At 37.8% G+C, this 139,965-nt stretch overlaps 14 protein-coding genes, 1 long non-coding RNA gene and 1 other non-coding gene across 31 annotated transcripts; 12 read left to right on the top strand and 4 right to left on the bottom strand.

Moving 5' to 3' along the window:
- The first annotated feature begins 9,588 nt into the window (after positions 1–9,588).
- On the top strand, positions 9,589–13,101 carry LOC112185582 (scarecrow-like transcription factor PAT1). Of its 3 annotated transcripts, XM_040513558.1 has the most exons (3): positions 9,589–9,607; positions 9,726–9,831; positions 10,922–13,101. In XM_040513558.1, the coding sequence occupies exon 3, from the start codon at positions 11,123–11,125 to the stop codon at positions 12,797–12,799; it is 1,677 nt and encodes a 558-aa protein (XP_040369492.1). In that variant the 5' UTR covers positions 9,589–9,607; positions 9,726–9,831; positions 10,922–11,122; the 3' UTR covers positions 12,800–13,101. The 3 variants fall into 3 exon arrangements, with proteins under 3 accessions (XP_040369492.1, XP_024179608.1, XP_024179609.1); XM_024323840.2 differs by lacking the exon at positions 9,589–9,607 and having other exon boundaries at positions 9,676–9,831; XM_024323841.2 differs by lacking the exons at positions 9,589–9,607; positions 9,726–9,831 and adding an exon at positions 9,859–10,059.
- Positions 13,102–13,225: 124 nt separating this feature from the next.
- Positions 13,226–16,605, bottom strand: LOC112185585 (WRKY transcription factor 1). Of its 2 annotated transcripts, none has more exons than XM_024323844.2 (5): positions 16,238–16,605; positions 14,912–15,622; positions 14,673–14,823; positions 14,391–14,549; positions 13,226–14,134 (listed from the first exon to the last, which is right to left on the bottom strand). In XM_024323844.2, exons 2-5 carry the CDS (start codon positions 15,510–15,512, stop codon positions 13,615–13,617), a joined length of 1,431 nt encoding a protein of 476 aa, XP_024179612.1. In that variant the 5' UTR covers positions 15,513–15,622; positions 16,238–16,605; the 3' UTR covers positions 13,226–13,614. The 2 variants fall into 2 exon arrangements, with proteins under 2 accessions (XP_024179612.1, XP_024179611.1); XM_024323843.2 differs by having other exon boundaries at positions 16,234–16,605.
- A 998-nt stretch (positions 16,606–17,603) lies between these two features.
- Positions 17,604–19,455, top strand: LOC112187630 (splicing factor ESS-2 homolog). Its single transcript, XM_024326505.2, has one exon. The coding sequence runs from the start codon at positions 17,775–17,777 to the stop codon at positions 19,266–19,268; it is 1,494 nt and encodes a 497-aa protein (XP_024182273.1). The 5' UTR covers positions 17,604–17,774; the 3' UTR covers positions 19,269–19,455.
- A 3,296-nt stretch (positions 19,456–22,751) lies between these two features.
- LOC112183420 (probable serine/threonine-protein kinase WNK11) lies at positions 22,752–25,175 on the top strand. 2 transcript variants are annotated; one of them, XM_024321799.2, is made up of 3 exons: positions 22,752–22,837; positions 23,296–23,813; positions 24,421–25,175. In XM_024321799.2, the coding sequence occupies exons 2-3, from the start codon at positions 23,310–23,312 to the stop codon at positions 24,805–24,807; spliced, it is 891 nt and encodes a 296-aa protein (XP_024177567.1). In that variant the 5' UTR covers positions 22,752–22,837; positions 23,296–23,309; the 3' UTR covers positions 24,808–25,175. The 2 variants fall into 2 exon arrangements, with proteins under 2 accessions (XP_024177567.1, XP_024177568.1); XM_024321800.2 differs by lacking the exon at positions 22,752–22,837 and adding an exon at positions 22,882–22,949.
- Positions 25,176–26,836: 1,661 nt separating this feature from the next.
- Positions 26,837–29,261, top strand: LOC112183419 (BTB/POZ domain-containing protein At5g48130). The gene is made up of 4 exons (XM_024321794.2): positions 26,837–27,025; positions 27,115–27,184; positions 27,290–28,432; positions 28,518–29,261. Exons 1-4 carry the CDS (start codon positions 26,925–26,927, stop codon positions 29,259–29,261), a joined length of 2,058 nt encoding a protein of 685 aa, XP_024177562.1. The 5' UTR covers positions 26,837–26,924.
- A 231-nt stretch (positions 29,262–29,492) lies between these two features.
- Positions 29,493–31,201, bottom strand: LOC112183421 (thymidine kinase a). Its single transcript, XM_024321801.2, has 4 exons — positions 30,766–31,201; positions 30,519–30,663; positions 30,078–30,199; positions 29,493–29,970 (listed from the first exon to the last, which is right to left on the bottom strand). Exons 1-4 carry the CDS (start codon positions 30,999–31,001, stop codon positions 29,697–29,699), a joined length of 777 nt encoding a protein of 258 aa, XP_024177569.1. The 5' UTR covers positions 31,002–31,201; the 3' UTR covers positions 29,493–29,696.
- Positions 31,202–41,493: 10,292 nt separating this feature from the next.
- On the top strand, positions 41,494–47,375 carry LOC112187031 (heterogeneous nuclear ribonucleoprotein 1). Of its 3 annotated transcripts, XR_005806429.1 has the most exons (6): positions 41,496–41,763; positions 41,907–42,011; positions 42,366–42,592; positions 42,866–44,051; positions 46,387–46,454; positions 47,039–47,375. XR_005806429.1 is itself a non-coding variant. In XM_024325650.2 (5 exons), the coding sequence occupies exons 3-5, from the start codon at positions 42,371–42,373 to the stop codon at positions 46,398–46,400; spliced, it is 1,422 nt and encodes a 473-aa protein (XP_024181418.1). In that variant the 5' UTR covers positions 41,497–41,763; positions 41,907–42,011; positions 42,366–42,370; the 3' UTR covers positions 46,401–46,969. The 3 variants fall into 3 exon arrangements, 2 of the variants coding, with proteins under 2 accessions (XP_024181417.1, XP_024181418.1); XM_024325650.2 differs by lacking the exon at positions 47,039–47,375 and having other exon boundaries at positions 41,497–41,763; positions 46,387–46,969; XM_024325649.2 differs by lacking the exons at positions 46,387–46,454; positions 47,039–47,375 and having other exon boundaries at positions 41,494–41,763; positions 42,866–44,281.
- Positions 47,376–48,265: 890 nt separating this feature from the next.
- TRNAL-CAG lies at positions 48,266–48,346 on the top strand. Its single transcript has one exon. It is a non-coding gene; the product is annotated as a tRNA-Leu (tRNA).
- Positions 48,347–51,843: 3,497 nt separating this feature from the next.
- On the bottom strand, positions 51,844–53,340 carry LOC112187034 (cytochrome b561 and DOMON domain-containing protein At2g04850). The gene has a single exon (XM_024325655.2). It carries the CDS (start codon positions 53,269–53,271, stop codon positions 52,069–52,071), a length of 1,203 nt encoding a protein of 400 aa, XP_024181423.1. The 5' UTR covers positions 53,272–53,340; the 3' UTR covers positions 51,844–52,068.
- An 886-nt stretch (positions 53,341–54,226) lies between these two features.
- On the top strand, positions 54,227–56,560 carry LOC112187035 (N-acetyltransferase 9-like protein). Of its 2 annotated transcripts, none has more exons than XM_024325656.2 (6): positions 54,227–54,580; positions 54,860–54,931; positions 55,167–55,254; positions 55,436–55,568; positions 55,705–55,743; positions 56,258–56,560. In XM_024325656.2, exons 1-6 carry the CDS (start codon positions 54,391–54,393, stop codon positions 56,345–56,347), a joined length of 612 nt encoding a protein of 203 aa, XP_024181424.1. In that variant the 5' UTR covers positions 54,227–54,390; the 3' UTR covers positions 56,348–56,560. The 2 variants fall into 2 exon arrangements, with proteins under 2 accessions (XP_024181424.1, XP_024181425.1); XM_024325657.1 differs by having other exon boundaries at positions 54,439–54,580; positions 54,865–54,931; positions 56,258–56,360.
- Positions 56,561–60,356: 3,796 nt separating this feature from the next.
- On the top strand, positions 60,357–66,249 carry LOC112187033 (heterogeneous nuclear ribonucleoprotein 1). Of its 9 annotated transcripts, none has more exons than XR_002930961.2 (7): positions 60,358–60,650; positions 60,774–60,886; positions 61,182–61,408; positions 61,764–62,949; positions 63,036–63,132; positions 63,851–63,970; positions 65,686–66,249. XR_002930961.2 is itself a non-coding variant. In XM_040514497.1 (5 exons), exons 3-5 carry the CDS (start codon positions 61,187–61,189, stop codon positions 63,047–63,049), a joined length of 1,422 nt encoding a protein of 473 aa, XP_040370431.1. In that variant the 5' UTR covers positions 60,358–60,650; positions 60,774–60,886; positions 61,182–61,186; the 3' UTR covers positions 63,050–63,133. The 9 variants fall into 9 exon arrangements, 4 of the variants coding, with proteins under 4 accessions (XP_040370431.1, XP_040370433.1, XP_024181419.1 ...); XR_002930964.2 differs by lacking the exon at positions 63,851–63,970 and adding an exon at positions 63,971–64,075; XR_002930962.2 differs by lacking the exons at positions 63,036–63,132; positions 63,851–63,970 and adding an exon at positions 63,971–64,075 and having other exon boundaries at positions 60,357–60,650.
- Positions 66,250–66,980: 731 nt separating this feature from the next.
- LOC112187037 (putative MO25-like protein At5g47540) lies at positions 66,981–69,889 on the bottom strand. The gene is made up of 11 exons (XM_024325658.2): positions 69,615–69,889; positions 69,072–69,233; positions 68,792–68,910; positions 68,633–68,707; positions 68,408–68,501; positions 68,252–68,311; positions 67,949–68,017; positions 67,701–67,799; positions 67,559–67,603; positions 67,369–67,471; positions 66,981–67,277 (listed from the first exon to the last, which is right to left on the bottom strand). Exons 1-11 carry the CDS (start codon positions 69,861–69,863, stop codon positions 67,153–67,155), a joined length of 1,200 nt encoding a protein of 399 aa, XP_024181426.1. The 5' UTR covers positions 69,864–69,889; the 3' UTR covers positions 66,981–67,152.
- Positions 69,890–72,412: 2,523 nt separating this feature from the next.
- On the top strand, positions 72,413–76,591 carry LOC112189034 (threonine--tRNA ligase, chloroplastic/mitochondrial 2). Its single transcript, XM_024328298.2, has 8 exons — positions 72,413–72,853; positions 73,329–73,475; positions 73,575–73,722; positions 74,009–74,262; positions 74,390–74,767; positions 75,091–75,399; positions 75,491–75,691; positions 76,116–76,591. The coding sequence occupies exons 1-8, from the start codon at positions 72,539–72,541 to the stop codon at positions 76,374–76,376; spliced, it is 2,013 nt and encodes a 670-aa protein (XP_024184066.1). The 5' UTR covers positions 72,413–72,538; the 3' UTR covers positions 76,377–76,591.
- Positions 76,592–78,078: 1,487 nt separating this feature from the next.
- Positions 78,079–79,963, top strand: LOC112184363 (exopolygalacturonase). The gene is made up of 4 exons (XM_024322622.2): positions 78,079–78,266; positions 78,395–78,706; positions 78,809–79,116; positions 79,210–79,963. Exons 1-4 carry the CDS (start codon positions 78,138–78,140, stop codon positions 79,658–79,660), a joined length of 1,200 nt encoding a protein of 399 aa, XP_024178390.1. The 5' UTR covers positions 78,079–78,137; the 3' UTR covers positions 79,661–79,963.
- A 17,430-nt stretch (positions 79,964–97,393) lies between these two features.
- On the top strand, positions 97,394–100,023 carry LOC112190991 (polygalacturonase). The gene is made up of 4 exons (XM_024330513.2): positions 97,394–97,593; positions 97,681–97,983; positions 98,123–98,641; positions 99,571–100,023. Exons 1-4 carry the CDS (start codon positions 97,438–97,440, stop codon positions 99,838–99,840), a joined length of 1,248 nt encoding a protein of 415 aa, XP_024186281.1. The 5' UTR covers positions 97,394–97,437; the 3' UTR covers positions 99,841–100,023.
- Positions 100,024–112,493: 12,470 nt separating this feature from the next.
- LOC121051985 lies at positions 112,494–114,227 on the top strand. Its single transcript, XR_005807714.1, has 3 exons — positions 112,494–112,871; positions 113,028–113,111; positions 113,337–114,227. It is a non-coding gene; the product is annotated as an uncharacterized LOC121051985 (long non-coding RNA).
- Positions 114,228–139,965: the final 25,738 nt, after the last annotated feature.

The following is a 139,965-nucleotide window of genomic DNA, read 5'->3' on the forward strand; positions in this document are numbered from 1 at the left end:
TGCCTTTACCGTCTGTCGTTTGAGACGGGCTAGCCAATCCTTTACCCTGGGATTGATCAGTTGAGGCCAAGCCTTTTGGACTTAGCATAAACCTTTTGAGGATTTTTCTTTGGTTTCTTTGGGGTCTTTTTCAGGTTCTTGTTCTTTCCCAGTTCTTCTGCTTCTGGGATTACGACCTTCGTCGTCATCTCTTTGGCTGAACATTGTCATTTCTCTGGTCAATGCATCTGGAAGATAATTCTTATTTCTTGCAATTAATTCAACAGTATAATCATATTGGTTAAGAAATAATTGCCAATTTGCTAATCTTCCTCTATCAGCAGGTTTATCAAGTTTGAAATTTTTGAAATTCTTTACTCTAGCACAATCGGTGCTGACAGTAAAGGGTTTTCCAAGAAAAGCTGGAGAATTTAAAATCGTTTTCTTGACAGACAAAATTTCTTTTTCCCCTGTGGGATAGTTCAGTTCTGCAGGGCTGAACTTGCCACTACAAAATTTACAGATCTTTTCAATGTTAGTTCCAGGTGCTTTTGCTAGAACTACACCAGACTAATAATTATCACTCGCATCTGTCTGGAGGATAATTTCATCATTCTCTTCTGGTTGTTGAAGAGGAGGGAGGTTTTTGCAGAGATTTTTGATCTGCTTCACAATTTTTTCATCATCTTCTGTGAAGTTCCATTTTCTTTTGGAACTTGTCTTAGGAGATAACATTGCTGTTAACCCTGAGATTTTGGGAATGAAATCTCTCCTATAATTTATGACACCAAGGAATCTCTCTAGACTCTTAGCATCAGGAATTCTATCTGGGAATTTCCAGATCTTCTCAAGGATGTGAGGTTGAAGTTTTATCACTCCATTCTTGATGTTTATTCCTAGGAAGTCAACTTCATCGAGGATAAAAAAGATTTTCTTTTCTGCTAGGATAATTCCATGCTGAACTATCAGCTTTACTACCTCATAGAGGTGTTTCATGTGTTCTTCTCTGTTTTTGGAGAAGACCAGGATGTCGTCTATGTAGATGACGCAGAACTCCGCCACATGCTTGAAGATGTTGTCCATCTTTCTTTGGAAGATTGAGGGAGCTTGCTTTAGACCAAAAGGCATTACTAACCATTCGTAATGACCTTGTGGTGTTCCAAATGCAGTGAGAGGGACACTCTTGGGATGCATCTTGACCTGCCAGAAACCCGACTTTGCATCGAATTTCGAAAAGACTTTAGCTCCTCTGAGCTGGTTGATCAATACTCGTACTTGAGCAATCTGATAACCGTCTTTGACAGTCTTCTTGTTGACATCTCTGTAGTCAATCACCATCCTAGCTTTTCCTCTTAAGTTTTCTGCATGATTTCTTACGTAGAATGCTGGGGCTTGATGAGGGCTAGCGGAAGGTTGAATTAATCTCTTGTTCAGGAGATCTTCAATATCTTTTCTGAATTCCTTCTGATCTTCCTCTTTGTACTGAGGAATGGCTTTGACATGACAGATAGTGTTCATGTCATGTAATCTTAATTCATAGACCACTGGGTCTTTTTCCCAAAACTTTTGAGGATCTACATCGATATTCTGTTCGAGTAGTTTCTTGATCTTTTCAAGAGTGGGAATTTTCTGAGACTCAAGCTTGTTCTGAAAGTGCTTGAGGTTATGCTCATGGATGAAACTAGCTTCTTCATCTTCACTAGTTCCTTCTTCTTCTTTTTCAGAAGATTCTTCAACAAGTAATTCTTCTTGTTGTTTGATTTGGAGTATGGGCTCAAATTTGGGTTTGTAGGGGGTAAGATCACCACTATTCTGTTGCGATCTCTGATATTGAGTAGTAAAACCAGGACCTACCACACTTTTTGCTTGTGTGAGTCGGTCTGCCCAGAACACCCGTTCTCTTTTTCTGAAGCCTATCGCTTCTTCATCCTGAATGAATCTCTGTTGGAGAATAAAATCATTTCCTAACAGGAAATCAGATCCTTGGCCTTCAGATTGCCAAACATTCTGGATGATAAATGTTCCTCCACCAATGGTGATATGAACATTTTTTGCTACTTTTTTCATGGTGAGATGGCTCCCATCAAATGTAACACCAGTAGCAGATTTTTTCTTATCTTCTTTCTAGAGTTTATCTGGAATTGCAAATCTCTTTGCAACAGTAAATCCCGATCCATTATCTACAAAGGCATGTAGATGATATTTTTTGTGATCAGGGAATTTTAGTCCAATCTCTATGTAGTTACTGTATCTACTAGTAGAGACGACTTTCGATTGTTGAGGCTTATTTTCCTGAGCATGTTCCTTTGGAATGAATGGTTTACATTCTTCTGGAACAATTTCTGGTGGTTCAACCAGTTCGAAATTTTCCTTTTCATCTATTTTTTCTTCATCGATGATTTCTTCCTTTTTTGAGGAAGATGGAGGATAAGGTTCCATAATTTTTTGGAGGAGAGTTTCTACCTCTTTTTCTTCTTCTTTCTCTTTTTGTTTAGAGAAATATTCTTCATATTCTTGTTCAACCAATTGGCTGACAAGGCCATTCTTGGTTTTTCTTCTTGCTCCAGCTATGAAGCATTCCTTGTGATAAGTCTTCTTAGACTCTGCACAAAACATAGGGAGACAAGTCTTTTCGTGACATAAGCAGTAGTTACAAACGAATGTACCAGGGTTCACCTGATAAGAAGACATTAAAACTTCTGTCTTGCTTTCTTCCCAATTCTTGATTCTCAAGACATTCATTTGTCTGGATTCGAAGTACTCTACTTCAGAATCTGTCTCAGACTCAGACGAAGTTTCTTCTTCAGACCAGGCAGAATAAACTGACCTGTCGTCATCTTCATCATCAGAATAGGCTATTTTGTAGCCTTTTATGTTTGCTATTTCTACTATTTGCTCATATTCTTCAAAGAGAGCTTTAGTAGATCTTTTATTCTTTTCCGGGCATTCATTGGCATAGTGCCCTTCAGCTTTGCATAACCAACATCTGCAAGCTTTCTTGCTTGATTGTTTATGCTGATGAGTATTCTTCTTTTTCTTGAAGAATTTCTTTTTATGATCTTCATCCTGCTGTTTCTTGTAATTGGAACTTCTCTTGAATCTCCAATTCTTCTGCTGATTACTCTTTTTGAATTTTTTAGAGTAATATTTTTCTTTCTTCTTTCTGTGGAACTTGGATTCATGACATCCCCAATTTGTGGGCATATCCAGTATTCCATAACAGAAATTTTCAACTCCTTTGAGTTGTTTTTTGGCGTTCTTAGCTCTAAGATTGGCTTTGCATTGTTCTTTTAATAATTGCCGGATTCTGTCGGCAATTCCTCCAACTGAAAATCTTTCAATTGGTTTCTCAGCTATGCTTTCTCTCACAGCTGTTCTCCATTGTTCAGGGAGTTTTCTGTGCAATAGATTAACTAGATCAGTATTCTCTAGTTCACCAATTGTACAGTAATATTCTTGAAATTCATTCAAGTATTCTTCGAAATATCTCATGTCACAGATTTTGAGAGCATAGATATTCGATTTTGCCGTTTCTTTGGCTTTTTCACTCAAATTTGAGAGATCTCCACAGAACTGATCGTACAGGGGTAATGCAAAATCATACTGAGATTTCGAAGTCTTGATTTATTCCAGCCACTCTTTTCCTCTGGCTGTCTCTTTGAAAGAGAAGTAATACTTTTTTGCCACTCCGGTGAGAGTAGTTTCAAAGTACATCTGAAGATCAGGAGCTTCAAATTTTCCAAGGGTAAGAGCAGAGGCCATCATCAGGCTGTCTACCCATTGGTCAAGAGTTTTTCTCTTGTCTAGAGCTTTATCCAGATCTAGCCAAATTCCATAGTTGGAAATTGGTACTCTGGGTATCTTGTCCTCTGGGACAAATCTTTGAGAATTTCTTTCTCCATTTCTGCCCGTAGGAGCCTTCTGTATAGAGAGTTTAATCTTTCCCTTTTCTCGACTGATGGAAGTTCTAGAGCTTTCTCCTCCTTCCATTTCAATATCTTGATATGGAAAGACTTTTCTCGTCTTTCTAATTTTGAATTCTTACATTTCTTTGATTAGTTTTTCTAATCGATCAGGATTTTCGCAATTCTCAGCTTCTTCATAAAGCTCATAGAGCTTCTCAGCTCTGAACATCTGGACTGGTCTGTTTAGATCAGCTTCCAGTTCTTCTTCAGTAATAGGATCTTCAATAGTGGGTTTTGTACCACTGACACTAGCTTCTCTAGTGCTGTAACTTCTTCTGAGAAGATTCCTGTTTATCCTGAGATTCTCATGACCGACATCACTTTTTATGTGATTGTCAAAATTTAGACTGATTTCTCCAGTCTTTCTGCTTTCATAAATTTTAGCTTTTGCATTCTCTGCTAGTAGCTTTGGACCAGATAATTTCCATTCAATAGGAAAAGTTACCTCATTCCAAGTAACCTTGTGAATATGTTGTGAATGGTTCTTCTGACTGGTGAGGAATCCAGTAGTAAGACCAGGGATGTTGGAGATCCGTGTCTTTGGCTCTACTGTGGTGCTCATCAGTTTATAGTATATTCTGTATACTATCGCCAATTCTTGCATATCATTTTTCATTGATATGCCATCTGTCTTGACTCTCAGTCGGAGACAGTGGGCTGCATCCTTCAAGCTGGTTAAGAAGTTGGGGAAGCAGTTGAAATATGCCACTTGATTGCACAGAGATGCTTCTAGAGTTCCCAGCAAACTAGCTTGAAAATCTGTCAGTCTGTTGTCTTGCAGGACACATAGGACTGAGCAGTTGATGCCTTCTCTTGCCAAAAGCTTTATACCGACTTGGACTGCTCCAATGTGCATAAATTGATACTTCTTTGCTTGTGCTCTGGCAACTTCAGCTGGAGTGATCATCAAGAGATCTGTCTCTCCTGTTGTTGAGGGGGTTGTGAATTCAAGTAATTTGAAGTGATGGCTGTCCATCAGGTCAAATGTTCCCCTTTTGTAGATCTGCTTGAAATCTAGCTTTGGTATTGAGGCGTTTTTTACCTCATGCTCGATTTCATTGTATTCAAATTCTTCAGCATTTAGGAGTTGAACTCCTTTCTTTTTCCGAAGATGCTCATCATTTTGACATCTCGAGTTTCTTTCGGATTTTCATACCGAATACTAGTAGAACTAGTTGAATGATCCAGAAAAATCATATTTGGAACAGGATTCTTGTCTGGCCTTTCTAATGGTTTGAATCCATTAGCTTTCTTTTTTACTGTAGGCACTTTCTTGTCCTTCAGTATATTTTTCATAGAATCCAGCGTTTTTTGTTGTTCATTGATTTTTCTACTAACACTCGTTAGTTTTTCTTCTTCCGTTTTTGGAAGTTCCTTGATATAATCCAGTTTGTTTTCCAATCTTTCCAATTGGTGGATTATAGCAGGTAGTTTTTCTAAATGAGTTTGGCATCTAGATAATTCTAGTAACAGCTTCTGATATTTCTCATCAGAAGATTTCAGTAGAGAATTTATTTTCTCTAATAGTAATTCTGACATTGTCCCCATTTAGGAGGGGTTCTCCTTTGAGCTATTTTACAAGCTCTGATACCAGTGGATGCGGATCTAACCAATGCTCAAATAATCAAGAAGTTTTTGTTCCTCTTCCAGAACATATAAGAGATTATCAATCTCTTCTTCTATTTTATAGATTCTAGTCTGAAGTTTATAAATGATATCCCAATAGTTGGGAGTGTCTTTATTAAGACTATCTCTATAGGCTTTCAATTTTCTCAATTTTTCTCTTTCTTTTTGTAATTCTTTGCCAGTATTCTTACAGATAGCAACTAATTCAAGTCTGTCGACGATCGAAATTATGAATAGTAAAATATAATGTTTACCTTTGAGATAGATGATGAATTTATCATGCTTCTATTTAAACAAATAATTTTAAGAATTGGCCCACCACGTTTCATCAACATATAAAAATATTAAACATACTATGCAAAAGTTATCAGAAGGGTACCGATGGAAGAGAAAATGACAAGTTGGGTGAGAAGGAAGGAAAGAGACAGGAGTCTGGGAGGAGAGGAACAAAAGTATTTTGTTGGGGTTTTTGGGAAGTATGATGCTAAGATCAGGGTGTACGAGCATTAACCCTATTTTCTACTACTCGAAACTACAAGTTTTCAGACATTGATAATAAGTTACATAGATATTGCATATAGTAAAAGTTTTGCTTATAATCTAAAAATTTATGTTTTTCAATTCAATCATTATCTGACGTAATATTGAATCCTCTAATTTATTCATTTCTCGAGAAAACAAGCCATCGGTAATGAGAATGTTACATTGTCCTCATCCCACGAGCCATGCATGACCACTAAACAAACAAAGAGCTCATGAAATCGAGTAATAACAATCCAACATTTTAGGTCCAAAAACTTGCACATAATAAGTAGTAAAGACTAAAGAGGGGGTGTTACTAAAAAGAAGAGGAGACGATAGCAAGAAGGTCCTACATGTAACCCCAAATGCAGAACAAGATCGGAGTTTGGACCCAAAGTTTTGTATTTGCAGAGAGCAGAGAGAGAGAGAGCATGCAAGAAAAAGAAGAAGATGACAAAAAATCAGAAAATAAGCAAAGCAGGAAGAAGCTAGATGTTGCCGCTATCTCCCAAAAAAGCCGAAAACATGGTCGGCGTGATGATAGGGGAACTCACAATTGTGGTTCAAGAAGTCAAGCCCTCTCATCATTTCTTTTTGCTTCACTCATTTCATTTCCATCATTTGCTTCACTTCATGTAACTTTGGAAAGCATAGTTAGACTTGCTTTGATGGTAACTGTAAAAACATCCTAGATTCCTAGTCTTGTAGACCTTGTATGTCTTAGTTGAGAGGGACCATGTTCCTTATTGCATACCCTGAGCCCTAGCTAATTTTGGGAGCCTCTAGACTAAGTTTTGTTTTAATTAGGTGACTAATTGGCTTTGATTAGATGTATAAGCGCTCATTCCAACCAATGACGAGAGATGATAAGCTAGCTACTAGTTATCTACTGTTATGTGATCATGAGTTCGACTATTATAATTAACTACCAATTGTTTTATAAGCTACTAGTTGCTAGCTAAGTATATAGTTGGGAGCCACTATCACCAAGTTGAACGGAAGAAAATAACTTTGAAATTTTGTTTAAATTATTCAAAAATAAGTTAGTAATTTAAACCGAAAACTAAATACATCAATTTTGAACACATATATTTCATCTTTTAACTACATTGTTTTGTTACTCAATCTCAAGTTCTTAACCCATAACAAGAATGGACTTGGCCTAACTTAGAGTACATGTCTTGTATCCCAGGCATTTGAGATCACCATAAACACCAATATTGGAGAAGATTAGAGGTCCTTTTAACTTAAAACCGAATCCATACTTGATTCTTCCTTGAAGCAAAATGCTCCTCTGTCTCTTTGTCTTCTTCTTTTGCATGAAGAACAAACACAAGATGCCAATGGGATTGAGAATGAGTGATGAGAGATTAGATAGTGGGCCACTAACTACACTCACTTAGAGGGGACAAGGAAGCAACAAGATTCCCTTTTCTAACATAGTTTCTTCTGCACATCTGATTCTACTAATTAATTAACATAATTTAAGCGTTTAGAATCACTTTTGCATGCTTACATTCATGGATTTAAGGTCTGAAATTCTCTCTTGGGGTCCCAAAATAAATCCTTGTGAATGGTTCATTTACATTAATTTATGCTTCTTCTAGAATAAGAAATTTGATGACGATTTCTGCAGTCCTTATCTTGTTCTAACTTTCAAAGTTTATATATATATATATATATATATATATATATTGTATCATATATTTGCATGCGCATAAAGTGATTTTGATGACCAAAAAATAATTAAGTGCTTCAAATACCCCAAGTCCCAACAGTGAGGAGCAAAGACAATGATTTCTTCTTTTTAAGTGAATTAAGGAAGAGCTTAAATTTCTTCAAAATTATTGAAATTTTTGTTCAAATTTTCATAATTTGATTTTATAGATATTTAAAACTTAAAATTAGTTTTTAGGTTTCAATATTTCAATCGATATATTCTCTGGAGTACTGGAATTTTCACCAAAACTCTAAACCTTGGTGTTAAGTGGTGGATTTATGATTTTATCGATATTTAAAATTTAAAAATAGCTTTTAAGTTTCAATATTTTAATCGATACTCAATGTATTCTCTAGAGTACTGGAATTTTCACCAAAACTCTAAACCTAGGTGTTAAGTGGTGGACTCATGAAATACTTTTAGCAATAAGATATATATATATATATAAATTGATTTGTTGGTTTCAATTGTCATTTATCTTTGATTCTATTTTTTAAGTAATTTGTCAAATAATTTACTTAATCGGCATGCGTTCTCTTACTTGGGAAGCCTTTGTATAGAAATTTTGAGCTGAAGGGAAGATTAGAGGTCCTTTTCAATTAAACAAATAGAAAATAGTATACTAAACTTCATTGAAGATGAATTTGAAAAAGGGATGATTGCCTTTACTAGCACTCCTAATCCCTTAGTGGGTTGAATAAAATGGCTAATATTTTATTGAACACCCATTGTAGAATATAGTTCAAATAATTCCAGCATATATTGATATCTTTGTCAAATCATTAACATAAGAGCAACAGGCAACTTGATCTTTTTGCAGATAGGAATCATCGGATTAATGAAGGAATGACATGACAAGAAAGGCAGAGCATGTTATCTGAAGTGGAAGGCACTACTTTCCAACGTCATCCCTAAATTTATCGCTTTACCATTATTAGGTTCTCCTCTGCTAAACCATCTATGTCACTTTCCCGGATGAACTAGATCATATATGATTCAAAACCCAAATCCCACTTCTAACAAACGGTCCAAATCTACTATATTATTACCCTCCATTGACTCCAAGACTTTCTCTTTCTAGGTCTTATTTACCACGTTGAACCGTATTTTGTCCTTCAATATAGTTGCCAATAATTGACGCTAAATCAGTTTTATGCACCAGGTTTCTTAGGTACCTTCTGCAGACTTAACTAGAAGTTGCATGAGAGCCTGCTTGAAGGACCAATGAGACAAGTACATACATGTAGCAAGTAAATTCTTAGGTACCTTCCACAGACCAAACTAGAGATTCTTGATTATGTCAGATTGTCATGTAGCATCTTCAATGAACTTGGTAGTTAGGTTACTCGTAAAGAATCATTTAAAGAGCTGCCTTTTGTATTGCTATTTTTAAAACTATATCACATGCGATTGGAGCATTTTTGAAAGTCTAAAGCTCAAATGGACAATGTTTCGCTCATCTCCAATCCATTCAATTGCAAGCACATAACAGATGAATTATGTTAATTTGATATCAAGCAACTAGTTCTAGTCTTCTAGATACATTCCAAGTTTCCAACGCACATTGCTAATCAAATACTGGTCTTCAAATCAAACCAAGATTCCATAGTATCCACAAAAGATCTTAGCTGTACTATTTTAAAGCTAAAAATCAAACTGATCATAACCCTCCCAATTCAATTAGCAAGCCAGCTTTAGCTGCTAATATGGGAAAGTTCTATTAAATGACAATAAAGAATGTGTGCTATGGTTATCAAGGTGCTGGTTAGGTTTGAACTATCTTGTGGAGCACATGGTGAGTATTTTGGTAATTTCCACTAAGACCCAAAGTTGCATACATATTGATATTCTAGTGGTAGTGATGTAGTTTCAAAGCAATTGCTGGGCTTTATCTAATGGAGATTTTTTTATAGTCCACAGGTGGATTCCCCTTCTGTTCCTCTCCGTCTCTCTCACTCACTCAGAAGGCTTCTCTGGTCTTGGAGTGGAAATTCCAAAGCTTGAAATTCCCCCAATAAGGTATTCTTGTCAAACCAAGACTTGATGTTGAAGTTGAAGTTTTTCTTAGACCAAAGTTCTATCATTCATTAAGGTTTTAGACCTACGAAAATTCCTATAGTTTTACACTCATGGTAGTGGTTGTGATAATCAATACCTTAAAATGGAAAGTTGGAGGTCTAAGTTGTGTTATCATGTGTGATTGTTTACTACTAAAATTGGGTTGTGATGCACTGATGCTTCTTCGAGGTATGTCATGTTTGAACTCTGTGTTCCTTTCAGTGGGTTTCATGCTGCTCTGTTTTCCACATGTTCTTTGTTTTTGCTGGAAAGACTCAAACTTGAAGCTTCAAAACCACGAATTTGGTTGGTTGTTCTTGTTCTTTTGTGTATCTAAACTCATCATTGGCTTTAAACAAATGGGTTTCTCATGGAATGAAAATTTGATTTCAATTTGATTGTGTGAGACCAAAGATCAGTACTTTTCTTGTTCTCTTATGATTTATTGGATGAAATGTGGCAATTGTTTATTTTAGCTGATACTGACTTAATCATGAAGAAGAATACTTGAGAGTCCTCCGATTTGTTTTTTGAATTTGATGTTCTTGATATTAAGTCTTCTGTACCCAAAGCTTCTTTTGGCTGTTGTGATGGAAATGATGTGTGAGGTTGGGTTAGCTAAGATCATTCATTTGGTTGAGATATATCACTTGCAGGGCCTTGTGCCTTTTTCTTTCTTTTAGGATGAAAATTTGAGGATTTCTTACCTTCTTCAGTTGGGAGGTTAATAGGTTTAGGAGAAATTGTTGCAAGTTTCACAGGTCAGTGCAAATAATTGAAGGAAATGAAGATCAAGAAGTCACGAAAACGAATAAAAAATGTAAAGAACAATTTAAGCTATCTTACACTAGCTGGGTATACAAGATATAGTGGCTAAAAGGGTTGATCCAGTGGTTGTCTCCTCTTTTGCCATATATGACGGTTTCAATTCAGTCTTAGCTAGAGATACGAAGTTTCTGTTCACTTTCCCAAATGCATAGGAACTAAGTGGCTTTTCACCTATTATCTTTATGGTATGATTACTCACAGATCTCCTCATTCTTTGATGCAGATTATGCTGTATGCTCGTTCTATAGTAGGCTGTGACCTCTTTGTCCCAGATATCGGTGCAACCAAGGCCCTTTGTTGTCATAAAGGTACTGTCAAGGTTTCCTATACCGCTCCCATGAACACCGAATAACCCATATTGAGAAGAGCCACCTTTTGGCAAGAAGAGAAGAAGTATTACCTTCGTTGCTGCAGCTGTTGTCCGATGCAAGCATCAAAGCAGCACAGAAGTTCAGGTATGTCGAAACGGTTGCACTATCAACCGATGCAAGAAGTAGAAGCCTACTGCTTGCCTCCATTCCGGGTGTTGGACCACCAGCCACCATATAATGAGAGCAGCCAAAGTACCCACTCCACGGCTCAGAGTTTCCGTGAGAGGTACTGCACTTTGGAGTCGTCCTCAGCAAATGGCAGCTACAACACTCTTTATAACTCCCCATCAACTGTCAGTTTTTCACCCAATGGAAGCCCGGTGTCTCAGCATGATCAAGATTCTCATTACCAGTACCATTCTCCTGATCATACATATGGCTCTTCAATAAGTGGCTCCTGCATTACTGATGATGCAACCGACTTCAAGTACAAGCTGAAAGAATTAGAAACCGCAATGCTTGGCGATTCCAATATCTTTGACAACTATTGCAGTTCCCTTCAGAATGGGGCAAGCAATACCAGGCCAGAAGTGGACAGCTGGGGACAGATTATGGACTCAATATCTAAGAAGGATTTAAATCAAGTCCTCGTCTTCTGTGCAAAAGCAGTAGCAGATAATGATCTGTTGATGGCACAGTGGATGATGGATGAACTGCGCCAGATGGTTGCGGTTTCTGGTGAACCAATTGAAAGGTTGGGAGCATACATGTTGGAAGGACTAGTTGCGCGTCGAGCATCCTCAGGGAGCAGCATCTGTAAAGCACTGAGATGCAAAGAACCAGCTAGATGCAAAGAACCAGCTAGTTCTGAACTCCTGTCTTACATGCATATTCTTTATGAGGTCTGTCCCTACTTCAAGTTTGGGTATATGTCTGCAAATGGAGCCATTGCAGAAGCCATGAAGGATGAAAATAGAGTCCACATCATTGATTTTCAAATTGGTCAGGGGAGTCAGTGGTTGACTCTAATCCAGGCTTTTGCAGCAAGACCTGGAGGACCACCCCATATTCGAATAACTGGTATTGATGATTCGATGTCAGCTTATGCCCGAGGTGGAGGACTCAGCATTGTGGGGAAGAGGCTATCTAAGCTTGCAGAGATGTTTAAGGTGCCATTTGAGTTCCATGCCACTGCTATCTCCGGTTGTGATGTTCAGCTTGAGAATCTTGGGGTTAAACCTGGGGAGGAGGCTTTGGCTATGAACTTTGCATTCATGCTGCATCACATGCCAGATGAGAGCGTCAGCACTCAGAATCATCGTGATCGGCTATTGAGGTTGGTTAAGAGCTTGTCTCCAAAAGTTGTGACCCTTGTTGAGCAAGAATCGAACACAAACACTGCTGCATTTTTTCCGAGGTTTGTGGAAACACTAAATTACTACACGGCTATGTTTGAGTCAATTGATGTAACTCTTCCGAGGAATCGCAAGGAGAGGATCGATGTTGAGCAACACTGCTTGGCCAGGGAAATTGTGAACATAATCGCCTGTGAGGGGGTTGAGAGGGTGGAAAGACATGAGCTTCTCGGGAAGTGGAGGTCGCGGTTTGCAATGGCAGGATTTACTCCATACCCTTTAAGCTCCTTGGTAAATGCAACCATCGAGACACTGCTCAAGAACTACTCTGACAAGTACAGGCTTCAAGAGAGAGATGGGGCGCTCTATCTTGGCTGGAAGAACAGAGATTTGGTTGCTTCTTGTGCATGGAAGTGCAAACCTGGCACTGATTGATGTTTCTTTCTTGTAATGCGGCAAGGCAAGCTTAGAATGGAGCATGTTTTTCTCATCTGCTTTTACTCTTTTGTTAGCTGCTAACTGCTTATAAGAAGGTTGCCATCAGCTGTGTACACTTCATAAAGTGGAGTGAGCTGTTTTCTTCGAGGCCATTTTAGTGCCTCGAACCTCTTGGTTTGATTGGGTCGGGGAGAACTGATTTCAGGCGTTTGTACATGGTTGTCGAGAAACTGGCACCCATGCTTTTTTCTTGTAGGAGTTTAAATTCAAAACTAATAAACAAAGTGAATTGAAAATGATGGTTTGGTCCTCTTCCAAATTTTCTCAATAACTGTCTGGGTTTTAGTCTTTCAAAGTGATTCAAAATTGTATAATGGAGGACATGGCAATGGCATTGGAAGTGATTCAAAACTGATAACAATCTGATCTAATCTGCCGTCTTTAGCATACATTCATTCAAAGCCTTGAAGGTACAGAATCTCGAGCCAAACAGTTTACAGAATACTACTACACTAGCAAACACAGCTATCATATTTAGGTACTCCTGAGTCCCCAGCCTAATGACCTACATCTCTGAGTTTATTTGATCCAGATAAATAATTTACACAACTTATGACACTGTCAAACATCAATGTCATTTCATCAACTCCTACTGTCCTACCCTCCAGCCAAGAGTACCTCCCTAAAGGTCATCCTCTCCCAAAACATAAAACGAGGAAGAAAGAATAAGATAAACCCCCTAGCAGCAGAAGTGTTCCGGTACATGAATACATTATTTAGGGTCTAGATGAATCTCGATGGAGCATGGCAAGTTAACCTTGAACAGGTTCTGCTTTTGGCTTTCGCTTTTCTTGCTCTGATGGAATACTTTCTGACTTGCCATTCTGTAGTTTATTTGCTCTACAAACAATTGTATCATGGGGATCACCTTCTTCATGGACACGTGCTTTACCAATCAATTCTTCATTTATCTTTCTTTCAGGACCCAGATCAGAATCAACAACCATATCAGAGGCAGCAGCATCAATTCTTCGTGATTTAGTTTTTGACTCAAAATCAGGTTGCTCGATAGGTTTACCTTCATGTTCTGGGCTAGTACATGCAACACTAGCACGGCTGACAGCATGCGCTTCTACTTTGGTGCCAGAGTCACCATTGTGGGCTGCTGGCAACACATTTGATGCTGCAGTATTAGGGGTGACAGTCCTCAAGGGGGGTACATCATGATCATGTTGCCCCTCATATGTGGCTATAACCACTTTTGAATCATTAAACGCCCTCTCTACATGTTTCTTAACAGGGCATCCAGGATTTGAGCATCTGTAGTAACTCCTACACAATGCAATTGCAAAAGCACAAAGCACAGCAGAGTGAGAAAAAGCTCTAAAGTAATAGTTATTACCAAAGAAATTCCAAACTACAAACAAACAGATTCCCTTCGCATCCTTCTCTACAAACCCACTGAATTAGACCGAACCATATAGGCTATGTGCAAGTTACATAAAGAAAAAGAATGCCTTACTGAACTAGAGATCAGGTATACACCTAACATCAAAAATTAAAAAGTAGACATTAAATTTATTTATACCTGGGATTCGGATTGCCTTTTACCAATTTTTGCCCATATTTGCGCCATCTGTACCCATCATTGACTATATCAACCTCACTCATAGTCTGAACAACAACACGTGGTTCACCAGTTGGCTTATCCACCGGAATGGAGTTTCCATTATGTTTTTCCTTCTTCCTGTTTTTTTTTTTTGGCCAAGGGCAATAAAAAAAGGTGAGGTGACCAGAATATCGTGTATGAAAAAATATATATATATATATATATATAGAGAGAGAGAGAGAAAATGCAGCATTAACATACTGTCTTTTTGGGTCTGGATCACCATCTCTAGTTCTATTAGATAAAGAGAGCACACCCTGCACAGCTTCATTCTCTGCAACATTTGAATGCTGAAGGGGATCTACTGGCTCAGTTTGTTTAGGTGTGTCACCATGTGCCTCCAATGGTTTATCTTCAAATACGAGGTTATCAAATAAATAAATGAACAAATTTCTGGATGTAAAAAACAGAACTAGATATAACTAAGTAAGGTTTCTCACCTTCACCACTGGTTAACAACCGCTGTTCTGCTCTTTCTTCACCAACGGACACAGCAAAACCAACAGCTATTGGGACACTTAGTTGAGGTTTAGGATGATCATGCTGACCAAAGTAAACGGTATCTATTAACTGCCCATTATGGGAGCGTTCCACTTGCCTCTTCACAGGACATTTAGGATGTGTACATCTGTAGTAACTTCGTACATAAATATTTCCCCTAACAAGTTTTTGGCCATATTTTCTCCAGTTATAACCATCCTCTAACGGTCTTTCACGCACTCTAGATGAAGTGCTTCCTTCATGACCAGATTGCAAGACAAGGGCACCAGTCTCAGGGGTCAGCAATGCCTTCTCAGATGTTAATGAGGAAACACTTCCTTCTTGATTTGATTGCAATGCAGTAATACCACCATCAGGCACCTGCAATGCTTTATTAGGTACTTTAGATGGAGCGCTTCCTTTATCATCTGATTTCAGTGGACAGACCCCATTAGTAGGAGTTTGATGTGGCGATACATGGATTTCAGTATCAATATTCTCCTTCTTCGGTACATTATCAGATGCAACTTCATCCGTTACATCTTTCCCTAGCGAAACCATGTGACCTTGATTCTTATATCAGACACAGACAAGCTTGCAATTCAACTCACAATGCAGTCGCACAACTGACCTCCCCTCAAAACAATACACATGCCGCTCGTTATTCCACTCTGTTTATGTAAAACAAGTACAAGAACAGCAAGGTCAGGACTTGATAGCTTCAGAACAAATCAGAGCAATCAAAAACAAGAAACAGAACTGAAATCGACACTCCTATGAGAGTCACTTGACCGCCATAACCATATCTTCGGTTGTTGCAGATTACATTACAAGTTGCAGTAGTATTACTTCAAAATTTTGCTACTTTTCATACAGAAACGATACTCCGAATTTTGTTAAAAAAAATTTCACCACTAAATAACCACCCAAAAATCACCCAGATAGAAAATTCAGATTAGAACCTGAAAAAAGGCGATTTTTTTTTTTAATAAATTCAACAATTAAGTAAAGCAATCATACCAGTACTACCCTACTAGCTCAGTTCGAACACTTCACTAGGGTTTCAGACAGCTATAACTCACATAATGGAAACTAAAGGCTCAATTTTTTTTACTCAATTTCTGAGCAACCAAACAGAGTCAAGACCTAAAATTTCAGCAATTAATTTTCCAAAAATAATAAATCCCAAGCTCACAAGTCACAAGTCTATGTAAATTTCAGAAACAAAAAAATTACTGAAATAATAATCCGCGAAACTCTAAATTCAAGAGCTGAGACTTACAAACCCTATGAATTTGGCGATCAGGGTGGTCGGATTACGCGGGAAAGCGGCAGCCGGAGATGAAATCAGAGGCGGAGATCACGGCGGCGGTGGGGGATTTGAGCAGAGTTGGTGGGAATTGGGTGCTGGAGTGAGAGAGGAGAGAGTCGGAGAAGGAGAAGGAGAAAGAGAAGAAGCTCTGAGAGAGTCTAATCCATAACACGATGGGGAAGAGAAAGAGGTAAATGTGTTGGGTGCGAGGAGGTGCAGGGAGGAATCTGTGGAGCTTAGTTGGGATTGGTTTTAGGCCATGGGAATCATTACAGGGAGCAGCATGTGGACCATGGGGTTGTTCCTCTTTGGGGTTTGGACCGCCATTCACAACGTTTCCTTGTTTCTTAAAAGCGTGATAAATGATTCAATGTTCCTCATCCATTCGGTAATGTACACCTAAGACTTGATTTTTTTTTTTTTTTGGGCTTTTTTGGGTTCGATTTCATTCTCGAAGAAAGTTTAATTTGCTCGAAAATGACCGTTTCAGTGTTATAATTCTGAGGTGGTGTTTTCGACATTGTCGCTCTGGTTTATGTGTGTTCATATCGAAAGTCTACGACAGCTCTCTTCTTCTGGTTTTTCCGACCACTTCTCGTGGTGACTTTCTTCCTACTTTTTCTACTAAACTTGACCATATTGGGATAAACAGCACTTTTTTTTTTACTATTTTACATAGTATTTTAGTGAAGGTTGAGTGTCAGATTGAGTACATTATCTTGTTCATTTGTTGATAGGTCGGAAGTTTGGGTAATTGAATGTTTCGATTTTAATGTTTGGTGAGTGCAAGAATAGAAAAAAAGATTCATCCCACAATGAAAAAGAAGAAAAAATTGAAACCCTCAATCAATCTTGAGATATCTTTTCCCTCTACAATTGTTACACAGTTTCAACAATAACTTCACTATATGACTACATTGATATTTATGTACAATATGAACTTAGTGGATTTATCCTGAGAGGCTGAGACAAGTTAATTCATATTTAAATAAAACTTTTCTCGAACATATAAAGGAGGTACAAAACTTAAAGCTAAATTATTACAAATATTCCAATTAATAAGCTCATTACGAGATGAATGAGAATGAGAACATATTTCTAAATGCACTGGATTTGATTAACTTCACCCACTAGGTGTTCAAATTTCTAAAGTAATAAGAGAGCTTCCATACTTTTGGGCTCAAATTTCGTATTTATAAGAACAATATTATAATTTTTATCGTACTTTCATACTCATTCTAAATAAATAAATAAATATTCATTGTCTCTTCAGAATAAAAAGTAATATAATCAGGTGTGTCGACGCGTCTACATACAGCATCACAGAGCCACGTATCCCACGCGCCTAACATAATCCCTTTCGTCAAAATCAGTCTCCGATTGGAATCCCAATTCCTTACCTCACCCTAAAACCCAAATCTTGGTCCTTAATCCTCCCCAATTCCCCACTCGATTTCAATCCCAACCTCTCCTCCCTCCCAAACCCTATCCCCAATTCCACACCAACAACAATGCTCGGCACTCCGGGTCGCTCCCCGCGCCACCTCTCCTCCCCTTCGCCGTCCGCAGTTTCCGATTACACCCTCCAAACCCCCAAAAGCTCCACCGCCGTCGCCGCTCCCAAAAACCCTAGAGCCGCCTGCCCCCAGGTCCTCGACGAAGACACCTTCGTGGCCGAGCTCGAGCGGATCATCGAGCGCGACTTCTTCCCCGATCTCGCGAAGCTCCGGGACCGCCACGACTGGCTGGAGGCCATCAAGACCCGCGACCCGGTCCGGATCCGAGACGCCCAGTTACAGATCATCGAGCGCCGCGGCAACAAGGTACCCCGTACTTCAAACCCTAATGCCAAAACCCCCGGTTCCACTTTCTTGCGTAGTTGTACCCCTTTGGATGATTTCGATGGAAGAACCCCGAACGCCGGGTTGCCTAGTGCGGTTGATTCCGGCGACGGTGACGCCGACGGCGGCGGCGTTGAGGAGTCGTTGAGCTTGGACCAGTTTGTGAGGAGGTATACTAGTGAGGATAATGATAGCTTTAAGAAGATTGTAGAGAAGGAGAATAGGAAGAGGAAAGAGAGGTATGATTATTTGTTGGAAGGCGAAAAGGAGGAGGATGTCAAGGCCATTGAGGATGTGAAGAGGGATAGGATCACTGATGGGTATGGGACTTCTGATCAGCCGCCCAGTACATTGGAAGGGTGGAAGTACACGGCGAAGAATTTGTTAATGTACCATCCTGCTGATCGGGGTGAGGCGCCGTTGACGTTGGAGGAAAGGTCGCTGAGGATGAAGAGCTTGGAGAAGGAGATTAGTCGGACCAATACAAGGTTTCATGGGAAGATGATGGATAGGCCGAAAGAGGAAGGTGGATATGAGGTGCTTTATCCTCCGGTTGCAGGGGGGACCCCGGTTATATTGGATAGAGATGGGGATAAGTTGAAGAAGTATGATTTGGATGATTTGAGGAAGACTCCGAATCCGTTTTATGTGGAATCAGAGAAGAAAGCGGACAATGGGTATAGTTTTGTGAAGACACCGTCCCCTGCACCAGGTGTTGATGAATCGCCGTTTATAACATGGGGTGAAATTGAAGGGACGCCACTGAGGTTGGACCTTGAGGACACTCCTCTTGATATTGGCGGGAGTGAAGGACCTCAGTATAGGATCCCATGCCCGGCTTCAAGAGACGAGAAGGCTTACTCGCTTTCAAGAGTGGCTGCACGGAAACTGAGGGAAAGGGAAAGATTGTTTCCAAAGCCGCCATTGCCATCGCCTTCTAGAGCTGGCAGTGCCAGTCCAAGTGTGCGGACACTCTCTCCTGCTGCCCAGAAGTTTGTAAGGAATGCAATTGCCAAGTCTTCATCTACTGTTGATGAAACTCTTCGAGCCAGTTACCGAGGTGCAAGTCCTGGTCTGGCTACTCCTAAAGGGGGAAGGAGTGTGTCAAGGTTTAGTACTATGAAATCAAGATCACCTTCTGCAAGGGAGGGCTCACCTTGGTAATTTGATGTTTCATCATAGCAATTAGTACTGTATATGGCACTTAATAAGCCTTCTGTTTTGAACTATATATGTAAAAATTCAGTTGTTTTTCCTTTTGTTGACAAGGAGTAATTGTAATTGCTTGATCCAACAATGTGAGTTATGTTGGTTTGTTGCTGCTCCATAATTCACTACTTATTTCACTCAAGATCCTTTTATCTAAGCCCCATTAGTATTAGCTCATATTTTTGCTTTGCCTTGGACATAAAAAGTAATTTGGCATTGCATTGCATTGCATAGTGTTTTCTTTTTTGGTTCAAAAGATCTAAGTTCTGATAGGTTTTTATTGCTTTGCATGTATACTACTGCACAAGATCATTGAGGTCCAATCCATATTTGTGTTTCAGGGAACATATTTATCAAAACCGTGCCTCTGTTATTGATCTAGTATCATGACTGCATAGCATGAATCAGAAAGTCTATTGGATGTAGTTTCACAATACTTGCGTTGAAGTCTTGATATTAGTAGTGTTGTCGGTATTGATTCCTACTGGTTATGTGGATTGGTTGATGTGAATAGTCATATCTGGGTGGGGTTCATTTTAGGTGTATCGTAAAGTTTAGTTTTTTTTTTTTTTGATGACTCATCGTAAAGGTTAGTTGTATGGTCCGTCTGTATATTCATAAGGCTTGCTCTATGGGAGACATAATCTTACCATCAAATAGGACATTAGACTCTAGGTATTGCCCACACTCATTGTGATTGAAATCAACCTGCTAATATTGGCTTCCTGAAAAATCCCAACCCCACAAACTGGTAGTCAAAGCATAGATCATTTACTTGCATGAACTGGAAATTGAAGTTCGCATCTGTTACTCGTGTGTGGCCGAGTCTTTTACAGGTTCTAAGTATAGATTCTTTTCACATGTCATCTCACTGGTTGCTTTTAAGTTCAATTACCTGGAAAGACTGGTTTATACCTCATGTTATATGTGATTTCTAGACATTAAGCAACTGGACTCTTAACCCTTTGTTGAGGTGCTTCCTTTGCTCCAACAGGATAATAGAAAGGGAATAGGAATGCTTGTACTGAGAAAGTTTCTGTTTCATCTTGTGATTTACGAGTTGATCTACTGGGTTCTTGTCTACGATGAGCTCTCTTCCAGTTGTCCCTATCTTCAAATAATTCAGATCCGTGCTACTCCTATCTGCATTCAGTGCAACTCACAATTGGGACTTGGATCCTCTGCTTGGATTTTGTGTGCTATAATCTGCATGACTATTCATCTGAGCCGTGTTTGTAATACAGAAAATCAAACCCCTGCCGTTGAGATACAAGCTCATACTCATGTGCATCACAAGGTCATAGTTATGGAAAAGAAGGGTGGTATCCTAGCTCTGCAGATCTTTGATTGGGACACGGGTAGTATATGAAGTTGTGGAATAAGAGAGGCTCATTGATTCAAGCACTTGATGGGCAGCCACGGACAAATCTAAAAAAATCTTGAACCTACCACTTTATACGGAACAGTTAATTTGACACTTTCACAAGCTTCACAAGCCAATTGCCAAGTGATTCAATGCCTTCCTAACTAAATATCTTTTGTTTAGTATCCACTGGAACCTACTTGCAATCAGTTTTTACATAACAAACATGAATAAAGAAGAAAACGCTTTAATCGATAAGGTCAAAATATATCCGTAAATCTTTGCACAAGAAAGTGTATGTCTTGGAATATAACCTTTCGACTCCTATAAACTAATTTCTTAAAATTTTTTTGAAGAATAGATAATTTCATTACTTATCTATGGTCAGAAGGCACGTACATCAGATGTTGTCTCATACCAAAATCATAAATGGCATGAGTTGCCAAGCAAAAAAATGTGACCCTCACTGTTAACACATACGTTCACTTATTAAGCCTAACAACAAATAAACAAAATCCTCACTACTGACCTCCCTTTGAACAGTAACCTAGTCGCATAGAGACCTCAATTGGTGTACAACTAGAGAAACTAAAATGAAAGTAGTAGAAGACCATACTTCTAATATTAGGCAAGAAGACTAGGAAAGTTTAAAACTTTCCTTTGCCCTTGTCTCTAGGGCTAGAAATAGTACCAATAGCTACAAGATCTTCATGAAGACGTTTGACGCCGTCATACTCTTCGAAGCAAACCAGGGCTCGATCAAAACACCAACCCCCACTTTAACTGTTCTATATAATTTAACACCTTCACAAGCTTCACAGGCCAATTGCCAAGTGATTCAATGCCTTCCTAACTAAGTATCTCTTGTTTGATATCCACTAGAACCTACTTGCAATGAGTTCTTACATAACAAAACATGAATAAAAAAGAATACATTTTAATCGATAAGGTCAAAATATATCCGTAATTCTTGTGCACAAAGAAAGTACATGTCAAATTGTGGTTGGAATATAACCTTTCGACTCCTATAAACTAATTTCTTAAATATTTTGAATTTTGCTCATATATATATATATATATATATATCAGATCCTATCTAAAGCAATGCCTCGCTCTGAAATTTCAGAGCGAGGTTAGAGTTTAGAGTCACTTTTTGGTCTCATACCCACAGCTCGACCGTTCAGTTTTTAGGTACTAATGTATAAATCATCTCTACAAAATTTCAGCCAAGTTGATGATTTATAAGGTATCTAAGTCGTTTAAACCAATGGACGAACTAAAACTGTCCAACTTGAACCGTATTAGCTTTAAAGTAGTTATCAATGTCTTAACGACCATCAATTTGACTGAAATTTTGCAGAGATGATCTATACATTAGTACCTAAAAACTGAACGGTCGAGATGTGAATATGAGACTGAAAAGTGTCCATAAACCCTAACCTCGCTCTGAAATATCGCTATGGATAGGATCTGTATATATATATATATATATATATATATATATATACAGATCCGATACAGAGCGGAGCTCTGCTTTGAAATTAACGTGTGAAGTTCGAGTTTTGGGTCACTTTTCGGTCGCATATCCACATCTCGACTGTTCAGTTTTTAAGTACTAGTGTATAGATCATCTCTGCAAATTTTCAACCAAATTGATGATCGTTAAGGTATCTAACTCGCTTAAACCAATGGACGGACTGAATCTGTCAACCTGAACCGTACTAGCTTTAAGGCAGTTATCAATGCCTTAACGATTATCATTTTAACTGAAAATTTGTAGAGACGATCTATACACTAGTATCTAAAAACTGAACGATCGAGATGTGGATATGCGACCGAAAAGTGACCCAAAACTTGAACTTCACATGTTAATTTTCAAAGCGGAGCTCCGCTCTGGATAGGATATGTATATATATAACACAAATACTTGAGGGCTTGTTTGGTCAATGGCGGCGGACTGCAGACGAACTTGGAACGACGTAAGCAACAGGTGACGACGTCGTTTTAGTGAAACTGACCGCGGTTCCTATAAAAACAGCGGCGTTATGCAGCATTTTCTTCTTCTCCTAATCAAACAAAAATTCTCTTTGGCAATAGAAGAAATTGTTTAAAATCGAATACGTTCAAAGGGTTTTGACTTTGCTACTTGCTTTGAACTCAGGTACTCTCTCTCTCTCTCTCTCTCTCTTAATGCACCGTGTACTTTCTTAGAATTCGCTTCAAATACTAATCATCGCTTCAATTTCAGCCTTAATTGATTCGCATTCTGCTGTGTAAGCTAAGAAAGTTTGTGTCTTTACGTAATTCTCTATCTTGTATCAATCAAAGTTTTGCTTAGCTTAGTTTTTTTTTTTTTTTTTTTTACTGATTTCTGCTTCTGGGGTGTAGTAATCAAATTATAATCGTATAAAGTTATGAAATTTACTTTGTATCTGTTACTGATGATGCTCAAGATTCAATTTTTCTTCACCTCCAGTTTTCATATAATCACATTTTGTGTCTCCTGCTTTTTTCAATTTTAGAGTTTTTTTTTTTTTTTTTTCCAATAATAGTAATGAAGTAATAATGTCTCTTTGGAAGTGTCAATGTTAGCTTTAACTGGTTTTTGTACCTTTTCAGATTGATTTTTGAAGATGGCAGTCAAGGATCCTAATACTTTTGATCCAGATTCCGAACCATTTGTGGAGGTTGATCCAACGGGACGTTTTGGCAGGTATGATGTTCTCCTTGGTCAGGGTGCTGTCAAGAAGGTCTATAGGGCATTTGATCAGCAGCAAGGTAACGAGGTGGCATGGAATAAGGTGCGGTTGAAGAACTTTACCGACGATCCAATGCTGTTGAATCACCTTTACGCGGAGGTTAAGCTATTGAGAGAGTTGGAGAACAAGTATATTATCGAGTGTTACAGTGTGTGGAAGGATGTTGAGCGGAATGCTTTGAATTTTGTGACGGAGGTGTGCAATTCTGGGAACCTGAGGGATTATAGGAAGAAGCATCGCCGTGTGAATATCAAGGCTTTGAAGAAGTGGTCAAAGCAGGTGCTTGAGGGATTGCAGTACCTCCATACACATGAGCCATGCATCATTCATAGAGATCTCAATTGCAGCAACATCTTTGTCAATGGGAATAATGGCCAGGTAATTATAATTCATACGAATTTAACACTTGCATTGGACTGTGGAAATCGCTGTTCTATTCCCAAACTAGGGTAGAATATATTTGTTTAGCAATTGAATTAGTTCTTGATGGTGGTTTTGTTGCATGTAACATGACGAGCACTAGGTTATAAGTTAGATGACTTGTGGCAGAGCTATATAGGAGCCTGAGGTGGCCCTGGTCTTCCCATGCCTCTATGTACTAGTTACTTTCTAGAAATTTACTCCTGCAATCCTATCTCTCCTATGAGCTGCAGGGTTATGTTAGGCCTAGTTTTTTCAGATGAACAATGAAATGAGGAATGATGAGGTAGAATTCTATATTTTTTGTTAACAGACTTTTGCATCTTAATCTTTGAATCTTACATTTCCATATCTACATTCTGCACTGCATCATCGTAACTGATTGTAATTTGGGGTCTTTGATATCCATTCCAATATCTAGTTTTCCTGGTCCCTTGCATGTTTTGACTGCAGAGTTGAACCTCTACTGTTATCAATCGAACAATACATCCAAGTCACTTTTGGCTTTCTCTCATAACCATCCATAAGTTTATGGTCTCTAACCATTATGATTTTCATTTTACAGGTGAAGATCGGTGATCTGGGATTTGCAGCAATACTGGGGAGGAGCCACAAAGCACATACTGTTCTAGGAACTCCTGAGTTTATGGCACCTGAGCTCTACGAGGAGGATTACAATGAGATGGTGGACATATACTCGTTTGGGATGTGCTTGCTGGAGATGGTAACGAGGGAGATACCATACAGTGAATGTGACACTGTTGTCAAGATATACAGGAAGGTCACAGCTGGTATAAGGCCTGAATCCCTGTCCAAGGTGACTGATCCAGAGGTGAAGGCATTTATTGAGAAATCCATAGGCCAGCCGAGGGCAAGACCTTCAGCCTCTGACCTACTCAGAGACCCCTTCTTTTCTGACGTCATTGCTGAAGAGCCTGATCCAAGCTATTGATGGCTTTTTGAAACTACTGGTGTTTTGAGACGAAACATGCTTGGCTGTGGGGCTTAGCTCTCATTTCTGAACCAGCAGATGAGGTTTCTTTATTCGAGTATATGCCTCTCTATCTCCTTAAGTTGAGGTAAATGATGGTAGTATTGCGAGGTCCCATTAGTGATTATTAACCCGTGCAATCGGATTACCATAAAATTGAATTCTGGTACAGTTAATTATTTGTATAGAGGTTTATTTCACAAATTATTTATGAAAGTGGAAGCCAAAAGTACTTTAGTGTTTTAGCAAAATTAGTGACTCCCACGTTACTTCCCACATGTAATTATCATATCACATTAATGCTTTCTGGTTCAGAATAAAGCAGCAATCCCTTGACAGATCAAAAATAAATATGTATTTCAGCAACTTTAAAGGAATGTATTGCTTCAGCCTAAAGGGTTATAGCTGTACTTTCTTTTGTTTTTGTTTTCCATAGCTGTACTTCAGTCCTTGAGAATTTTATGTCTGCTGTCTTTATAGATTATACAATTATACATATGGTATGCATTACATAAGCGTGGTATACATTGTTGACATTGGTATATTTCAATTTTCACTTTACCATCAACAACAGGTAAGTAAGAACTGCGAGGCGTAGTTTGCTCCCCTTACGTTATTTATCTGGCAATTTACTAAAGGTTTCATGGTTTTCAAAGATTGTAGGGTTCAGCTAGAGGAACCAATTTTGAGTCGATCGGTTCTTCAAAGCATATTTAGGGAATTTCTCATTTGTGGGTATCGAAAATATGCACCACTTTATCACTCGATATATATGATATAATTGCAAAGATTAAGAACGGATGCTAAAGGCTAAATGAAGTATTACATTGTTGTTGACTCAATCAAGACTACTAATTAAGCTTTCAAGATAAAGCCATGGTTTAACATATTGATGTATAAAATGAAGTATAAACTTGCAGAGGGTACACTAAGCAATAGTCTTTATTGGGATTGGAAGTTGGGAGAAAGCAAGCAATGCCCCTTCATCCAAAGCAGCACAAAATTAAGTAAACGTGCCGTCTTGGGTGTTTGTTTTACTACATCATTTGTAAACACCAAGCTTCACCCTCACTCCATCTTCCCCCTTTCATATTCTAGTCCTTTTCTCAACTACTAGTTAACTAGTTTACATGTCTCCTTCTTCCTTTTCCATTTCCCAACACATCCTTTTGCAGATCTCCATCTCTAATTAAGTAGACTTTTCATGGGGACATGGTACAACCATTGTTATATGAATCGTATAGTCTACTAAAAGCCTAAACCCATTATCAATAAGGCCCTTATTTTTTTTGGTGGAGACCGTGGATTCACTAAAATTGGACATCGGATGTAATTAACCTTTTCATTGGTGACATGTCGTTGTTTGTGGAAATTATCAACTGACTAAAACATGAATTTACATATTCATTATTTAAGTACCTAAGTGATACACAATCTGACAACATAACATGTTAGATTGTCAGACGAGAGAATTTTTTTGCAGGAAAGTATACATGAAACAAATTAGCAAGAAGTAAAAAAAAATTTAATTTTATGAGCGTCAAATGAACAATGATTTCCTATCAATTTTTTATGGTTTACAGGTTGTGTCCAATACATGCATAGGCACAAAACTTGTTACGCAAGCAACCCACATGGAAGGGAGTAGAAAACTTACCATCTTCAACTATAGTAGTGACCCAAGTTGAATTAGTTAATTCTCATCATTCGAGAACGTATATGAAGCCTTAAATTTTGGATGTTGATCAGTGTTTCACTCGTGTGCATTTGACTTTGACCAGAGACACTATGCACGAATGTATTTGTGGACAAAATTTCTACGAACGACCTCTTTTTAATCATTCTTCCTTTTTCATCCCACTGGCTTTGTCATGAAATCTAGAAGCTGTACTATTTTCTTCGTTTTCTTGAGACAAGTTTAGAGCAATTTGTGGCAAACTGGCAACTGGGTGGACAGAAGTCATTATATTATAAAGCAAGTACATGTTTGTGCTTATAGATTTAAATCGACTCCCATTGCTTCCTTAAGTTTCACTTTCTGTAGATTTCAGTGCATGAGCAATTTATGAGCTCTAGCAATGGAAGTTGCAAGCCCACTAAAAGATAGTTCTTCTGTATCATCAAGCCCTTTCTCTTCTCCAAATGTTGGAGCCTTGCTCAAGATTAAGATCATTTCATGGTAAGATGGTTTTTTTTTTTTTTTTACTTTCATGGAGCATTTTTTATGTTTTGCAAGATGCTTTTACTGATGTTCGGGTCTTTTTTCAGGACTCAAGAGACTGGTTTGCCTGTTTCTGTTAGTGTTCGAGTTGGCGGTAAGACCTTTAACCTTCACAAGGTAAGAAAATTCTTATTGGCGGTTTTCTTTTCATGAAATTTGTAGATTTTATGTTTTGAACTTTACTGTCCCATTTTGGCTTAGTCTTTTTCATTTGATTTTCAGTACCCAATATTTTCAAAAAGTGGGTATTTCAAGAAAAGGATGAATGAATCAGCTGAGGTTGAGCTACCACCAGACTTCCCTGGAGGGCCAGAGACCTTTGAGATGATTGCATTGTTTATCTATGGCTCCTCCACATTGATTGACCCTTTCAATGTGGTAGCCCTGAGATGTGCAGCTGAGTTTCTAGAAATGACAGAAGAATACTCTTCTGGCAACCTCTGCGAGCGCTTTGATCTCTACTTAAACCAAGTGGTCATGCAGAGTTGGAATGACACCTTAATAGTACTCCAAAAGTGCCAAACTTTGCTTCCATGGTCCGAAGACTTGTTAATCGTGAGCCGCTGCATTGAGTGCCTAGCATTCATGGCTTGTATGGAGATTCTTGATCCAGAGGGAAGGCGTGACACACCGGTACTCACACTGGACACATTGAGCACCCGAAATTGGAGCTGTGAAATGGGGAAGGAGATTATGAGTCAGGACCTCTGGATCAAGGATCTCATTGCTTTACCATTTGGATTCTTCAAGAGGATAATAGGGTCCTTGAGAAGACAAGGTATGAAAGAAAAGTATTTGAGCCCCATTATTGTTTTCTATACTAACAAATGGGTACTTTCAAAGAAGACAATCCAATTTTGGGAGAACTCTGGTCACAGAATTAGGGATGATCATAAAGTTTCAGTTATCCTCCAAGGTGTTCTTGATTTGCTTCCCAAGGGGGAGAAGGCTAGTCGAGCAATCCCCGTTGGGTTTTACTTTGCAATTCTCTCTACATCCCTTGAAGTAGGTTTGAAAGGTGATAGTAAGGCAAAGTTGGAAGAGCAGATTGTATCTCAACTGCACTTTGCCCAACTGGAAGACTTTATCTTTCCAAAAAGTGGGACTGAGTCAATATCTTCTAGCATGGAGCTGGCTACAATGGAGAGCATAATTTCAACATATGTATCAGCTAATTTGGACAGGGATCATAGCCTTTCTGCAGGCAACTCAATTGTTGCAGAACTGTGGGATGCATATCTTTCTCACATAGCTACTGATCCAAACATGCAGCCTAAAAGATTCATGGAACTCATCGAAAGAGTACCGATATCCTACAGACACAATCATGACAAACTCTACAGGGCAATGAACACCTTCTTGCAGGTAACTACTATCATTGGACCTTCCTATCTTCTTAGAATTACTCTCAAACTTGATGTTGATTCAGTAGTTTATTTGTATTGTTCAGGCACACGCAACTGTCTGCCAAGAAGAGAAGTGGGCAGTGTGCAAGTACCTAAACTGCCAAAAACTGTCACAAGAGGCATGCATTGAGGCTGTTCAAAATGAGTTGATGCCGTTGCGTTTGATTGTTCAAGCACTTTTCGTGCAGCAACTCAGCACCCACCAAGCTTTCAAAGAATGCTCAGATTCATTCCGACATGTGCACTGTGGAGAGTTTTCTGGGAATCTCTCAAGCACTAGATGCCCAAACTCCAAAAGCCAGAATCTAAGGGATAGTCCCAGTCCATACACAGATGGAGATGAGCCAGCTGGTAGCAGACCCTTGAGCTTTTTGCTACAGAAGGACCTGGTAAATCAGAGACCTGAGCTGTCAAGGAAAGAATATGAGTCAACAAGCTTCAGAATTCAGAATCTTGAGCAAGAGCTCGTGTCCTTGAAGAGGAGTCTCCAATGGCAGAGCATTTCAAAGAAAAAAGAGCCAGTTTTAACTGCAGCACCGAGCAAGAAATCATATGGTAAGGATAGTAGATCACTGAGCAAAAAGGGAAACCCACTTGGACAGACAACAGGTTGCATTGGCTCTGTGAATTTTGCTTCCCAAAGAAGGTATGCCAGTCGACTACTGAAGGTCCTTTGCCGAATTTCCTTGTTTGGCAGTAGAAAGCTAAAGAGAAAACCAGGTGCCCCCAGCCCATGGACTAAGCCACAGCAGCAGAATACTCATCAGAATAATATGTATGAAAATTAGAACAAGTAATGATCATACACATGGTGTCAATAATTGCTCTTGTCAATTTTTCTTGGAAAAAGTTAAAATAGCTATAGGCGTGCTTGTAGCCAAGAAAACATGGTATATGTTCAAATATTCAGCGTGGAGTAGTTGAAAATGTCAAGGGGATAAAAATTGATAAACAGAACAAAAAGATGCTGGAACTTCTAACAAATGATCTGATTTCTAGATTAAACTCAACTACAGAAGTGGTTTTTGGAAAGAAAATACTTGTATAAACATAAAGAGGAGATACATCAGAGTTCATGAATAAACTCCAAGCGAAGGAATGTAAGGTTCAGATTTCCCATGTTTGGACTTCAAACTACAAACTGCAGGCAATCAGCTACTTTTGCCTCTTATAATACATAGCAAGATAACATATAATAGGCAGTGAAGGAGCAACTGCTGTTACTAAATAACTGCAGCTGCTTCTGAAATGGTGCCACTCTTAAATTTATGAGACTCCACAACACTTCTTGCAGATTTGATGAGAACTTGTCCATTGACATAGTGTTGGCGACAAACAGGCATGTAGACATCAGCCCCGCCAATCAGTTCAGTCTTCGTCTCCTCCGTCTTCCTCAGGGTAAAGAAAGCTCGTTTGCCACACATTTCACATCGAGCTGTCAATTTGGTCACTGTATCAGCAAGAGGCACTACATCAAGCACCGAGCCAAAGCTTTTCCTGTCAATAAGAACCAGAGACAGTATTTTAAAACCAACTTCACCACACAAACACAACAATGAGCAAAAAGCCCACACAGGAAATGGAACTTCTAAACAAAAAAGCACCTTAAGTAATCGCCATCCAAGCCTGCAACAATCACAGTTTTCCCATCATGATCAGCAGCCGTGCAGCAGAAATCATATAGATCTTCGAAAAATTGAGCCTCATCGATACCAATAACATCAAGCTGTAAACACAAATAACAAGAAGACAATCAGTTCATCTAATCAAATCAAAAACACAACCTTCAATAGCCTTAACTCTCCAGTACCCGTGAGTCCATGACAATACATAACATCACCACAAACATAATTCCTCCAGTCACTATTACACTAACTAAATAATTTCCTTAGACCCATTTCCCAGAACATATATCATATCTTCCAAGACCATCAAAAGATTCAAAACCCAGATCAAGATCAAATAGTACAAACTTATTACCAAAAAAAAATTAAAAAATTACTAAAACCCAAGAAAGATTATATATTACCCAGCTCCAAAATTACCTTATCATAAGCATCACCTCCAAATTTGTGCCTAAACGAGGACAGATCCGGCAGAGCCCAGCATGGAAATTTCGCCCCATCATGAGTCACCACCGAATCGACGGCGTATCTGTTATCCTTGCTCGATTTTATCATCGCCACATTCCTGAAATTCAACAATTCATAAGTTTCTGACTCAAAGTTGCAACCTTTAGTCTCATTTACCCAACACATCAGCCAGAATTCAACCCAAAGATTCAAACTTTACCTGCCGTTGGCGCCCTCGGACTTGATCCGGCGCAGGAGAGCGGTGGTCTTGCCGGCGAACATGGGACCCATGATGACGTGGACCTCGCCCGAGGGGGGGCGGCGGGAAGGGGCGGATTCGCTGGTCAGGGGGATTGTGGGTTTGAAGGAGGCCATGGATTTAGGGTTACAGTGAGAAAAGGGATTGAAAATTAGGGAAGAGAAGGAGAGAGAAGATGGGAAGAGGAAGAGTTTCATGGTGGGAATATAAAGAGAGAGAGAGAGGAGAAGAGCATTTGAGTTTGAAAGGTTTGGAGGGAAACCTGAAATTTTTGGATTTGGAGGTAAAGTTAGATTGCTCCGCACACTTCTTCAAAATTCAGTCTTGAATTTAAATTGTTCAAATTTCCGGAAACTGCCTTTTCTAACCTTTTTTTCTTTTTTCTCTTATGGAAAGTTTCTAACCTTATGAAAAGAGTGAATCCTAGGTTTTGATGAATATGATTCCTACCTTGAATATTGGTCGATATATGTTTTGTTTTGTTTTGTTTTTTATGAGAGACTTTTGATAATAATTTATTTATCGATATAGTGTGTCGCTATCCATTTTATTCTGCATGGGATACTTGATATTTTACTAGCGAAATGTTTGACTCAATTTTTTCTTCTTTTAAACAAAAAACATAAGAAATTTGCCTCTATTTGTGTTTATCTTTCTTGGGTGAACTAATCATGGGAGACTTTTTTTTTTTTTTTGAATAAATTTATAGGAGACTTTAAATAGGATACATTTGTTGGCAAATGTGTATCCCCTTTTACTTTATTTTTGTATAGAAGACTATTATCGATGAATAATTCATCGCGCAAACGTGTGGTAATTTTTATATAGACTTTTAATGACAATTTTATTATTTTTATAAGTTAACCACAAATTTGTTATTGATAAAGATGTATCATTTTCTATACATAAACTATTTGGCGCTCACTGAGTTGGGAACCATAAAGCCACGCCTAGTCCACCTAGGGCTGGTCTGGTTTACGAGGCTAAGAAGATCGGCAACCGATTGTTGACTTCTATTTATTTATTAACTTACAAAATTAATTCAAATGTATCATTTCCGATCGAACTCCAAAGAACCACATACGCAAATGAATTACTTGGACTATGAACTTTGTTGTTAGGCTATCTCCAATAGAAGGTTCAAAGTCTATATTTTAGACCATGGTTGAACAAAAATCATCTCTAATCATGGATTAGGTCTATTACAAAAATGCTCCATGGAGGTCTAAAGTCCATTTCTTGGTCTAAATATAGACCACCATTTAGACCACCAAAGTTGGCCCACTTCAAGCATGATTGCATAATTAATCCAAAAAAAATTTTTGAATAAATTTGATTTTATGAAATCTTCAATTTTATGAAATAAATTTGACATAGTTTATTATAATAATTATTATTATTTATTAGTGGTATGAAGTATAATACAAAAATGAGCTGTTATAATAATTATGAAGTATAATACAAAATGAGCTGTTACAATAATACTTTACTGCATTTATTCATTACAATAATTGGAAAAAAAAAACTAAAAAAAAAAATAATGGTAAAAACGAAGACAATGCAAAGACAGATTCAAACGTGACAATAAATTGTAAATTATTTCAACCACAAATATATAAACTGAAAACAAGCCACATCCATATCACCAGGGTCTTCTTTGTCCTCGTCTTGACCAAACATATTTGATAAGGTCTTGTTGCAAATCATTGTTTGCATAAGGTGTGCGTATCATCCTATAACGAATCATGTATTCCTCCATTGAGATTTGGCCACTTATAATTTTGAAGTATACAAATTAAAGATAGAGCTTTTTACCAAGAACTACAAAATGACACTACTATTTACCAATAGCAGGCTCCAAAACCAATAGCTCATGCGGCCAATAATTAAAACTGGCTGTCAGGCCATTTTATAGAAAAAAACACTCAAATATTAAGAAAATTATGAAACATGCCACTGAGACTCACATAACTCATTTATCCCAAAATCGAAACCATCCCAAAATCCAAATCCTCCCTAAATCGATCTAGGGCTCTGACGAAGGTAGGGGACGAAGCAGCTGGCGGATCGAGGCTGCGAAGCAACCGGCGAAGGGAGGCTGCGAATTTGGCGAAGCAAGGCTGCAAAGCAACCAGCGAAGCGAGGCTGTGAATTTGGAGAAACAAGGTTGCAAAGCAACCGGCGAAGCGAGGCTGCGAAGCTTGCGAAGTAAGGCGGCGAAGGGAGGCTGCGAAGCCGGCGAGACGAGGCTGCCAAGCCAGCAAAGGGAGGCTGAGAAGGGAGCATCAAATCTCTGATTCTCTTACGCTTTCCTTTCACTATATTTCTAAGCTTGGCTTATACCAGCTCATGGATCCCTTCGATTTGGTGCAAAAAGGTATTGCTCCGCTTCAGATCTTTCACTTGGCTTTGGGATTGATTTCGGTTTATCTTCGTTTTGGATTTTGTGCGTGGTTTTGTGATTTTTGGCTTTGAATTTGATGAGATCTATTGAATTTGATTGGTTTTATGACTGCGGATTTGGTTTCTGTGCTGCTCTTGTTTTTTTTAACTTGATTTTGTTTGGATTTTCTGTGGAAAATTGGACTTGTTTTAATGAAGTTGGGAATTAAATTTTTCTGTTACCGTATCTAGCATTGTTTGCTTGAAAATTAATATGTATTTTTTGTTTCAACTTCAGGGGGTTTAATCGGATTTGAAACTTTGTTTCTGTGGAGATTGTCTTATCTCTTTTGCACAAAAACTTGAAAAATGGATTGGTTTTCGGATAATTGTACTGCTGTGATTTTTGAAGTGAAAGTATCAGAGTTGTAATCGCCAAAGTATTTTTGGGCACACTTTGTCATCCCTAATGATCTGTGTTGCCGGCTGACTTGCAGGATGGAACTAATGAAAGCAATGCTGATGTGAGCAAACGCAAGAAGGCCAGGCTAGTATACTACTGGGGGTCAGTATACTACTGGGGGTCAGTATACTACTGGGGATCAGTACACTACTGAGGGTCAGTATACTACTGAGGCTAGTATACTATTGGGGATCAATATACTACTGAGGGCCAGTACTCCAGGAAATCCTGCTGGAGAAACTTCTTCACCATAAGAAGAGGTGAAATCCAATGCAACTTGTATGTGCAAGCAGCAAAGCCAGAAATAAATGATATATTATTCAAGTTTCATATTGTAATATTTATAAATAGTTTTTGGAATTATTAAATGAATGAGTTGTTTATAGGAAAAACAAATATGGAATATAGAAATATTATTTCTTCACAATGCTACTGACATTCAGCAGTGTTAATTCACATTATCAAACTCACAAGGGCAGATTCGTAAATTACTCACCAATAGAAATAATTCAAAAAGTGAAGGAGTCTGACCACATGGGCCATAAACAGTACCGCGTGGGAATTTAAAAAAACTGGCCTGCTAATGGTAATTTATAGACGTTACTATTTGAATGAATAGTACCTCACAAAGGTCTAAAATTTTAGACCATGGTATATTTTAGACTTTCACAATTGGAGATGGTCTTAAACCGCAAGCAAAAGATCTCGAAGATTCATAGCTGATGGATCTATCTGAACCCAAAAAGTAAACTGCAAGTAATTAATCAATAATTAAGAAGATGATTGGGTGATTAGAAAGAAGGTGATGGGGTGAAGGAGACAGTGGAACACAAGGCATGCATTCATATTCCTCTTTGAACTACAAAACTAATAGTTTAGGTTTATTTCTTCATATGATCGATATTATATGCTGCATGTGCAAGCATGATGCCTCTTAATTTCGGTCGATCTAGCTCCATGATCATGATCAGCACGTGCACCAACTAGTGGTTATTGCTAGCTATATACATGTATATGCACGGAGCGATCTAATCCACTCACCTAAACCGTTACATCAAATCTGGATAAGACGATGACCAAACGAACCTAGCTAGCTCGATCACCCTTTATAACCTGTTAAGAAACGGGTGTTGTTTGTGTAAAAATTGAGCAAAGATTAAGAGAGTGCGTACGTAGGTCAAATGTAAGAAAAGGGCAAACCTATATTGGGTGTAGGTGAGAAGTAGCTCAAGGCTGACGGTTTCTACCGCGCCAGCTACCTTAGCTAAAGAGTGGAGGAAGACCAGAACTCTATTTTCATGGAGGGCACGATTAATGTTAATCACATTCCATGAATCATCCACAGATTAATTACCGAATTTATGAGAGAGTTTGGAGGGGTATATAGCCCGATCGGGTACGACCAATATTGTTTTGATTTTAAACCATCACTTGTTCATTCTTTTCTTTTCTCCATCAAGTTTAGTTGGTTGATAGTGTTGTTGGATGGCAGTCTTAGATGATGATGATGGTAACGTTAAATGATAAATAATGCTGGTCGTAATTTCGGATGATGAACCCAATGGTGGTTGTATCTTCAAATGTTGTACATTTATATAAAAAAGCAAATATGTATTCAAAGTGTTGGACTACTATTGAAAGTTAAATATAATTTTTCTTTTTAAGAAAAGAAACACATATAAGTGGAAGTTAGATTTATTTGATTAATCGTAAGCAAATAAAAAATTCCAGTTATTCAAAGTTATAGCTATATACATAAAGGGAGAACTCTATACTGTAATTTATTGACAAATTACATGCATTTTTATCCCCCATTAATCTTGTTATCTTGTTGTTAGAGTTAGGTTTCGCAAGCACCTTGTTGAGTGTGTTCTTAGAATATTTAATGGTGAATCAAACTCTTTGTTTGAATCCTTAGTTTTTCTTAACTTGAACTAGCATGGAGGGTTTGTCTCTTAACTCTCTATCTTTACTCGTTTTTTTTTTCTTCCTTGTTTCGGATTGTGTTTCTTAACTATATGGGCTTGTTTTGGGGTTCGATCCTTTTATGTATTTTCTTTGTGATATGCTTCACCAATTTGTTCCCCGTTGGTGTATCTTGCTATCCTGGTTATTTGGTCGGAGCAGGTGGTGTTTGTAGACATTGTTGTGGTGAATTGTTCGATTGTTGTTCTTATTTGGTAACTTCGTGACTTAATTGGTGGTCTAGATACTGTCTTTGGTGGTTATGATGGCTTTGGCGGTGGAAGATTGATCTTTTGGTGCGGTTACGGTTTGACTGCTTCGATCAAAACATAGACACTTCGAGAATTAGAGAATTGCATTGTTTGTTCAACATGTGACTTTAGGGCATCTCCAACAGACTAGCTATTTCAACAAAAAGTTATAAATTTGGCTAATTTGAGATAGTTTAGCACTCCAGTATAATAGTTATATGAAAGTCAAATTTGACTTTCACTAAAATTTCTAGCTAAATTTAGCTAGGGAGGAGAGAGAAAATAACAAAAAACTAAACACTCCACGTTCAATTTTTGTAGTTTAGCTAACACTGCTGAAGGAAAAGCTATAAATTTACTACCTAAATTTAACTTTTAAATGATTTAGCTAAACTTTTACTGTTGGAGATACTCTTAGCTTGTGCGTGGCTCTTATCGTTAGATGATAAAATGTCGTGGTAGGTCCCCATAAGAGAGTAAAAAGCCCAAGAAAAGGAAGGAAGGTGGAGCAACTAAAAAAAAAAAAAAATTCTGAAGTAGTGATTTTTCTGTCGTACCTCAAAGAATACTTTGTATCAAACCATTCAATTTTAATCGAATAAATTTTTTTTTTTGAAAGATGAATTTCATTGAAACAAATCAACGAGTACACTCGTTTATAATGACATCCCGTATAAAGTTGGGAGCAGAACCAAACCAAGTTTGGCTGACACTATTACATGCTTTACTAGCTAGTTTGTGGGCTACCTTATTCGCCTCACGTGAAGCAAAGTTAATTTGAAACTCCTCTTGAGTGCGCAGGAGCTTCTTTACATCCTTAATCAGAAAACCATGCATAGAGAGATCTTCTTCTTCTTGTTCCAGTGCATCTGCTAGCATAGAACAATCAGTTTGGAAAATGACCCCGTTATAGTTCAAACCTATGGCCATTTTTACTGCTTCGAACATGGCCTACAGCTCCTCATGAAATGGCGTTGTGATGGTCAGTAGAGGTCGAACGGTGGCTGTTCTAAATTGCCCCCTTAAGAACGGTGGCTGTTGTATGAATTTTTTCCCCTACTTATTTGAAGCAATAAGTAGGGAAAAACAATTCTTAATTGTACCATCATTTTTCCAGCAAAAAAAAAAAAAGAAAAAAAGAAGAAGAAGAAGAAGGAACTTTGTCTTAAATTAATTAATATTTTAAAATTGGATAAATTAAAATATTCTATCCCTCCAACATGCGCTAACTTTAACATATCTCATAGAAATTTATCGATGAAGGTCTTAATCTTGGTTATTAATAACTAAAAAAATTGATTCTAACAAATTATATTATGAAAAACATTGGCTCTCTTTTCTAACCTCTCTGGGGGAATTCTAATGGCGATGTCTCCCCTTGAAGTTGCCGAGCACGGAGACTGCTTTCGATGCTCTCGTCTTGAGGGTTGTTTTCATCTCGACCTCTTCACCACGCTTCTCTTATGGCTAGTTTTCCAGACTATGATGCCGCCTCTGATAAGTTACTTTGCTGACGCTCTTTCGATCATCTTGGGTACGGTGGACTTCTGCTGTGAGTCATGGGTCTACCCTCGATTTGGAGGTAGATGCTAGCGGCGGAGACATGGACCTTCCTCAGTGTGAGGTTGTTGCGATTTGGGCTATCAACACCTTTAATCTCATGTTATCTAAAGTTATATCCGGGCTGCCGGAGATAGTAGAAGCACAAATGAGTTAGGTTACTCGATGACTGTAGTGATGCCACTTCCTGTCAAGAGAAATATAAGGGGTGTCAGGGAGGAGACCAAGCGAGTCAGTCTAGACTCTAGACCACTATGATGCCTAAGTTAGTACCTTGTATTTAATTACAAAATAACGACAACAAGAAGTGAGTAGTTACTATTAATGAAGGAGGTTGGAACCCTTAAATGGCAATTAGTGAGAGTGAGTTTCTCCTTGTTTTCGATGTGAGAAAGATGTACTCCCTAGCTGAGATTGTATCTAGGCTGAGACATCTCTCCAAGCAGCCTTGCTATTGCTTAAAGTCTACAAGCTTGGTGACAGGTCCTGCTGTTGTTGCTCTTGGTACCACTACCTGGCCTAAGTGTCTCTGTTTGTGATGCTAACCATGGTAAGAACTGTAGTATGTGCTAGTTCATCTTGATTCCTGGCTGGTATGTACATGTATTATTAATGAGATGCTTGGTGGTGTGGGTCATGTTGTGGTTGATGGTGGCTTTGCGCACGATGTTTTGGGTTTGGTTGGTTTTCATAGCGGCGGTGTCTCTGCTAATCGTGACTATGGCGACGGCTATGCTGGCAGTGATCTTCGGCTTAAAGACGATATGATTGCAGGTTAGGGTATGGATGGGCTTGGGCCTCGTGCTGCTGGGCCTAGGTATTTGTTTTATGGTGTTGAGCGGCTTCCTACCTTAGGGTTAGGGTATGGGCTAATGTTTTGGTCTTTGTTATTGGGTCTATGTTTCAACCCAATAGCTAGTTGTGCTTACGTCTACTGCTGGGTGTACTGCTCAATCTCGAGCCAATAGGTTTATCGATTGTCGTAAGGATGTCCTCTCTATGTAGGGTGGTCGTAGGTTTCATGAATTAGGGTCAGCTCTTGAGCTATTTTGGAGCTCTCTCTAATAGTGTCACGATACTAGTTACTTTCAGACTTATTCACATGGTGACGTTGCATTTTAGGATTATGTAAGAATGACTTAATCTTGTCGTAGCCCAACTTTTGGGTGAGCCATTTTTTTGTGATGCTACCTACATTTTCATTATTAATGAATTGACATCCATCTTTTCTAAGAAAATAAATAAATAAACTTGGTTCCAAGTATATGCATCCTAGACTCGATCCTCGCCGGCTGTTGCCTTTTTTTTTTTTTTTTTTCTTGGGAGGCTTATAAAATATCCATTTACCCAATTTTGAGCTACACTAATCCACATCTTATAAGATTACTCACTTACCCAATAATTTACATATATTTTACCTAGACCTGTAAATAGACCGGATTTTGATCCGGACCCACTCTAGATCTGTAATTATTGGACGGGTTTGGATCAAAAATTTTGATCCATTAATGATCCAAATCCGTTAACCCATTTATTTAACCGATCAAATACGGATTTAGGTCGATCCGATCCATTAACGATCCGGCCCGTTTTCTTAATAATAAAATATTATTTTTTATTAATATATTATTATTTTAAAAAAATATAAAATAAAAAATATGAAGAGTTTCTAATACAATTTTTTTTGCAGAAATATAAGGGACAGTCCATCACCCAAGATTCCAAGAAACATTAAGAATTTTGATAATGTAATTATACTTTTTGTGATACTTTTCATGTTGTTTTAATATTTTATTAATATTTTATGAGGTATCGTGATATAAATTTAATATTACTATTTAAATTTTTTAAAAATATTTGAAATTATAAACGGGTCGGATTAGCGGATCGGGTATCCGTTAATCCGGCGGATACGGATTTGGATCAAGCTATCAATGATCCGCCGGGTTAACGAAGTGGGTTTGGATCGAATTTTTTTTTTTAAGTAAACGGATTTGGATTTAAGTCGACCCGATCCAAATCCGGTCCATTTACAGGTCTAATTTTACCCTAATACCCAATTAAGTATTTTTTATTACTTTTTATTTATTTTTAAAACAATTTTGCCCTCTACTTCTTTCTCACTTAGAGAGAGAAGTTATAAGAGACCTTGTCGGACTCCGGTGACCGAAATCTAGCAACTGGTGACCAGAATCCGGCAATCGGACCGGTGACCTGATTCCGGCGTCCGATTTTATTGCCCTATAGTAATACCCAATAATCATATTATAGCCCTCCAGTGAATTTCATAAACTCTCAAAACCAAAATGAATACACTACAGGCACAATTGATCAATTTATATGTTCAATTCTACCTGTTCACTCCACGTGTTATCATAACCTTAACTCCATTATCAAATTAACTATCAAGTGTTCATCCAACCACCAGTTTCAATTTTTTTTGTTCCCTTCCATTCTCAGAGCTCACAGTTTACCAAAAAAAAATATATATATATATTTGGCCGCCCAGAAAATGCTATGGGCACCAAATTAGAGCAAACCATGAAGCCTTCCACTCCCCCTCGACCGAGACTTCCTATCTACCAATCCTTGCAACTGCCACCTCCTCCTCGTTGTCGATGATCGCCAGGGCCGCATCGCCTTCCTCGACCTTCCCCATAAGTCCCCGTCCTCTGGTTCGACGCCGACACCACCAACAACTCCTGCCTCGCCGTCCAGGTTCTCTGCTTGGTCTAGGCCTGACCCGAATCCTACCACCTCACTGCCATCTCCTGACTCCTTCCTCTCCATCTACGACCCCAACGCGTCATCCAAATCCAATTACGAGAGTGACGATGGTGACATAGCCGCATATGATGGCGGTCTAGGGCTCGATGATGGAGTAGCAGACGGTGATGACCAAGAAGTCTCCAAGGAAGCTGTTGCTAGATCGATGACAGTGGTTTGGGTGAAGAGGCAGATTTGAGAGAGAGAGAGAGAGAGAGAGAGAGAGAGAGAGAGAGAGAGAGAGAGAGAGAGAGAGAGAGAGAGAGAGAGAGAGAGAGAGAGAGAGAGAGGAGTGTTTTTTTTTTTGGTACAAAAAAGTTTTGGTGAGAGCTTAATTACGCTACACCACCATCGCCAGGGCAAGCCTTCAACCTCAACCCTGAAGGACTTACGTGTGACACGTACTTGTTGCACAACCCACATGTATGGATTTCCGTAAGGGACTTATAGATCGCGAACCAACGAGGTCTGTTGATAGTGGGGATCGAACTCGGGTAGGGGTTCCAGCACTAGTCCGCCCTTACCAACTAAGCCAAACCTCGTTGGCTTTTTCCCCCAAAAATTAACTTGAGTCATTATACCTCAGTCGTAATGCATGAATAAGTAGGTTTAAATGATACTCGTGATACTTTTCTCTTTTCTCGCTTAAAATTTTGTTGTTTAGCTCATTTTTAATGATATCTTTGCTAGAGCAAAATTAGGTTAACTCTTAGTGAGATTGATGGTACTAGTTACTAAGTCCCCCACCCTTTTTTGGTTTGGCCAAGGATGGTACTACCTGGTAGCTACTCATATCTGTTTCTTTTATTGGTTTTAATGGCACCACTAAAAATGAAATAATGAATCATAACACTTGATCACATGCAATCTACAAACTATATAGCAAAATATATATATATATATATATATATATATATAAATCTACAAACCAAAACTGAGATCATGGGAAGCATATCAAAAGTGATGGAAATCAAGGGCTAAGCTGGTTTCAAATTTCATGCACATGCCTATATTCGGCTATAATGGTGATGTTTTCCATCAAGTATGATAAAACGAACAGAGGGGGAAGAAGGTCCAGTAAATCTTCCCATTTGATCAGATCAGAGGAGAAAACCACATTAAAAGTCTCTCTGATCTCTCTTTGTTTGGGCATTTCAGACGACATTTTTGCTCAAATTTGAAATCAAAGTCACATTGTACAAAATCAGGAAATCCACCAAAAGTTAAAAAATAGGAGAATATAAAGGGTGAAAATCTTCATCTTCCAATTTACAGGGTGCCTATATATTCCTTCCAGACCTCCCAACACCTTATCTTTCTCTCTCTATAATTTCTGTTTCTCTCTCTAGAAATATATACATTTTTTATTTTATTTTTAATCTCCTACCCATCTGTTTGGTAACTGAATTTGCATTTGGTAATCAAATAAACACCATTGAAAGAACAAATAAAAAGGTTGGAGGGGGCATATATAGAGAGGAGGTTGAGCATGCCCTCTGTTCTTATTCCTACAGTGCCTCCTCTCAGATCTTAGTTTCCTTCAAGATTTGGCATCTGGGTTTTCTTTAATCGGTTGGTATTTGTGGGAATCTGATTTGGATTGCTTATGTTTATTTTTTTTCCTTCTTTTTTGTCTAATTGTGTGTAGATTTGGATCCTGCTCAACTTTTCTGATTGATATTCTTTCTGGCTTTTCTTATGTGTACTTAATTCAGGGTCCAGTTTTTGATCGGTGAAGGATCGGATGCTTCATAATTGAATCCAGGATTACCTGTTGTTGAATCGGATTACAATCTGTGTTTGTAATACTTCAAATAAAGGTAGTGTTCTGTCTAGCTTGGTTTGCTATGTATTAATCCGCATTTGATTTCAATTAGCTTGGGCTATTTATGGTGGCCGGGCAGAGATTCTACTTCAGCTAGCTACGAGATTGGATTGGATATATGTCTGCATTGATTATGTTGAATTCACCGAGTTTTCTGTTTATCATCAAGTTATATTGGATCAGTGATTAAAGAAGCCGTCTTTTTTAATTTGATTGTCAGATTTTGATAAAGTTTGCATCTTTGGTCTGAGTTGGATTAAAGTTTGCATCTTTGGTCTGAGTTGGATTAAAGTTTGCTTTGCATTTGTGAATTTTGCTGAGGTTTGAATTCATGTGGCTTGTGTTGCAGAGAAAATGCAATCCGATAGTGGTAAATTGTTTATTGGCGGCATATCTTGGGACACAAATGAAGAGCGTCTGAAAGAGTATTTTAGTACTTTTGGGGAGGTGGTAGAAGCAGTGATCATGAAGGATCGGACCACAGGCCGTGCTCGTGGTTTTGGTTTTGTAGTATTTGCTGACCCTACTGTTGCGGATACTGTCATAATGGAGAAGCACAACATTGACGGAAGGATGGTAATCAAAATGCCCTTCTTTGAATTTTTGAATGAATGTAGTTTTATCCTTCAGCTGTGGTTTTATGTTCGCTCAAATGAATGCATGATTAAGCATTTCTGTCTGAAGCATTCTAAATGTAGGAGTTAGGGTCTGATATTATAATTGCAGAAACTCACTTTTTCTTGAAAGTAAGATTGGGTAATGCATTACTGTATTCATCTAAGCTGATTAGTTAATCCTAGATCTTATGTAATTTGATCATTGGTTTTGAGATTGCATCTCTGTTTTCAGGTTGAGGCGAAAAAGGCTGTCCCTAGGGATGACCAGAACATTTTGAGTAGAAGCAGTGTGAGCATCCAAGGTTCTCCAGGTCCAGGCCGCACAAGAAAGATTTTTGTTGGGGGTTTAGCATCCACTGTCACAGAGGGTGACTTCAAGAAGTACTTTGAACAGTTTGGGACAATCACAGATGTTGTAGTGATGTATGATCATAACACGCAGAGGCCTAGGGGCTTTGGATTCATCACTTATGACTCAGAGGAGGCAGTGGATAAGGTTTTGCTCAAGACTTTTCATGAACTGAATGGGAAGATGGTTGAAGTCAAGCGTGCGGTTCCTAAAGAGTTATCACCTGGACCCAGTCGCAGCCCACTTGGAGGATATAACTATGGTCTGAGTAGGGTCAACAGCTTCCTTAATGGCTATACTCAGGGATATACTCCAAGTACAGTCGGAGGCTTTGGTCTTGGTAGATTTAGTCCAGTGGCTGGTGGTCGAAGTGGGTTTCCTCCATTTGGTTCAGGTTATGGAGTGGGAATGAATTTTGAGCCTGGTTTGAACCCAGGTTTTGGAGGAAGTGCAAATTATAATAGTAATGTCAGCTATGGGCGTGGAGTGAGCCCTTATTTTATGAATAATTCAAATAGGTTTAGCAGTCCCATTGGGTATGATGGTGGTAATGGAGGAAACTCATCCTTTTTCAGCTCCGTGACTCGGAGTTTGTGGGGGAATGGGGGGCTTAATACAAATTCTGCAAATTCGAGTGCTTACATGGGTTCAGGAAGTGGGACCATTGGAGGAAGCACATTTGGCAATACTGGGGTTAACTGGCGGTCTTCGGCAATTTCACCTCAAGGTGGAGGAAATAATGTTTCTAACAATAGTGGGAATCTTGGTTATGGAGCCGGTGATAACACTTATGGTTTGGGAACGGGAGGGTATGGAAGGAACAGTGGTACAAGTGCAGGCCCTGCGTCTTCATTCAATGCGTCAAATGGTGGTTTTGATGGAGCCTTCAATGACTTTTACAGTAGTGGTTCAGTTTATGGAGATCCCACTTGGCGATCATCAAATTCCGAGCGAGATGGGCCTGGACCCTTTGGTTATGGACTTGGCAGTGCAGCTTCTGACGTTTCAGCTAAAAGTTCTCCTGGTTATGTTGGTGGATATAGTGTTAATAAGAGACAGTCAAATACAGGTAATAGCGACTTAACTACCTAATATCTCACTCAACATCTGTTTTTCATCTTTTTCATATTTTGTGATTTCATTGTCTGGTTGAAAGATATAGATAGTTAAATTGTCCATAGAAACCTTTTAATTTCCAAAAATACTGTTGGGTGTTGAGAATTTATTTTGCGTAGAATAATCTGGATCCATTCCACACTCCTTTCCTCTATTGTGTTGAAGTCACACCAAAAAAAAAAACCAAGATTTTTAAGTATACTGAAAAAAGGAAAGGAGTGTCGATTGTAATATGGGAGTGTGGACTCCGCTTCCCCCATTTTATACTGATAATTTATGACATAGTCTAAACCTTTCGTTGAAGTTGCTTGCTTTGTGGTGTCTCTGCACTGCATCATAAGCATGAGGTGATTTGAAATGCTGCATCCTAGGAATAGTTCGTGTTTATATATTTTACTCAGCTGTTGATCCATGACATTGAATACTATAGTATTGGATGTTAAATTTGGTTTAAGATACAATCTAAGAGAAGAATTTGTCCAAGAGTCTAGTACATAAGATTTTTGGGTTATGGTTCTTGTTGTTAACTGTAACAATGTAAATGGGGGAAGCTATTATTAAGTTCATGGTTGTGCTATACAAGTCGTTGATCAGTGTCACTGGATCAAGGATTATATTGCATATTCTGTAGTTTGTGCTCATCTAAATATTTAAGCCTAACCTTATGAAGCCTCTTCCAAATGATTATATTGACCAAAATGCGTTTTCGATGTTATATTTAGGATTAGATTTTTACGTGACATTGATAGAGTTTAGATTGTTGCCCGACACACTTGGATGGTTATTTACCTCATGCACGTCCACACTTATTATGGATGTTAAATTTTGTACCACTGGGATGGTGGCTTTTAACCTTTTCACATCATTTAGAGAACTTTTTCACAGCCAGTTCCTTGTTTTAAAAAATGTATAAATCATGTGGTAGGTTCCTTTTATTTGTATTGAGTTCAATCCTGTTAATGGAAGATTGAGCTGAGTTTAGTTCAGTTTAAGTGTCGTAGGGTTATCAGGCGTTATGTGAGTTTATTGATGAATGAAGAAACAGTGGAACTTTGTCTTAAAAGAAAAAGGCTTCGAGTGTGTATTGGTGCAATCATTTGATTCAACACTTTATGGTGTTGAGGAAGTTGCAGCTGGCCAGTGGCCTTTTTGTCTGGTTAGCTTTATATGACTATCATCCTCTTGGTAATCTGGGATTTGACAGTCCCAACTGCCAACCGGTTATTGCTTATGTAGGGCCAAAGAGATGTTCGACCATGTTCATGTAGTCACATGGTGTTGTGGGGCATTATGGTGTCTCCTGTGCTCGTTTTTTTATTTGATGCCACAGATTTTTTTGCTCCTTTGTTTCTGATAGGAAGATTGCACATTTTTGACCAATGTCTTTTTTTCTCTTTTTGATAGGAAGATTGTGTACATTTTTTTTTCTCTTATAATAGTTCTTTTTGTATCTTTGCAATATTATTATTATTATTTTTTTTCCAGCAATTCCCATTTTAATGGTTGAAATATCAAGTAGAATACTGTGCAAGGAGTTTTTGACAGTGTCTTTGCAGAATCTCAGCATATGCTTTTGAAAGCCAGAAGTTGCTTTTTTCTTCTCCCTTCTAGAATAGTTTTAGTAGTAAAATGGTCTTTGGTTTTCATTATTTCATCTTGAAGCAGTGCATGTTTAATCATAAGCTTTGTTTCTACACAGACACAATAGAGTACACAAGACATACAGTTATACTCAATGGTAAATTAAAATTGAGTGCTGTTTAGCATGATTCACCAGGATTTATCTCTTTATCTATTTTAATTCACTTAAGGAAGATAATGAGAGAAATCTAGAAATATAAAGAATTCCAAAACGAAGACTATTGAATCTGCAAATAAAATTTCAGCTTAGTGAATTGATAGTTTGTTAGTGTGGGGTTCTTTCTGTGCATTTCCTCACATAATGATAAAATTTGTTTGTTTAATCTTTATATATTCCACCAAAATTGCAACTGTTGCTCTGTATTCAATTTTTTCATAAACTTGTAGTAGGGTCTTGATTATTGTGTTAGTTTTATAGTACAAATCACGATAATTAGCAATTAACAAATGGATATAGGGGTAGAGAATTTTTTTGATTGAAATATATATCTTCATCCTCGTACTTCTTTCATATGAAGTCGGATTTGCCACCTTGTCTTGCCAATTTGCCATCACTGAAAAGTTCATAGTTTAGATTATAACTGAAAATGTGTTGCTCACTGGATTAATTATCAATACTTAAAAACTCCTTTCCTTTTTTCTTTCAGGAATTGCTGCCTAGGAATATCATTTCTGATATCACGACATTGTAGGTGAAGATAATCTGGTGAAGCAGGTGAATTGTGAATTTTGCACACCACCCTCATTCATATAGCTCAGATAAGAGAAATTTGGTTAGTAAGAGCTAACTGGAGTGCCCGTTTGAAGAATTAAAATTAGAGTAGAAGTTAAAATGGATTTTGTGTTAATGTTTGAGTTTTGAGTTATCATTTTAGGTTTTTTATTTTTTTCGTTTTGGTCTTTGAGTGAGATGTAAAATCAGATTGCGGGATATAGTCAGTCATGTATCATGCATCTCCGGTGAGGCGGCGATACCAAAAAGGAAAAAAAAAGAAGAAAAAAAAACAAGAAATAGACTGATATATATTTTTTTCGTTAGAATTTTATCTGTAACATCTCTGGCAAAGATGTGAGTTCTGGTCAGGGAATGCTTTTTTAATTCTTTTCTCCCATCATTCCGGTTTGTTCTTCTTTGTACCTGAGAATACTGTTGATTTATTAGTGTGAAACATTTAAGGGTTTACCCATCTAGGGACCCCATTAATAAGTAATTGCATATTCTGATTCTTAGTCTTTAAGGATTCTCTGTGCAACATTGTAAAACTTTTCTTTCTTGTTTCTGTTTTTCTTTGGGAATAGTGTTGGAAATGAAGCCTTTTCCTTGCACGGAACGGGAGCTGGCAAACATACTAGTTGTCTTAGTGACAAAATCTTCTTGCTGTGCTAAGGGCTGGTGATATAGTGTTTCAGGTTCTTGTTGACCACTTTGTCACCACCTCACTTGAAATAGATTAGAAACATCTAGTACTTTGGCTTTTTGAATATAGACATGTCTAAAGAAGCCTGTTCAGTTATTCTAGACTTCAACAGTTCTCAAAATGAACAGAGAAAGAAGGTTATTTTGCACCTGCTTTTCAATAGGTATGAGTATTACTCACTTGGTAATTGCACAAGTGATAGAGCACTTATTTCTGTATCCAGATTAAGGGTTTGATTCTTTCGTTCTTCTCTGCGGAGGTTCTAATTCGATGAACTAAAGAAAACGAAAAGAAATGCATACCAGTACTGTCCACCAATTCCTCAGAGGATGATAGTGAGGGTAACCAGTACTCTTCTTTCCCAGTTCCCACCAGAGAATATGTCTGTGGTGGATTGTGGCCAGGCAAATTAAGAACATGAATTGAACTAGCGTGAAGGCACTATAAATGGAAGCAATGGCTTGACTTTGAAAGCCCTTTCTTGTATGATAGAGAACCCTTAAAGACAGACCAATATTCCTGCTACTGTCATTTGCTCCTTTTTGCTTTGCTTTATATCATTCTCTGATGTTTCAGATGGGAATAGTGGAGATAAATGGAGACTCGAATATAACACCCGAAAAGTTCAAAATAGAATAGGATGGGAACTGAGACCTTTTGAACTTTGTAGACTTTTACAAGGAACTGTGTGGTCTAATCTATTTCAACCTGTATGAGCTGCAGTCAATATTCAAGATGCAAATTCCATACTAGCAAAGCATGTAATCATTGGCATAAAATGGCCAGCAAGAGGGTTCTGCTTTGGTTAAGTAAAGCGATTTTCGTAATCTGTATTTGGAAAAATTGGTTTGGTTTCGTAAAGTCCAAGTTTTACCATTAACCCAATATTACTTATTATTAGTTCGACACTTTTCTTTCTTATCCAAGCCTTCTATCCATAAAAGAATTAATTTAGGAACTGCTGTCATCCTAATGCTGAAATTGATGCGCGAAAAGAAGCATATGATTTGAAATCTGATGGGACAAAAAACCAGAAACATCAAAATATGAAGTTTAATGGTTCAGGCATCACATATATATTACTCTTAGTCAATAACTTGACAACAATGTCAAGATGGCCGAGTTGGTCTAAGGCGCCAGTTTCAGGTACTGGTCCGAAAGGGCATGGGTTCGAATCCCATTCTTGACATTTATTTTTTATTTTATATTTTTTTTTGAACTGGTCTGAAAATTTAACGGGTTAACGTATGTTTTTACTGTTCCTAGGTATGAATATTGGGTCGGGCTTAAATCGTCAGGTACCATTTTGATATTATTCAAAACATAGGTATGAAAGTTAATAGTCCGGAAAAGTTCAGGCACTGTTTGGACGATTTTCCCTATATACTATTTTTCTCTACATACATAGTTAATGATATGTTTATTGGCTACTGATGGTGATTAATGCAATGAAATTTAATATGTTGTGTTGTTTAGGTTATTTGGATTGCTAGCTCATGGAGAAGGTTGGCACAATAACCACCGTGCTAGCTTTTGAGTACTCAGCTCGACAAGGTTTTGAATGGTGGCAAATTGATATTACTTGGTTTTTTAATAAGGTTTCTTGAGATTGTTGGTTTAGCAACGGACGTTGATCTCCCGAAGGAGTTTCAGAAGAACCGAAAAGCTTTGTCAAACAAAGTTAGTAGCATGGAGCAGGAGGGAAGTTGGTTCGAAACAAAAGTGAAATGATTCAAGAGGAAACCAAGATGCTCATATCGATATAGTATGATATAAGCATATGGAGTACATGCATTGTGCTATCTATATATATAATATGTATATTCTATGTATTACAATATTGCTTTTGTTTCTCTATGATCAATATGATTTTAATACGTTTTTATCAATAATTACAACATTTTAAGTACGGCGGGGAGAGGGTTTAGCTTCAAGAAAGTCCGAATAAAACTTTGGGTTTCTTTGTTGCGGTGGTTTCTCTAGTACTCCAGCGGCGCCCCAATGCCGACGAAGGCTCTCTGCCTAGTCGGAGTATTGTGGCTAGAGCTGGGTAGGGATGTAGTTGCTTTGGGCGTGGTTGATTTATATCATGTTAACATCTCTAAGTTATATTTGTTAGTAACTTATTTTCATTAGTTTGAGTTATGTAGTTCGTTATTGTGTTCTTATAAGTGTTCGTCATACGATGTTAAAGTTATGGAAGCAACTTATCTATTTTCATATAATAATTAAATTGAGTCCTTGTTTTAACATTAGTCATTTTTCTTTAATTAGATCAATAAGTTCAACACATTTTCTTATTGTTCCAATAGCATGTGGAGCCTACATGCACGTTTTAAATTGACGCAATGTTTTCCCATTACATTAGTTGTGTTGTGTTAATTATTCACCTTAGTCATCAATCGTTGAATTCACTTTATGCTTGTTTGATTCGTAGGTGTGTGCAGCAATTGATACAAATGGATGAAGAGTACATGAAGAATTGCATGAGACAAGCTTGCATGAAACAAGGTTGCATGAAGCAAGCTTGCATGAAATTAGGAACTAACTTTTCAATCCTTGAAAAATTGTGTATGTAACTTCTTTCTCTTGCACATGGAAAACAGAAGGAGAAAAGCTATGTATGGAAGCATTTATGAGTGGGGAAATTTGCCATCAAGCTTGACAATTTGGACGGAAGGCAAGTCGAATTCACATGGAGATCAAGTTGGAATGAAGATGAAGGTTGCACTATAAATAGAGCTTTCTTGAAGAGAATAATTAAGGGAGAGAGCTGGAGAGAAAGGAGAATTAGAGACACATTGTTGATCTTTGTTCTTCCCTTTCTTTAGCTACTCTTTGTATGATGTATTGTATTATTTTAAGCATGTTTTCAATTTGTACTATGTATTGCTAATTTCCTTAACTAAGGTTAAGGAGGAAACCACATTATGAAATAAGTTTCATTTAAGTATCTATCAATTTCCATAATTATGTTTTTCATGCCTATGACTCTTGCTTCAAAATGCATTAATAAAATCTTTAATCCTTTCACCTCTAATGTCCTGCATTTTTGGTAGTTTGGATGTTAGTTTTATTAATCCATGCTTGGCTTTGTAAAATATTAAATATGAACTCCTTTGATCTCTTGTCATTCAAACTTGTTTCACATCTGATGCTTAGCCCTCACTTTGATCTTTTGTAGTTTCAATAAGTTTGTGTACATGTGATGCTTTGATATTCATAATTAAGAAGCGAAGAAGAGTCTTCTTTGGATCCATTTCATGTGTGATTCATTGTTAAATCGATCTTAAGCAAGTAGTAGATTGATTTCTAGATTGCTACTCCTAATTTAGGAATTGGTAGATAGTACTTAGAGATTTATTGAGTAATAACGTGGTGGAATCTGATACTTTAGTTATTTCATCATCAAGGTAATCGTTTTCTATTTGTTTTGTTTTAATTTTTACAAGTTTAGCTAAATCACATCCGACATTTATTCAACTAGGTTAGCGTTAAATTAATTTTGGTTAAATTAGTTTTTCCTATTTCATACCGTCTCTGTGGGTTTGACCTCGCTCTTGCACTTTTGTGCTACACTTGATTCGTGAACTAATTGCTAGCAACATTTTAAAACACATCAGTGGTGTTGTGCGGGATCTCCTTTGCTTCTGTTTGGTGATGGCGGCGGTTCGTGGAGCACGATGGTGGACGGGGAGACAAGGATTCAACGGTTGGGCTTCTCTGATTTGGATGCGTGGTGGCTATGGCTAGTGGTGCAGTGATGGATATCAGAGTCGATGGTTAATTCACCATGGATGGAACATGTTGGTGATGGTCAGGCCCTATGACAATGGGTTGATGGTTGGGTGAGTGGAGGGTGGTTGTGCCCACTATTTTCAGTGCCTAGAGATGAGAAGATCATTTGGGAAATTCTTGGTTCTCTGAGATTGCTCTTAGGCTGGTGTTGGAGTTTTGGAGAAAGGAAGGGAAGGGCGGTAGCTGGTTTTTGTATTTTTTTATTAGGGTTTTAGTTTTTGTTAGGATCAATAAGTTCTCACTCTTTTGAGCTGGAGTTGGTTTATTTTGTGGTGTCATGGTTATGGTGTCAAACCCGGAGACAATTAGGTTTATGTTCGGTTTACTCTTGTTGTCAATATGCTAACATCCGATCCTTGCACGTAGTCTTGGCATTTTTGAGACACGGTGTTGAAGAGGACGTAGTCTCTTATGCTATTGATTACAAGATTTTACTGACAATCTCGGGTAAATTTGGTCTAAGTAACCTTGGAAATTAGCGTATTGCGGTAATAGTTGAGCCCTTATCAGCTCATGATACTTGTAATTGTCTTCTCTTAGTGTTTTAGTCTTTATCCTCCTAATGTATGATTTCGGTGATTAAATGAATTTTTTTTTTTCTCCAAAAAAAAAAAAAAAACCCATAACGATATGCCTAGCAAAAAATATACGATGTAAAGTTACTATTGCATTAATTAGTTGAGTGTCGTTGTTCCATTATCAATTTTCCATCAAAATTCAAACCCAGTTTTCTCTTCCCTTTTTTTATTTTTTATTTTCATTTTCACTCATGTAAAGTCTCTCTCTCTTTCTCTCTTCAAATTTTAAAAAATCCTCAATTAAGTTAGTGTGGAACAACATCATTAGTTTGCCATCAAACCCATGTAGCACTCATTCAGGCACAAATAATGAAAAAGTACTAATTCAAAACAAGAAAAAGTTTCAAAACAGAACATAATACATCTTTGTTTTTGAATTATGATGACAAGCCCTACATAAGCATGAAACATGATGCAAATCAAATTTCTTTGCAAAAAGCAAAGTTCCCAAACTTTCTGAAAAATCCTATAGTTTCCTAAAATCATACTTGAGCCAAAAATGTAATTATAAATCTGTGTAACTAAATTATATGTGTCAATTGTGGAATATTCCACTGCCTTTATCAGACCCTCCAATCAGACCTTCCCTCCTCAGTTTCTCCTCCTTAGATTTCCTACAGAACACCACCCAAGAATTCACCTCCAATGCTATACAAACACCAAGCAATGTTGAAAGCCCCAAACAATAAGCCAACTTAGCATAAGACCTTGCTGCTCCCATCACCTCAAAACCTTGGAACACATTCACAACCCCAAGCACCACACAAGCATATCCAACAAAATGGTGGTAAGACTTCCAGTACTTCCTGAATTTGGTCGTAGTCTTCGGCCGGAACAACAGCGCCAGAGTCTGAAGCCCTCCCAAGCAGAATGCAGCGAACCCTAGCTTCCTGTGCAGACTATATTGTACACCAGGTGACATATCACCAAGCTTGACCCCAATAGCAAACCCTACCGTCCCTAACACAAAACCAAACAATTGGATCGCAGCGTGGACGTAGAACCACGTGGGACCGAGTGATTGGACGTGTCGAAGGTAGCGAGCTGTCACTGCTCCGATGGGTAACATTATCCCCCAAGAAACAGCATTAATGATGCCATGGGCTGATCTGAGGGTCATAATGTTAGTGTGGCGTGTGGCGGTTGAGCCTGACCTGACGTCAAAGGTTGTTATGGAGGAGAGGTCGTTTTGGTTAGTTGGGTGTACGGTTGGGGAGTAGCCTTGGACGTAGAGCCCGCGGTTCCACACGTGGTGGAGCTTTGTCTTGTTTGCTGTGAGCTTCAATGTGGCGTAGATTTGGACGGCGGCGCCATCATGGACGGTGGCTAGTTTGCCGCCGTATAGGGTGGCGGAGGAGGAAATGAGGTGGATGTCGAGAGGGCGGGAGAGGAGAGGGGTACGTTGGAGTTTGACTGTTGGGTCTATGATGTAAGGAAGTAGGACTATTTGGCCCGTGTTAGGGTCAGGAAAGGCAATTAGGGCACGCGTACCTGTCATTTCCGCGGACGTAGGGTTGATGCCCCACCCAACCCAGCCGGAAGGCGATATGAAGGTTCCGAAGAAAACAAGGTCGAGGGTTGAATTGTGGGAATGGTACGTCCATGCTATGGAGGCTTGTTGTGTTGGGAGGGTGATACATTTATCAAAGGTTCTAGTGGGTGTCGTGGTGGTACAATGAGCACAAAATGTGACATTGGGGAGGGAAAAGAGAAAGAAGAGGCAGAAGAGGAAGAGCATTTTGATGGTGAATCGGAAGAAGAGTGAGATTAATGAGAGTAGGAGAGGGAGAGCTTAATGTTGGGTGGCAGGCTTTTGTTAATATTTATGGGGTTTGGTAATGATGTGAGGCTGATGGTTGGTTCATCGTGGCTGATAGTGTGTGCATGCTTAACTTTGAAGGCAAGGCAAGGCTGAGTGTTTCGTTTGGTGGAGTAGAAAATGAAGGTTCAGGTGGGACTGGAAGTGTCTTTTGTGAAGTGTGATGGATTATTTGGCACATTTTCATCATACATTGGGTTTTTTGTTTGAAGATGGATAGATTCTTGTAACTTTGTAAGATTGTGTTTGGCTTTGAAGCAAAGGGAATGACTAATGCAGCTTTTAGTTTAATCTAAGCGTTGGATCGGAGCTATATAAGCCAAGAGTACTCAAGACCTTGCTTTATTAAGGAGATATCCTCTTTTCAGCAAATTCTCTTAATTAGTTACTACAGCAACGAATAGCAAAGAACTTTAGTGATGCTTTTGATGGGTTCTAGCATCTAATAATCATATTATTGAATTTCTTAACATGACACGAGATAAACACTATTACTAGCTGGAGACTAAATTCCCATACAGGCACCCCCAATCCAAACTAATCGAAGAAGCTAGCTAGTTATGAAGTACGTAATTAAATTTGCTTCACAAAAATACATACTCGAAATATGATAAATTAAATATTTTTTACAAGAGTCAGTACCGAACGATGTTTCATGTGTCTATAGTGCAATTAACAACTTATGTTGCACCCATACTCACCATCAAATCAAGCTAGGTTTGTGAGTTGTGACACAAACCATCTCTTATGGCAAATAGCCAGAAAGAACATTCCATGGTATAAAATTCTCGATATAATCATTTGTATAACACTGACACACTGTGTATATCTTCCTTAAGTGTTCACAAGACTTTTTAGAGCAACTAGTAAAACAGTTGTTACAAACAAAAAAAACTAGTGTTCATAAAGGGTTTTGATTGCCACCATTTCTCCGAACGACGTCGTTTCGTTATTGATATCTTTGATTCATCGACTGTGTGCGCGAATTTGTGCAAGAGAATTAGGGAAACACGTCTAAAACGCAGAGAGGAAAGGAAGATGGAGAAAGAGAAGGAGAGTGTGAGCTTGGAAGGAGGGAAAGTGATACTTGTCCCTTACATGAAACAACATGTTCCCAAATACCATGAGTGGATGCAAGACCCAGCTCTGCTTCAAGCCACCGGCTCTGAGCCCCTCACTCTCGACCAGGAATACCAGATGCAGCTCACCTGGACCCAAGACCCCAACAGTTACCTCTCTCTCTCTCTCTCTCTCTCTCTCTCTCTCGTTTTCTGGGTCTTCGGATTCATTTCTATTTTCAATAACAATTACTGAACTGGGTCATCTTGGTTTTGGTACAAAAGTTCAGAATCCAATGTTGGGTTAGTAAAGTTTTGATCTTTCGGGACAATAGTGAAAAGGGTGTTAAGCTGGATTAATGATTGAGGATTATATGTATGATTGCATTGTTAACTTGTTATATTTCTGGTCTGATGAATGATTAAAGTGTTGAACTTGGTTTTTGCAGAGCAGACTTTCATTGTGTTAGATAAGCAATTGGTTGTGGGAGAGTTCAAACACGGAGAGGCCCATGTGGAAGGTTAGCTAAAGTTTATCGCTTTTTCATGAAATTACTACTACCTAGTGCATGTTTGTTACTTCTTATGTATTAGAAGCTCAAGGCCTCAAATGAAAAGCAAAGAGAGAAAATGTTGTCCAATGAGTTGTGTGGTTGTAGCTGTAAACATCTTATAGATTTGTGATTAGCTTTCTTGCACGCTGGATTTTGTTTTGCATTTTGATTTATGAGTGAGTAACGGTGCGCTCTTTGCCAGCCATGGTAGGTGATGTGAATTTATATATGAATGACCTGGATGATCCCCAATTGGGAGAGGTTGAAATAATGATAGCTGAACCCAAAAGGTACCTGTCTGAAGTTCTTGACTTATCGCCAATCCCCCTTCCTTATAATTGTGGATGCTTATTTGAATCAATGTCAACATCTGAAATGTATAACTATACAGTACTTGCTTAAATTTACTTTTGAAATTATATGTCTTCCATCTTGATCTAATTTTTGAACATCTTGCTCTTGCTAGCATAGTCGTGGTAAAGGACATGGGAGGGAATCTGTCTTGATGATGATGGCATTTGCAGTTTTGAATTTGGGAATTCACATCTTCCGTGTTAAAATTGGAGAATCAAATGTTGCATCTCTTAGCTTGTTCCAGAAATTGGTATTTCTCTGTCTCTCTCAAACACCTACAAATTGTGATGCAATGTTATCCTATCCTAGTATAAATATTAAATACTTAAATAGACTTGCACTTGTTTTTCCGAAAGGTTGACTAAACTCGCATATGGTTGGTGTAGGGATTTGAGGAGACTTCTCGTAGTGAAATCTTCAAAGAGGTGAGCCGAATTTTTTTCTTGACAAATGTGCACTGGCTTTTAGTTGGTCTGCAACTCTTTTGTTGTTTGGAGGGATGTCTGTGTGGACTTAGGAGCTGCTAATTCTCTTGTCTTGGGATTGTTAAGGGAATACTCATGTTAATACTCTTACTTCAATTCTAACCTTGGAGTGGCTCCGATAATGCAATAGTGGACATCTTATACAGTTGCTTCACAATTAAAACTTTGTTAATAGCTTTGTGTTGTTCAGAAGGCCTGGTATCTGTTGTGAAGTGAATACGAACCATATAGAGTATAGGGGTGAAGTTGTATCAATTTCTGGTCATCAAAGTCTCTCTCCCCAAATTTGTATTTGATAATTTTAGCAATTGGTTTTTGTCTGATTTCTGTAAAATCTGCAAGAGTGGAAAATGTCCTGGAAGAGAAGAACTTCTTACCGGTTTGGTTAATTTTGTAAACTAATTCAGTCTTGGAGCTCCGTCTATCCATTTTAACATATTTTCTGGACATATAGGTGACATTGGAGCTAAATGTAACAAAGGCCAAGCATGAGGAGCTACTGCATTTGATGGGTAGCTTGGTTATGCATACCAACTGTCAATAACCTACTTATTCAGGTTACTTTCCCATATCATTATCAAATCAACTGTCACCCTAGTGCTTTGTATGCCAAAAGGGTTTGAGGTTGCTAGACTGAACAGGCTACACATAAACATTAGAGCTAAACTAACACGTAATGCCATATTGAAGATCAATCTAACTGGTCTGTTACTTCTCCTATCCATTTTCACCCTTTTTTAATTTACTTATTTCCTTACTTCTGCTGGTCCTGTTTGCTATTGTTGTAATTGTCTTATCATCTGGAGAATCTAGTCACATTTTATTGTATTTGGTAAAACCTTTTGGTGTTTAGCAATATAATAGACTCTTCTTGACTCGATAGAGTCAACAAAGTTCTCGAATCCTTTAGTTCCTATCCTGTCAGTAGGGATCGGTTTTGGCTCCAAACCGTCTCTATGCCAAAGTGAGCGGTTTAGGCATTTTGGTGTAATCCAATCCAATTAAAGATGGTTTGGTTCGGTTGGTTAGGCGGTTTTCACCTATATAATATCAACATGCTATTTATGAAAAAATTCTGAGATCTCAATAATTGAAGTTATGTTAAATTATCTAAATTTAAAATTCAATAATTAAAATCCAAAACATATAGTCAAAAACTAAAATATAAATTAGATTCAAAGTGATTCACTTATTTAATGACTTAGCCATTAGTATTAGCTTAATATGATAGTATTAAAGTCAAAGAATGAGAGATTGCGAGATCAGAGATGTGATGTGAGAGAATAAAAAAAATTGTAGCGATTGTTAGTATATATTTTAGGCCTTTGGGTCTTGAATTCAATATGACAGTATATCATTTGAGAATAAAGTTATAACTAAAAATTTTTAACTTACTTAGAACAAACTGGACAAATAAATATATATTTATTATGAGTATATATAAAAAATAAAAATTTCTCTTATATTTCAAACATATTGGTCGGTTTGGGTTATGCGGTATTAAATTGATTTTCAATTTTTAACTTTAAAAAACGTTATCCAAACCATATTTATCGGTCGGTTTTGGCTTGTTTGTATCAAGTTTTGCACACCCCTGCCTGTCAGAAAATTGCTTGATTCAGTATTTGGCCCATAAGTCGGGTGAGTCTGAGGGACATTGTTTCCAACTGAGTTCTGAGCCTGCTGGACATGATTGACTGTAGTGTCACCATCTAACGGACCAAGAAACAGCAAAGACAGTCTCTCGATTGGCATATTCATCTTTAAGCTGAGCTCTTGGTTGCATTAAAGGGTTGTCACTGGTTCTAGTCATCGTGTCACTGGTTCATGCTTCCGTTCGAATTACGAAAAGCAACAGTAGTATTAATCCCATAGAAACTTGAGTTGTTTGTTAGAAATTTGGATCCTATAGGTATTGTAAGATGAGTAATGATCTCATCATTGAAATGCAGGCTGGTTGGGGTCAAGAGTTGGTTCACTGGTTCAACCAGCCAGTTTACGACAGGTAGGATGAAACTAATCTGAGACTGTATGTTCTCTGTCTTTCCTTAAAAGTCCAAGTCTTTCTTTCCCGTGAGTTCGGTACTTTTGTCTTGTTTTCTACTAATGCAATTCTTTTCCAACCTAATACCAATTCAAACATCTCGAGAAAACGACCAAACTACAGTTGCCTGTTTTTTTTTTTTTTTGGTCTTCTTCTTTTCTTCCTGATCAAATAGAGAAATAGTCGAGGTTGAAACGCGAGTCGTTTTTTGGGTACCATCAAACCGACATCTTCATATTGATCTTCCTTCGGAATTGAATGACCAATGCATACGCTAACCAATACAAAATCCAACAAGTCCAACGAGAGCGAGCTGGATATATATATATATATATAGCCAGATTTGGGTACATCCAACCAAATCTGAACTATATCCAAATATATTTCGATGTAATTTGGCTTCACCTCGCATGCTCGGTTCTTATGTACGTATTTCGCCGAGAAGTCTAACCGCGCGCTGTCCGAACCGAACTAAAACCAACGGGTGCTGTTCGGATGTTCACCCCCGTAGTAACTCCACTTGCGTAGATTCCAAGTCAAGGGACAAGGGCAGAGTGGTCAGAAAGAAAATGTGCAAAAACAAAAAAAGCGAAACTAGCAGTTATGTGAAAAATGTATGATACTGTCTGTAAAGGGCAAAGTCCCTTTCGTGGAGAGCACGAAGAAAGATGCTGATTGCTACTCATATTCCTTCCATATATGGTCCAAATTTTAATTGAATTAATTAACTGCCAAAAATTAAATTACTTTCTTTGTGAATGTGACGCATCCAAAACTAACAGTTTTTTTTATTTTTTTTAGAGGAATTCCATATATTTATGGATGGTCCTAAAACTACAGTTAAATCATGATACATGGGAGAATGAGAGTGAGTGTTCAGACACATTTACTGACACTCAATCTTCTTCTGTTTTTTTTTTTTTAGTTCCACTTTTACCCTTCCTTAATATAGCTGGTTGGTGCTACTACTCCTTGCCGGTTTGGTAAAGGATGGGGATGGCGGTAAATGAAAAGTAATAAATAAACAAATCGTGAATTATTTTGGTTGACTGAAATTACTTGTTTTTAAGCTTAAGCCAATCACAGAGGGGAGAAGAGAAGAATATTCATGGCCAAAATTTCAAACAAATGGTTGCCAACCATTTGTATTTGCAAAAGGGCATATCAAAAAGGCGATTTGTGTATATAGTGTGATAGCCAGTGTTTATGTGCTTTCTGAAATATTTTAAAATGTGTGAAATGTAAAATGTAATAGCTGGTATTTGAATGACCACACGAGCATATGAAATAGTAAATGATAGCTATTACCAACTCCATGTTGCTGACTCCACCTTTTTGAACGATGTTTATTACAAATTTTACTGTAGCTTCGACTTGTTTTAGAAGGATATTGAATAATTTTAATTAAAAAAGTTGGATGGCATATGAAAAAATAAACAAAAAGTTTGAAGCTCAATGGCAGCGGCGGTGAACAGATTTGGTCATGGAGGTGGACCGGAAGCTAATGTAATTAGAAAAAGAAAAACAATAAATATTAGAATATGAAAGATCAAAGGGTGTGTAGTGTTGTTAAATTGACCTTGTTCTATACAGAAAGCAAATTAAAATAACATACATTTACTTTTAGGAAAAAGAGAGTTTCATTCACTCAAGTAAGGGATAGGCTCCATTAAAAAAGAAAAGTAAGGGGGATAGACTTAATTTGTACACTAGTTAAATATTTCAGCCAAAGCTTATTATCAAATTATCTAAATTTTATTAAGTTAAATATAAGTGAAATCGTCACACAGCATTAACAAAATTTTTGAAATTGCATAGCAAAAGATAAAGGTGACGAATTCAAGATGCAAGTGATATGCTTCGAACCCACATTGAGCTTCTTCCTCCTGAAAATCCAACACCAAGTGAGTGAGGGAGGGGAGTAACACACCCTCATATAGACCAGGCCTTTAAAAGTAAGCTTGTCCAATCCATACACAATGAAGCTGATGTTGTTTCTCAACGTGTCTTCATTGATAAAGAAAGTAGTGTTGAAGTTTCAATGAGAGGGAGTTTAGTCACTTGCAAAGCAAAAACCACATGTTTTGTGAGAATTGAAAATGATGTTAAGTAATGTAATTCTTACGGTCACACGAATGTTGATGTTTATTTCTATATACGAGGTTCTAAATTTGAATCTTTTCTGTTCTTATGAAAGTCATGAAAATCAAAGACGGATGGCAAGTGCTTGGGCCCATCAGTACGTGGGTTTGAGCTTCATGCAAGGCTGGGGCAAATGAGTAACACCGTAGAGTGTCATATGAGGGTGAAGTATATAAGGAATGAACGGCGAGGCAGAGGACAAGTAATCCCTGCTCATTTTATCAGAAGCAAATTTCTCTGATTTCTTTTTCATAAATTTGGATTGGGCTGACTTTTCTATAAAATTTCAAATCAAATTCAAGAAAGAAAAAAAGAAAAGAAATTAAAATAAAAAAAAAGAGGTGAAATCTTCATCTTCCCATTTACAGAGTGCCTATATATTCCTATCAGACCTCTCCAATTACCTTCTCTTTCTCTCTCTACTTGTGTTTCTCTCTCTAGAAATACACATTCTTTGTTTTTTCAATCCCTCACTCATCTGTTAGGTAACTGAATTTGCATTTGGTAATCAAATTTACACCATTGAAACAACCAATACAAAGTTTTGGAGGGGGGCATATATGGAGAGGAGGTTGAACATGCCCTCTGTTCTTATTGTTACAGTGCCTCCTCTCAGATCTTAATTTTCTTCAAGGTTTGGCATCTGGGTTTTCGTTAATCGGTGCGTCTGGTGGGAATCTGATTTGGGTTTTTGAGGTTTTTTTTTTTTTTTTTCCTTTGTGTTGGGTGTGGATTTGGATCCTGGGAGTTTTTCTGATTGGAAAACTTTCTGGATTTTTGATAGGTGTGCTGAATTGTGCGTCCAGTGTTTGATCGGTGAAGGATCGGATATCACTAAATTGAATCCAGGATTACTTGTTTGAATCTGTGTGTTTGTTTGAGACATTTTAGCAAAAGGTACTGTTCTTTCTAGTTGGCTGATTTATGTAATTGCCTGCATTTGGTTTTGATTAGGTGGATGTTTGATTGTGGATCAAAATACAGGTTTTGTTTCAGCTGAGGGTGTTGTTTTGAGATTTGATTGGGAATTGTTTTAGTTTACTGCTTCGTGAGCAATTGTTTTGGATCCGTGAATAAGACCCCTTCTTTTCTGAATTGGGTTTGAGATTTTTGATAAAGATTGGTTCTTTGTTTGAGTCGGGAGTGATTTGCATTTGCAGATTTTCTAAGATTGAATTCATGTTACTTCCAGGAAAAATGCAATCCGATAGTGGCAAGTTATTCATTGGTGGCATATCTTGGGACACAAATGAAGAGCGTCTCAAAGAGTATTTCAGTGCTTTTGGGGAGGTGGTAGAAGCAGTGATCATGAAGGATCGGACCACAGGACGTGCTCGTGGATTTGGTTTTGTAGTTTTTGCAGACCCAGCAGTAGCAGACACTGTCATAATGGAAAAGCACAACATTGATGGAAGAATGGTAATCAAGATACTTTGTTTTCAATGAATGTATTCTTATCCTTCAATTGTGTGATAAAATTTTAAGCCATAGCCGGGCATCATTAAGCTTTTCTGTTTAACTCGCATGAAATATAAAGTGAAATTCAATCTCTTATAGGAGTCACGGGTATGAAATTGTAATTGCAGGAAGTCTTTTACTGTGTGGTTCTGTATTCAAGTAAATTTCAAATCAGGCAAAAGTAAATCATGCTTCTTATACTCTTATATTTTTCAAGATCACTTTTGTGCAGTAATTTATCCTTCTAAGTTGATCATTGATATGTGGATCTGTTATAGTTTGATTCTGTCTTTATGACTGCGTTCTCTATTCTCAGGTGGAGGCAAAAAAGGCTGTTCCCAGGGATGACCAGAACACTTTGAGTAGAAACAGTGGCAGCATCCATGGTTCTCCAGGTCCAGGACGCACAAGAAAAATATTTGTTGGAGGTTTAGCATCTACTGTTACAGAGGGTGACTTCAAGAAGTACTTTGAACAGTTTGGGACAATTACAGATGTTGTGGTGATGTATGATCACAACACCCAGAGGCCGAGAGGCTTCGGATTCATCACTTATGATTCAGAGGAAGCAGTGGACAAGGTTTTGCTAAAGACATTTCATGAACTGAATGGGAAGATGGTTGAGGTCAAGCGTGCAGTTCCAAAAGAGTTATCACCCGGTCCCAGTCGCAGCCCTCTTGGTGGATACAATTATGGTCTGAGTAGGGTCAATAACTTCCTTACTGGCTATACTCAGGGGTATAATCCAAGTACGGTTGGAGGTTATGGACTTGGTAGGTTCAGTCCAGTTGCTGGTGGTCGAAGTGGATTTCCTCCATTTGGTTCTGGTTATGGAATGGGAATGAACTTTGAGCCAGGGTTGAGCCCAAGTTTTGGAGGAAATGCAAATTTTAATAATAATGTGAGCTATGGACGGGGATTGAGCCCTTATTATATCAATAATTCAAATAGGTTTAGCAATCCCATTGGATATGATGGTAATAATGGAGGAAGCTCATCCTTTTTTAGCTCAGTGACTCGGAATTTGTGGGGTAATGGGGGTCTTAATACAAATTCTGCAAATTCCAGTGCTTACATGGGTTCAGGAAGTGGTAGCATTGGAGGAAGTACATTTGGCAATGCTGGAGTTAATTGGCGTTCTTCAGCAATTTCACCTCAAGGTGGAGGAAATAATGTCTCTAACAATAGTGGGACACTTGGCTATGGAGCTGGTGATAACAGTTATGGCTTGGGAACCGGAGGGTATGGAAGAAACAGTGGTGCAACTGTGGGCCCTACATCTTCTTTTGCTGCATCAAATGGTGGTTTTGAGGGCTCCTTTACTGACTTCTACAGTAGTGGTTCAGTGTACGGAGATCCTACTTGGAGATCATCAAATTCTGAGCGAGATGGGTCTGGCCCCTTTGGGTATGGGCTTGGCAGTGCAGCTTCTGATGTTTCAGCTAAAAGTTCTCCTGGTTATGTTGGTGGTTATAGTGTTAATAAGAGACAGCCGAATACAGGTAAGAGCCACTTTGTTAATATTTAGTGAAACTACTGTTTCCTATTTTGAGTTATTCTTTTTTTTTTTTTTTTTTTTGAAATGTAGGGTACTTCGTTTAAATAATTTGGGACGGAATAATGGATGTCTATAAACAACGTCCTCCTTCTGAGATACATGGTTTAAAGTTTTGCATTTGATATTGGTAAAACTTTGTGTCACCCTTTTCTTGAACTAGCTTTATTTTGCTGTCTCTTCAATGCATCCACATGCCTGAACTAATTTTTAACATTGCTTCGTAGAAATACTTCATGAAATCTGTTTTCCGGGTTAGGGGTCTTTGTATTACAGAATTAACTGTAGCTATATAAGAAAAATAGGTAATGCTATTGTTAAGCTCTGCAGTCTGTTGCATAGTTCAATTAACTTGAATTGGGTGATTGGGGTATAGTTAGTGGCTACATGGATTTAGTCAAGCACAATTGTGTTTCTGTGAAGATTGTCTTCATCTCAATTCATGAAGCTGAACTCATGAAATCCTTTATCCCATCGATTAAATTGACTACAACACATCATCTCCTTCCTTCAAAGGAAGTTATGTTTACACATTAGTTGGAATTTGATTGTTACATGGCTACCTGGATTCTTCTATACTTTGTGCTTCCTTCTCTACTTTGTATTCTCGTTATTCTTTATTATTAAATGGATGAAAAAAAAAACCGAAAGATGGTTGCTTTTAACTTTCAAGATATTATATGAAGACACTTTCAATGTTGTAATGTTGGTTAAATCTTTTAATTGGCTTTGTTGGTATTACTGGAAGTTTGTGATAGCCTGTGACCTTCTTGCATACTTAACTATTCATGCCTAGTAACATCTTGGTAATCTAGAGGATGATGCCCGAATGGGAATCGATTGTGCAGGGGCGTAGAGAAAATTGTTCATATTTACATTGTATATGGTATTGATGGGATATAATCGGGTCTTCTGACAAAAGAGGAACTAAAAAAAGAGCTTTATGGGATCTCTCCTTTCTTGTGTAGGTAATGTCAAATAATCTTCTGCTCCTTGATTGGTAATTTGGTATTGCCTTGGATTGAGATTACTTTCTTGAAATGTTGTCTCAGCAGATGTTCGAGTTCTCTCAGGTTTATGACTGTTGTAGATTTTGAACTACTCCCTCTTTGTCTCTTTCTCTCTGCCTCGGTGTGTGCGCATTTGCACATGGGTGTATGTGTCTTGTTTCATAAAACTGTGGTTTTGGTCTTATGTTGGCCCGTGTCATAACATTTTTAGTTGTGCTTTCAAGTTGTAGTATAGAATTTGGAAGGAAATGTAAGAGAAGAGGGAGAAAAGAGACCGTCTTCTCTTTCCTCTGTGTCTTTCGAACTAAAAAGAATCTAAAAAACAAAACCAGAATGTTGTATCACTGGTCCTTAATGGTTGACATATCAAGTATATCCCTCTTGCAGAATTCTAATCATTGCTTTCATAGTAAAATGTAGCTTTTTTCCTTCTCCGCTTCAGATATCTTTATTAGGGAAACGTGGCTTTGATGTTCATAAATGCACAACAAAAGGAAAAAAGAAGAAGTTCAGCTTATGTTTATAAGTTTGAAGTATAATAAACTGTAAAGCAATGAAGTATAATCAACTGTTGCGTTGAAGTTGACTGTAGTGTTTAATGTGATGCTCTGAGATATACCTCTGTTTTTTTGTTTTTTTTTTTTATATTTTCTTTTCTTTTCCATGTCTTGTCAATTGGTTTAGAAATGTAGAAATTTAAAGAAGTCCGAGAGGAAGACTTTTGGTCTTCAGACAGTTTCTGCTTGGCCTATGGTTAATATGTGCTTGGCCTATGCTTCACCTGCATGATATCTCATGTCTGGTTGTGTTTCTCTCATAGTGACAATATTTTTGTTCTTGTCTTTGTATGCATGTCCTACCAAATTGCATCTGTTTCCTCGGTTTGACCTTTCCATAAACTCTTTATACTTTATAGGACCTTAGTCTGATAATCTAAGTAACACAAATGACCTATCTTGGGCCTGAGGTGGAGAGAGAAGATATAGTGGCTAAATAGTATGGGGAATGGGGATACATATTTAGCTATTCAAGTTCAGCGATTAAGGACAGTGTATGAAAGGAGGAGTAATAAATGAACTAGAGGGACAGAGAATTCAGTCATTCATTTAAATCTTATGTTCATGATGCTTACAATATCTTCAAATCTGAGGTCTGACTTGTTATACATCATTTCCATATTGAACAAATGTCATATTATACTTTACTGGCTGCGTATTGCTTGTTTAATACAATGTTGAAAGAGAAAGTATGGTGTTATTAGCATTGGCTCTCAGATGAGATAGTCGATCTAGTTTTAGTGATATTTTGTGTTATTTAGGATTTACCTGGAATGTTTGAAAGTTTTCTCAATAATTCTAAATTATAAGGATATAGCCCAGCATATGGCTGATGGCTACTGGCGACGTAACTTTTGGTGTCAGAAAAATATTTATATTTCATGGCATAAACTTTAAGGGAAGTTATTGTTGTAGATTTGATCCTAAGGAAGCTGCTGGTAATTCTAGACAGCTCTATGCTGTATTGTACTCAGAAAGATGATAAGTGGGAACTGGATTCCAGTTGATGTACATATGTGTGCTCCTCGCTTGATTAGTTATGATATAATAATGCTTTTGTCTTTTTGCCACTGTACATATATGCTAATACTTAACAGCTGTTTTTTTACTTTCCAGGAATTGCTGCCTAGGATCATTTCTGATATCACGTCATAGTAGGTGAAGATAATCCGGTGAAGCAGGTGAATTGTGAATTTTGCAAACCTACCTCATTCATATATCTCAGTAAAAGAAATTTGGTTAGTAAGAGCTAACTGGGAGTGCCTGTTTTGAAGGATTAAAGTTAGAGATAGAAGTTAAAATGGATTTTGTGTTAATGCTTTTGTTTTGAGTTACCCTTTTAGGCTTTTTTGTTTTGATCTTTGAGTGAGATGTAAAATCAGATTGCGGGATATAGTCAGAAGTGTATCATGCATCTCCGGTGAGGCGGCGATACCAAAAAGAAAAAAAAAACAAAAAAACAAAAAGTTATAGACTGATATATATTTTCTTTCTTCTACTTTAGAATTTCATCTGTAACATCTCTGGCAAAGTCGTGGGTTCTGGTCAGGGAATGGTTTTTTCTTATTCTTTCATCCCATCATTTGGTTTGTTTTTTCTCTTCTTTTTGTACCTGAGATTACAGTTTATTTACTAGTGTGAAACATTTAAGGGTTACCCATCTAGGGACCCCATGAATAAGTTTTCGCATATTCCGATTCTTAGTCGTCGAGGTCTTTTCTGATTAAAGAGGAAAAACAATCTTCGAGAGTTTTGTTGGCCTAAAGGTCTAAGAATCTGAATTTTGAATGCTTAAGTTAGTCTTTCGGAGGTCCAAGAGCCCCTGAAATCTGGTTTAATTTTCTGTGAAGCTTTTTCAGGCCTAAAGAAACAAATAAGATCGAATAAAGAAACAATACCCTCTGTGAGAATCTGTCCAAGAAGTTTTCCTTTTGATGCCCAATAGTCTTGGAAGTCACACAAAAAAAGTTGTGTAAATGATCATACGAAGATAGGGGCAATGAATGAACCCAAGACAAATCAAAAGAACACAAATGACCCAGAGAGAAACGATGTGATCTATAACAAAAACTGTGTACTTTCAACTTCTAATTAGGGCCAGTAATTCTGACACAATCCGATAACATGATTCGAAATATGCATGTTTAAAAAGCGTGTCAGTTGCGGGTGATTCCTCTTCTTCATGGGAGAAAATGTTATCTCATCGAAAAGAAAAGAAGGGAGAATTGGTTAAAAGAAAGTGTATCGTGATTATATGCTTACAAGATCTCAAATGCGCCCATAAGTCATGGGTGCAAAACTATAGCTAGGTATAATTTTTTGGCTCTGCGGCTAAGTGCAGTCAAAATAAAGCTCACTACTTTATAAGAAAATGAGTTTGATTTTAGGTGGCGTAGGTGAATCAGAACAAAAGGAGCTGTGAGAGCTTTGGGTAACAACAAAGACACAAGTATATAAGATATCTAGGCTCCATCTTCCATTTCATTTACAGTGATTCTTTACATACTCTTGAGATAAAAAAAAATTTGCAAAATCACTGGTTTCTAGGACCCCAAAAGGAAAAATTAATATAAAAAAAGAGAATCAACATGGAATCTCACAATTCTCTCTAAAGCTCACGATTGACGAAAATTCCTTAATATCCTTGGGTTCAAGAATAGAAATCTCTTTCATAAGTTCAACTTTGTCTGCTTCAAACTGCTGATCCTCTGCAGCGAAGTACATATGGTCTGATTTTAAAAAGTGAGTTCAGATGATAAAAGATGGACTCAAGTTGATTTGGAGACGAAGAATTCGTACCTTTTTCAATGGTGAAGTTGCCAAAGAAACGGAGAAGCTTGCTCCTATTTGTTACTAGTACATTAACAATCTGAGGAGGCTTATTTTCATTTGCAACAAATAGCTGTAAATAACCAAAACAAGAAGTCAGACTTGTGATGTATAATGCTTCATTTTACGATACTAAAATTTTGGTACGTTCTGCACAAACCTTGAAGACATGAAAGGTCTCCAATTGGATTGTCTTGTTTGGATCCTGCAAACATGTAGTATGCACAAAAAAAGAGAGGGAATTAAACATCCGCATGTGTTAGAATGCATGCACATCTGTGTCTGTGAGAGCAAGTCTATACCCTGAGAAGGTTCATTAGGATTCTCATGTTATCCAAAGAGCACACGTATCGAACCATCACAGCAGAGTTTGAGCGATCCAGTAACATATTTCCTAACAGCTGAAACAAAGTTCAAAGATGTACTCGTCAGTGTAACAGAACAACTATTCCTGTTGTTTTAGCAAAATAAATCTCAGCAATGAATATATTACAGAAAATTGGATGACATAAATAAGACTCTCGGGGGCACAAAAACTATGTATACTTACCTTGATAGCCTGCCGTTTGGTGATGTAATTCTGAGACTCCAGCAACTGCGAATTATATTCTTGGAAAAACTACAGCCGGCCAACAGTGGGAAACAATTCAGATATTGACAATGATCATTCTATTTTTACAAAATGCAAAAAGAAAAAGTCTAAAATCATTCTTATCAGAGGGTTTCAATCATCACATTTAGACACCTTGACGGCCTAAATATCTAAAATCATCTTTATCCATAGCCTGGAGTACTATGTTATAGAGTAAAAGTCACCATAACCAGAAGAGTTCATGTAGATTGCGAATCTTACCCAGTCATAATTATTAGACAAAAATTGTGCAACTGTTGACTTATGCCTGGTCATAAGCTCCTGTGCGAGTATGTCAATGACAGTAAAATTAGTACACAAATATAGTGGATTTTGTTAGTTTTTACAATCTGGAATAATGATCAAACCATTCTCAACCTTGAAAGTGGCTGCAGCATCCGATGCTATTTCAAAATTTGGAAGTTGTATATAATCGAAGAACTTCTTCATGTGGTCTGATTCCAGGACGTACCTGAGAAGTAAACCAGTTGAAGATAATATGGCATATAATAACCAACTCATGACGAATGGAACCTCTGACTCCTCCAGAATACAAAAGCGCAAACTTGACTCATCTAGAGATGTACATATTGAAGGCTTTACCTCGCAACAACCTGATGACGAATGCATTCCCTTAAAATTGCACCATAAGATAGAGCAATATCACCGTCTCCATAACTGAACCAAACAAGCCAACTAATTTGGTACCACTAGCCATTCACATTTATAACTATGTCAACGGTACTAATAAATTGATCTTACCCAGGTATCAGAATATCTATAAGATCAATATTCTTTTCCAAATACTCAGAAGCAATCAATCGCGATTGAACCTGTTGCCTTTGCAAATTTGCGACAATATGTGTTGCGTTTTTACGAGTCTGCAGCAATACAGTTTAAAAGAAGTTAACACAAATCTAGTAACGCAAATTATCAAACCACACAATTATGTACACAAATTAATATACAATAGCAGCCAGACAACAAGCAAATGTTCCATTTAAGAAGATGCATAGTGACGAATGATATGCTTATTGCTTACCTCAAGGTTGAGCTTCGAAAGGCTAGCAATGAGAAGGCGGAACGTATCATCTTTGAAAAATTCCTGGGTAAGCTGTGCACAAGTGTCTTTATTCGGCTCTGATTCACCATCGCCATACAGAAGTGTTCTTATCTCCAACATTGATTTTGTTAATTCTTCCATCTATAACCATATTCAAAGTAAAATAGTTACATCATAATCCATATATCTATGTAAAAATCTATATCATGATACTTATTCATGTAGGATATGTATATCTGCAATGTCATAAACAATTACAGCTACAGAATTTCATTTCCAAATAAACCTCATTTACTCAAAAAAAAAAAAAACAAAAAACAAAAAAAAAGACTCATCAAATTTCAGAACAGAAACTAATCCACACCTCCCAAATTTCAAAATCTCATGAAACTCTATATCAAATCCATCATTGCCTAAAATTAATTCAACATCCTACTCTTCAATTTTTCAACCGCCAATAAAACCAAGCAAACAATAATAAGAAATTAAAGTGAATAAATGATGGTGACAATGAACACTCGCCTTGTCTTTGCGTTTCTGCTCGCGGACTTCCATGTTGCCATTGAAGAAGATGAGAAGCTCGCGCGTGTGCTTGACGAGTTCCAAAGGCTTGCGTGCCTTGGATTTCTTGAGAAGACCCTTCATCTTCAATTTCACTATCAAAAGAGACCTTTCATATTTGCTGCGTTTCTGGGGACGGAACCTCAATTTAGGGTTTATGAGAAGAGATGGGAACAACATATGGGATTGAGATAGAGCTTCAGAATCCATAACGGTTTTTTCGGGATGACGCAGAGTTGTTAGTTACAAATATAGCAACCGCCAAAAAAGGACTTTCCCGCTTAAACGCGTGTGTTCCACTTGCCAATCGAATTCATACAAGTGGAATATTTAAAAAGATTTGTGGGGCCCAATTCTTTAAGGCAATTCTGTAGAGAAAAGTACAAATAGATTTTACAGCTTTTTAGGACCTGAAAATAGTAAATACAAGGTAACAACCTAGCAGTAAAATTACAAAACGGATGAGGAGAGCAAAAATAGTGAGCATATATTATTGGGTTTTTGTCCATTTACACCATTTTTAGAGATTTTTTTCCTATTTACCCTATTAAGTTTTTTTAATTCCCTCTTTTACCCAAAACACTCTAAGGAGGTCTTCCCTAATATCCCATTAAGATTTTGTTTTTTGTTTTTATTTTTTTTTAAATACCATTTTACCCTCACTCATTTGTTACTTAGAGAGAGAGAGAAACTATGGGAGACTTCGCCAGAGCCCGGTCACCGGCCGCAAGAATCTGGTCAACTTTCTCCTGATTCCGGTCACCGGTTGCCGCCCACTGGAATTTCCTGAAAATTCACCGGAAAGTTTTTTTGCCCCCAATAGACGTCTATTGCCCCAATAGTCTATTACCCCCTAATAGACGTCTATTTCCCCCCAATAGACGACTATCTGCCATGTACTGCCCCCTAATAGATGACTATCAGTCATGTATTGCCTTCCAATAGGACTTTCAGTTGCCAGAATGAGAACTAATCTCCCTAAATTTAGACAAATAAAACTTTGATTACAGAAAAAAAAAAACAAGGAGATTACATCAATTCAAAACGTCTATTGCCCTCCAATAGAGGGGTAATAGACGTCTATTAGGAGGCAATAGACATTCAAAACTTCTTTTTTCTTTCCTTATGTCCCGTTACTTAAAAAAAAGAAGCTAGAAATTGATTTGCACACCCCAATCAATAGTCGGACCAAAACCACCGGAGCTCGCCGCCGACCTCTCTCACCTCCAGTCCTCGTCAGGGTAGCCACTGACTTTGCTCACCGCATCCACCTCATCATGCCGAATCGTACGGCTCCGGCACCGAAACTCGATGTCGATTTCTTTCGACTTGAAGCTCAACGTCGTCGGCTTGCAAGTTTTCTTGGTGCGGCAAGTCACCTGACCTCTATACGAAGCTCGAAAGAGAGAGAGAGAGAGAGAGAGAGAGAGAGAGAGAGAGAGAGAGAGAGAGAGAGAGAGAGAGAGAGAGAGAGAGAGAGAGAGAGAGAGAGAGAGAGAGAGAGAGAGAGAGAGAGAGTGACAATGCTGTAATTTATTAATTAGGCTTAGGGAAAAATGGTCATTTAACGTTAAACTGTGTAGGTGGGAATAAAAACCTGTTGCTGGGATAAGTGGGTTAATATTTTCTTATTTTGGTGCTTTAGGTAAGGATCCTATATTATTTTGGACAATAATTAAGTAATTAGATTAAACAAAGCAGTTTTGAACCATATATGAATAAGAACATTTTAGTTTTGTTCCAATGACTCAATAATTATAACAACATATCGGATAATGGGATTGATCCAACGGTTGGATCATTTCGACTTGAAACCCAAATTTGCGAAACTTCAGAAATTCCCAATAGTCCCCAGGTTCATCGTATAGCTACCAAACTACACCCACATGCTCGTAACGATGAGCTCAACCCAATAGACCAAAGTAGGACACCAAAAACCGCCGAACACGTCACCAAATTTCATCAAGATGATCATCTCATCATCCCCAACAACTTTCTCAACTATGACAAAACTCAATTTCAAGTCTATGGATCGAAATTTACCTCGAAAACCCGAAAACCCTAGATTTTCCTCTTGCCTTCGATTCTCCTTCCTCCTGCTTAATTGGAGCTAGCCACTGGTTGAATTCGAACCAGGGAGGAGAGAGCTTCAAGATGTGGGTGGTGGGCTGCCTGAGATGATCGGAAAACCAAGAATTGGCGAAAAACTTTAAACGAGGTTAACATAATTTTTGCTCGCTGCGGTTCCTACTGTCGGAGTCAACGTGCACCGCTGCCACAGATAGGAAGAGGAAGTCAAGGCGGTTCAAATGGAAGTGGTTTCCTCAAAAACTGAATCGAACAAAAAGTCAACCCTTGAAACCCCTAAAAAGTCCGAAACAAAAGTAAAAAGTAAAGATAATTATCGTTTACTGTCTAAATGATTAGTAAACGGGAAAATTTGTGTATGAGGTGTAATAAAAGTATTTCCTTTCATTTTGCATTCTAAACGCAAGAAATGAACAACTTTCCTCTCTCGACGCTTACTTTCCGCGAACCAAATGAGGTCTTAGGGTAGGGGTGAGATTCTTAATCGGGTCTCATCTTGTGCCTCAATTGGAGGGGATACCCAAAGAAGTGGAGCTTTTGGGCATTATGTTTGGGCTCTATGGCTGGCTCTTTATGGACCAGGCATAGAGCCTATAGTAATGAGACCCAAAAAAAAAAAAAATGCCCATAGTATAGTAGACGTACGACCTTTCAAAAACTAGGAAGTAGCTCTGACTTCCACGGCGTCCCAAGAGAAAGAAAACCCAAAGCGAAACAACCTGCACCACACAGAGTCAGTCACTGATAGCACACGACCCTTGTATACCATACTCCCCCTCACATAGAACAAGGCCCAGATGTTGATTCTTCAGAGAATGGCCACCTCCTCTTCTCTCCTCTCATCCCCTCTCCTAAAGATCTCTTCTTTCCCCACCCAGTTCCTCTCCCCGCTTAAACGCTGCGTTTCGCAACCCACCACCACCGAGTTCAGGGCCTTGGCCCTTTACAGAAATGGAGTCTCCACCTCCGCCGCTGTGGCCACCACAGAGTCTCAGGTTTCGACCCAACACGACAAATTGAAGGAGGCCCAGAAGGAGAAGACTGATAAGCTTGACAAAGTTGTGCTTCCTTCCAATGAGTCCTCTGAGAAACTCCTCAGAATTCGCCACACGGTATTGCAATTCGCTCTGGGTTTTCGGGTTTATGGTGTTGTTGAGTTTGCTCTATTGATTTGAGCTGTTGGGTTAGCTGGACTTTCTGAATTGTAGTTTGCTTAGAAACCAAGTAGCTTCCTTTGTCAAAATTTGTATGCTCTTTTTTTTTTTTTTGGGTTACAAAAATTTGCATGCTTTTGTGCCTTTGATTTCAATTCTATGCTACCAATTGTCACCGAGAATAGTTGTAATCAATGTTGGGAAGAATGAGGAAGTGAGGAAGAAGATAAAAATCATAACTTTTGGGTAATTTGATTGTTTACGACTGGAGAAAATGGGAAGACAGATGTTTTCGGTCTTTGGATGAAATGTTGGGGCAGTCTGCTATTTGTTAAAAAAGTGAAAGTGAATTTTCTGAGGAATTCGGTATGGATGGTGTGTTTTTTTTGGGTGCTATGATGGATATTAAATAGTTTTATATGCATCACTGCAGTGTGCGCATGTTATGGCCATGGCTGTTCAGAAGCTCTTCCCAGATGCCAAAGTGACAATTGGGCCGTGGATAGAGAATGGGTTTTATTATGATTTTGATATGGAGCCTTTGACGGACAAAGAGTTGAAGAGAATCAAGAAGGAGATGGTAAGCCAATTTATGTATCCGGACTCTCTTCTTTTATCAATGTTTTGGAACCATCTAAGCATTGCAAACTGTTCATCAGCCTCTGTATGCCATCTGTAGGATCGCATCATTGGTAGAAATTTACCACTTGTGAGAGAAGAAGTTTCAAGAGAGGAAGCTCAGCGAAGAATAAGTGCTCTCAACGAACCATACAAACTTGAAATTTTGGATGGTATCAAGGAAGATCCCATTACCATCTACCACATTGGTAAGTGTTGTCCTAGTTTTGAGTTTCACTGTAGAATGACATGTGGTGATTTAATTACAGGAACTTTGTATAAATGATTCCTAGTAAAGAAAACAAAAGATCAGCTATTTTCTTGAGCTTTACATACACGTATAACAATAGTAGGCAGACACTTTATAGTGAGATTCAGTTTTCTCTGATGTGATGTTTAAGTTGGCTTTTTGTTTCTTACCGTGATGGACATATGTATCTCCATGACATGTGCAGTTAGATTCCAGTGGTATATATTATTCTAAGTTCTTCTCAGGTAATGAATGGTGGGATCTATGTGCGGGGCCTCATGTGGAATATACTGGAAAAATTAACAGAAAAGCTGTCGAACTTGAGTCTATTGCTGGTGCTTACTGGAGAGGTGATGAAAAGAAACCGATGTTGCAGAGGATCTATGGCACTGCATGGGAGAACGAAGAACAATTGCAGGCATACCTTCATTTCAAGGAGGAGGCTAAACGCCGAGATCACAGGCGCCTTGGTCAAGTTCTTGATCTGTTTTCTATACAGGTGCTCAGAGTGAATAGCACTGGTGCTCTTCATGCTATTTACGCTGATTTTTCAGTTAGAACTCCATATTTTCAATTATTTGGTATGAGGATTCTTGCATTGAACATTTTAGTTTGAGTTTCTACAGAATGATGCTGGCGGGGGTTTAGTGTTCTGGCATCCAAAGGGTGCTATTGTGAGGAATGTAATAGAAGATTTGTGGAAAAAGACACACATAGAGCGTGGTTATGATCTGCTATATACTCCACATGTTGCAAAGGCAGATCTTTGGCAGATAAGTGGTCATCTGGATTATTACAGAGAGAATATGTACAATCAGATGGATGTTGAAGATGAACTTTATCAACTTCGACCAATGAACTGCCCTTATCATATCTTGATTTACAAAAGGAGGCGTCACTCTTATAATGACTTTCCTATTAGAGTTGCTGAGTTGGGAACTGTATACAGATATGAATTGTCTGGAAGCTTACATGGCCTTTTCCGTGTAAGAGGTTTTACTCAGGTATGTTATAATATCTTGTTGCAACCTGTTCATTTTTCTAGGCACAGAAGAAAAAGAAAAAAGTCGGTCATACTTCTGAGCGTTACAAATTTTTGTTTTAAATTGTCCAGTCTTTTTTATTAGAGACTGAAGTCCTTTAATATTGAAGGAGTTAATCTTTGTTAATTTTACAAATAGGTTTATGGCTGTTGCTTAAAGCACTTGATGTTCATTGCTAGTACACAGCTACATACCACTTTATAACCGCATTTCTTAACATCTCGTCCTCTTCTTTTCCCGGAGCTATGAAGTGTTCTCCGTTTAACCTCACGATCTTTTTTCAGGATGATGCACATATATTTTGTCTAGAAGATCAGATCAAAGATGAAATCAGGGGTGTTCTAGATCTTACGGAAGAGTTATTATTGAAATTTGGCTTCAGCAAATATGAAGTTAATCTCTCGACGAGGCCAGAGAAGTCTGTTGGAGATGATGATATATGGGTGAAAGCAACATCTGCCCTTAGAGATGCCTTGGAGGATAAGGGTTGGAGCTATCAAATTGATGATGGCGGTGGTGCTTTTTATGGCCCAAAGATTGATCTTAAGATTGAGGATGCTCTTGGAAGGAAGTGGCAGTGCTCAACTATACAGGCAAGTCCTGAACATAATGAATTTGTTCAACAGACTTTGTTCTGATCTCACTCCCTCCCTCCCTCTAAATATGTATCTACCAATTGTACAGGTTGACTTTAACCTACCACAGCGATTTGACATAACATATGTTGACTCAAATTCGGAAAAGAAGCGGCCTATCATGATTCATCGAGCTGTTCTTGGGTCCTTGGAGAGGTTCTTTGGAGTCCTTATAGAGCATTATGCTGGGGATTTTCCATTATGGCTTTCTCCAGTGCAAGCTCATGTTTTACCAGTGACAGACACTCAGGTATTCAAAGCAGTTTCAGTTGATATTTAAAAACATTAAGAATCCTTCCACATTTAATATTTAAAAACATTAAGAATCCTTCCACACAGTCTATAAGGAATTGAGGACCTGCATTTTGGTTTCTCATGAAATTTTGATGGCTCAACTTCCATTTATCGTTTGAATCCATCTCATGAGTGATGATTGTCCATGCTATGACTTCTAAACTTCTATTCTTGTTCAATATAAGATTGTTTAGTTGCCCCACACTTTCAAAATGATGGATTCATTTAAGGTTACGAATGTGAGCATTGCATGGGTCTTTTGAATTTTTTTAGAAGGAGAACCGTTGCTATTTTACCCCCTTTGATTTAATTATTTAGTAATTGAGGCAAATCAGACAATTATCTTTGCACTAAAGCAAAAATATTAAATTTCTGTACAGCTCGATTACTGCAAAGAGCTGACCAACAAACTGAAAGCAAATGGTATTCGGGGTGAACTTTGCCACGGCGAACGACTGCCAAAACTGATTAGGAATTCAGAGATGCTCAAAATTCCATTAATGGCTGTTGTTGGTGCCAAGGAAGTTGAATCTGGAACTGTTACAGTAAGATCCAGGTCTGGTGAGGATCCAGGGACCATGACGATTGACGATTTTGTCAGCAGAATCAAGTTAGCCATTGAAAGCAGAACATCATTTTGAAAGTAGAGGCAGTTTTGTTACATTTGTAGGTTTCTATACCATAGCGACATTGTATCCCATGTATTGTTTAGCGAGTGCAGATATGGATTTTCATTTGCACTAGAGGTTGATTTTGGTCTCTCACTTCAAAAGGGCTATAGGCTGCACTCTTGTGTTTGTATATACTTCTTGGATAGTTCTATTAAACAATTTTTTTTTTAATTTTCATGCTCTCAGTACTTGGTTTTGATAATGAAAGGTTCTTGAAGATCTCATTTCAGATGTGTTCAGCTTTTTTGGTATGAAACCTAACAGAGGCCCAAGCGCGGGCGTTTGAAGGGATGGGTTGGCGGTGCTGCGGTTGTTTGGGGGTTTGATAAGGGATTTGAAATCCTCAATGGGGCTCACAGGTGCTAGAATCCCACAATCACTTGAGGGAAGAGCCTACCGGATCAGCTACCTATGGCTCTGGTGTTGCGGTCGCGCTGGAATGAAGTCAGTGGCGGTGTCAACGGTGGCGATGACCTGGGTGCTTGGGGATGCTGGTCTTGGGCCTGGGCCTTTGTTGCTCTGGGTTTGGGCCTCCATCAAGCTAGGGTTTCAGTTTGGATCCGAATATGGAATCCAGAGGAATCCGTCAAATTTGGGGTTTGGGCCTGGGCTCTAGGCTGGATTTGGTCTCTCATTTTTGCTAGGTTTCTGCATTGGGTTCCTATTAGTTGCTGACTTGCTGTGTTAGTTACATAGGTGGAAGACTGCATTCGTTTCGTTTATGTGGAATATATTGGGTCAGTCATATCACTCTGGCTACTTTTATGGAAAATTGCCCTATCATGTTCGATTATTACCAATAACCATATACCAGTGGTGATATAGATGGAAGATTGCCCTCCATTTGGCATAAGGTGCACGTGGAGAATGCTTCCATGGCCATATCACCGGTTACATCGATGAGAGATTGTCTTCTCCTGGTCAGACATACCATTAGTAACTTTCTTCATAGCTCTGCTTATATCTGGTGCTTACTGAGATGCGTTTTTGCGTCAATTTGTGTTTTTTTCTAGGTTTATTTTCCAATGTCTTGTTGCATCCTGTCTAAATTTTTTCTTTCAATTTCAATTTGATATAGTTTATATATCTCTTAGTTGTGATTTTTTTGTTAGTAACAGAGCTTTCATTTCTTTCAAAATCTTTTTTTTTTTTTGCTACAATTCTTTCAAAATCTTTGACCAACGTGATGTTTGAAGAACGAGTATAATTCTCAACCTCATATTTGTTTTCTTTGGTCCGTTAATTTCCATACACACCAGGTGCATGTAACCTAACATTGGAAACAATGTCAAAACTCTTTTGAGCACTCAGATTTCTAATCAGAAAATCCATTTTCCGTGTTAATGTGAAGTTTTCTAATATACATTCACACTGAATGTAATGATAGCATGTTAATTAATAGGGTGTTTGTGTTGAATGACAATAAGCTTAATCCAAACACGTAGTTTCTTATAACACAGATATCCAACCACGTACTTTCCTGTACATGTGAATGGTTGGAAGGTAAATTAAGTGACCACGTAGCACAAAATTGTAGCGTAATTTGGATCCAATAGAGAAGATAAATAAGTACCAAAACACAAGGACCTCAGATTAGTTCACTTAAAATTAGGTTATAGATTTTGTGGTATTCAGCTTCCTTGTATTACTATAAAATGAACCCTCAAGTTAGAAAACATCCATTGAACATGCAATTTCAAACTAGAAGTTGCAACATAGAAGAAGTCTGAAATGGGTTCAAAATCTTTCCTTGGCACTTGTTTTTTATTCTTGGTAGCGTTCTCCTTAAAAACCAATGCTGCAGATTTTGATATCAAGAAATATGGAGCCAAGGCAGATGGCAGGACAGATGACAGCCAGGTAATGATTTTTTTCTACTCGTTTCGAAACTTGCGTGGTCTCTTATTGTGATTGTTAGCTTATATCATATCATTAATATAGTAATGTACAAACAATGTGACTACACAACGTATGCATTATTATCTCAGGCCATCAATAATGCATGGAGAGACGCATGTGCAGCCGCGACTCCAAGCACGGTTGTGATAGCGAAGGGTAAATATTTGGTTGGTCCGGTCAGGTTTGGAGGACCCTGCAAGGCAGCGGTTAGCATTAGGGTTGAAGGAACCCTACAGGCTCCGGCTGAACCTGAAAAACTCAAATCCCAGGATGGGTGGGTAGTTTTCCAAAATGTCGATAAGTTATCCGTGTTCGGAGGGGGCACTTTTGACGGCCAAGGAAAACTAGCTTGGTCCAAAAATAATTGTGCCAAAACTGGAAAGTGCAATTCACTTCCTATCGTAAGTCTTATGTACCCATTTACAATCAATTTGAAGCTTAATTATTTGTTTCTAACAAGTAATATACTAACATACATACTGACTGTTGCTTTGTGTATACAGAATATACGATTGACTGGGGTTACCAATTCACACATTCAACACATAACATCGTTGAACAGCAAGTTGTTTCACATGAACGTCATCAACTGCAAACACCTGACCCTCGAACACATCACCATCGATGCACCTCAAGAAAGTCTAAACACAGATGGAATCCATATTGGTCGGTCCTCAAATATCAATGTTACCAATGCAAACATCAAAACTGGGGATGATTGTGTCTCTATCGGTGACGGAAGCCAGCAAATAAATGTCGAGAAGGTGATATGCGGCCCTGGCCATGGCATTAGTATCGGTAGCCTAGGAAGGTACGTGCTGACTGAAATAAAAAGATTCATGTCACAAAATTAATCCTCGGTTTGGTACTGATTTATGTGTCACTTAAATTTCGATGTCTACAGATATCACAACGAGCAACCTGTTGAGGGAGTCACTGTGAGAAACTGCACCGTTTCGAATACTTCAAATGGTGTTAGGATTAAAACCTGGCCAGCTTCTCCAAATGGTGTGGCCTCAAATTTGCATTTCGAGGACATTATTATGAACAACGTCAAAACCACCCCTGTGCTTATAGACCAAGGATATTGCCCATATGGTCAATGTCAAGCAAGGTTACCGTCTAAAGTCAAGATAACCAATGTGAGCTTCAAGAACATTAGGGGCACATCTCAAGACCCTGTGGCTGTGAAGCTCGTTTGCAGCAAAGGGATACCGTGCCAGAATGTGCAAGTTGCTGACATCAACTTGACATATAATGGGAACAAAGGAACTGCTACATCCGAATGTGCCAACGTGAAGCCTACCGTGTCAGGAAAAGTTAATCCACAAGTTTGTGCAAAGAACGTTGCTTAAGTAAGGTGATAACTGAGTCTCGAGGATTGCGATGATTAGCGCAATCGGTTACTCCTAAAGTGAAAGACAATTTAAGCTATAGGAACATGGATTAGATTGATCGATAATATTTTGCAGGCGTCCCCTCCCATGGTTTATTATTGATGGTGGGTGGAGAAAATCAACTACATGCATATAAAAATGCATCAGTAGTGTATTGCTTTCTTTAAATTCCGATTTGGGGGCAGATCTGTGGCGGTAGGACCATACTCCAAATCTTATTCATTAATTCTAATAACAATCAACGGTTGAGATTAAAAATAATTTATTTATTCTTATTAAATAAATATAATATATAATGTTAATTCAAATAATTATGCATTAATATTTTCTCTCTCTCATTTAAATTCTTCTTAATTAATATCATTCCTCCAATAATTACCAAAATTGGGATTTTATGTGTTTAAATCGATGAATTAACAATTTTTATTCATAGTAAACGAACAGAAGAAAGAGCAGTGGATGCAGTACTAGTTTTTCTAATGATTGTGCTTGCATTGCATGTTTAATTAGGTTCTCGTTTCCATTCTCTTTGACTTTTATTATTCCTCATGCTTTGGCGATTTGAGTAACAATATGACTAGGGTAGTTTAACCGTTTCCCAAAGACGAGGAGGTAACTAAGGTAGTTAATTTACTTCCAGAATCCGCAAGTATTGTTGTACAGGAAGAGAGGAACATCAGAAAGTTTTGCCTTGAGATCAAGAAAGTACTTGAATTCTCCCCAACATAGGTTCGAACTCCGAAGCTGTCAAACTGGCTAGGCACTGTGCTACAATGCACAGTTGGAGCATTTCACAAGCGCCGAAGGGATTTATCTTGGGCCTAAGAATTCTTTAAGTTCCCCTTGACAAATTCAAAAAAAAAAAAAAAAGTACTTGAATTCTCTTCGCCAAGGAAAGTAACTAGCTAACAAGCTAGTCATGGCCATTCACCAGCTCGATCATATATTTAATGACAGCAAAAAAGTTTGAAAAGAATTTTAAAATAGCAAACCCAACTGACATTTCGTTGCCTAATCGAATAATCCAGACTCCAGCAGTTCCCCACCACCTATCAAGGCTTATTCAGGGAATGGTTCAAACGACCAGATGAACATTAATTACTTAATTAGATGATAATCATTCCTATGCATACATTTTAAGTTTATTTACAAAGTTTGATATCGGCTAATGTTCTTTTATAAAAGAATAATTATATTTATGTATCCATTATATCATTCAGTGACACAAAGTGGCCGGGATTCAAGCTCTAACCTTTGTATGAGGCAAAATATATATACTTACTGGGCACTAGTACACTTCTATGACATCACAGTTTCTTGATCCACCCAACAAGACTCCCGCCGTTTGATTCGGTGAAATCTCAACCTTCAAATAATCACAGTTGGCCCTCACCAGCTTCCTCTCCAAATCCTTGTCACTGTCGCCTAACCTGACAAGAGCATCTGCTCTGACGCCGAACCCCACAACTTTGTTTCTCCACTCCTCGAGCATGGCCGCTGCCTCCATCCAATCCCCAACATACACTGAGGAGATTGCAAGATTCGCCTGCAGCATTGATTCGTTCTTAGGACTTTGATACAAGGATTCCTTTAAAGCTATCTTCGAAGAAGTTAGAAACAGCTTTTGATAGAAAACCGAAACTTCAATTGCGTCATAGTAGACGATCTTGTCCTTGTAAGGGTTTCTAGCAAGTAAAGTGATGTTCCAATTGGCAGTGATGAAGGAGGAGAAGACTAGAAACGGAGAGACTGAAAGAGAGTTGATCTGAAACTCTAGGGTTTGATCAGGCAAATTCATAAGTACTATTGGAACCAGTATCATAAGCACGATTGCCATGATTGCCAGCAGTAAAAAAAGAAGTACTACGCAATCTCTAAGAGTTGGTGAGCTGGCGGAGTCCTTGGTGTTGGTGGCGGGTCTCATGGCGGCTGTGGGGGTGTTGTTTGCTGCTTCTCTCATATTTGTGATCGGACTAGGGTTTTCCTAAGAGTTATAAACTGATGACTCACTACAGGGGTCTCACGCACGTAGAAAAGAAATCCTTTAAATCAGGGGTTTTTATTATAGACCGAATCTTGTCTTATAATTTTACTTTCCCTTTTGATGCCACAATTATTTCCACCCCTTTCTGGTGGAAATCGATCTCGCTTCATTAGGGATGGCAATGGGGAGGGTAGGGTAAGGGGATTAAATTATCATCCCCATACCCGACTTCATTCCCCAACCCCATACCCGCCCCAATCCCCATAATAAGAAACTGGGGATTCCCCGTCCCCGTTCCCATTGGGGATTAGGTTCCCATACCCGTCCCAATCCCGGTTAACAATATTACTAATTGGACAAAATACTGTTTACTCCCTATACTTATAGGGGCTTGACGTTTCAGTCCATGACGTTTCAATTTCACCTAAAAAGTCCCTAAACTTTTTAATTTCATCTAAAAAGTCCCTGCCGTCAATTTTCCGTTAAAAAATCTGTTATCTTGCTGACGTGACACTATTTCAACAGTAAAATGACTATTTTACCCTTATTGACCCCAAAAAAAAAATTTAACTCTTTTTTCTCTATTTTTTTAATTTGTTCTTTTTTATTCCTACTTTTTTTTAAGGGACAATGATAAAAGAAGTCATTTTAAAGTACTTTATGATAATCCAGACACCACAAATATCCTCCTGATAATTAAGGTAAGCTATTAACAACCTACCACTAGAGTTAAACTTAATTACAAAAGCTGCCACCGCTGGCTCTCTCTCCCTCCCTTCCGTTAATATGTTATCCGTTCAGATTCAACCCTTTACCAAAATCTCTCTCTCTCTCTCTCTCTCTCTCTCTCTCTCTCTCTCTCTCTCTCTCTCTCTCTCTCTCTCTCTCTCTCTCTCTCTCTCTCTCTCTCCACAAACCCTTACCATCCCAACCTCCTTGACCGCGACTCCTTGAGACCTTCCTCGACTTCTCCGACTCGCCGCCCTTCACCATCGATCTCTCCTTCTAGTGGATCCTCGACTCCCGTGACTCCGACACCGATCAGATCAAGCTCATTGATCGCGCCCTGCAGTTGAGATCGGTGCTCCTCGAGGCCGGTAAGATCTCGGCGAGACGACGAGCCTCCAAGCACAACTCCATCTCCTGGGCTCTCCCTCTCGATCTCACCATCAAGGTAAGCCCAGGTTTTATTGTTGAAGTAAAAAAAATAAAGGAAATCTGACATCACGAAAACAAAGGAAATCTGGGCTGATAAGTACTTGGCTTAAGTATGTAGAACATTTGATTATATATATATATATATATATATATATATGTGAGTATCGGACAAAAGATAACATGGCTTCTATGTTCAAATGAGTTTTTTTTCTTATTGTGCTTTAGGTGACTTCCTTTCTAATAATGTGGGATGATTTGATTGCAGTTTAAGCAGTAGAGGAGTTTATGAGCGCAATGGACGAGCAAGGAGGGCAAAAGAGTTAGTAGCAAACAAGAACAACATGAGATACAGACCCCAATCATATAATCAAGGATCGTTGAAATGGAAATTGGGGACTTCTTATCATTCATTGTTTCATTGAAATTTATTATAAAAAATATTAAGATTCAAACACGTGTAATTATAGAGTATCTCCTCCTTTCCAATTCATAATCCAAACACCAGATTATTGGTGCCTTAGTTCTTCTTTGTAGTGAGTGTGAAGTATTTTGCTGTTGTATTAATTCTTGATTAGTTGTGTTGTAATACTACCACAAGTCATTGTTATACACATGTCAGTGGCCAAGTCACATTGTATGTCATTGGTCATGTCACCGGCCAGTGTAGTTATTACTCAGGCCAGGTCCCTAGTTTGTGAGGTTACTGGTCAGGTCACTGTTAACCTCAAGGCACTGGTTATGTCATTGGCCAAGTTACTGGTCAGGTTACAGTTTGTAAGGTTATACACATGTCACTGACCAAGTAACTGTCAAGTCACTGACCAAGTAACTGTCAAGTCACTGACCAAGTAACTGTCAAGTCACTGACCAAGTCACTGTCAAGTCACTGACCAAGTCACTGTCAAGTCACTGACCAAGTAACTGTCAAGTCACTGACCAAGTCACTGTCAAGTCACTGACCAAGTAACTGTCAAGTCACTGACCAAGTCACTGTCAAGTCACTGACCAAGTAACTGTCAAGTCACTATTATACACGTCATTGGCTAGGCCAGGTCCTTAGTTTGTAAGGTTATTGGTCAGGTCACTGTTAACCTCAAGTCACTGATTATGTCATTGGCCAAGTTACCAGGTTACAGTTTTTAAGGTTATATACATGTCACTGACCAAGTCACTGTCATATTGCATGTCATTGCCTAAGTCACTGACTATGTCACTGGCTAAGTCAGTGGCCATGTCCAATGTTGATCAAGTCACTGACCAAATAACTGTCAATTCACTGACCAAGTCACTGACCAAGTAACTGTCAAGTCACTGTTATACACGTCATTGGCTAGGCCCGGTCCTTAGTTTGTAAGGTTATTGGCCAGGTCACTGTTAACCTCAAGGCACTGATTATGTCATTGGCCAAGTTACCAGGTTACAGTTTTTAAGGTTATATACATGTCACTGACCAAGTCACTGTCATATTGCATGTCATTGCCTAAGTCACTGACTATGTCACTGGCTAAGTCAGTGGCCATGTCCAATGTTGATCAAGTCACTGACCAAGTAACTGTCAAGTCACTGACCAAGTCACTATCAAGTCACTGACCAAGTAACTGTCAAGTCACTGTTATACACGTCATTGGCTAGGCCAGGTCCTTAGTTTGTAAGGTTATTTGCCAGGTCACTGTTAACCTCAAGGCACTGATTATGTCATTGGCCAAGTTACCAGGTTACAGTTTTTAAGGTTATATACATGTCACTGACCAAGTCACTGACCAAGTCACTGTCATATTGCATGTCATTGCCTAAGTCATTGACTATGTCACTGGCTAAGTCAGTGGCCATGTCCAATGTTGATCAAGTCACTGACCAAGTAACTGTCAAGTCACTGTTATACACGTCATTGGCTAGGCCAGGTCCTTAGTTTGTAAGGTTATTGGCCAGGTCACTGTTAACCTCAAGGCACTGATTATGTCATTGGCCAAGTTACCAGGTTACAGTTTTTAAGGTTATATACATGTCACTGACCAAGTCACTGTCATATTGCATGTCATTGCCTAAGTCACTATATCATCGACAATAATGGCTTGGCTCCAGAAGTGACAATATCATCGACACTCATAGCAACCTGAGAATTGAAGTTGATCAGTACAGAAATCAAAACACGTACACAACTACATGACTCATCTTGGGTATTAGTATTACCAAATAAATACCAATGGTCTCATGAATTATGCAAAACGCTAACTTCATGGTGACATAAATCATTAAATCCTTTGTATGAAAAAGGTTTGTTTCATTTGAAACCTGGGGATGTCTAGTTTTGAAATGCTGGTTCCTCCAAGCATGATTGAATAGGAAGCTAGTAAAAGAAATACCAAGAACATGACAGTGCTGCTGTCTAAAACAAAAATCATGCAACAGACCTGTAACTTTGAAAAATCATAACTAACTCTAGAAAAATCGTTTTCCAGAGATTCGAATTTTGAAACGATCTTTAAGATGTCTACTGCAACTTTTATGAAGACACCAACTTCAAATACCCAACCAAAATGTACAGTTTTCAGTAAAAAGGCAACTGTATCAAAAGCCCAGAAACACAATTTCAGATTTGCAGATCTTTGTTCTACCTTGAATTTAGCCAATGAATTGTAAATATAAGAGCTGGAACATAATGAAACAAATCAAAGAACATAGAATCAATTAAAAGACATAACAGAATCAATGAACATAGCATGGATTATGGAAAAAAAAAAATTTATAATACAACAAACACAATTATATGGATTATAGTACAAACTTTCTTGATAGTTCATTATTCCCACATGACTCATCTTAGTTCCCACACCATCAATACCAACCAAAGATATGAGTCACTTATTCACCATATAACTTGATCATCCCAAGAACAAGCTCCAGCTTACAGAGAACCACAACTGTTACTAATTGCATACACGCATAATCAATACCAATGGTCTCATGAATTCCAATATCAAATGCAAGCTACATTTAATGGGAATTTAATTTATATCATGCATGTTAAAGCTTGATCTGTTTAATTTGAGATGTTTCCGTTTGATTTGCAGGATCAAAACACACTTACATGAAAGTTAATTCTTCTCTCATATCACTATGAAAGCTCTAGCGATGTTAATTTTTCAACTTCGATTGTAAGCAAGTCTCTGATTCCGCTTAAATCCCAACCAGTACAAATTGAAGCAAGCAAGCAAGCTAGTGCAGAAATTAGTGGTACTAGTTCATCATCACATATCAAGTCTGAATGATGCATACATATAAAAATTGGAACAGAATGAGAAGTGTTGGATTCAATTAAGCGATTCGATTACTCTGGTCATAGGGATTCCTTTGTTGATCGCCATGTACGGCTACAAAATTCCGGAGTCCGGCAGCCTTATGGTCCAGGTCATCGTGCTCCAGTGCATCATTTGGTATACTGCTCTATTGCTCTTCCTCTTCGAGTACCGCGACGGCAAGCTGCTAATAATGGAGCAGTTCCCGGAGACCGCAACCTTCATCGTCTCCTTCAAGGTCGACGCCGGATCAACCTGAACGATCTGGAGCAATCCAATTACCGGCGAGTCGGTCCCGATACTGTAGAAGCAGATATCGACTTCGCCGCAGTGATGAAAACGAAGAGATCGAAGTAAGCTCTGGTGCAGGCGAGGTCTGTGTCTGTGTGGAAAAGGAAGAAAAGAGAGAGAGAGAGAGAGAGAGAGAGAGAGAGAGAGAGAGAGAGAGCTCCGATCAAGATCGAATCAAGCTTTTAGGTTTTGGACTTTCTGATCAAAATGGGAGGTCAAATTTGAATGCACGATTATAAACGTGTATTAAGCTTAAGGGTAGAATGAGAATCAAAAAAATTAAAAACAGTTTTTAACATCACTTTATTATCAATAAGGACTAAATTAATATTACTAACAATTTATAATGGACCTTTTTATCAAGTGAGAAACTAGGTGACATTTTTATCATTTCACAATCTAATGTGACCTTTTCCATCATTTCCTTTTTTTTAACTCTTTTTTCTCTATTTTTTGAATTTGTTCTTTTTTATTCCTACTTTTTTTAACTCTTTTTCTCTATTTTTTTAATTTGTTCTCTTTTTTTTCCTACTCTTTTTTTTTACTCTTCTCTTTTTTTTAACCCTCTTTTCCCTTTATTTTTTCCTACTCTTTTCTTTTTACTCTCCTCTTTTTTTTAACCCTCTTTTCCCTTTTTTTTTTCCTACTCTTTTTCTTTTTTACTCTCTTTTCTCTTTTTTTTTTTTAAATTTATTTGTTCACTCTTTTTTTTTAACCCTCTTTTCTTTTTCTTTTTTTCCTACTCTTTTTTCTCTTTTAAAAAAAAAAAAAAAACTTTTTCCTCTTTTTTTAATTTGTTCTCTCTCTCTCTTTTGTTTTTTTTATTTCTTTCTCTTTTCTGTTTACCTGATCTTCTTCCTCTTCCTCCTCTCTGCTCTATGGCCTTTTTTTCCTCCTCCCTGATCGTAGCTCCAGTTTTCTGCGAGCATCACCGCCTCTCCTAATCACTGTTAGCATTAAAGCCACCCTCAAGTGCAAGAGGTACAAGTTATAGAATAGGGGATTAAGTAAGGATGTCGAACCCACGAAGATTGGTAAATCCTTTCCTAGCTAGGGAAAACCTAAGGAAAAACTAGAAGAATATGCAAATGTACAATCACAAACAAAGGCTCACAAGTGAACCAAAGTTCATGGTGAGTATGTGCAAGATGGTGTGTAGAGATTTGATTTTCATTTTGAGATTGGTTTCTATTCAAATTGAAACAATGAAAGCGAGTAATATAAACTAACCTAAACAAAACAAGTTGTTATCAAATGGATGAGAGTTAGGGCATCGGGTTTCACCTTTTGCCTCCCTTGCAAGCATTAAAGCAATTGAATATGAATGATGCAAAGCTAATTATCCAACTACCCTCTTAGCATCCGGATAGGACTACTAAGGCTTAAACGCCTTTCATTTTATTAACTCTAACCGGATAAGTCTAGAGCTAACTACCTAGAGACAAATTCAATTACCGGATAGGTCTCAATCATTTGCCCCTAAATGCATAAAGCTTAGAGTTTAGGTAACCAAGCAAGCAAACCAATCCTATCTCTAGGTGATTTTAGCTCACTACCCTCACATGCACACATGGTGTGCTTTCATGCTCCCTTTTTGCCTAGAGGTAATAAATCTCTAGGAAAAACTTCATGTCATGGCAAACACATAACTCAAATTGATTAGGTCTAAGTAATGCATTCAACTATTGACTTAGCATGTGAGAATGACAACATGAATTTTCATCAATTTATAAACAAAAGCATCAATCCAAGCAAGTTTGGCTAGGGCTTTCAACCTTACACTACAACAATGATAGTCATTTCTAAGGGTGGCGTTTGGTCGGAAAAGGCACTTTCCCCGTCGGAAAAAGCTATTTCCGACAGCTAGGTACCCTCGGTGGTCCTCGGAAAAAATATCATCGGAAATAGTCTTTTTCCGACCAACCCTCGGAAAAATATATATTTCCGATAGCCAGATGTGGTCGTAAATAATTTTTCGGTGGTCGGTAATTGTTACTCCTCAACGACGACAAATAGTATTTCCGACAAAAGATGTTTGTTGGAAATAATTCGTTGCTTGTAGGAAAAAATTGGTTGCTAGCCAATCCATTTTTTTCCAAGGACTTATTTCCGACGAATAGTAGTGGTCGGAAAAAACTATTTCCGATATGAATATATAATTTCGACGACTATTTGGCATCGAAAATGAATAAGTTTCGAGGGTCATATTTTCCTCGGAAATTGATATTTTCTGTCGGAAAAATATAGTCTAATATTTCCGAGAATGATATTGTAGTCGGAAAAATTGGTCGGAAATTATTTTCACGAGATTTATTCGTTGAAATTTGTCAGCATTTTTTTTTCCCTCCCACTCAATTTAATTGTCAATTAACCTGATTGGAAGAGGTAGATGAATCAAGATAATTTTTTTATTAAACATACAAGGAGACAATTAAATCTTCATAAAAAAAAATTGCATTAGAAGAAACATAGTTAATCATTCATACATGTTCAGATAAAGAAAAATATTCAATATTTGGTCTTTATAATATAATCATTCTTAAGCAAGGAAGCTAACAATATATCTAATAAAAGTCCTCATTAGAGTTTGCATCATATTCATCAGCAACATCTTCATCACCATCTTCATCAGTACCATCTTCATCATGGTGTGCACTTGAATCTGTTGCAATATTGTCCTATTGTAAAAGAAAAACACAAAAGTTAGAATGCAAAATAAGTAAGAGCTAAAACATGCAGTAAATAGCATGAACAATAGCAACATATACAAATATTTGAAAGATAGAAATAGTACCACAGAATGTGAGTTTCTTGCTTTGGAATTGTCTGAGGTATTAGGCAGCAAACTTTGAACAATTTGAGTCAACTTGTCCAATTTATCTGTCAGAGATTCAACTTGGCCTTTCACTCTTTCATAATCTTCTTTTTGTTCCAAACACTTAAGTTCAAAAATTCATAACTAAATGTAGAAATATCATTTTTGAGTGATTCTAGTTCTGCATTAATCATCAATTTGTCTATTTAAATTGTCTAGAAGAAACTATTTCAAGTTTCTTAATGGATTGGTACAGTTTTAAGTAAACGTTTACCTAGGTTAAAAATAAGAAAATTTACTAACACTTAGTTCAGAAATTCATAACTAAATGTAGAAATATTATTTTTGAGTGATTCTGGTTCTGTATCAATCATCAAGTTGTCTATTTAAATTGTCTAGAAGGAACTATTTTAAGTTTCTTAATGGATTCGTACAGTTTTAAGTAAACGTTTACGTAGGTAAAAATAAGAAAATTTACTAATACTTAAGTTCAGAAATTCATAACTAAATGTAGAAATATCATTTTTGAGTGATTCCAGTTCTGTATTAATCATCAATTTGTCTATTTAAATTGTCTAGAAGAAACTATTTCCATGTTATTAATGGATTGGTACAGTTGTAAGAGAATGTCTACCTAGGTCAACAAATCAGAAAACTGCTGTAAAGTATGAACATATATACCTAATTTAAATCAAAGAAGACACTCCCATATCAATGTACAGAAAAAAAAAAACTAGAAACAAAATGAGAAACAAAACAGAGAGAGTTGTATATGTACCTAATTTTGCTTTTGCTTGCGGCACCGCACCGAAAGAATGAATCAACAGCGATTCCGATCCACTCCACTTCACTCTGTACATATCCAAAAAAAAAAAAAAATAACTGTGTAAGAAATAATATGAGAAAACATACAAGCATTACAATTACATAATTGCAATCAATATATCTGAAGCCTTAGGAGATCCTCTAATTATGAATCATTGGACCATCCAATTTGATTGACCTAACTCCGTTGACCTTGAGCATATATATTGTTGCCACATTGTTGATGACTTACTATTGATCGGGCTGCTCTCCTCCTTGCTTTGGTTCACCTCCACTCAGAGCTTTCAGCAGGGACAACAGCAAAGGAAAGGGACTAAGTCCACTATGGAGGGTTTTCAATTCTCCCGTGAATTACATACAGCAAGAGCCGGAGAACCTGCAGTAATTACCACCATCGTCAATATTCGAAGACTTCTTGGATGACTATCAAAGAGACGGCTTATTTGCAGCAGCGTATAGTGACCCTAACCTTAACCCATGAAGTAAAAATTAAATAAATAAAGAAAACTAATAGAGAGAAAGGAGAGATGGACAAACCTTTAATCATCACCCAATCAATCAAGAAGCTTCTCAACTTTTCAATTCAATTCCCATTGCCGTTTGAGAGAGGAGGAAGCTAGAAACATAAGCTTTTAGGGTTTGAGAAACAAGTGTGTAGCAAAGGAAGTTTTATTTTTTTAATTATTTGGTTGAACTAAACATGAGGAGAAATAAGGAGTCTTTCCTTTTTTTGGTGAGATAAGACTCCTTAATTATTAGGGTATGTATAAATGCATAGGAGGGAGAAAATATACTCCATAGGAGGGAAATTTTTTCCTCCCTAGGCAGGAAGTTTTTTTTATTTTTTATTATTATTTTTAAATCAATTTTCATGGAACTTATATATAAATGCATATGTATTGATATGTCGGACCATGTAGATCAATATCTTTATTATAATATAAGATAGACCAATGAAAAATATTTCATAACATTCTTGATATATAAATATGTACTTGTTAGCCTTCAAAAAACAAATGTACTCGCTAGTATTCTATTTTTTCTCGTCTAGCTATTCTATATAATTGTATATGATCGATCAATGTCTACTGTATACAAATTTATATATGTGTGGAGGGAAATTCGTACTATATATGTAGTATGTATGTGATCGATAATGAATAGTACTGTGTAATAATATAGTGTGTGTGTGGACAAGCACACATGATCGATCAACAATGAATTGAATTGTGTGTGTGTGTAAGAGTCTTCCACTAACGGATATTTTCTTTGGCCATTTTAAGAGATCTCTTGCATGTGAGACCCACTTTTCAATTTCATATATCGACATCTCCACTATTCAATTTTAGGTCTTCATGAGTAGATCACTTATACAAGTTTCTAGTACATCGATGATTGTTAATGTAGTCATAATCATGATTTACTATTAAGGTTTAGGGTTTTAGGGCGAAATCTCCCAGTTAGCATGATCTCTTATCTAAAGATGCGGAATCTCCTAGTTAGCATCCCAGTTAGCGCGGAATCTCCAAATTAGCATAATCGTGATTTACCATAGATGATCTCTTATCTACTTTCTTAACTAATAATATATTGGGTTAGGGTGGAACCTCCCAATTAGCATGATCGATCGATCAAGTCTTATATATATAAATTCAAAACACATACGTATTATGTATATATAACTATGAGACTTATAATATATATATATATATATATATATATATATATCTGTGTGTGTGTGTGTGTTTATATATGAGACTTATAATATATATATATATGTGTGTGTGTGTGTGTGTGTGTGTGTATAATATGTATATGTATATGTATGTATATATATATATATATATTATGAGATTTATCCGATCTTACCTTATAACCAATATATAATAAAATTGTTTTGTTTATATGCATCAATTCTAATAAACTAATAATATACCCATCAATTAACCTGTGGAAAAATGGTAAAATTAATTTTGAAAGTTAGAGATCCTATGTTCAATTCTCCTCCTTGACACAATATTTTTATAAAAATAATACAATTTAGAGAAATATTTTCAAGGGTCACTAGCCGTCGGAAATACTTTGTTCATTACCGAGGGTACTTTGTTGCCCTTGCAATTAAGAAATCATTTTCGACAAAGTCAACTGCCTCTCGGAAATAGGTCTATCATTACCGACGACACAAAATGTTGTCGAAAATAATACTGGCACCAAAAGGTCCCGCCAATTTTTTTGTTTTTCTGACGAAATTGGAACTCTTTTCCTACCGCATATTGTCCCTCGGAAATAAAATATATTTTGACAGAACATTTCCGACGACCATTTTTTGTGGTCGAAAAATGAGTCTTTTTGCGAGGGCAATTTTGTGCCGTCAGAAATTTTCGTCGGAAATGAGGACTTTTGTTGTAGTGTTAGCCCCAACTAGTTCACTACTCACACATAGCTAGATACACAAGCTTCAACATTCTATTAAACATCAAATACATAAAGAGATAGAGAGTAAAGGGTGACTATTGATGATGCCGGAAGAGGTGGTGGAGATGGGTCTCCAAGAACATGATGTGGTGGTAGTCACCTCCTTCTCCTTGCTCCAAGCTCTTGATATTGGTAAGAATAGTGAAATTTGGGATCTCTAAGATGAGTTGTGGTGTTGAATGGTGGAGGAAATGAAGGTTGTAGTGGTGGAAATGGAGGTTTTAGAGGTAGAGATGGTGGTTTTAGTGGTGGAAATGGTGGTGTCTTCTCTAGAGAGAAAAATGGATCTTGGATAGGATGAAGATGATTGAATGGAGTCAAGAATTTTGAATAATTGGTCTTTTGCCTCTTTTTGATCAGCTAGGTGTGTCATCTTTGGTCCCCAAGTGTGCAAGAGATGCTCTTACACCATTGTCCCCCAAATGGTCCCAAATTGGCAAGGTGATAAAAGGAAAAGGTGTATGGAGATATTTGAATTTCAAGTGATGGGAGATTCTCACCACCATGGTCCCAAATTGGCAAGGTGATAAAAGGAAAAGGTGTATGGAGATATTTGAATTTCAAGTGATGGGAGATTCTCACCACCATGGTCCTCCTTTGCTGGAGAAAAGACCCTCCATGAGTGGCGGCTCGCCGGAAAAGTTTGCCGGAAAAATCGCCGGAAAAGTCGATTTGCAATTTTCTTCCAATCTCCGTGTCTTCTTCCCCTAGCTTCAAATCTCCACATTTCAAGCCTCAAATAGTCATTTTATTCTCAATGCAAGGTTTCCTACAAATAAAAGGAAATGGATTAAAAAAGGTAAAATAGCATGGAAGACAAATCAATTTTCATAATTATGGGGCACAATTGCGTAAGTAATTTGTGACTCAACAATCACCGTTGGCGTACCCGCCCCTCCAAGCAAGTGCTGGCAATTCCACCATCCATCCATCATTCCCGTCAAGCCAACAAGCATCACCACCTCTCCTAATCACCCCTCTCCATACAGCGGTTCCAAACCAAATCGGAGCACACCCAAATCAAATCAATTCACGTTCCACCTCCCTTTCTTCGGTGCCAAAATAGTTCAAACATTTCTCTCTAAAGTTACGATCAGAAACAGCCAAATGGACAAAAACATGGAAACTCGCAGGAAAACTCAAATATCTTATCCTCTTCAAATCTCTATTGGCTCATCATCTCAGCAAATCAACACCAAAGAAACGTTATTGACGTCGAGAGAAAGCTTCTGATATAGCTCCGACACCCCGAAGGGGCCGGAATCTGAAGGGAAGAGAACCTGACCATTCCGGCTTCCAAGGCTGGTCGAAAACTGGAGCTACGATCAGGGAGGAGGAAAATAAGGCCGAAGAGCAGAGAGGAGGAAGAGGAAGAAGAGGTAAATAGAAAAGAGAAAGAAATATATATATATATATATATATATATATAAAGAGAGAACAAATAAAAAAACAGAGAAAAGAGTGTTAGAAAAAAAAAAAGAGAACAAATAAAAAAAAGAGAAAAGAGAGTTAAAGAAAAGAGAGAAAAAAGAGTAGGAAAAAAAAGAACAAATTAAAAAAAATAGAGAAAAAAGAGTTTAAAAAAGTAGGAATAAAAAAGAACCAATTAAAAAAATAGAGAAAAAAAGTAGGGAAAAAAAAGAGAACAGATTAAAAAAATAGAGAAAAAAGAGTTAAAAAAAAGTAGGAATAAAAAGGAACAAATTAAAAAAAATAGAGAAAAAAGAGAAAAGAGAGTAAATTTTTTTTTTGTCAGTAAGGGTAAAATAGTCTTTTCATTGTTGAAATAGTGCCACGTCAGCAAGATAACAGACTTTTTAACTGAAAATTGACGGCAGTGACTTTTTAGGTGAAATTGGAAAGTTCAGGGACTTTTTAGGTGAAATTGAAACGTCAGGGACTGAAACGTCGAGACCCTATAAGTATAGGGAGTAAACAGTATTTTGTCCTTACTAATTTATTATATAAAATCAAACATTAACATAAAATAAATTTTGTTATTTCAATCAAACAAAAACAAATATAAGTCTCGCTTAAAAAAAAACAATAAAAGTCTGCATTCGACAAAAAAATTCCACAATCAACTGCTTAGTGTAACCTAACAACTTACTCATTCACTCGAATAAGGTGAATTGAATAATATCAAAAATATATTGACATAATTTAAATATTGACAAAAAGATGAAGTTTACATAGATATATATTTATAAATAATATCAAAAATATAATATATATATATATATATATATATATTTTAGATAATTCTTATTGGGTGGGTATCGGGATGGGGATCAAAATACCATCCCCACCCCGTACCTGATTTCAGAATTCGAATACTGGGGATCACCATCCCCGTTACACGATTTCCCCAAAATTTCTCCACATTAGGGTCGAATACCCGATGGGTACCCTACCCTATGGGGATTATTGTCATCCCTACGCTTCATAAGCCATGCTTTATTCATGTAGAGATACGGTATACCGATCATATGAATTATTGTTTGATATGAAACTAGTGTATATTCAAAGTATATGGGTTGGTAGTTTAGAATAGAAAAATTAGACGTGGTTGTTAAACTCGTGTGCTTTTTGACTCAAACCCAAACCTATAGGACATGTGTCAATATATTTATCTAAAGCTAGAATAGGCCGTTACATACCATTTCGCTGCCATCTAGGATAAAATAGTGGTAGTATCCACAATGATACATAGAAATAGACTCACTCATTAGACATGTCATGTACGTAGACATAGAGGATATCCTCATTTGATACTATTTCAGAAGCGCTAGAGATACATAGAATGCACAAACGTGCATTAGCTTCCTAAAAGGAAATTATTGTAAAAAACTACACTAAAACATAACTAATGGATTAGGGCAAAACCCCAGCCCAAAAATCAAAGCCCAAGAGGGCATCCACCAAAGTAAATCCATGCAAGCCCATCAAGCTTGGTTTGGGCCAGTCCACCATCGTCATTCCCTCCCCCCGCCGTACGCACCAGTTCATTCCCTCCGTTGACCCATGACCTGCATCACCACGCCTTGCATTGCCACAGTCCACGCCGCCACGGCCACTCACTGTCTAAGACCCAAACTGCCACGAGCAATTCCACCACAACAAAACCCATCCCTAATCCAGATCCTCACATCCCACACCACCTTTAATATGACGCCGTCGACTAAGAATCAGCAGAGAGCGATCGCCAGACCTGCACCTCACAACCACCACCTCGCACCAACCCAACCGGAAAATGAATTGATGAGCCCCGTGCGAAACCTCTCCTGACGAAGCCCCAAGAGTCAATTAGGTTAAACTCATGTGCTTAATCCCAGATCGAAAAATGAAATAAAAAACATCATATTCACACACCGAGTAACAATGCATGATAAATACCATAAACATTGCACATGGTGTATGTGATCTACAAGATAATTTCTCAATGAAATTGAGTTAAGACTTAAGAAGGGACAATGATGGAGCTATGGATAGCCGGAATTTTTTTCTTTCTTTCAGTATATATGTATATTACGTGTAAGTATAAGTTTTGTACATGTTTATGTTGGCATTCCCATTCAAAGCAAGTGAAGTGCATGTATCATGTTGTTTCATCACTGAAGAAACTGAAAAAGTGTCTCAAAATTGATCTCAGATATATCTCAGGTAAATGCATTTCATGTGTTTGCATATGCATCTCAGTGTTGCAAACCCCGAGACCCCGACTCTATTCGTGGTTTTATGTCGTCTTTCTTTGGAAATTAATTTTCCGTATTTAAATGTGGCTTAGAAAAGATCTTTTCCAGCTGGTTAATTCGTATTGTTTAAGAGAATCAATTTTAATTGATTTAGGATCTTTTTTAACTAATTGAAAATCTTTTCTAAAAAGATTTCCTAACAGGAGTAAATTATGTTAGAAACATTGATTAATGAGGTGTCTTTTCCTCCGTATAATTCTGAAAGACGTGCTCAAGCCAAGGAAAAGTCAGTGATAGAAGAAGTTTGAAGATTGTGGTCATCACTTGCGATTCCTTTCAAGTGAAGAATATATAAGAGGTTCGAGTCAAACACATCATCTAGAAAGTCTAATGATTGTAGCCGTGGTTAGAGCTATTGTAAAGAAATTCATTCTTCACTAATTGCAAACCTTGAGAAGCCACTATCGGGTAGCAGAACTTTTGATGGTCAAGGACAAAAAGCTTGGAAAGACAACGATTGCAATAAAAATTCATAGTGTACATTTATTGCCGTAGTAAGACCCTTTACTATTTTTTTAATAAATTATATTTTGTGTTTATTTATTTTAGCCAAGTCTGATTACATTATTAACAACTCTTTATATGTCGTACTGCTTTCTCAATATGTGCAGAATCTCAGGTTCAACTTCGTCAAACATTCATTAGTTAAGGATGTCACTTCACTTAACATCAAGAACTTTCACGTCGATGTTTAAATGTGTGAGTAACTTACATTCAACATTTCACCGTCAAAACTCACAACACCAAGAGATAGCATTAACACAGATGAAATACTGAGATCGAGATAGCATGCATGCATGCATGAACCTCGCACAACTACAAAACTAAAACCCTAGAGCCAAATCCCAAACGAGATCGAGTTTGAAATTATTATTCATGTTAAAAAAAAAAGATTTAATGCAGTTTGTAATATAATCATGCTTTCTTTAATTAGCACGTCTCTTATTTGGTGATTACCAATAATAGAATATAAGTTGAACGGTTCTCACGGCCTCATACAAATACAACAAGAAGGATTGTGGCTGGATAATTTTATGGTATTAAAATTCCCAACTTGACTATAAAATGGCCTGAAAACCGTAGTGGAGTTTCATCATCGTTTCAAAAAGATAAAGAAGACTTGTGAAAACATCAACATGGCTCTCAAACTTGTCATGGCTATGTTTTCATTACTTATGTTCTTATCCTTGACATCCTTGACATCTGGAAGGAGAGAGCTTCTAGCCGATGGTGGTGACTTTGACGTGACCAACGCGAAATATGGTGCAAAGCCCGATTCTGATATTACTGAGGTAATTATTAAACATAATTTGCAAATGCAATTAAGCTCTACAACATTAAATGGTTGTATTTCATTTTTCATTGTATTTACTATTTAGGCTTTAGCAAATGCTTGGAAAGATGCCTGTGCATCAACATCGGCAAGTAAAGTTATTGTTCCGAAAGGGACATTCAAAGTAAAAGAAGCAAGTTTCAAAGGTCCTTGCAAGGCTCCTATTGAGCTTCAGGTCCAAGGCACATTACAGGCGCCAGAAGACTCAAGCCAATTATCGAAACAAGATACTTGGATCGAGTTTTTATACCTCAACGACTTCACACTATCGGGTGGTGGAACCTTTGATGGCCAAGGACAAAAAACTTGGAAAGCCATTGATCCAAAAAACGCAAAGGCTGGCACCATTGTAAGCTAGTATTATCCTGCACTTCTTCTGTTTTTTTTTTTTTTTTTTCGTATTCCAAGGTAATGGATTTTGGCTAGTTCAATACGCATTATCAATTGATCTCTCTTTATTTGTCGAACTGCTTTCTTAATACGTGCAGAATATCAGGTTCCACGCCGTCAAGAAGTCATTAGTTAAGGATATAACTTCACTTAATAGCAAGAACTTCCACATCAACGTAATAAGTTGCGAGCAACTTACGTTCGATCATGTCACCGTCACTGCACCTGGAGATAGCCCTAACACAGATGGAATACATATCGCGCGCTCAACCGGGGTCAACGTTACTGATACAAATATCGGAACCGGAGATGATTGCATTTCAATTGGTGATGGTACCAAGCAACTTACAATAACTAAGGTTACTTGTGGACCAGGCCATGGAATAAGCGTTGGAAGTCTTGGAAGGTACGACAAAGAAGACCCTGTGGAAGGAATCAATGTTAAGAACTGTACCCTCACTAAAACGACTAATGGTGTTAGAATCAAGACATGGGCTAAAAATCCTCAAGCTAGCACTTGCTCAGAAATTCACTTTGAGGATATCATCATGAATGATGTTCAAAACCCAATCGTCGTAGATCAAGAATACTGCCCATGGAATCAATGTGATAAACAGGTACTCTCCATACAACATGCATCTTAATTACTAGCTAGCTAGATAATCAACCAGTCAGTCATTTTTTCTACTTAATCTTAAAGGAAGTATAAATTAGATAACTCCATAGTCAAGGTTTTTTTTTTCCTTCCAAACCACATCTTTTACCTACGGTTGATCAACCAGAAGAAGCCTTCTACCTACGTGATGAGGGTTCACGAGAGCGAAAATGAGGGTTTGAACTAGTCTAACAATTATATTTTACCAATAAACTCTTATGTCATGATAGCTTAGGTTTTTGGAATAACGGGTAAATTTCACAAACAGTACACCAAGTAAAGGCCACTAATAATTCTTATACACAAAGTTTCAAACCAAACATTTCGGTACAAGAAATCTGAAACTCGAGCCACTATCAGTACACGAAGTCAATTTTTGACACCAAAATGTCTATTATGCCCTCAAATTTTTTTTTTTAAATATTTTTTTTTCTGTGTTTTTTTTTCCTTCGTTTTATCTCTTTCTTCTTCCTTCTTCCGGGCTCACTCCCTCGCTTCCAACGCCGCCTTCCTCACCTCGCATAACAAAAAAAAAAATAACTCGAGTCATTTATAAACAAAGGAAAAAAAAATAACAGAAAAAAAAATTATTTAAAAAAAAAGAACTGAGGGCATAATAGACATTTTAGTGTAAAAAATTAACGTCGTGTACTGATAGTGGGTCGAGTTTCAGATTTCGTGTACCAAAATATTTGGTTTGAAACTTTGTGTATAAAAATTATTAGTGGTCTTTACTTGGTGTACTGTTTGCGAAATTTTTCCTTTGGAATATGATACTTGTCTAACGACAACAGAAAATCAGGATAATATTAGAGTCTAGCTGTGACTAAACTTTATTCATGACGTAATTAATACTATGCCAATTTAATTAGTAGTGTTTCTTGTTTAAAGGCTTCATCGAAAATCAAGATCAGCGATGTGAGTTTCAAGAACATTAGAGGGACGACTTCCACTCCGTTGGGCGTGAAGATTGTATGCGCCAAGGGCTTACCATGTGAGAAGGTGGAGATGACTGGCATTGATCTCAAATTCACCGGCACAGGTGCACTCACGTCTCAATGTACGAATGTCAAACCCACAATTGCTAATGTGGCACAGCCTCTTGCTTGTGCTACCGATGCTCCTGTACAGGCTGGACCAGCTGAGAAGTCTAATGACTAAAACTGATCCAAATTGATTAGTTTTTACTTATATATGGGATATATTCCTGGAAAAAATTGATAAATTGTAGAAAAATAATAAGTGAGATCATTGTCACCTCTCAATGACGGCGACAAATTGGTTTTGAAGATAGATCAAATAATATAGGAAAGGAAAATGATTTGTGGCTTTAATGAGGCCTAAGATTTGTGGCCTCAATCCTAGGTGTCATGCCTTGTCACCTACGCACATTACCTATTTGTCAAATCATGCAATGTAATTATTGAGTAAAAAGACTATCTTATCCTTCCAAAATTTAATGGCTCTAAATTATTTTGGTTTTCATCTAAAAATAAAATATATTATTTTGTTTTCTTTTTCTTTTTCTTTTTTTCTTTATATATATAATTATATATATATATATTCACAAACATATATATATATATAATTATATATGTATATATATAATTCGTACAGAAATTTATATATATATATATATATATTCGATGTAGAATTAATATGGTATATATATATATATATATATATTAATTTCATAATTCTAACCCACAAAATTTTAAAAAAAGTCAAATTTAAAATTGATTCTACAAAAATGGAAAGAAAATATATTAATATCTTAATTATAACCCATCAAATTTGGTAAATTGAAGTAATATTCAACTCTTTTAATAAATGAATTTAATAAAATTAATGGAAGATTAGTTTACCTTACACTAACAAGTTAATTAGAAAAGTCAAAAATTAAATTGGATCCACAAAAAGGGAAAGAAAATGTATTGAAATCGTAATTAAAACCTATGAAATCTGGTAATTGAAGACGTAAGAAAATATCATTAATAAATTGAATTGATAAAATTCTAGATTCCATCATTTCAAAATTTCTCGATAATATAATATTGTTTTATCCAAACACAACATTAGGAAGTGTTCCTTAAAGGTCAAGTGAGACTTCATTAATACAACTGTCATGTCTTGCATGAACAAGTAAGTATTAAGTAGCCAATGATGAGCTAGTAGAGTTCACTGGAGACCTTTACCTAATGGTACATTCACACTTAAATAGAAGTCATCATCTACTGAAACTGAAAGAGCTAACATGTCTTGCACGAACAAGTAAGTATTAAGTAGCCAATGATGAGCTAGTAAAGTTTACTGAGGATCTTTTCCTAATGGCATAATTACACTAAAATAGAAGTCATCATCCACATTATCTCACAGTAACAAATAAGTACTAAGTAGCCAATAATGAGCTAGCAAAGTTCATTGGGGACATTTTCCTAATGACATAATTACACTAAAATAGAAGTCATCATCCACACTGAAATTTAAAGTTAGCTAACATGTCTTTCACGAACAATAAGTACTAAGTAGCTAATAATGAGCCAGTAAAGTTTACTGGAGACATTTCCCAAATGGCATATTCACACTAAAATAGAAGCCATCATCCATTGAAACTTAAAATAAGCTAGTGTGTCTTTCACGAACAAGTAAGTACTAAGTAGCCATGCCAATAGTAAAGTTCAACGGGGAATTGCACGAACAAGTAAGTACTAACTGGCCAATAGTAAAGTTCAACGGGGAATCTTTCCCTAATAACATATTCACACTAAAATTGAAGCCATATATCATTCATATTGAAATTGAAAGTCAGCTAAGTACTAACATGTCTTATACGAACAAAAAAGTACTAAGTAGCTAATAATGAACAAGTAGAGTTCACTGGGAACTTTTTTCGAATGACATATTTATACTAAAATAGAAGCTATCATTCACATTTAAAAATCATTATTGTCTATTGAAAAATTTGGAATCAACAAAAAAAGTATACTTTCAAAAATTAATTTCCTCATGTGCAATATATTGTATTCCATATTAAGCAATTTCTTTTCGGATATCAACTTCCCAATCAATTTAGATATCTAGATTTTCAATCACCAGATTTTATGAGTTAAAATTACGATTTAAATACTTTTTCTTTCTATTTTTGTGAATCCAATTTAATTTTTGACTTTTCAAATTAATTTGTTAATGTAAGGTAACTAATCTTCCATTAATTTTATTAAATTTATTTATTAAAAGATTTAAATATTACTTCAATTTACCAGATTTCATATATATATATATATACACCACATTAATTCTCCATCGAAAATATATAAATTTTTTGAACGAATTATATATATATATATATATATATATATTTATACACCCATACTTTTTTTTGAATATGTATAATGAAAAAAAATCCAAAATAATGAAAAAGAAAGAAAGGAAAAAAAACCAAACAATATTTTTTTTAGAAGAAAGTCAAAATAATTTAGAGCCGTTATATATTCAACAACATATATATATATATATATATATATATACACATTTGACAAATTACAGATGAATAAATAAATATATATATATTTACAAAAATATATAAATATAAATTTTTTTAGACGAATTATATATATATAATAATATATATTTTCTAGAAAAAAACTAAAATAATTTAGAGCTATTAGATTGTGGAAGGATTAAATAGTCTTTTTATTCAACAATGACATGACTTGATTTGACAAATTAGTGAGGTGTATAGGTGACATGGCTTGACACTTAGGATTGAGGCCACAAATCTTAGGCCTCATTAAGCTCCCAAAAAATTATACAAAATGATTTGGCATGTGCCACATCATCATCTCAATCTGAATACTTTCCAGCTTGGCTTTCTATTACATTCTTTTAGATCTAAGATAAAATTTTGTATTTCCTTTTAGAAAAGATAAAATTTTGTATTTTATTTTATTTTAATATTTTGTGTATCAAAAAACTGATGGTATTATTCAAAAAAAAAAAACTTATGGTATTGATCAATACGTCTTAACTGATGGATTTTTTGGGCATGTTATCATGGTGACTTAATTGGATTTTCTGGGCATGTTATCAAGGTAAATTCTGAGCAAGCCCACTTCCATTGTTTCTCATAACAAGCTTATACAGATCCTAATGACTCAATTAGATATGCCTAGACCATTATTGAATAATGAAGGCTGCTTCTTCATCGATTGAGCCATGTCAAGATTGCAAAGGTGCTTGTGCTTTGTATATTTTGGATACAAAGATCATTTTGCAGGAACTTCCCAAATCTGGCTTTTTTGACCTCTGCTCACTGAATTTGGGACCGCTCCCACTTTAGTTATCGTAATCTTGTTCTGTAAACTCCATTGGAAAGTAGACATCAAGGGGTTTTCAATGATATACAACACGTTTCATAATTCCAACCGAGTCCAAACTCCAAAGATATGGCCTTCCGAATTCAACAGACATGTAATGGCAGATTCTAGATTCACCTTTAGCTACTCAAATAGCAATATCTGAAGTTACAGGTGCCCAATGAGAGTGATTCTAATTGGTAATTAAACTAGACACTTCCATCTTTGCATCCATATAATATTATCTCCCATATTCCATTGGAGTCTTAAACTGTGCTGCTCCAAAAGCAACTGGTCTTCAAGAAGCAGAGCACTTCCTTTGTTTTTAGTCAAATCACTGTACTGTCCTAGATATGATTAATTAGGAAAGTTCATAGCAAAGAAAATTGTACAACGAGTAAGAGAAATAGAGAAGGAGAAGCTGCATGACTCTACATCCGTGAGGACTTTTGAGGCAAGCAACAAGCAACAAGATGATTAGCCTTGATGAGAAAAGTAACTGTTCTGCAATTTAGAATACGATTGGTTTTGGTAGAACCTTGATTATCAGTCTTCTGCTTACGCTAAATTAATCTCATAATGTCTTTTAATCAGATAAGGAAGTTATTTTATTATTGTAATTATTATATTTTTAGGTTAATTTGAAAATGAAAATAATTAGATATGCTGAAAATTATTTAACTAAAAGTGATGACGTGGTAGATGCCACGCAGGACACCATGTAATTTGGTATTAGTTTTTTGTATAACTTTTTGGTGTATGTAGCACTACTCAATAATATAAGATTTTTATTCAAATGTTTGTATCTCCATATATTTGTATACAAAACAAAAGAGGTAGCTCAATTTTTACATAAAATTCTCTCACGTACTCCGTCAACAGATTAAAATTTTCATTCACTCCATTTAACCTGAAAAATAACTGAAATTACCATTTTATTATAACATAATTAATAAATGAGTTATTATCACAAATGATACCTAAACTTATCATCTATCTTATCGATGGTACCTGAACTTCAATTTTGATCACAACCAGTACCTGAACTTTTCGATTTCATTTCAAATGATACCTATTACTAACTTCCGTTAATGTTCCGTTAAAAACTAACATGTGCAAAACACATGACCTATATTCAAGAGTAATTTGATGAAAATACCCATTTAAATAATTTTGTATACTAGATATTTTGATAAATTAATATGTTGATAAAAATAGAAGTTCAATTAAAAATAGAATTAAAAATGTATCTCTACCCTCTTATGAAAATAAAATTTAAAAACAAGATTTCAACTAAAATTAATTTGTTTTATAGACACAAACAACACATTTCAAATAAAACTATAAAACATTTTTTTTTTTGGACAAACTATAAAACATTTAAAACCAAAAGCTTATCAAAACTTTCGTAATTTTTTTTTTCTCCTGTCATTCATATTTTTAATTGAAGTTGAAAGTTTTTCCTTTTGATAGTCTCATTTTTTATAGCCACAATATAAGTGAAAATAAGTGATATTACAAAAAAGAAGAAGCTGATTTTACAAATTTATCCTTGAAAAATGAGTCACATGTCAGTTTTTAATGGAACATTAACAGAAGTTAGTGATAGGTACCATTTGAAATAAAATTGAAAAGCTCAGGTACTGGTTGCGATCAAAATTAAAGTTTAGGTACCATCGATAAGATAGAGGATAAGTTCAGGTACCATTTATGATAATTACTCTTAATAAATTTATGCCATTCAATTCCCCCATTCTCTTTTCTATCTCCAAACACTGTTCTCCGATTCATGGAGCAAGGTCCAAGGGCTTCTATCCCGCGAGAGGCGCCGAAGGCAAGCCCGTAAGCCGCTGACGACTCCTTACTCCTCCATGACACCACTGGCTTTAGCTCCTCCTCGGCTTCAGCCCCTTCGTTGTCTCCATTAATTTGGCACCATGTACTCTACAAGAATTTGGATCTCCGGCTCGCCACCTGTGGGTTTCAAAAGTTGGGTCAAACAAGGAGGTTGAAGCTGGAGTGCCGAAGGTTGAAGATGGAGAAGAGGACAACTGGGCTCCGAGGAAAGAAGACGACTATTGACCACCAATTGGCGCCGTCGTACGTCGGCTTCGGTAGGCAATTCGCTGGAGCAAATCCTCTTCGAGTTTTGTTCCAAGATTTAGTACTTGATGTTCTATCCATATGTTCGATCATAACTTATAGCAGCTATAGCAATAGGAATTGTAAATTGGGTTATCCAGTTTGGATTTAGAGGAGAGGGTGGGCAAAACTTTTTTTCAGTTTAGGTTGAAGTTCGTTAAATCTTGCTCTTGTTGTTTCATTGAGCTCGATCGATCTTAACTAACTAATATAGCTTAGCTATGGCCATTACACTAATAGGTGTGAAGTACTACCTATTTCTCTACTCCCTTGTATCATTTGTTGGATTTAAATGCTCTTGGTTTACTTCTTGGTTAATTGATTTATGGGTTTTCATTGTTGAGTTCATTTTTGACTTTGTGTTACAGTTTGAGTGTGGTTTTGGCATTGCACAGAGGTGTTGAATTGTTAATTTTCAGTTATATGTAAAGATAAAAAAAAGAGCCGCATTCGCGCGTGAATAATTGAAATGTGAATTATAAACTTGTTGGGAAAACGTTAATACACCGATACATCAGGTAAACTAGTTCAATACAGAGGTAAACTAGTTCGATACAAGGGTAGACTCACTCCATGCATAAGTAGACCAGTCTACCTTTGTTTCGAGCTAGTTTATCTCTATATTGAACTAGTTTACTTGATGTATCGGTACATTAATGTACCGTAAACGATCCCAACTTGTTGACAAAACTCAAATGAAAAATTGAATCACAACATGTTTTTACAGCAATAGTTAAAACAATTTGAAGAGTCACACAAAAGAAATATCAAAACCCTAGCTAGGAGAGTTTTTCTCTCACCCTAGTTTTTTTCTTTACGGCGCCCTAGCCTCGCTATCGCTTCCTTGCCTCTCCATCCCTCCATAGATGCTGTCACAGCAGCTTTGCTGCTTCTCTTGCTCTTGCTGCAGGTGGTAGCTCCTCAGATCTGGGAAAGATTGGTGATGGTCTGGTGCGTAAGTCATCTCAGTCTTTTCTACTTGGCAAACCTTTGACCAGCAAGCCGGTGGATCCCAATGCTTTCAAGGCTCACTTCCACCGTACCTAGATGGTGGATAAGGATTTTAGGGTTCAGGAAAAGGCTGGAGATGTGTTCATGTTCTCATTTGAATCGATTCGTGATTGTAACAAGATATTACAGGGAGGGGTTTGGTCCTTTACTCGAGCTCCTATGTGCTTTGAAGAATATGATGGCATAAAGCCTATGCATGAAGCCCGATTCAAGCATCCATGTGTGTGGGTTAGGGTTTCAGGGATTCCTCCTTTGTATGAAGAACCTGAGAATTTACTCTTATCGGTAACCTTTTGGGTGGTTTCTTAGACTATGACAAGAAGATATTTAAGAAGGGTGTGATTCGGATCTTCTTTACCCATGATATCTCCAAACCGTTCTTACTTGAGCGGAAGGTTTTCTTGGATGCTGGCGTTGAACCGGTGCTACAATTTCAGTTTGAACATCTGAAAGGGAGATGCTCACAGTGTATCTAGGGTTTAGGTGACAGCCGACAGCCGACAGACTCCTAGCAGTATTTTCCCGTCAAGATTGCATAACAGGGTACTATCCTTCAGTCTGTTGTGTATGTGGTGGGTAGTTAATGTTGCAAGGGAAACTATAGTTAATGTTGAAAATGGAAGGAAAAGTTCAAATAAAAAGGCGTACTACTGTACATTTCTTGAATTAACTTGGAAATAATCCTAATTAGGTAAGCAAAGAGAAAAACAAAAAAGAAGAATCCATAATGATTTTACTTTCTCTCATTAAGGCTCATATATGTGTTTGCAGGAAGCTTTTGAACAAAAGCAAGAAACCATGTTTCTTTTTTGGGTCCTTGATTTAGAGCACTAAAATGAACTAAAATTATCCTATTTACCCCAACAATAGTTTTTTTATTCCTAACTACCCAATTTAACTTAAAAAGATAATTTTACCCTCAACCAAATTAATAAACTATCCCATATGCCGTCGATCTCTCTCTCTCTCTCTCTCTCTCTCTCTCTCTCTTTCTACCTCCGGCCGGTGTCGATCCACTCCCCGATCTCCATCTTCGGCATAACGACAAGTTCTTACCCAGCTCTCTCTCTCTCTCTATACCTCCGGCCAGTGTCGATCCACTCCCTGATCTCCATCTTTGGCATAACGGCAAGTTCTTACCCAGATTCCATTGTAGCTCACCAATGAGCTCGTGCATGTTTAGCCCCGTCAGCCTAACTGCCATAGCGCTGTCAGCGACGACTAGACGAGGTGTAGCAGATGGCCTCCTGGACGCTCGTTTCCTTAGCCTCACCAAGCACGTCTGGTCGATTTCAGCGATATGGTTTTTTTTTTTTCATCTGCAACGCCAATTGGAGAAGCATCATCCACTCCTGAAGATAATGAAGCAGCTCCGTTTAGAGCTACCTTGCCAGAGTCTAACACCTAGTAGGCGATCTCGGAGTCGGAGCTCCTAAGCACCGGCCAGAAACGCGTCCACTCTTGATGTGGGTGCTCAAATCATTTTTTTTATAGTAAAATAGGGGCAGAAGGAAAGAAAAAAAAAATATATATATATATATATACTTTGTGTGCCTATTGGGGGGCAATAGATGTGAGGCCCCGAAAATTTAATTTAATTTTTGGGGATAATTTTTTTTGCCACTAAGATTTTCGTAAGGTGATTTAAGTGAAGGAATAAAATTTGGAGGTTGTCTTGGTATCGAGATCGCATTTTGAGCAATGTAATATGAGTTTGGGTGAAAGTTCTTCCTTTTGGGCGTATAAAGATGACTAAAGTTCATTGAGGCAAAAAATTGTCAAAGTGAATTGGAATAGGAGATGAATTGGGTTGTAGCGAAGTTTTGAATATTGAATCTTAAAGAAATCGAGTTTTGGAATCTAGATGAAGTGGAAGAATCACTAAAGAAGTCGTTGACGAAAAACAATTAAACAGACGAACCTGAAAACCCGAAAGAGATCAGTTGGGAGTATTGCGTAATTCGTCGTAAGGGAAAAATTGTCAATGTACACGTGGTATAAATAAGAGGAAACCCTAGCAGCCTTCTCATTTTTCTCTCTCCCTCAGGCCGTTTGATTTTCTCTCCCTTTCCCCGACCTCTCTCTTCCTCGTCTTCTCTGTGCCAGGGCTGAAAAATACCAGTTTCGGCTACCACCTCTTGTCACCGCCACCACTGATTGAACAAGGACCAAATTCTGACCAAAACCTGAGCCTTACCATCGACATGCATCGCCTCCAGCCTCTGCATGCATTCCTCAAAGCTATGACGCCACTATTCGTTGGCTTTCTTTGATCTTTGGCTATTTCTTCAGCTAACCACCACCACCGCTCAACTTAGCGAGCAATGAGGAGAAAAAACTCAGAAACCCCTCTTTGCCGCCGACGCCTGACGATGACGTTCGAGCATCACTGAAGCATTCTTCCCTACATCCCTTCGTTCTCTTATCTCCGGTCAAAATCAGGCTACACGATCTCCATAATTGAAATCAAGGCTGAATGAACTATCAAAGCCCTAAACTCTCGACCTCTATCTCAGGCCAAAGTCACCGCACGCGCCTCCGCTCATGCTGCAGCAGGAGTGTGGACCACCGTAGCTCTGCTGCTCATGGTCGCCGAACCTCTAGATCGTGCATGAAGCCTCCAATTCGATTTAGGTAATTTACGACGTCCTATTCTTGCATGAAACCTCCAATTCGATTTTGGCTGAAAACCCAAATTCCTGTTGGTCAAATTGGTATGTGGTATTGTAGAGTCTACAATCTTGAGATTTGTGGAGAGGAGGAGAAGCTCTTGAGAGGCTGAGATGGTTTTGATTGAAATCGGGAGAAAGGTAAGAATTATTGTGATGATCTGAATTTTCGTTATTTAATTTTGGTAATTAATAATGGACCAGTTGTATGAATAATTGTTATTGTGTTTTATTCGTAAGTTGTATGTGAAGTGGAATGGTTTACGTACGTATAATTATTCGAATTTCACAGTTTACGGGTCGTGCAAAGTTTAAGTTTTTATACGTTGGGATTCTCAAAAAACTTCATTCATGAAAGTTGTAGAACACTTCGATACAAGTTCGTGGACATATAGAACGAGTCAATAGGAGTTCATATGAGGAAGTTATGGCTTTTAGAAAAAAGTTTGTATTTTAGTATAAATAGGGAATTTCTGAAAATATCTTCATAATTCCATTGTCCTTTTCCAGAAAGCCCTCGCTCTTCTTTCTCGACTGTACCTTTTGTATAGAAGATATCCATTTGACCTGACCCCGACCTGGCCGACCAGACTCGACTTTTCCGGCGGTCTCCATTGGTGAAGTTCTCCAGATCAGTTCGCCTCCTTGCTCTGGTCGTCCTTCTGGCATCCTTTAGTAGTGATTTTCACCCACGGCGGTGCTAAAAGGCAGCGAAGATTAGTGCATTCGAACCCAATCGGTTCTCCGATCTCCGATGTCGTCGAAGCTTCAAACCAGGCTTGGGGAGCTCGCAGCAGCCTCCTGGATCAATATGTGGTGATTGTTTGGATCGATTCATGTGAAACTTAGTTCAACTCTGATTAAACAGTAATTCACAGCTTGCAAGGTAGTTTTCGACTTAGTTTCTGACTTTGTGCTAGTTATGAAAATTGATAAGCATGCTGAGATGAACATCTTTGATGTTGGAAGTTTTGTGAAATATTTAGTTTTGGCCGGCGACTGTGCGCTACCTCCTGTAGCAGCGTTCCGGCCATGTAAGGATTGTTTTGGGTATTATATATCTTCTACTCGTTAATAAGAGCACTTCGATATATAATACGCAATTTTTGGAGTTCGTATGAATTTGTTATGATTTTTACTATTTCATACCGGTTGATTTATTAGATCCGTGAGGATTCGAGCATCTGATCGACTTGTGCTTTGGACATATCGATCGTGGAAATATTCCGGAGACTTTGGGAGGTCTCGGATGTGGTTTCGCCTCATTTGGCATTACTTTGGGAATTTGAACTTTAATTATTTGTGATTCGTTGACTGAATCAAGGCTGTGACTTCCTTAGGTACTTGACGAAGTGTTTTTGGACGGTTATTTTGTGGATTGGCTACTTTTTTCTATATTGAAAGTTTCGAGGTGAGTAATCTCACAGTGTTTATTTACGAACGAAGTTACCATTATTGTTTTGGCGTTATTTGTTTAACTGCAAACGATAGTTAATATTAGTAGGCATTCCTGAGCAAATGACTACGTATATATATTTACGTGAAATATATATATATTCTTGTGAGTGATGTGTGACGGAATAATATGCATGATTGTGTTCATGTTATTGTTGAATGCAACTTTTCGAAAAACAATATTGTGGAAAGAGATGTTTTCTATTGTTTGAAAAGTATTGAGTTTGATGTTACATATTTGAGTCAAGCGTGACTTATTTTAAATGTATTGGTCTTTGTACCAAGAGCCATAGATGGTGAGCAAGGATGGAGAAAGTCGAAACTAGATGTTTGTAACATTTTTAGGTCAGGTGTGACTTACTTAACGTTTGATTTTAAGACTAGACGGGGTCTGAAAATCCTATGTCACAGATGGTAACAGGTTGCAGATGGTGACCAAGGCAGGAAATCGGTAATCACGTTTTTGGCTGGACAAGTGGTTACGATTTCAGTTAGAGCTCTAGTCTGTCTGCCATCATAGCTTATGGGGGTAACAGTTGAGGTTGCTAGAGACTCATAAGTTTGTAGTTTAAAAGAGAGTTCCGCGAGTATTCTTTTTTTATTGTCTATATGAGACTTGATTTGCTTTTTGATGGTTAAGTTAGCAAATAGAACATTGTCACAGCGGTGGCTTATGTTGTCCCTTCCGTGGAAAGGACATAAAATGTTAGAAGGAATCATGGTTGCATTGTTTCCTTAAGTTGATTTGTGTGAGTTTTTGATTGATGTTCATGAGTTACTCATACAAGCTTTCACAAGCTTACCGGGTTTATTGTGTGGTAACCCGGTGCACTATTCAATGGTGTAGGGGTTAATCCTGCAGGTCAGGATAATCGTGGCTGAAGTTGAGGTAACTTGTTGGCATCAGAACGGGTAAGAAGAAAATTTTGTTGGCTTTGCCATTGTTATGACTTCGGCTATGTAGTAAGCTCTGAGGAGCATTTACGTTTTATTTTGTGATGAAAATTTCATTTGTAAGTTCGTGTAATATATAACTCTGTGGAGGGAGTGTAATTAACTTTGACGGTTCAGGGCATCAGTGTGTACTTGGTTTAAAGGGAAAAAGGTTTCCAGGTATTTTGTATTGATAGCTGAACGATCACGCATGTATAATTATGGGATTATATATCGATTTTTATTTGTGTTAAAAATCAAGGGCATGATTTTTATGTGCAGATTCTCTGTGAAATAAGAGATTGGTTTAAGGTTGATTTTGATCCTATTTTGTGTATTAGGGAATTTGAAGGATTAATGGTGGTAGAGTGCAGCTTCGACAATTTGGAAAAGAATAATGGTAAGGGTCTTAGTACTTGGAGATCAACGGCCCAGATCAGTAGGTGGAGAAAATGGACGGCCTAAGTTTCCCCGAGATGATCCCTTTTCTTTTAACTAATTTCCATCCTTTTTTTTTCTTGAAATGACCATTTTAGCCTTCAAAGTGGGTCCCATTATCGGACTTAAATTCCTATTTGGACGGAAATTGAGACATTGAGCATGAAAGACAAAAATTGGAAAGTTCAGGGGGGTAAAAAAGTGAAATTGAGAGTCGGGGGGGGGGGGGGGGTGAAATGATAACACCCTCAAACCTCAGGGGGGTAAACTGAAATTAATCTTTAATTGTACATGGTGAAGTTGTGGATTATATGAAATTGGTTGAATGTATGGACAAAGTTAGTTTTGTCAATTAAGAAGATGCGTTTGATATCAATCTTGGAAATGTTATTTTGCTAAAGAGTTAAAACCTAATGTGTTGAGTGTGTTGAATGATGTTATGAAGTTTGAGTGATGACAATCATGGACGGAAAATTTGTTAATGAGAAAGTTAAAGTAGTAAAGTTGGCGAATTAAATTACAACTAAAGGACTCAAGAGTTACCATATCCCCACTACAAAAAAAGGTGTCATTCATAGCATATTACAATAGCGTTTTTTCTGGAAATGCTATCAATTGTAAGTTTGTAATATTTCAATAGCGTTTACAATTTTTAAACGCTATTAAATGAATGTAAACGCCATTAAATGATACCCATGTGAGCGGGCAGCCAAAAATAAAAGGAGCGCGGAGTTAAAATTTTAAATTGAAGTTGTGAGTGGTGACTATATCAAAGTTAAACTTATCGCCTCGAAACAAAGGAAAAAAAAAACTCTCTTTCTCTCTTTCTCAACAGAAAATCCCAGCAACTCTCTTCGTTCTTCTCTTTCCCAGATTCGAGTACGGCTTACCTTCTTCGTCTTCTGTTTCATTTCCTCACTTTTTCTACGTAAATCCAAATAGACTATAAATTCATCTGAATCAGAATCGTTCAGAGGTGCAAGGATTTTTGTGAGTGTGCACGACGAGCGCATCAGAGCTTTTCTATAACTGCAGGTCTCGCTACAACAGCTAAGCCACCCACCAAGATCTCTGCTTCGACCCCCTCTATCCACTTGACCGGATTTACAATCATCGCCACCATGATCTTCATGAATTTGACGGCTGTGAACTCGTCCGCCACCCCTTGTTGCCCCACCTCTACCTCACGGTATTTCAATTACTTTTTTTCGATTGAGTTTCAAAATAGTAAGTTTTTGGACTCTCTTGTTTGGGATTTTTGTTTTGTTGAATTTTGGGTTATTGGTTCAGAAATTGATTTGGGGCCATTTCTAATTTTTGCAATCTCGTTCATTTTGGTGACAAGAGATGGGTGTTGAGTGGGTTGGGCAGAGGCACCATAGGCATCGTTCTCAAGCTTGTGACCTTCACGTCACCTGCATCAAAATCGGTTTTGTCTCTCTATCCATTTTCTTCTTTCTATTTCAATCTTTGATGACTCAAAACTGAAAAAAGATGTATTTCTCTTCAATAAAACTTTATTAAATATGGTTAAAATAGATGAAACTGAAGAATAAGACTATTACATGTACTTGGATATGGATTTTTCATTCGTAATGGTTCCATGATTGATGCTTTTAGTTAATTACTTGTTTTATATGACAACAATTTGCAGATCTGAAGTTGAATACAAATGGTGGTACTATGTCTCCCTTTGATTATGGTATTGTTTTCGTTCTTGATGGTGGTGCATAGGTACTTCACCTTTTAGCCTTTTCCTTTCATTACAATTGATAATTGATCATTGCTTCTGGAATATGACTCACTGTGTTATACCAATACTATTATTAAGCTTTTTGAGCTGAATCTTTATTCCTAACAAGTTGATTTAGACTGGGTAACTATAAACAATATAGGTTCTTGTGAAAAGTTGGTACTCTTGGACGACCCATAGCAGAATCTTTCACAGGTTGGGGAATCTTGGTTTGGCCTATGGTACTTTTCATTGTAGCTCTAATTTTGTCTATTTTCTGATATGTATATATATTTGTTTTTCTATTGGCTCTTTGTGGTTGAAGTTCATACCCTGGTATTATTAGTTTCTTTTTGTATATATAGCTCAAGATATAAGAAACCACCTCTGTTCCTCTTAGGGGTGGCTGAAAATGCCGGACCTGCCGAAACCAGCCGGAAACCGGCCGAACCGCCTCCATCGGCGCCGACGGAAGTGGTAGCCGGAGGTACGGTACGGTACTACCGTACCGGAGCAATGTTTTCGGCTCGGTAGTGGTACAGCCAATTGCATAGGTTCGGTGATACCGAACCAGCCGAGATAGATATTTCTGGGTTTAATTCCAAAAAACACTACCCTTTTGCGCCTGCCAAGGATCGAACCTTTGCCACTCTCGCTACAAACTCGAGCCACTTACCACTAGGCCACCAGCTTGCATGTTAATGGTTGCGCATAAATAAAAAAATATACTTGAATCAGAAAACAGAAAACAGAAAATTAAAAACTCTTTCTTGTCTTCTACTTCGAGACAAGTATGATTCTCTCTCTTCTTCATTCTTTCTCAGTCTCTTCCTCCTCTGTTTTTTCTCTTTCGCACACACTCTCTCTCTCTCTCATTTCTGACTTTTGTTCTTCTCATATTCTTGTTCTTCTTCCTCCATTTTCTCATCATTTTTCTTCTTTTCTCTATTCTTCCACCTCTGTACTCTTCCTTCTTTCTGTTTCTTCTTCCTCCTCATACTGCAATCCTCATCTCCTTAGCCGGATTTTATCTCAGCAGTTCTCCAAATTCCGGCGATCAGAATTTTCAAATACGGGCCAAAACCAACCGTTGAAAGCGGTAACCGAAAGCTCCGGCACGGCTACGGCAACACATTTGGCGAAACCGAGGAGTTTCGGTCGGTATTCGGCTGACGTCAAAAACGCCGGCAACCGTACCACGGCGAGCCCTAGTTCCTCTACTGTAATGGTAAAGCTCAAGTTGACCTTTTTGATTTATTGGTATTGTTTTTATCTTAAACATGTATTACAATGCTAGTATTGATCCCAAAATGAGTGGAGACCTAGTAGCTGCTCAGGTTGTCAAGCAATTAGGTCAAGCTTTTATTTTAGTTCTTTTATTCAATATCCCATGAAGAAGTTCACATTTTTGTTTGAAGATTTTGAATTATAGTGCTTTATGACCAGGGAGGCAATGGTAATTGATAAGAGCATTTTAATGCGACGTTTTAACTGCTTTTCCCTACATTTTCTGCGCCATTTCCTTAGAAAATCCCTGTTTTGGAAAGTTTCCATTATTCGATTGGGAAAGTTCCTATTTGTAGAAAGTTTCTATTTTGTAGTTTCTATTTTTCATTTTTAGAAAGTTTCCATTTTCAGTTTAGGAAAGTTGCCATTTTTCATTTTAGGAAAGTTTTTAGTTTTCTTATTAGTTTCTATTTTCAGGACCTCCGAGCTAAAAAGTGGAAATGAACTCATAAATGGAAAGAGGAGCTTGCGAACACCAAGGGGAGCAAAGATGAAGGTACATTGGAGTAGATGAAGGTGAAATGTACTAAAAGATCAATTTTACACATATTCCTACTCCGGCTAGGAGAAACCAAGCCAAGCAAAGAAGAAGGAGCGGCCGCCTGACCAAATGAACTTCAAATGAGCTGAAACCTTCCAGATCCATTCTAGACACCCAAAGGAACATTTCATATGAAGAGTGCAAGATCCAGATAGAAGTGGAAGGCCTTCAAACAATCAGTCCAATTTTCTGCAGAAGCAAAACTGGAAAACTAGACCTGTGAGGAGTCCAGCAGAATTTCTGGCCCAACCACATGGATTGAAGCTCTGAAAATTTATCAGGATAATCTACACTCATAGAGGAACATTTGATATGAAGAAATCGGAGGCCCAATATGAAGTTTTGATGGAGAAATAATTGAAGGAATAAAGGGGCAGAAACTGACCTGAAAACAGCTCAACACCACATATTCATGTTTCCTACCCACATGAAGAAAGCATTTCTTTTTCCTTGGATACATTTTTCTACTCTAAAATATCATCATCACTTCCACATTTCTTCACCTTCATGCTTTGCTTTCATCATTACCTCATCTTTTACATATTTTACAAACCACTTTCATACTCCACTTTCATTATTTTTCTTCATCTCATCATTTCACTCTTCTTTTTCTTCCCTATTTAAACACATTCTCCTCTCACTCTCAATGACCAATTCCTGAATCCATAACACACATTCTTTCATCTATTCCATCTTCTTTGTCTCTCTATTTCCTTTCCATTTTCCCATCCATCCTCTAGTCATCTCCACGAGTTCAAGCAAGGCCAAAGGAAGAAGAAGAGAAGCCGTGAGCATCACCATCCATATCCATCCTTGAAGCTTGCTTTCGAGATTCAAGAGCCCACAACGTTTATCATCCATCTCATCTTCATCCACGGTGTAATCCGATTCTCCTTTGTAACCTTTGCTTTGAATTTCGTTAGTTATGAACTAGTTGACACATGTGTTTGAACAAATATTAATTTCTGGAATTTTTATGATTAATTGAGAATTTTCAGATTCATATTATTGTTCTTCGAGAGTTGCTTATGTGGGTTTGTTTAATTAAATTTGCATTATAGATATCCTTTGTGTATTAATCTTATTTGGGTCGACACTTATAGGGTTTATGCATAACTGTTGCTAGGTTTAAGAACATGAAATCGACTTTTCGTTTTGTGTAAACTTGAACCAAAGTAGTAAAGGTTTTGGACAAAGATCGAATTTAATTAACGAGGATTGCAATTAGGTGGACTTTTCCATACTAAGTTGTACACTTGAGTTGATAGCCTTTCTCTATGTTTATTGCGTTGAACATGTTATGATTGACTAGCTTTCTAGGGCTTGAATGCATGTTTGATAGGATTAGTCTTTGTGCTTTCACTTAGATTAATTAGCATTGAAAAGTAAAATATGGGAAATTGTTTGCTTTTAACGTTTCACATGATCAACTCCTTTCTCATGACTTAGATGAACAATATTAGGGTTTGAATCAATTTTAATCATATGTTTCGATTTTGATCTTTGTTCTCTCATTCCATTCGTATTTTTATGTTTTTGCATTTTAATTATTTTGTTAACTTAGTTTTATTTTCGAAAATCCAAAAACCAAAAACCCCCCCCTTTTCGTAAATATGTATATATTTTGTAATATCTTTGTGAATATTATACTTTGTTTTAATTTTAATTGTTTGTTTGTCCTACATTGACAGGTGTACCCTCAATCCCCGGAATAGAACGATCCCTACTTACTTATATTACTAACGATATTTTCAGGGTTAAATTATGCGCTTGCTTTTAGCGCATCAATTTTTGGCGCCGTTGCCGGGGATTGAAAAATCACTTGTTGAATATGTGAATATTTGTTTTGTTTATATGTTGTGTTCGAAAAAAAAAAATGGTTAAGTTGTGACGTTTTGTTAATAGTATTGTTTGAAAGTTTTTGTATAAAATGTGTCTAACCTTACTAAACAAAAGAAATGTAAAGCATTAATTATAAATATCGTTAAATTCTTGATTATTATAAGTGTGTAAAATCGTATGAGTAGATAAGGGCCCTTTTGTTCATATTGGCCTTAACCCTTCATTAGTGCCTTTCTGAGGTCTTATGAGGTTGAGGGCGGCTTTTATTAACATTTGGAGAACTGTCTAACACATGAGTTATTTCCAAGCTGAGTAAGGGGCATATAGATGGTGTCTTAGGTTGAGACCCTGGGTGATGGGTTCAAATTGGATCTCAGAGATACGATAGACCGTGCGTAAACCACAATGTGGGAGTAGCCAATAGGGGCCTAAACCTCAATGAGGGAGTAGCCTCCGTAGTGTCACCAAAATGAGTCCTCCCTCTCACTTACCTCTTAATCTGGCCATCTAGCCTTCTGAAATAAAGGAAAGCGACTTATGTCTAGGCGACTATCCCTAGATCGTATCTCACCAATAGTAGTGGTTTCTATTGGGCTCGACTTACAACTTGCAATCAATTGAGATATTAACTTTATTTGTAAAGATAATAATACACTTGAACATAACCTCCACATGTAAATCGTGTTGTTTTGTACATTTTATACTTGTATAAACTCTTACGTAATATATTTGTGAAGTTTGTGGAGAGTTTGTAATTTATACTTCTCTTTATACTTGTAAATTTGTGAATAGTGACATTTATGTATAAATCACTGACTTGTAATTACCTCACTATACACTTTACTAACTTCTCTAATTCTTATTGATGTTCAGGATTTCTATGAATGACCAAGCCTTCTAGACCCTCTACAATAAAAGAAATTGAAGCAAGGCTCGCTCGTTTAAAGAATCCTTCACTTCTTGAGTTAAAAGAAGAGGAGTCCACACACCTACATCAACTTCGTCTCCACCATTACTTGCACCACCGCTTCCACCACCACCTGAAGAAGTCCAAGAAGAGAGAATGGCATCTATTAGGGAACTCTCTACAGCAGCTGTCCAAGGAGGACCCCCTACAGGCATAGTATACCCTGCCCCTGCAGCAGGAAGACATGCAGAGTTTGAGCTTAAGAGTGGATTGTTGCACAAGCTCCCTATTTTCCATGGACTTAATATGGAGGATGCTAACAAGCATATCCGCGAATTTCAGTCTGTGTGTGCAAACATGCAACCACAAGGAGCTGATGAAAACATTCTGAAGATGAAGGCATTTCCATTCTCCTTAGCTGACAGAGCCAAAGATTGGCTATATGAGATTCCTGCTGGACGTATTACTTCATGGGAAACAATGAGGAAGGCCTTCTTGGAAAAATACTTCCCAGCTTCAAAGGTCATCACACTCAGGAAGAAGATCAGTGGAATTGAGCAAGCCCATGATGAGTCCTATGGTGCCTACTATGAGAGGTTCAATTCCTTACTTGCACAATGCCCTTAACATCAGATGAAGGATGAGACCCTACTGACATGTTTTTACGAAGGACTCTTACCCTTAGAGAGGCAAATGCTTGATGCTGCAGCTGGAGGAGCTTTTGTGGACAAGTCACCTGCAGCTGGGAGGGAACTTATTGAAAATTGTGCCCTAAATACTCAACAGTATGAGGGTGTGAGACAAACCACTCGTAGGGTAAATGAGGTGAGCACTAGTCCTGCCATTGAAGATCAATTGAGCAAACTCACCCTTCTTGTGAAAAAGGTGGCGACTACTCAAGGACAAGGAGGACCCTCTGCTTGTGGGGTATGCTCTACCCAAGGACATCCTACGGACCAATGTCCTCAACTAAGTGAGAATGGTGGTTGGGAGTATGTGAATGCCATAGGAGGCTATCAAGGGAACCAAGGGGGTCCCCAACGTCCAAGGTATGATCCATATTCGAATACCTATAACCCTGGATGGAGGGACCACCCCAAGTTCAAGTGGACGAACAATGAAAATGTTTAGAACCCTCTTCGTGGCAGTTTCCAACGTCCTCAAGGACCTCCTTATCAAAGACCTTACATGCCTCCTCAACACAACGTAGGGAATTCCAATTCTCACTATGATAAGACGATAGAGGCATTGACTAATTCCACTCAGGCATTGACTAGTGCCACACAGACTTTGCTACAAGGACAACAAGCCCATACCAAGGACATTGCTGACCTTAAGAAGCAGATGGGACAAGTGGTGGACTTCATGACCAAGTTTCATGAAACTGGTAGGCTTCCGAGCAACACAATTCCAAACTCAAAGGGAGGCTTTGAAGGCTCCACCAACTAAGGACAAGAGGAAACCACGTCTACGCTGAGAAGACGTTAAAACCAAGCGCTACTTGGGAGGCAACCCATGCAAATCAGATTTGCTTTCTTTATCCTTATCTTTTATTTTTCGTTTTTGCTTATTTGTTTTCGTAGTTATTTTCGTAAATTTCATCCCTATATGCTTAAGTGTTTCATTGCATGCTTATTCTTGATTACATTGAGGACAATGCAATATTTAAGTGTGGGGGAAGGGATTTACACTTTTATCTTGAGTCATATATATTGAAAAAAAAAAAAAATTCGAAAAATGTCAAAAATTTTAAAAAAATTTGGTTACTTTTGTTTTTTGTTTTTGAGTCTTAGGATGCCCTTTCAACTGTCTAGGATGATTCTATATCTCTGAAATCATGACTAAAAGAGGATCACAAAAATTGAGATGATTTTTAACATGGTATTCTTTGGTTAATTGAGATATATGAAAAATGTATGCATGTGTAGTGGATATGGATCTCGTGACCTTGGTACAGAATATGAGCATGTTAGGATGAGTTTTGATTCATAAAAGCCCATGTGAGATATTTGAGCCATGTCCCTTTTTCTTGGAGTGATAAATGAAAAACATATTCTTAATTTCGTGGCGATGTTTTGATGATCTCATTATTCTTTCATCTTGATTGATTGCTTGCCATAGATTAAGTTTAATGGACTAGAGAATGCTAGAATTCACTCTTGTGCTTGTTGAAACGTTATATCAATACGTGGCCCTGATTCTGGAAAGGATAGAGGCACCATAGGAATTACCACCATTGCCATATAAACTTGTGTCCCTATTTGTGCCCGTCGTGGGACCCCCTAGATAAGCCCCTTTGAGCCTACATTAAGCCTTTTCATTCATCACCCTTAAAACCCTTAACCATGAAGCTTAGTATAGTTACAACCCTACCCTTTGTTCTAAGAACTTAGTGGAGCTATCTTTTGAGACATACTACGTGGGTTTGGTGCTAAGGATGAAAATTGAGAAGAGGTGAAAGTTCAAGTGTGGGGGTAGACTTGTCCATAAAGAAAAAAATATGTGAAAGCCGTGAAAAATGAAAAGAAAAGAAAAAATTGTGTACGGCTAGAAAAGAAAAGAAAGAAAAATGTTTATGGATTTTAGTCCCCCATACTTAGTGATTTTGGAGTTTACTTTGAACTGAACGCCCACTACAGAAAAATTTGGCCTTTGTCCATTCCACTAGTTCAAGGGAAGTTTACAATGAAGATTGGGCCCAACATGAAGACATTAGGCCCTTTTATGTTACCTCTAGGGAAAGTGACGTTTTTGCAATGCCTTGGTGGATTTCTTGAGGTCTCTACATCTACATGTGCTCTGCTAGGTTTTTAGGACACTTTGATAAATCCTTACCCTTCATTTCTTAAAACCTTGAGCCTTGGCCCCATTACAACCTTTAAGAAGACCTTCTTGATCCTTAAGATGGGACAACCCTTGATGTGGAGATGAGTTACAAGAGTTGAACCTATGACTTGGGTCCATCTGTGCAAGTAGTTGGTATCCTTCATGAGGTCTTTAAAAGAAAATTATACATGTGCTTTTGTTTCTTGCATTATGTGATATACTTGCTATCTTTCACATATACTTGAGTGTATAAGCTTTTAAGCATTGCCATGATCTGAGAGAAGAAAGAGTAGATATACCCTGTGAGGATTTGAATCATACTTGCCTGAAAGATGCTGAGCTCCAACCCATCACCATTGTTACAACCAAGTCCTACTTGTGTATGTGCGGATTATATGTTTTAATTAACTCTCGAATGCTTACACATTGAATCTTGGTTGAGTGCTAATCTTGGTGTCGTGAAAGTAAGAGATTGCTGAGACAAAAAGTTGAAGGGCAATAGAGTCATTGTATTTATAGAGTCTTTAAATTTCGTTGTGTCATAGTGTGATTTTGCTAAGGGACTAGCAAAAGCTAAGTGTGGGGGAATTTGATAGGAGCATTTTAATGCGACATTTTAACTGCTTTTCCCTACATTTTCTGCGCCATTTCCTTAGAAAATCCCTGTTTTGGAAAGTTTCCATTCTTCAATTAGGAAAGTTCCTATTTGTAGAAAGTTTCTATTTTGTAGTTTCTATTTTTCATTTTTAGAAAGTTTCCATTTTCAGTTTAGGAAAGTTGCCATTTTTCATTTTAGGAAAGTTTTTAGTTTTCTTATTAGTTTCTATTTTCAGGACCTCCGAGCTAAAAAGTGGAAATGAACTCATAAATGGAAAGAGGAGCTTGCGAACACCAAGGGGAGCAAAGATGAAGGTACATTGGAGTAGATGAAGGTGAAATGTACTAAAAGATCAATTTTACACATATTCCTACTCCGGCTAGGAGAAACCAAGCCAAGCAAAGAAGAAGGAGCGGCCGCCTGACCAAATGAACTTCAAATGAGCTGAAACCTTCCAGATCCATTCTAGACACCCAAAGGAACATTTCATATGAAGAGTGCAAGATCCAGATAGAAGTGGAAGGCCTTCAAACAATCAGTCCAATTTTCTGCAGAAGCAAAACTGGAAAACTAGACCTGTGAGGAGTCCAGCAGAATTTCTGGCCCAACCACATGGATTGAAGCTCTGAAAATTTATCAGGATAATCTACACTCATAGAGGAACATTTGATATGAAGAAATCGGAGGCCCAATATGAAGTTTTGATGGAGAAATAATTGAAGGAATAAAGGGGCAGAAACTGACCTGAAAACAGCTCAACACCACATATTCATGTTTCCTACCCACATGAAGAAAGCATTTCTTTTCCTTGGATACATTTTTCTACTCTAAAATATCATCATCACTTCCACATTTCTTCACCTTCATGCTTTGCTTTCATCATTACCTCATCTTTTACATATTTTACAAACCACTTTCATACTCCACTTTCATTATTTTTCTTCATCTCATCATTTCACTCTTCTTTTTCTTCCCTATTTAAACACATTCTCCTCTCACTCTCAATGACCAATTCCTGAATCCATAACACACATTCTTTCATCTATTCCATCTTCTTTGTCTCTCTATTTCCTTTCCATTTTCCCATCCATCCTCTAGTCATCTCCACGAGTTCAAGCAAGGCCAAAGGAAGAAGAAGAGAAGCCGTGAGCATCACCATCCATATCCATCCTTGAAGCTTGCTTTCGAGATTCAAGAGCCCACAACGTTTATCATCCATCTCATCTTCATCCACGGTGTAATCCGATTCTCCTTTGTAACCTTTGCTTTGAATTTCGTTGGTTATGAACTAGTTGACACATGTGTTTGAACAAATATTAATTTCTGGAATTTTTATGATTAATTGAGAATTTTCAGATTCATATTATTGTTCTTCGAGAGTTGCTTATGTGGGTTTGTTTAATTAAATTTGCATTATAGATATCCTTTGTGTATTAATCTTATTTGGGTCGACACTTATAGGGTTTATGCATAACTGTTGCTAGGTTTAAGAACATGAAATCGACTTTTCGTTTTGTGTAAACTTGAACCAAAGTAGTAAAGGTTTTGGACAAAGATCGAATTTAATTAACGGGGATTGCAATTAGGTGGACTTTTCCATACTAAGTTGTACACTTGAGTTGATAGCCTTTCTCTATGTTTATTGCGTTGAACATGTTATGATTGACTAGCTTTCTAGGGCTTGAATGCATGTTTGATAGGATTAGTCTTTGTGCTTTCACTTAGATTAATTAGCATTGAAAAGTAAAATATGGGAAATTGTTTGCTTTTAACGTTTCACATGATCAACTCCTTTCTCATGACTTAGATGAACAATATTAGGGTTTGAATCAATTTTAATCATATGTTTCGATTTTGATCTTTGTTCTCTCATTCCATTCGTATTTTTATGTTTTTGCATTTTAATTATTTTGTTAACTTAGTTTTATTTTCGAAAATCCAAAAACCAAAAACCCCCCTTTTCGTAAATATGTATATATTTTGTAATATCTTTGTGAATATTATACTTTGTTTTAATTTTAATTGTTTGTTTGTCCTACATTGACAGGTGTACCCTCAATCCCCGGAATAGAACGATCCCTACTTACTTATATTACTAACGATATTTACAGGGTTAAATTATGCGCTTGCTTTTAGCGCATCAGTAATCTTGAAACTTTGTTGAATGAGTTTAGGTACCCAAGCATTTCACACAATTGACACTTTATGTTGGATATAATTCTTAGGGTCTGCTTATGACATGTTTGGTTTTTGTTATGTTTTATTTGTTGTAATTAAAAAGGGGAAAGTGGAGAACATAAGAGAGATAGTAGAGAGATGAGCCTTTGGTAATTATTAGTTTATATTGTCAATTGTGGGCTATGTCTTGTTTCCATTCAGCAATTACTTAATTATGGTGTTTCACCAATGCACATGATATACTTACTGTATTGCTGGTTGGTTGTTACACAGGGAGCTAACGAACAAAATATACTTATTTGAAGATGCAATTGCAATTGGCGCAACAAGATTCAGCGCAACACACAAGTGCATGAAGCTATCTAAATTGTGTTTTGCTGCTCTTCTCCTCAGAAGCTTTAATAGTTTCTCATTTTCATTATTTCTTCGAACATTATAATTTGGATGCAAGAACTTGCACCCTGTCCCAATGTAGTATCTTTGATAATGTAAGGGATACTCTTCCTTTTATGATTGTGGTGGATGGTTAGATTGTACATTTGTTTGTCTGGTCTGGTAAGCTCCATGAATATAATGATTTATTTATGCTTTGCCTACAATTGAACAGGGAATTTTTGTCACTGCAATGGGAACATATAACCTGAAGGATTCATGGTGGTCCAGAATGAGGAGATCTAATTACCTTTAAATTCACTCCTAGATAAGTGGCGAAGTGACTCAACATCAAAAGTTTTGGATCTGCTTTAGAGAAGTAACATAGTAGTTTTATTTTTTATTTTATTAAGATTTGTATCAATAGTACACAAGGTAGGAAAACTTGTTGGCTGAGACAATGCAATAGGTGTGTAATTTTATGAATGCCACATTGTGTTTTGATTGTTTTTAGATTATTAATGAAAATTATGCACTTACGATCAAAGATTTGAGGACTGATTATTGTATTTTCATGTTATAGTCAGTGTATTGTAAACATTAATGTGAAAAGTACAAGGCGGTCTGGAATGCTATTTTTTTTTTATATAGATAATGAACAATAGCATTTAAAGAAACGCTATGGATTATTTAAGCATAGCAATTGACTAAATGCTATGGAAAGTCTAACAATAGCGTTTGTGAAGTGTTATTGAAGCCTATACAATAGCGCTTCCAAAACGCTATGGATGTTGAATTTTCTATAGCGTTTGCAGAAACGCCATGACAGACCTTGGATCTATTATAGCTTGGGCAGACATAGCATTTACTAAAACGCTATGGTATCCTACGATAGCGTTTTTTGAGCGCTATGAATGAAAGTTTATGGTGTAGTGCCCGGAATGAACATAGTAAACAAAATCATTTGGGAATGGTAAACTATCCTATGTGTATCTTAACGTGAAAATGCTAAAGAAATAAAGATCAAAGTATTAAGTATGATTACCTTATCCTAAGTGATTCAAATGCTGCACCATTTGGATTATTTAGGAATGGATAACCAATTTTATCAATTCAAGGGATAACTGAATGCACTTCAAGAAAATTAAATAAATTCTTTGGTTTCACGGTGAATTAAGTCATAATAAGATCAAGTTACTTATTAGTTTGATTTTATTATAAAGGGACTCGAGAGTGTGCACTTGGATTTGGACAAAAGATTGAAAGTCAAGAGCGAACCCAAATGTGGACGAGCATTCCAATTTCAGGTAGGATGAGTTGTCCTATCTTGTTAGTGACTTTTTTTGTGTGTGTATATGCTTATATATATTATGTTGCCTGCAAAAGTGTTTATGGATGCCATAGTCGATGCCTTGATGATTTTTACTGCATTGAATTATTGATTATCAAAATTAAATGAAAACCGAGGCTAGACATTGCTTGTTATGATAAGATATGATATGATTGTTGTGACCTAAGAGTGATAGGAACGATGTTTCATACAGTGTCAAAACCATGAACCTTCGGAGGGGCGATATAACCTTATGTTGTGTCAAGCCCGTGTCACCTTAGTAGTGTACGTAGTGTGATGACCTGGATTTCTGTTATGTAATTTTGGTAATTAATAATGGACCAGTTGTATGAATAATTGTTATTGTGCTTTATTCGTAGGTTGTTTGTGAAGTGGAATGGTTTTCGTATGTATAATTATTCGAATTTCACAGTTTAGGGGGTTGTGTGATGTTTGACTTTTTATACATTGGGATTCTCGGAAAACTTCCTGCTTGAAAGTTGTAGAGCGTGTCGATACGAGTTTGTAGACATATGGTTCGCTTCAATCGGAGTTCGTATGAGAAAGTTATGACGATCGGAAGAAGTTTCCGTTTTAGTATAAATAGAGAAAAATCAGAAAATTCTTTCATAATTTCAAGTTTCCATTTCCGGAAACCTTTTTGTTTCTCTCTCTTTTCTCTCTTGGTCGATACCTTCAGTGTCTGAGTTTTCCATCTGACCCGACCCGACCTAGCTTTTCCCTCTAACTGTGGCGGTCTCTGGCCGTGAAACTTGTTCAGCTGGTTCGCCTCCTCCTTCTGGTCGTCTCTGTGGCATCCTCTAGCGGCGATATCCACTGTGTACGACGCAGCAAGGAGGCGCAGTTAGTGTTTTCGGACCCGACTGGAAAACACAACTCCGGCGATTTCGTGGCTTCATGTTTCCTTGGTTGAGTTCAGAGAAGGCTCCTTGATCGATCTATGGTGTTTGTTTTGATCGATTTACGTGGAAATTGGGTCAACTCTGTTTGAGCAATAATCCAAACCTTATGAGGTAGTTTTTGACCCTTTATGCTTGTTTTCTGACTTCGAGCTAGTTATGAGAATTCACAAGCATGCTTAGATGAAGCTTTTTGATGTTGTGAGTTTTGGGAAATATTGACTTTTAGTCGGCGGCTATGCGCCACCGTCTGTGGCCGGGTTCTGGTGGCTTTCCGGCTATGTAGGGAACTGTTTTTGGTATTATATATGTTCTACTCGTTGATACGAGCGTTTCGATATATAATATGCAAATTTTGGAGTTTGTATGGAATTGTTACGATTTTTGCAGTTTCATACCGATCGATTTATTCGATCCGTGAGGATTCGAGTGTCCGATCGACTTGTGGTTTGGTCACATCGATCGTGGACGTATTCCGGAGACTATGGGAGGTCTCAGATGTGGTTTTTCCTTGATTGGCGCCACTTTGTGGATTTTAGTTCAAAATCAAATGTGAATCATTACTAAGTTGGAACTGTATGTGATTAGGTACTTGACGAAGTACATTGGACGGTTATTTTGTGGATTGGTGACCTTGTGCTATATTGGAGACGCAGCGGGAGTTTCGAGGTGAGTAATCTCACAAGGTTCATTATGAATGGAATTACCATTATCGTTTTGGTGTTAACTAATTAACTGCAAACTATAGTTGGTATTAGTAGGCATTCCTGAGCGAATGACTACGTATATATATATATATATATATATATTTACGTGAAATATGTATATTCTTGTGGATGATGTGTGATGAATAATATGCATGATCGTTTCAAATTATTATTGAATGCGACTTTTCATTGAAACAATATTGTGGAAAAAGATGTTTTCTATTGTTTGAAAAGTATTGAAATTGATGTTACATTTTTGAGTCAAGCGTGACTCATTTTAAATGTATTGGTCCTTGTACCAAGGGTCACAAATGGTAAGCAGGGATGGGGAAAGCCATAATAGATGGTTGTACCGTTTTTAGGTCAGGTGTGACTTACTTAATGTTTGACTTGAGACCAAATGGGGTCTGAAAAGTATAGGTCGCAGATGGTGACTAACGGTTGATTATAAGACTAGACGGGGTCTGAAAAACAAGAGTCACAGATGGTGACAGGTTGCAGATGGTGACCAATGGTTGATCTGAGACCAGATGTGGTTTGAGGATCAAGAATCACAGATGGTGACAGGTCGCAGATGGTGACCAAGGTTGATTCCGATACCAGAAGGGGTCTGAATGATTATAGGTCATAGATGGTGACAGGTCGCAGATGGTGTTAACGTTTGGATCCGTTGGGGATCTCTAGTTAGCTTTAGAGAGAGAGTGAGAGAGAGAGAGAGAGAGAGAGAGAGAGAGAGAGTGACACAAGATGTATAGTGTTCATCTTCCGCCTTAGCGGGAAACTACGTCCACTTGAATGTTACACTAGTGTGTTGAGCCTTGCGGCCCAAGGGGATTACAAAAGATGTAATGGAGTTGGATCGTTTTAGTTGTGGGAGGAGGCATTCCTTTAATAGGTGAAGGAAGCCCCCTCATTTACATTTTCTTAGATGTGGGACTCAAAGTTACTATTCTAGTCTAAAGAAGCATATTGTGGAGGCAACTTGGCAAGGGCGGGAAGGTGGCTTCCCGGCGACGGATTTGCGACTTCCGGATACCTTAGCGTAGCTTGAACATAAGGCTACAAGATGCATGTCTCGGTTGGGCCTCACCATGGCTTGTGGGTGTCCCAAAGAGGGTGTTACTTATGCTTGGTGAGATAGCAAACTAGTGTCACTAGTAGAGGTATCTACAAGTCCCCGAAGTCCCCAAGTAAGAGGAGCTTCTTGGTTGGGGAGTTATAATCATGAAATTATCAAGCATAAGTAACAGGGCGGTACAGAGCCCCTACAAGTCCCCGAACTCCATAAGCAAGAAAGGACTCGTTAACCTGCAAAACAAAGACAAAAAACAGGCATATGTAGGATGCTCGTTGCATTGGGCAACAAATATGAGTTGCACTTATATGAGTTGGCATATATGATCGTACGGGGTGCGTGATACATGTTGATGTATACACTCGAATGGCGCCGAGTACGATCGCTTATGACGTACAAACTCGAGAACGCGTATGGTCGTGTGAGCATATGGATTGCATATGATAAATGTAAGTTGCATGAGCGCTGCGGAGGTAAGTGTTTGTATTTCGTGAATGATGAATGCTTGAACGCTTGTGTTTGTTTGGTTGTCGCTCGTATTAATGGAACGCGAAAAGAATTCAATTTGTCGCAAGCGACAAATGGTAGAAGAATTTAATGTTCCATTAACGTGTGGTGTGTCGAGTAGACATGAGTGTAAAGCTCGAAGATTTCCGGGCAGGCATGAGGGGAAAACTCAGGGTTGCCGGGAAGGCATGAGCGGGAAGCTCGTGGGTTGCCGGGAAGGCATGAGCGGAAAACTCGTGGGTTGTCGGGAAGGCAGGAGCAGGAAGCTCGTGGGTTGCCGGGAAGGCATGAGCGGGAAGCTCGGGGGTGCCGGGAAGGCATGAGCGGAAGCTCGTGGGTGCCCGGAATGCATGAGAGGAAGCTCGGGGGTTGCCGGGAAGGCATGAGCGGGAAGCTCGGGGGTGCCGGGAAGGCATGAGCGGGAAGCTCGGGGGTGCCGGGAAGGCATGAGCGGGAAGCTCGGGGGTGCCACGAAGGCGTGAGCGGAAAGCTCATGAGTGGTAAGCTCGTGAATGGAAGCTCGTGGGTGCCGCAAAAGCGTGAGCGGTAAGCTCGTGAGCAGAAGCTCGTGGGTGCCGCAAAGGTGTGAGCGGTAAGCTCATGAACGGAAGCTCGTGGGTGCCTCAAAGGCGTGAGCGGTAAGCTCGTGAACGGAAGCTCGTGGGTGCCACAAAGGCGTGAGCGGTAAGCTCATGAGCGGAAGCTCGTGGGTGCCGCGAAGGCTTGAGCGGTAAGCTCATGAGCGGAAGCTCGGGGGTGCCGTGAAGGCATGAGCGGTAAGCTCGTGAGCTGAAAGCTAGTGGGTGCCGCGAAGGCTTGAGCGGTAAGCTCGTGAGCTGAAGCTCGTGGGTGCCACGAAGGCGTGAGTGGTAAACTCGTGAGCGGAAAGCTCGTGAGAGGAAGCTCAGGGGTGCCGCGAAGGCGTGAGCGATAAGCTCGTGAGCGGAAAGCTCGTGACCAGAAGCTAGTGGGTGCCACGAAGGCGTGAGCGGTAAGCTCGTGAGTGGAAACCTCGTGGGTGCCGCGAAGGCGTGAGCAGTAAGCTCGTGGGTACTGCTGCGGCGAGAGAGTGAGAGCTCGTGGATGCCGCTGAGGCTTTAATGGGTAGCTCGAAGGTGATGCCCTGAGGCATGAGCGTGGCCGTTTGCTAATTATGATGGGTTGTATGTACAAGTCCCCGAAGTCCCCAGTCAAGGAGGGTGTTCTCGCGGGTTGATACCAAAGCGTAGCTTTGTGCCGTATATCAAGCATAATTAGTGCGAGTGCATCGTCCATCTAGAATTGGTTGGAGCGAACGCTTTTGCCCCTTTTGGGTGGGCCCCTGCTAGGCCCGCCAGGGAGTCCCCACTCCCCAGCCACGACGGACCTCCGGATGGTCGGTAAATTGTTTGTTGAGGGGGAGCTGCACGGAGCAGAGGGTGTTAGGTAGCGAGCCCAATCTTTGGTACCCAAGCGTCGGGGTTAACTGCCGGATCATTGGCTGCCGTGGGTTGTGTTAACTAGTCCCTTTACTATTTCTCGGAGGAGAAACTTGACTGCAATGCCGCGTGGCAGTCATTGTCATTATGAGTCGCTGCCTTACCGCTTGGCGGTGACCATAGACTCGTAAAGTTTGTACTTGTATGAAACATGACAAACAAATAGAGCAAGTAAAAAAAATTTTTTGTTTGAGTGACCCATACTTATTTAATTAGGTTGCCATTAAATAGGAGCATGGCATATGTGTATAGCATGTACTTGTAGTAAAATTGCTAATAACATTTTTGCATTGTTGTAAACATGCTTAGAGATCATGAAGACATGTAAATGCATATCAAGTGTGATATATTTGTAGGCATGCTTAAAGTAGGAAAAGCATGGCAATGGCTCTAATTGTAAGAGCGTAAAAGATAAGATATAGTTACTTATTTTATGCCACTTTGGAGCGAGTTGGAGTTGGAATCAATGTAAGTATCCAAATCATGTTGGAGGCATGACGCTCCATTGCTCCAGCGATGTACTATTGTAGATGGTCAATAACTTCATTGACTGATTTGAAATGATGTCCGATATGCATCCTTAACAAGAGAAATGATTAGCATATAATTTTTAGAAGACAAGTGTTAGGTGCATTGAGCGGAGAGTAATGGCAGTGCACTCGATGGGTGCCATGCAATTTACACAAATGGTGAATTAACATCTTGGTTGGCTAGGAGCCACTAACAGTATTAATTATAACAATACTTTCGGGCTATGGTTCGAATAGGCTGCTCAAGTTGTTTGTAAAACAAACTTTAAGACTTTGTGGCAAATCCAGGCATGTAAGTAAATGTCGATTTTGATTGTGAGGAAAGCCAACAAAAACTAGGCATTAATTAAATGTGTACATGCAAGTGTACCACGTTATTGATACGTGGTATCATACTAGTAAACCAGCAAATTATGCATAGAAAAGCATGTATAAAGCATTGCCATAGAAATATGTGGCATTTGCACATGTAGAAAAAGTGTCAATGTGTATTATGCATGAGGTTAAGATGATTATAAGTGTTGCGAGCCAACAAGTGTACATGCATATGTCTGACTTGAGTTTTGAAATTGACTATGACATTTCGTGGTGCACTTTTTAATAAGATGGTATGCAGACAGAAGCCATGTATAATTGTGTGAGCTGCCAAGCACATAGTTACTTTGGATTCATGATATGATGAATATGGACCACATGCCCTAGTTGTGCAGTGGGTTGTGCACACGTAGCAAAGTATATGAGTTTTTGGTTCATGCGTGTTATTAACTTGGAGCATAGCAGACCACATGTATGACCTAACCCATGACAAGTGTACTATATGCTTGCAGCAGCCATGTTACTTGTCAGTATGCTTGTGAGAGATCGATATATGTATATAAAACATGCTTCGACTTTCGCAACAGCAAGTAGAAGTTGAAAACTTATCTTGTTTTTTAGCCAAGAGCTTGGACGTGCAGCTGTGTCAGAAGAGTTGTAAACTCATTTATATTCGGCGAAGAGTAGGAGAATGAGTCCAGGTGCATCTCAGGCGGCGAAGCAATGAAGACGAGCGAATTGTGCAATTGTTTTGCAGTGGTGCTGTTTAGCGAAGGTTTGGCTAGCAGGTCAGCAGAGCGGAGCTTTTGCAGCAGAGGTTCTGCTCTTAAGGGAGGAATTTGTAGAGTTTGCAGAGGAGTTGCTCAGCGGAGGTAGTCCGGTGAAGGGAGCCCAGCGGAGGCTGCCCAGTGGTGCAGTCTAGTGGAGGCTGCCCGGTGGTACAGTCCAACGGTGGTGCTAGTGGTGTTTAGCGGGCTGGCGGCTGTGTAACGGTTACCGTTGATGAAGTTGAGCGGAGGAAACCTCCCGTTGATGGTGCTTCGTTGAAGAACGCATGGCGGTGTTGGCCGCTGATTATGCCTAGCGGGAGAAAATACCACTGACGGAGATTAGCGGAGATGCTGGTTGGCGGATGGGAGACGGTGCCAGCAGAGTGCACTAGGCTTTGCTCGCCGGCCATTGGCGGAGCACTCGACCAAGCCTTCACCGCTGGTGGTGGTCAGCGGAGAAAGAGTTGGCCGGCTGATGCGCTTCTAGCAAGCGCATAATTTAACCCTGAAATGTCGTTAGTAATATAAGTAAGTAGGGATCGTTCTATTCCGGGGATTGAGGGTACACCTGTCATTGTCAAACAATTAAACAATTAAAATTAAAACAAAGTATAATATTCACAACTATAAACATTATTTACGAAAAAAGGGGGATTCTGTTTTTGGATTATAGAATTGAAAATTAAAATAAATAAAATAAAGAAAATATAAAAACACATTTACAAGAATGAAACATAAGAAACAAAGATCAAAACCAATTCCATATGAATGAAATCCAATTACAATTCCTATTGTTGATTATCTAATGTCATGAGAAATAAGTTGACCATGTGAAACGTTAATAAGCAAACGATTTCCCATATTTTACCTTCCTTGATTAATTGATCTAAGTGAAAGCACCTAAATCAATCCTATTGAACATGCAATCATAGTCTAGAAAGCTAGCTAATCAAGAACACATTCAATGCATGAAGAACAAAGAAAGGATGTCAACCAAAGTGCACAACCTAGTATGAAAAAGTTCATCTATTTGCAATCCTCCTTAATTGGTTTCGAATTTTGTCCAAAGCCTTTACTACTTATGAAATAGGTTCACAAAACTATTAGGTGAATTGTTTACCTAATTCTAGCACCAATTACATGCATATATCCCAAGTTGGCCACCAAAGAACACATACATATAAGAGTTTTCTATAAACCAAAATCAATTAAGCAATCTCACATAAGCAACATAGAAATCAACACAAAGAAATTACAACTTTATTTCAAAACATATAAACGGGCTTTAAACTTTGCCCTTAACATTATTTGTTAACTAGAATTCATAGTCTTACAAAATCAAACAAAGAAAACAAGAGAAAGGATATAATACACCTTGAAAGATGAATGATAAAGCCTTGAGACGAAGAACTTGAAGATCCTTGAAAGCAAGCAATCTTCTAGGGACGACACAAGGGTGGATGGCGGTTAGGAAATTGATGTATTGCATGGCTTCTCTTTCTCTTGGCTTGAAAATGAAGAACAAGAAAACTAGAGAATGAAAAAGAAATATGGAGAGGAAATGGAGAGATAAAGAAGATGAAATGGATGAAGGAATGTGTGTTATGGATTCAGAAATTGGTGATTGAGAGTGAGAGGAGAATGTGTTTAAATAGGGAAGAAAAAGAAGAGTGAAATGATGAGACGAAGAAAAATAATGAAAGCGGAGTATGAAAGTGGTTTGTAAAATATGGAAAAAATGAAGTAATGATGAAAGCAAAGCATGAAGGTGAAGAAATGTGGAAGTGATGATGATCTTTTAGAGTAGAAAAATGTATCCAAGGAAAAAGAAATGCTTTCTTCATGTGGGTAGGAAACATGAACATGTGATGTTGAGCTGTTTTCAGGTCAGTTTCTGCCCCTTTATTCCTTCAATTATTTCTCCATCAAAACTTCATATTGGGCCTCCTATTTCTTCATATCAAATGTTCCTCTATGAGTGTAGATCATCCTGATAAATTTTTAGAGCTTCAATCCATGTGGTTGGGCCAGAAATTCTGCTGGACTCCTCACAGGTCTAGTTTTCCAGTTTTGCTTCTGCAGAAAATTGGACTGATTGTTTGAAGGCCTTCCACTTCTATCTGGATCTTGCACTCTTCATATGAAATGTTCCTTTGGGTGTCTAGAATGGATCTGGAAGGTTTCAGCTCATTTGAAGTTCATTTGGTCAGGCGGCCGCTCCTTCTTCTTTGCTTGGCTTGGTTTCTCCTCAGAGTAGGAATATGTGTAAAATTGATCTTTTAGTACATTTCCATTTTTCTCCATCATTTCCAGGTAATTATGGACCTAACGCTCATTTCACCTTCATCTACTCCAATGTACCTAAAAATAGAAATTGAATTAAAAATCGATTCAGTTAAGGAATTAACTAAGTAAAATGTGAGGAATTAACTATTAAAATATCACATTAAAATGCTCCTATCACCAGCGGGGCTACTCGACGAAGGCTGCCTAGCGGTGAAGCTCAGAGGAGCGGAGCTCGCTGACGGAGCTTTGGTCAGCAGTGTACAGTCCGGCGGTGCTCGACCGCGGAGATGTTGTCTGGCGGAGGAAGCTGGGCGGAGCCTGTGGGACAAGTGAGAGAACGACGAAGTTGAAGCTTGGTTGTGTTGTCGTTGACGTTAGTGCTTGACATCATGTGTTAGCAACTTGATGGAGTGCCGCTGATTTAAAGTTTGTGTTGATGACCGTGGTAAAGATACCTGGCACTTGATGGGCTGGCGGAAGCCGTTGCTGAGCCCGCCGGAGCTAGCAGAGGGGATTGCTAGCGGTGTACAGTCCATCGGAGGATTTGTTGTTGTTTTTGTTGTTTTTTTTTTTTTTTTAATTTATTTAAGTTGGCGTTGACCATTTTTAGTGAGTAAGGCCAGCGTTGACTTTTGAGTTGAGCGTTGACCAACCTTTAGTTGGTGTTGACCGGAGTTGACTAGCCCTTTTAAGATGCAAATTTCTGCTCTGGTTGTACCGCTGGAGTAGTGTTTGATCATGCCTTGGCAAAAGTTGCCGCCAAGAAACACAAATTCAAACATGAACTCACTGGGAACCAATGAAGGCTCAAGAATGACTAAAGAGAAACGGTTGACCAATGAATTTGAAATGGCTCAAAGAAGGAGCGAAGAATTTCTTTGAGTTCCGCTAAGCAGACTTAGCTCATGGTAGGTGACGAAGCCAATGTGTTGGCTTCCCACAGACGACACCAATGTTAATGTTTGGATCCGTTGGGGATCTCTAGTTAGCTTGAGAGAGAGAGAGAGAGAGAGAGAGAGAGAGAGTGACACAAGATATATAGTGGTTCATCTCCCGCCTTAGTGGGAAACTACGTCCACTTGAATGTTACACTAGTGTGTTGAGCCTTGCGGCCCAAGGGGATTACAAAAGATGTAATGGAGTTGGATCGTTTTAGTTGTGGGAGGAGGCATTCCTTTTATAGGTGAAGGAAGCCCCCTCATTTACATTTTCTTAGATGTGGGACTCAAAGTTACTATTCTAGTCTAAATGAGCATATTGTGGAGGCAACTTGGCAAGGCCGGGAAGGTGGCTTCCCGGCGACGGATTCGCGACTTCCGGATACCGTAGCGTAGCTTGAACATAGGGCTACAAGATGCATGTCTCGGTTGGGCCTCACCATGGCTTGTGGGTGTCCCAAAGAGGGTGTTACTTATACTTGGTGAGATAGCAAACTAGTGTCACTAGTAGAGGTATCTACAGATGGTGACCAAGGCAGGAAATAGGTAATTACGTCGGTGGTCGGACGAGTGGTTACGATTTCAATGGAGATATAGTCTGTCTGCCATTATAGATTATGGGGGTAACAGTTGAGGTTGTTGGAGACTCATAAGTATGTAGTTAAAGGAGAATTCATGGGGTTGATAGGAGCATTTTAATGCGATATTTTAATAGTTATTTCCTCATATTTTACTTAGTTCTTTCCTTAAATAAATAAATTTTAATTTATTTTTTATTTTCTAGGTACATTGGAATAAATGGAGTTTTCCTGGTCCGACTAGGAATCCTAGTCAACGCAGGAATCCTGATGAGGCTAGGAAACCTGAAGGCATTAGGAGACAACAAGATGACGTGGGAGATATTTTGGGAGATTAAATCTGATTTTTGCATGGATAATCAAGGAGATTACATGGAGAATATCAAGGGAGAAGTTTAAGGAAGAAAAGATTCAAAACAATTTCAGATTCGTTCCTTAATTCCCTCAAGATATGTTGGATGAAATTAGATAATAAAATCTGCAATTTTAATGTGAAAATCAAGAGAAAATCAAGGGGAGGATGTTATGGATAAAGCCATGGAGAGATTTAAGGGAGAAAATGTCCAAGATGCGTCCGGATACATTGTCTAGGTTCATGCCTAGATATTTGGCCGAAAATGGTGAATAAAATTAGATTAAATCATGGGAAAATCAGCAACAAAATATTAGGGATTGATTTTGGAGCTTTTTGATTGGTTGGATGACACAACAGAGCTGACGTGGCGCTACGTGATTGGTCGAAGCTGTGTGGTGCAACCAGGAAATTCTTTGGAAATTAAATTCATGAAGTCTTGCCTTCCTCTATATAAACCCCCCTATGCTACACCACAAAACACACCTATTCATTCAGACACCTCTCTCCCTCAGTAAATAAACATCAGAAAAATTCTCTCCATTCTCTAGTCTTCAGAAGCTCTGCGTCTCAACCAAGGAAGCGATGAAGTCATGCAATACATCAAGATCCTAGCCACCATCCATCCTTGTGTCGTCCCTAGAAGATTGCTTGCTTTCAAGGATCTTCGAGTTCTTCGTCTCAAGGCTTTGTCATCCATCTTTCACGGTGTATTTCGTACTTTCTTTTATTTTCCTTTATTTGATTTGTAGAGTTATGATTTCTAGTTAACATGACGTTAAGGGCAATGTTTTAAGCCCGTTTATATGTTTTGAAATAAAATTGTGATTTTTATATGTTGATTTATATGTTTCTTATGTGAGATTGCTTGATTGATTTTGGATTATAGAAAACTTTTGTATGTATGTGTTCTTTGGTGGCCAACTTAGGGTATGCATGTAATTGGAGCTAATTTAAGTAGTAAAGGCTTTGGACAAAAGTCGAAATCAATTAAGGAGGATTGCAAATAGGTGAACTTATTCATAACTAGGTTGTGCACTTTGGTTGACATTTTTTCTTTGTTCTTAATGCGTTGAATGTGTTCTTGAGTAGCTAGCTTTCTAGACTATGATTGCATGTTCAATATGATTGATTTAGGTGCTTTCACTTAGATTAATTATTCAAGGAAAGTAAAATATGGGAAATCGTTTGCTTTCTAACGTTTCACATTGTCAACTTCTTTCTCATGACATAGAAAATCAACTATAGGAATTATGATTGGATTTCATTCATATGATTGTGGATTTGATCTTTATTTCTTGCGTTCCACCCTTTTATATCTGTTTCTACCTTTCTTTTATTTTATTTATTTTAATTTTCAATTTATTAATCCTAAACCCCCTTCTTTATGTTTGCTTGTATATATTTCTATTCTTTATTTTATTTTTGTAAATAATACTTTATACTTATTTTAATTCTTTAGTTGTTTTTGCAATTACAGGTGTACCCTCAATCCCCGGAATAGAACAATCCCTATTTACTATATACTAACGATGACATTTTAGGGTTAAATTATGCGCTTGCTTTTAGTGTATCAATTTTTGGCGCCGTTGCCGGGGAATCATATTTACTAAAACCACAATCATATGCAAGAAATCCATTCACAATTCCTAGAGTTGATCTTCTATGTCATGAGAAAGAAGTTGACCATGTGAAACATTAGAAAGCAAACGATTTCCCATTTTTTACTTTCCTTCAATATTTAATCTAAGTGAAAGCACCTAAATTAGACCTATTGAATATGCAATCATAGTCTAGAAAGCTAGCTACTCAAGAACACATTCAATGCAAGAAGAACAAAGAAATGATGTCAATCAAAGTGCACAACCTAGTTATGAATAAGTTCACCTATTTGCAATCCTCCTTAATTGATTTCGACTTTTGTCCAAAGCCTTTACTACTTAAATTAGCTCCAATTACATGCATATATCCTAAGTTGGCCACCAAAGAACACATACATACAAAATTTTTCTATAATCCAAAATCAATCAAGCAATCTCACATAAGCAACATATAAATCAACATATAAAAATCACAATTTTATTTCAAAACATATAAACGGGCTTAAAACTTTGCCCTTAACGTCATGTTAACTAGAAATCATAACTCTACAAATCAAACAAAGGAAAATAAAAGAAAGTACGAAATACACTGTGAAAGATGGATGACAAAGCCTTGAGATGAAGAACTCGAAAATCCTTGAAAGCAAGCAATCTTCTAGGGACGACACAAGGATGGATGATGGCTAGGATCTTGATGTATTGCATGACTTCATCGCCTCCTTGGTTGAGACGCAAAGCTTCTGAAGACTAGAGAATGGAGTGAATTTTTCTGATGTTTATTTACTGAGGGAGAGAGGTGTCTGAATGAATAGGTGTGTTTTGTGGTGTAGCATAGGGGGGTTTATATAGGGGAAGGCAAGGTTTCATGGATTTAATTTCCAAAGAATTTCCTGGTTTCACCACACAGCTTCGACCAATCACGTAGCGCCACGTCAGCTCTGTTGTGTCATCCAACCAATCAAAAAGCTCCAAAATCAATCCCTAATATTTTGTTGCTGATTTTCCCATGATTTAATCTGATTTTATTCACCATTTTCGGCCAAATATCTAGGCATGAACCTAGACAATGTATCCGGACGCATTTTGGACCTTTTCTCCCTTAAATCTCTCCATGGCTTTATCCATAACATCCTCCCCTTGATTTTCTCTTGATTTTCACATTAAAATTGTAGATTTTATTCTCTAATTTCAGCCAACATATCTTGAGGGAATTAAGGAACGAATCTGAAATTGTTTTGAATCTTTTCTTCCTTAAAATTCTCCCTTGATATTCTCCATGTAATCTCCTTGATTTTCCATGCAAAAATCAGATTTAATCTCCCAAAATATCTCCCACGTCATCTTGTTGTCTCCTAATGCCTTCAGGTTTCCTAGCCTCATCAGGATTCCTGCGTTGACTGGGATTCCTAGTAGGACCAGGAAAACTCCATTTCTTCATTTCTTCTCCATTTATTCCAATGTACCTAGAAAATAAATAAAAATAAAAATTAATTTATTTAAGGAAATAACTAAGTAAAATATGAGGAAATAACTATTAAAATATCGCATTAAAATGCTCCTATCAAATTCCCCCACACTTACCTTTTGCTAGTCCCTTAGCAAAATCAAAACAAAGACACAAACTTAGACTCAACAAAAATTTAAAGAAAGAAAGACTCAAACATTACAACAAACGAAAACTCTATTGCCCTTCAACATTTTGTCTCAGAAATCTCTTACTTTCACAACATTAGGATTAGCACTCCACCAAGAATCAATGTTTAAGCATTCGAGAGTTAATTAAAACACATAATCCACATATACACAAGTAGGACTTGGTTGTAACAATGGTGGTGGGTTCTGTTAAGCATGTTTCAGACAAGTATGATTCAAATCCTCACCAGGTATATCCACTATTTCTTCTCTCAGATCATGACAATGCTTAAAAGGTTATACACTCAAGTATATGTGAAAGATAGCAAGTATATCACATATCATATGAAACGAAAGCACATGTATATATTTTTCTTTTAAAGATCTCATGAAAGATACCGACTACTTGCACAGATGGACCCAAGCCATAGGTTCAACTCTTGTAACTCATCTCCACATCAAAGGCTGTCCCATCTTAAGGATCAAGAAGGTCTTACTAAGGGTTGTAATGGGGCCAAGACTCAAGGTTTTAAGAAATGAAAGATAAGGATTTTAACAAAGTGTCCTAAAAACCTAGCAGAGCTCATGTAGATGTAGATACTTCTAGAAATTCACCAAAGCATTGCAAAAACGTCATAATCCCATATAGGCTTTATAAAAGGGCCTAATGTCTTTATGTTCGGCCCAATCTTCACTCTAAACTTCCTTTGAATTCTTGTGACTTGGACAAAGGCCAAATTTTTCAATAGTGGGCATTCAATTCAAAACAATCTCCAAACTCACCAAGTAAGGGGACTAAAATCCATAAACATATTTTTCTTTTTTCTTTTTCATTTTTTTTTTCATTCTTTTTTTCTTTATTTCTTTTTCGCTTTCTTTTTCACGGCTTTCTCATATTTTTCTTCTTCTTTCATGGACAAGTCTACCCCCACACTTGAACTTTCATCTCTTCTCACACTTCATTATTGACACCAAATCCTC

This window comes from Rosa chinensis, chromosome 2 (genome assembly GCF_002994745.2).
Source record: "Rosa chinensis cultivar Old Blush chromosome 2, RchiOBHm-V2, whole genome shotgun sequence".
Lineage (NCBI taxonomy): Eukaryota > Viridiplantae > Streptophyta > Magnoliopsida > Rosales > Rosaceae > Rosa > Rosa chinensis.

What these genes read in the sequence shown, in the direction of transcription:
- LOC112185582 (XM_040513558.1), top strand. Translation starts at nt 11,123, where the DNA reads ATGCAAGCATCAAAGCAGCACAGAAGTTCAGGTATGTCGAAACGGTTG.
- LOC112185585 (XM_024323844.2), bottom strand. Translation starts at nt 15,512, where the DNA reads ATGGTTTCGCTAGGGAAAGATGTAACGGATGAAGTTGCATCTGATAAT. An exon ending in GATCCAGACCCAAAAAGACA is followed by an intron (nt 14,550 to 14,672) that starts GTATGTTAATGC and finishes AAAAAAAAACAG; the next exon opens with GAAGAAGGAAAAACATAATG. An exon ending in AAAGGCAATCCGAATCCCAG is followed by an intron (nt 14,135 to 14,390) that starts GTATAAATAAAT and finishes TGCATTGTGTAG; the next exon opens with GAGTTACTACAGATGCTCAA.
- LOC112187630 (XM_024326505.2), top strand. Translation starts at nt 17,775, where the DNA reads ATGCTCGGCACTCCGGGTCGCTCCCCGCGCCACCTCTCCTCCCCTTCG.
- LOC112183420 (XM_024321799.2), top strand. Translation starts at nt 23,310, where the DNA reads ATGGCAGTCAAGGATCCTAATACTTTTGATCCAGATTCCGAACCATTT. An exon ending in TCAATGGGAATAATGGCCAG is followed by an intron (nt 23,814 to 24,420) that starts GTAATTATAATT and finishes TTCATTTTACAG; the next exon opens with GTGAAGATCGGTGATCTGGG.
- LOC112183419 (XM_024321794.2), top strand. Translation starts at nt 26,925, where the DNA reads ATGGAAGTTGCAAGCCCACTAAAAGATAGTTCTTCTGTATCATCAAGC. An exon ending in AGACCTTTAACCTTCACAAG is followed by an intron (nt 27,185 to 27,289) that starts GTAAGAAAATTC and finishes TTTGATTTTCAG; the next exon opens with TACCCAATATTTTCAAAAAG. An exon ending in CAATGAACACCTTCTTGCAG is followed by an intron (nt 28,433 to 28,517) that starts GTAACTACTATC and finishes TGTATTGTTCAG; the next exon opens with GCACACGCAACTGTCTGCCA.
- LOC112183421 (XM_024321801.2), bottom strand. Translation starts at nt 31,001, where the DNA reads ATGAAACTCTTCCTCTTCCCATCTTCTCTCTCCTTCTCTTCCCTAATT. An exon ending in TCCGAGGGCGCCAACGGCAG is followed by an intron (nt 30,664 to 30,765) that starts GTAAAGTTTGAA and finishes GTTGAATTTCAG; the next exon opens with GAATGTGGCGATGATAAAAT. An exon ending in TTGGATGGCGATTACTTAAG is followed by an intron (nt 29,971 to 30,077) that starts GTGCTTTTTTGT and finishes TCTTATTGACAG; the next exon opens with GAAAAGCTTTGGCTCGGTGC.
- LOC112187031 (XM_024325649.2), top strand. Translation starts at nt 42,371, where the DNA reads ATGCAATCCGATAGTGGTAAATTGTTTATTGGCGGCATATCTTGGGAC. An exon ending in ACAACATTGACGGAAGGATG is followed by an intron (nt 42,593 to 42,865) that starts GTAATCAAAATG and finishes CTCTGTTTTCAG; the next exon opens with GTTGAGGCGAAAAAGGCTGT.
- LOC112187034 (XM_024325655.2), bottom strand. Translation starts at nt 53,271, where the DNA reads ATGCTCTTCCTCTTCTGCCTCTTCTTTCTCTTTTCCCTCCCCAATGTC.
- LOC112187035 (XM_024325656.2), top strand. Translation starts at nt 54,391, where the DNA reads ATGGAGAAAGAGAAGGAGAGTGTGAGCTTGGAAGGAGGGAAAGTGATA. An exon ending in CTGGACCCAAGACCCCAACA is followed by an intron (nt 54,581 to 54,859) that starts GTTACCTCTCTC and finishes TGGTTTTTGCAG; the next exon opens with AGCAGACTTTCATTGTGTTA. An exon ending in ATGATAGCTGAACCCAAAAG is followed by an intron (nt 55,255 to 55,435) that starts GTACCTGTCTGA and finishes TTGCTAGCATAG; the next exon opens with TCGTGGTAAAGGACATGGGA.
- LOC112187033 (XM_040514497.1), top strand. Translation starts at nt 61,187, where the DNA reads ATGCAATCCGATAGTGGCAAGTTATTCATTGGTGGCATATCTTGGGAC. An exon ending in ACAACATTGATGGAAGAATG is followed by an intron (nt 61,409 to 61,763) that starts GTAATCAAGATA and finishes CTCTATTCTCAG; the next exon opens with GTGGAGGCAAAAAAGGCTGT.
- LOC112187037 (XM_024325658.2), bottom strand. Translation starts at nt 69,863, where the DNA reads ATGGATTCTGAAGCTCTATCTCAATCCCATATGTTGTTCCCATCTCTT. An exon ending in TGTCTAATAATTATGACTGG is followed by an intron (nt 68,018 to 68,251) that starts GTAAGATTCGCA and finishes GGCCGGCTGTAG; the next exon opens with TTTTTCCAAGAATATAATTC. An exon ending in AGACCTTTCATGTCTTCAAG is followed by an intron (nt 67,472 to 67,558) that starts GTTTGTGCAGAA and finishes GGTTATTTACAG; the next exon opens with CTATTTGTTGCAAATGAAAA.
- LOC112189034 (XM_024328298.2), top strand. Translation starts at nt 72,539, where the DNA reads ATGTTGATTCTTCAGAGAATGGCCACCTCCTCTTCTCTCCTCTCATCC. An exon ending in CATTACCATCTACCACATTG is followed by an intron (nt 73,723 to 74,008) that starts GTAAGTGTTGTC and finishes AGTTCTTCTCAG; the next exon opens with GTAATGAATGGTGGGATCTA. An exon ending in GTGTAAGAGGTTTTACTCAG is followed by an intron (nt 74,768 to 75,090) that starts GTATGTTATAAT and finishes ATCTTTTTTCAG; the next exon opens with GATGATGCACATATATTTTG.
- LOC112184363 (XM_024322622.2), top strand. Translation starts at nt 78,138, where the DNA reads ATGGGTTCAAAATCTTTCCTTGGCACTTGTTTTTTATTCTTGGTAGCG. An exon ending in GCAGGACAGATGACAGCCAG is followed by an intron (nt 78,267 to 78,394) that starts GTAATGATTTTT and finishes TTATTATCTCAG; the next exon opens with GCCATCAATAATGCATGGAG. An exon ending in AGTGCAATTCACTTCCTATC is followed by an intron (nt 78,707 to 78,808) that starts GTAAGTCTTATG and finishes TTGTGTATACAG; the next exon opens with AATATACGATTGACTGGGGT.
- LOC112190991 (XM_024330513.2), top strand. Translation starts at nt 97,438, where the DNA reads ATGGCTCTCAAACTTGTCATGGCTATGTTTTCATTACTTATGTTCTTA. An exon ending in CCGATTCTGATATTACTGAG is followed by an intron (nt 97,594 to 97,680) that starts GTAATTATTAAA and finishes TTTACTATTTAG; the next exon opens with GCTTTAGCAAATGCTTGGAA. An exon ending in GGAATCAATGTGATAAACAG is followed by an intron (nt 98,642 to 99,570) that starts GTACTCTCCATA and finishes TCTTGTTTAAAG; the next exon opens with GCTTCATCGAAAATCAAGAT.